The 142,507-nt window shown below is 48.3% G+C and overlaps 3 protein-coding genes across 6 annotated transcripts; 1 reads left to right on the top strand and 2 right to left on the bottom strand.

The window, feature by feature from the left end:
- The first annotated feature begins 2,965 nt into the window (after nt 1-2,965).
- CLU (clusterin) lies at nt 2,966-19,418 on the top strand. Its single transcript, XM_021699022.1, has 9 exons — nt 2,966-3,141; nt 6,676-6,807; nt 8,405-8,553; nt 11,355-11,525; nt 12,995-13,400; nt 14,479-14,583; nt 17,601-17,830; nt 18,754-18,929; nt 19,169-19,418. The coding sequence occupies exons 2-9, from the start codon at nt 6,714-6,716 to the stop codon at nt 19,176-19,178; spliced, it is 1,341 nt and encodes a 446-aa protein (XP_021554697.1). The 5' UTR covers nt 2,966-3,141; nt 6,676-6,713; the 3' UTR covers nt 19,179-19,418.
- A 7,870-nt stretch (nt 19,419-27,288) lies between these two features.
- LOC110588464 (L-gulonolactone oxidase) lies at nt 27,289-58,794 on the bottom strand. The gene is made up of 12 exons (XM_044912807.1): nt 58,781-58,794; nt 57,198-57,474; nt 54,853-54,978; nt 52,826-52,920; nt 49,269-49,359; nt 46,476-46,661; nt 36,745-36,852; nt 35,759-35,835; nt 31,075-31,224; nt 30,086-30,250; nt 28,748-28,838; nt 27,289-27,982 (listed from the first exon to the last, which is right to left on the bottom strand). Exons 1-12 carry the CDS (start codon nt 58,792-58,794, stop codon nt 27,854-27,856), a joined length of 1,509 nt encoding a protein of 502 aa, XP_044768742.1. The 3' UTR covers nt 27,289-27,853.
- A 3,984-nt stretch (nt 58,795-62,778) lies between these two features.
- EPHX2 (epoxide hydrolase 2) lies at nt 62,779-133,283 on the bottom strand. Of its 4 annotated transcripts, none has more exons than XM_021698826.1 (19): nt 133,111-133,283; nt 118,969-119,053; nt 112,368-112,527; nt 110,940-111,130; nt 109,128-109,250; nt 105,846-105,920; nt 102,447-102,542; nt 101,604-101,682; nt 98,461-98,495; nt 93,413-93,439; nt 91,149-91,234; nt 87,361-87,472; nt 74,943-75,017; nt 72,908-72,941; nt 70,899-71,001; nt 69,921-69,990; nt 65,849-65,929; nt 64,155-64,213; nt 62,779-63,978 (listed from the first exon to the last, which is right to left on the bottom strand). In XM_021698826.1, the coding sequence occupies exons 1-19, from the start codon at nt 133,206-133,208 to the stop codon at nt 63,900-63,902; spliced, it is 1,668 nt and encodes a 555-aa protein (XP_021554501.1). In that variant the 5' UTR covers nt 133,209-133,283; the 3' UTR covers nt 62,779-63,899. The 4 variants fall into 4 exon arrangements, with proteins under 4 accessions (XP_021554501.1, XP_021554502.1, XP_021554504.1 ...); XM_021698827.1 differs by having other exon boundaries at nt 110,940-111,022; XM_021698829.1 differs by lacking the exon at nt 118,969-119,053 and having other exon boundaries at nt 133,111-133,180.
- Nucleotides 133,284-142,507: the final 9,224 nt, after the last annotated feature.

The following is a 142,507-nucleotide window of genomic DNA, read 5'->3' as shown; positions in this document are numbered from 1 at the left end:
AAATGCAACTGATGGAGTGAAACTTTCTGTATGTTGGGGAGGCCCTGAAAAAGCATTCAGGACACCTCTGCATCAGCTGTGGGCTGAGTTTACTGTATATAATTGTATTATGCGTGATTTTTTTCATAGGTCTGTAATCGACGGAATATCCCCGTTCAACAGTTCGAGCCTGGAGAGGCATTATTAATAGCAGGCCACGGGGTCCTTACTGCTCTTGTCCATTTCTAGCTTGTCCCAGCTATGTCGGCGCTGGTTAACCTGTCATGCTGGTGGCACCGAGCTGGACAGTGTGGCCGTGAGGGGGATGCATGACAAAGATACCACGCAGCAGGGGAGAGATGGTGGGGCAAAGCACACAGAGATCAATCAGATAAATCGGTAAACGTAAAGCTCTTTACTTTCCCCCTCCCCCCTCCCCAGGGTCCCCTGTTCCAGGAAAAAAAAAAAAAAAATCAAGTTACAAACCCCAAACTGATTGCACAAGTCCAAGATGGGTGCAAAATGATTAAACAGCCGCATCTGCCAAAAAGATGATGAATTCTATATGAATCAGCCGAGTGACTCAGCAGCTGAACAAAAGCTCATCTAGAGCATTTGAGCAAGGGAAAAGGTGGTCAGCTCTCCCTGGCACTGGCAGGTTCTCAGCTGGGCTCAGAGCCTCAAGAGAGGCAAGGTCCAGAAGGCTGAAGGGCTGGGGAGGAATCCACAAACAAGGACAGGGCAGGCAGCCATAAGCCCGGAGATCACTGGGAGAAGCACTTAGCTCTGCCTTCAAATATGTGAAGGACTAGCAAAGGGGAGATGGGTTGGGTTTTCCTGTATGGTTCCAAAGGACAAAACTGGGCTTGGGGCCCTTGCAGGAGCCTGCCTCTGAGAACCTAACACTATCATTAGCTTTTCTAGACAGCTGTTTGCATACAGGTAGTAAGCTCCCAGTCACTGGGGGGGCATTCAAACAGAGGCAGGATGATCACCTGGGGGGAACGTTGCTGGTGGTTGTGGGGAGTCAGCGCTGAAGTATGGTGTGAGAGCTTTCAAAATTCCCACTTTCCCCCTTAAAGTTTAATCTTCTGAGCCTTGTTTGCTTAGTAGCTAGAGTAATCAAGTAATCATTCCTAGGGGACCACAGTCCTGGCTGTGAATCGTGTTATTTTCTTCCAAATCCCTTCTTCCTCTCCTCCCTTCCCCGACTTCAGCTGACTAAGGCAGATCTCCTTGCCTGTCCTCCAACGTCTGATTTTTACAAATATAATTATCACAGAATTGTGCCTCCTGTGCCAGATGTGGGGGGGGGGGGCGGCACAGAACAGAAAAGTTACAAGGAATGTGCTCAAAAACAGCTCCTGTGACCTCAGCCATTGATATGCTAAGGAGGAGGCAGTTTCCATAGAAAATGTAGCTTTTACTGATAATTAGACTTTTTTCTTTTTTTTTTTGAGAAAAATAAAAGGAAGCCTCAGGAGAGAAATATTGTTCCACATTTTCACTGGAGTTTTTTTCCTTCTGGGCTGATTTTCTCAACACTTGGCATTGTCTCAGGTGAGGTTGAATGGGACCTTAGGGATGACACCTACCTTCCAGATTCTTCGTTGTCCACAGGGAAGAGGCTGAGGCCCAGAGGGCAAAGTGGTTGTCCAAGGTCACCCAGCACCTTAGGGCAGAGCTGAGACTGTAGTCAGAAATCCATGCAACCAGCTCAAGTGCCCCAACTTCTTCATAGGCCTAGAAGCTGCATCCGTGCTCCCTCCGGAAAAAGGGTGGGGTCCCAGTTGTCCCCAGACCTTGGGCAACCAGGGACTGGAACTCAAGCTGTATTTCTTGAAGTTGTGAGCGGAAAAACTCAGCCCCTGACCATACAGGTCTCCTCTCCCCTAAAGGCTTCCGTCTCACATGGTTTTCAAAGTCGGCCATCCAAACCAGGTTACCTACACCCCCTCTGCCTATCCATCTCCCCCCATTGGTGTGAGAACCACCTGCAGGCAGCTTGACTTTTCACCTGGAGTGCAAATGTCCTGGGGGTCCAGAGTGGGTGGCTCTGTTTCCTTCCCAAGAAGTAGCTATACCTGAGGGACGTCTGGGTTGGTAGCCTCCCTGCCTGGGGGTGACGAGAAGTCTCCCATCTCTCTGTCACACCAAAGCGCCCTGCCAAAGGGAGTCTAGAAATAAGCTCCTCCTGTCAGCAGAGGGAACTGAGACAGACCGAGCTGAGTGAGCCCCCTTGCAAAGAGGACCTGCACATAATTTGCAAGGCCGGGTGCAAGATGAAAATTCAGGACCCCTTGTTCAACAACTATGAGGAATTTGAAGACTGCATCGAGAGCCCTCAAGCCAAGTGTGGGGCTGCCGAATCCCACACCATGAAGCCCGCCCAGCTCTGGGCCCCAAGTGGATGGGGACAATAACTGCTTAAGGTTTAGGAATCAAGGAGCCAGGGGGACGTTCTGGTTCCCCAAATGTATGCTCTGTTCACCCCTAAAAATACACTTCTGTTTCTTCCTGGCCAGCAGGTGCACCAAAGGCCCACGGGATCTCTGTGATGGGGGGAGAAGTCGATATTTCTTTCTCCCTCTGTGTTCTTCTCTCCCACAACACCCTCTCCATCCCACCCTCATTATTTCTGATGCTTTTCTACTTAAGTGGAACAAGGCTCACGTTCAATGTGAAAGAACTGTGCGATTTTATTTTGGACTGGGAACCGGCCGGGAGCGCAGTGGACCCCTGGAACCCTGTGGAGGGGTCGCCAAGCTGCGCAAGTTAGCTCGAGCTCTCCCCTCCTGGGGGGACTGTCACCCAGCTCTGAGCCGCCGGCGAGTGGGGAGCGGTGCACGGCAGCACCCTGGCGCCGCCCATCTCCGTGCAGATGCCCTGCCTCCCCCGCACCAACCCCACCCTACGCGCGCCCCCCGCCCGGTGCTGCCCGAGAGCGCCCCCCCCTACCCCGCCTCCGCATCCCCTCCGGCGCCAGCTTCCAGAAAGCTCCCGGTGAATTCCACAGCATTCTTTGAGCGTGAGTCATGCAGGTTTGCAGCCAGCCCCAAAGGGGGTGTAGACGAGACAGAGCGCTATAAATACGCGCGCCTCACGGTGCTCACCACGCGGTGTCGCCAGGAGCTGCGCACGGTCGCCGGGCGCCGCTGACCGGTGAGATGTCCCCACCTCTCCTACCCGGCGCAGAGCCCCACCGGGACCCAGGGCGGGCAGGGGTGGCAACCAGGAGAGGACAGGAAGATCGCTGGTACTCCCTGAGCTGTCTGAGCTGCGCTTTGGATGGAGTCGGGGAACCAGGGAAGGGAGGTGGCCCGAGCCCCATCACCAGGCCGCCGAGCTGGAAGCAGAATTGCTGGGCGGTGGCGCTCAGGCAGGGACTCCGGAGCTCCCGTACTCGCTAGCTCCAGCCACAATTCTGTGGGGTAACTAGGACAGGTGTAATGACCCTCCTTTTGCAAAGATGGGGAACCCAGACTTGGAGAACTAATGCCGGGGGCCCGGACCTTCCTGTGGCATCCTCCTTGTCCAGGTACTGAGCTCCAGTGGTGGTTGTCAGCTTGCCTGCTTGGGTCATCTTGTCTGCTCCCGAAATCCGTAGTTCTCTCCATAGGGTGTTTATAAGTATGTTTTGATTTAAGTACATGTTGCAACCACTTAAATCCCACTCTTTCTGCTTCCTAATGCACCAGGATACATCAGAGAAAAGTCACAATCGCCATCAGATCGCAGACATCTGCTCCAACGGTCTCATTTTATAGATGATAATCTGAGGCCTGGAGAGGTTTAGGATCCTCTCCCAAGATAAACAGCATGTGGGTGTCAGAATCAGGACTAGAACTGAAACCTTGATCTTCCAGAATTTCTGGACCTAATAAAAAAAAGAAGAAGAAGAAGAAGAAGCTGCTTATTATGCTTATTTTTAAAGAGAGATTGGGGATTTAAGAATAAGGACAGATAAAATGATAGGGTGCCGGCTGGAGTCTTCATTATAATAACAGTGGGAAATTACATACAATGTAAATGCCCAACCTTGTGGGATGGCAAAATAGAGGACACCAAAACCCTTTGACTTTGTACCCCCCCCCACTCTCTGACTAATGACTAATGACCAGGACTGCAGGACACCTCTGCAGCCTCAGAGGTGTGCTTTTAAAGACTATTTAAAGATAGTGGGTGTAAGGGATCTGATTGCACACAAATGCATAGAAAATAGAAGGAGATCTACCACAGTGTTGCGTCTGGATGGTATGAATTACAGGTGCCTCGTTTTTCTTTTCGGTTTGGTTTCTACATTTGGGGAGGCAGTAGGATAGGAGCTTGGGCCTTGGGCTTTAAAAAACCGTGGAGCGGCCCAGCTGCGTGACTGCTTGGCTTAGGTCTCTGCGTGCTTCCCGTGGCTGCATCTGCGCGGGTGAAGCGTCCTTGGGGGAAAGAGGCTGCCTGGCGGAGGTGGGGAGTGGAGGACCTTGGCAGGGCTTGTCCCAGTCAGAGCAGTTGGCAGCCGGGTGCCCAGGCCCGAGCTGAGAGGAGAGGAGAATCAGCGCATACGGAGGGCAGTTCCAGTGCTGTCCTTGGAAGAGCAGTGTCAATGTCACGTTCTGAGTTGGAGTCCGCATTGTCATGAGACCCCCCCCGCCCCGGGTGATTCCTAGGTGCTCTAAAGGAGCAAAGCCCCACAGGGAGGGACCACAGGTTCCTCGGTCCCTCTGAAACATGCCACCTCCTTCCACTTCCCCGAAAGATACTGCCAATGCCCACAGCTGGTCCTAGGTCAGATTTCGAATAGTCAGAATTTACTATGACTATCTAAGACCCCTGTGTTGGCAGAAGGCATTCAGGTCTCGGAGGTGCACGCTGGGGCCATTTTACAGATGAAGACACTGAGGCTCAGATTTAAGTGACATGGTGTCAGGGAAGGAAACTGGACTGAAGGTGAGGAGGGCTGGGTTGTCCTCCTGGGGTTGCCAGCCTGCTGCGGGCCTGGGGAGCCCCATGCTGTCTCTGGGTTTGACCTCCCCTTGGAGGCAGAGGGATTGGGCCAGGAGACTGCTCCCCATGGCCCAGGCTCCTGGTGGGAGACTGTACTGGCTGCTGGGTTTCCAGACTCCTCAGTCAGTGCTCTTGCCTTCAGCTCTCTTTTCTTCAGGGCCCAATGCCCTGTCTCCTGGTCCAGACCTATTTCAGAGGCTCTTGTATGAATTTCTGAGAAGTATCCCGGGGCCTCTCCCCGAGAGCTGGGTGTTCTTGCTGGCTTTCTCTCTCTGGCGTGGCCAAAGCTCTGTTTCTGTCTGAGGCATTTCAGGCCTTAGTGAGCAGCTAGGGCAGAGCCCATGAGCCCTGGGCCTTCTATCAGGCCTGAAATAGCCACCCACCCTGTCTTTGGGGAAGGCAATGACCCACTCTCTTCTCCCACGCTGCTCCTTTGCTCTGCGTGGCTGGTTTGGGAAGCACAGCTTGGCCGCTTGACTAATGACTTTCCGGGCGAGGCTTCCTTTATTTATGTGCTACCAAATACGTCCCTATGGGCCTGCCGAGCTGAGGGCAGTTTTTAGATGTTCACAGTTTCGGGAAGGGGGGGACCCCACCTCCCTGTTCTGTTAGGGGAAATGAGAGAATTCAGATAAACAGTGGTGCGGGGGGCGGGGGGGGGGGAGAGGGAGGAGGCCAGAAGACGGGCTGCTGGGGAGAAGGGTTCTGTTTTATGCAACAGCTCCAGCTTCTGGGAAAGGGTCCATTGTGTAAGACTGGGCTGTCCTGGGCTCCCAGCAGTCAGCTGAGTGGTGGCAGGGGCACTTTGGCAGGGCACGCTACTGTGGGCTCAAAGGGGAGAGCCACGGGAAAGGGACCTGGCGGCAGAGGGGCCCATCCATCCAGAGGAAACTTCTCCTGGGGAGGCGTGGGGTCCACCCTTTAACCCTTTGACTTTGCCCCCCCCACTCTCTGAAGACAATTGCCCCCTGTTCTACTGCATTTATACCCCAAATCTGTGCAGGGATATAGATCTCAGGTCTCATGCGAGGGATGGCAAATGACCTTTATTTTCCTCTGCCAACCCCTGAAGGGCTGGCTCTCACTGCCTCAGAGTCTTGAAAGGCCGTTTTAGGGGGTGTTGAGGCTTGGTGGAAAAAAAGGGGATTTTTCTTTTGTGATGGATTGGGAACGCCTGCTGTGGGCCCGATTAGTGATGCACACAGCACAAGGGGGGGAGTCTACGCAGTCCCCACATCAGGGCTGGGGAAGGAGAGGGGCCAGTGAGTCAGCCCAGAGAGGTTTTCTGAGGGTTTATTTGACATGAGCAGGTATCAGATAGACCTCCTTCCTGGATGCAGAAAGCACATGCTCAGGCTTAGTCAGCGATTCTGGGGCGGCCGGGGGTGGGGGGTGCTGGGGGGAGGGCTGGACCTGAGCCCAGAGCTCTGACTCCAGAGTTCTCGTTTCTTCTGTGTTAGGCATCTTCTCCTACGGTTCCTCCCTGTAGCCACTTTCTTTTGAAGGGGTCCAGGGGCAAGACTGAGCTTTTCTCCCAGTTTCCCTGGGGGATAAAAACACAGTAATGGCAGCTGAGGGGCCAGCTGAGGGCAGGGCCTCCGTGGGGCTCTGGAGAAGCTGCTGTAGGCTGCAGGCCGGGCTGGAAACCAGCAGCCTGGCTAGCTGTTACCATGACAGTCTCCTGTTCTCTACAAACAGAGGCCTGCTGGGATTCCAGAATTGGAGAGGGAGGCGCCATGAAGACTCTCCTGCTGCTGGTGGGGCTGCTGCTGACCTGGGAGAATGGACGGGTTCTGGGAGACCAGATGGTCTCAGACACAGAGCTCCAGGGTAAGTGGAGCAGGTGTTCCCTGTCCTAGCACACTTCCTCTCTGCCAGGGCCTGAAGCGGTAGAGACTGTTTGGTCCTGTGCATCCCATCTGCTTTGCTCAGGCTGGCCCCTCTCAGAGCCTCCTCCCCCGCCCAGCTACCTGGTCTATGTTATTGGCCGTCAGGTGGGCTTCTGGGCATTTTTCAGGTGTATCCCCAGCACTTTCTGGCCGCTGCATCCCTTTTCACCAGTCTGCTTGTCCCGGGGCCCACGCCTCCTCCGGGAAGCCTGCCTCATTCGAGACTTTGTGAGTTTCCATTTTTGAGTCTCCATAGCACCTACTATATGTACCCTACACCTTTCCACCTAGAAACCCAATGCTCTATATCCAGGTAAGGGGAAATGTCCTGCAGAGCCTAGCTTCGAGGTCCCCTCCTCTGCCAGGCCTTTCCTGGAGCCTCCCCACCCCCCGCCCTCCTCCCCATGCTTGTCCTACAAGCTGACTGGTTCTCTGGGGTCATAGTTAAAAACTCAAACTTGGAGATCAGACTTGGGTATGTGTCTGGCTCTGTGACTCCCTAGCTGTATTAACCCGGGGCAAGGATCTGATCTCACTCTGCTGCTTTTTCCTCGTCGTCGGTGCAGGGGGGGGATGACCTCAGTGCAGAGAGCATTGCATAAAAGGGCATGTGATGTGGCCGGCTCAGTGCTTGACCCAGGAGAACCACCAGAAAAGCCTTAGCTGTTACTTCTTCAGTACCTCAGTGACACTGTCTCATTGCATTTGCCACACAGCATTGTGTCTCGATCATGGTCTCCTGTGGAACGGTGCCATTAATTCATCTTTGTGTCCCCTATCACGTGGAACCATGGAATAAGGAAGTTCAGATGTTTGGTAAAACGGACTCCCAGAAACACTTGTGTCCAAAATAAGATTTTACATTTTGATGTTTGAACAGTTATGCTTCCAGAATATTTTTTTAAAAATTTTTCTTTTAAGTCCCATATAGTGTATTATTAGCTTCAGGGGTAGAGATCAGTGGTTCATCAGTTGCATATAAGACCCAGTGCTCAGTCCATCACGTGCCCTCCTGAATGCCCGTCACCCAGTTACCCCATCCCCCCACCCTTCTCCCCTCCAGCAAACCTCAGTTTCTTTGCTATGATTAAGAGTCTCTCATGCTTTGTCTCCCTCTCTGATTTCATCTTGTTTTATTTTTCCTTCCCTTCCCCTATGCTCCTCTATTCTGTTTCTCAGGATATTTTTTTCCGTGGAAGTGTTCTCATGCAGCTGGGCAGGCTCGTTCTCCAGAGCCGCAGGGGCATCATGCTGCTCGCTGTCCCTCCCCTGGGGTGTGCCTGGGCCAGTGCTTTGTGCTCCCTGAGCAACTAGCGTAATCGCTACTTGGGCCCTGGGTCCACAATAAGCCCCATGACGGGCCCCCGGGTCAGGGCAAAGCTGGGGCCGGAAGGCTGCCTGCCGGGGTGGGTGCTCCCAGCCTTGACAGCCCCTAGACCGAACTGGCCTTCCAGACCATCCCAGCTGGTTCTAGGGTGATATCCCCAGCACCATCTCTGCCTCTCTCTTCACTCTCCCTCCCTGCCCTTCTCTTGCAGAAATGTCCACCGAGGGGAGTAAGTACATTAATAAGGAAATTAAAAATGCTCTCAAGGGGGTGAAACAGATAAAGACCCTAATAGAACAAACAAACGAGGAGCGCAAATCACTGCTCAGCAACTTGGAAGAAGCCAAGAAGAAGAAAGAGGTAAGGAGGAGCCAGCTGACTGCACCCGCCCCCCCACCACCTGAGTTCCCCTGCTGGAGGGGAGTGGTCATCACCCTTCTGGTGCCCTGCTGGGTTGTCATGGTGACGCTCAGCCCTTTCAGGCTAGTGTCTGCTGATGCTGGGGCTGTAGTTAAGAAAAGAGGGAAGGTTTCTTTGCTTTTGAAAGCTTCAAGGGGTTAGATCTTGGATCTGGTTTCTTACCAGCCTGGCCCAGGGCCTGATGATGACCGATTATTCACTTCAATAGATTTTTCTAAACCCTGACTATGCAAGCTCCAAGGTAGACTCTGGTTTGGGTCTGTCCTGGGTCAGGAGGGGGATGGTACCCTACCTTCAGGAAGCTTATCGAGTAGGGCAATAACTTTGGGGTTAAGGCAGGTACACACTGCTGTACCCCATGGCTTTCTAGAGTTCTGAGTACTTCATAAAGAGACACTTAAGTCGGATAGTGAAAATAGTGGGTCTAGCCTGTGCTTAATGATTCAACAAAACTAAAACACCATAATGGAATAAACGACTTATTTTTAAAAAGTCAGTAGTCTCCTTAAGGGTATCCTAAAAACCTACTCCCATTGCCTCCCTACCCCTAATGAAGGAGATGCTAAGACAGGTCACCTGCCACCTCCATGACCCATAATGCATAGTAAAGTGTTTTAAAGGCTCTGAGAAGTTCTGTAGTAAAGAAGTTCGTAGAACTTCATTTAACCCTGTGTTTTCCAAACCAAATTGATCAGGAAATCCTTTTTTCTCCCCATGATAGCTTTTTTTTTTATAAAGATTTTATTTATTTATTTGAGATGGAGTGAGAGGGAGTGCACATGACTGGGGGTAGGGAGGGGGGCAGAGGGAGAGGGAGAAGCAGGCTCCCCGCTGAGCAGGGAGCCTGACATGGAGCTTGATCCCAGGACCCTGAGATCATGACCCGAGCCAAAGGCAGACGCTTAACCTACTGAGCCACCCAGGCACTCCTCTCCCCATCATAGCTTTTAGCACAATTCCCTAGAAGCCAATTAGGGAAATGCTGGCCGATTCAGCAGTTTCTTTTGACACTTAATGCCCTTCCTTGGTATCAGTGTTTTTCTTCACCATTCTTTTTTTTTTTTTTTTTAATTTTTTATGTTATGTTAATCACCATACATTACATTATTAGTTTTTGATGTAGTGTTCCATGATTCATTGTTTTCGTATAACACCCAGTGCTCCATTCATTACGTGCCCTCTTTAATACCCATCCCCAGGCTAACCCATGCCCCCACCCCCCTCCCCTCTAGAACCCTCAGTTTGTTTCTCAGAGTCCATAGTCTCTCATGGTTCACCTCCCCCTCCAATTTCCCCCCCTTCATTTTTCCCTTCTTACTATCTTCTTCTTTTTTTTAACATATAATGTATTATTTGTTTCAGAGGTACAGGTCTGTGATTCAACAGTCTTACACAATTCACAGCACTCACCATAGCACATACCCTCCCCGATGTCCATCACCCAGCCACCCCATCCCTCCCCCCCCACCACTCCAGCAACCCTCAGTTTGTTTCCTGAGATTAAGAATTCCTCATATCAGTGAGATCGTATGATACTTGTCTTTCTCTGACTGACTTATTTCGCTCAGCATAATACTATGAGAATCCTCAAGTAGCTCATAGAGAAGTGTCAGGCAAGTCCTATTTTTGAGTTTTTGTGGTTATCATCAGAGTTTGGTATCCTACAATCCAGGTTCTGTGATAAAGCCCATCAAGTTCAGGAAAAGACTCCATGCCGTCTTAGTTCCCGAATCTGTGAACGGGAAAGAAAGGAAGTGGGCCGTGTAGTTGATGATGGTGCATTGGCTCAGTAGGAGGCCTGGTGGCCTTCCCAGCAGGAACAGGGGACCCGGAACAGGAAAGGGATCTCACAGAACTCAAACTCTTTCCTGGTCAGCTCTTTGCTTTGGGTGTGGATGGTCTACTTAACTCTTCTTCGAAGCATTAATACACTCATTGGTCGAGATTTTAATATAGAAAAGTGGAAGAGGAAAAGTTTTCTGAAACCCTTTTAACCTCTGGACAATTCGCTGTTAACATTTGATCTGTTTCTCACTCTTTCCCCCCCCCCATACTCTTCTGATAGTCACTATATTCAAAATCACAACTTGTTAACATGAAAAATGCTTGTTATACTATTTAAAACTTAACTATGAACACCCTCGCAAAGCCATGCATCTCCGGCCTCTGTGTAGACCAACGATTTGCTTGACCTTCTATTTTTAAGCATCCGGGTTGATTCCAGTATTTTCCCCCCCCCGCCATAAACAAATACCATAGCAAATATCTTCATGCATATGGATTTCCCCTTTATGGCAGGAATTCTTTGGGATGGATTCTTATAGAATTATTGGGCCAAATGACATGGATGTGCTAGAGGGTTTTGGTAGTTGTTGTGACTTTGATTTTGAAGGCTTGCTTCCTCCCGTGGCTGCAATTGACTAATAAGATTCAGAGCGCCTCTGGGGTCAAGACTAAGGGCAGTGTCAGAGAAAGGGGATATCCATGTGCGTTCTAGTGGCCGGGGAGGACTGTAAAGAAGAGCCAGGTCTCGAAGTTGAGAAGATGTTTAAAGCTGGGTGGGGAGGGAATTCCAGGCCAATTGGGGGAATGCAGGAGCTAGAGGAGGATATAGGGACTCTGTGTGGCTGGACCCGGGAAAAGGCCTGAGGGGGTGGAGAGCCCGGCGCCATCGTGCCTGCTTGCAGAGCGTGAAGCCTGTGGCTTCCGCGTGGCTAACCTGACCTCGTGTCCTCCCGTAGGATGCCCTAAATGATACCAAGGATTCGGAAACGAAGCTGAAGGCGTCACAGGGGGTGTGCAATGACACCATGATGGCCCTCTGGGAGGAGTGTAAGCCCTGCCTGAAACAGACCTGCATGAAGTTCTACGCCCGCGTCTGCAGAAGCAGCTCGGGGCTGGTTGGCCACCAGGTGAAAGGGGACAGGCTGCTGAGCACAGCGGGGCTCTGGGTGGCAGATGCGGGAACTGAGTGTGAAATATGCCCCTTCTCTGGTCCTGCCCCCAGTTCCAACAGGTGGGGCAGTTCTCCCACACCAGCTGGGTGCCTACAAATCAGTTCAGTTCTGACACTGTCCCCGCGGAGACGGCATGAGATCCCATGGGCTAAGGGCTCAGGCCCACAGACTGTCCTCCCCACCCCCGCAACTTCAGGTGCCAATCATGAGTCTGGCTTGTCACTTGTGCTTCTGTCCGACTGGCTATAGATTGGAGGTTCCCACAACCCCCTCCTTGCGTTCAATTAATTTGCTAGAGCAGCTCACTACTCAGACACACATTTGACTGATTAGGTTATTGGTTTTATTATCAAAGGATCTAACTCTGAAAAACCAGAGAGAGGCAATGCATAGCTCAAGGTATGGACAAGAGGTGGGGAACGTTCCATGCCTTCTGAGAGGGCACCGCTCTCCTGCATCTTCACACGTTCAGCAACCCAGAAACTCCTCAAGCCCATCCTTTTGGGATTTTATGGAGTCTTCCTCCCATGGGCATGATTGATAAAATCATTGGCCATTGCTGATGGGTTCAACCTCCAGCACATCTCCCCTCTCCAGAACTCAGGAGATGGGATTAAAAATTCCATTGTTCTAATCTTGGTTGGTTCCCTTGGCAACCCACCCCCATCCTCAGGTGCTTTCCAAAAGCCACCTCATTAGCATAACTTTATTTTTTTTTTAATTATTAGCATATAACTTTATTGCTCTCCTCACAGGAAATTCTAAGGGCTTTAGGAACCAGACGAAGACCACACATACACTTGTTTTTATAAATCACAGTATCACGACTTCATTTCACATGCCAGATGCAGTTGATCAGTCCCGGCTGCATTGGGGCCTGGAGTCCACGATCAGTTGGTAACGTTTGCTATCAGTGAGCAAGTGTGAAGTCATTAAAAGCACCTATGCCGTGTGTTAGAAGATTCTTATCCAGAAATTATTTGGATGACATAACAAACGACTTCGTAGTATGAATCATCCCTGGGTCCTCTTAGGCAGAAGGAATTAAGAATTTTAGCACATTCATATCAATCCCATCCTCCCCTGTGGGCTTCGCCTGGTTGCAACTCATGAACCGAAGGCCCATCCTTTGGTCCTTGGCTGAGTCGGGGTGTGGGGATCCTTGGTGGCCAGAGAGGAGACTGGTCTCAGGTGACAGGGGTTTATGCATCTCTTGGCCTCAGATGTCTTCCCAAACTCTCCCCCCTTTGGGCAGGTAGAATGGAAGGGTGTTGGCCTGACAGCTGGGGGGCCAGGGAGCCAGGCCCAGCAGGGGCTTTGGTCATGTGCTATGTGACTGAGGTGACCGAGGGGCAGCGAGGGGGCGCAAGGGGAGGCTGGGACTTGAGCGAGCTTCTCCTAACTTCCCCGTTCTGCCATCACAGCTTGAGGAGTTTCTGAACCAGAGTTCTCCCTTCTACTTCTGGATTAATGGCGACCGCATCGACTCCCTGCTGGAGAATGACCGGCAGCAGACTCACGCCCTGGACGTCATGCAGGACAGCTTCAACCGGGTGTCCAGCATTATGGATGAGCTTTTCCAGGACAGATTCTTCGCCCGTGAGCCCCAGGACCCTTACCGCTACTCACCCTTCAGCTCATTCCAGAGGAGGCCTTTCTTCTTCAATCCCAAGTCCCGCTTCGCCCGGAACATAATGCCTTTCCCTGGTTACCAACCCTTGAATTTCCACAACATATTTCAGCCCTTCTTTGACATGATACATCAGGCTCAGCAGGCCATGGATGTCAACCTGCATAGAATCCCTCACTTCCCAATGGAATTCACAGAAGGTTAGAGCCGTCTCATTCTTCCTAAGAAGGGTTGGTAACAAGCAAGTTACTGAGAAGCCGTTAGATTCTAAGGACTATGCCAGGGGCTTGGCGTGTGGCATCCCAGTTTCCCCCAGCAACCCCATGAAGGTGGTATTATCCCCATTTAAGGAGGAGAAAAGTATGACAGGTAGGGGAATGTGTCCAAGTATTCACAGCCAACAAAGGGGGACCTGGTCAAATGTAGCCCTGCTGGACTTGGAATCTGTGTTCTCTCAAGTTTACCATGCCCCTTCCAGCCACTGGTGGGCGTGACTTTGATTACTCCTTTCTAGAGAACCAGACCCCTTTGTCTTGGGAACCCAGGTGCCTTTATGTGGATGCCGTGCCTACAGTGGTGACCGATTATATAATCAGTCCATGCTACAGTTTAGAAAGCTGTTCCTGGTTATCACCGGGGGGCATGCGTGAATATTTTTTGAATGAATGAGGTCTACTATGGACATGAAAAGTCAATACTTGTAGAAGTGATTTCCTTCGTTAAACTAACAGACATGGTCAGCCAACACCATCTCCTAAAGCTACCGTTGGATTGGCACAAAGTTTGGCTTGAAACGGTTTGGAGATACAGGAGGACATTGAATTGAACAGCATCTACTGCATATCCATAATGGGGGGGGGAGCCTTGTGTTCTAAGGCCATTCTAAGGATCCCATTCCTGCCTTCAAGGGGTTTGCTGACCCTAGGGGGAGAGAGATGAGCCAGATAGAATGCAGAGCAGAAAGGGTCAGATGCCAAAGAGAACGGCATATAGCTATGGCAGTGTGGAGGCAGGAAGGGCTCATCGGATGGAGATGGTGGGAGGTGAGGTCACACCTAAGTGAGGGAGCCCCGGGAACCCCCTCCTGTCCCTCTGCAGGGAGCCCTGATCAGAGAGGCCTAGGTCTGTAGGCAGACAACCCATTCCCAACCTGCTCTGCCCACAGAAGCATCTCAAAGAGGCAAACAGTAGTGTGGAAGGGGTCGGAGGGGAGGCCCATTCCTATATTGCTCTGTGTGGTCCCTCAGCATGACGCCCTCTTCCCTCGTATGTCTCCAGAAGAGAACCAGGATGGCGCCGTGTGCAAGGAGATCCGTCACAACTCCACTGGGTGCCTGAAGATGAAGGACCAGTGCGAAAAGTGCCAGGAGATCTTGTCTGTGGGTGAGTCGGGGAGCCTTGGATCCCTGGTACCTCACCGGGGCTCCCTTTATGGGGTCAGGCACATGGGACTTGAAATTCCAGCTCTGCTGACTTCTAGCTGTGGCACTGGGGGGAGAGGGGGTCCTTGGCCCTGCTCCATGTGGGCCCTCATCTGTAGACAAGGGCTAAGAGGTAGGGTTGTCCCTGAAATTGGGAGACATCTTTTTTTGATTTCCCCAGCTACTCTCTTCCCAAGGGCCGTGCCGAGTAGACCTCCCTATTTTTTTCTGCAGATGATGGATTTTTAGATAATATGTATTTGGTTTAACAAACTCTTACCATGTTGGTACTGTTGTAAACACTTTGCAAACATTTACTCATTTCCTCAGAATAACCCTGAGTTGGGTACAGTGACTGTCCCTATCTTACCAAGGTGAAAAAGCTCATAGTCACAAGAAGGTTGAGTAACTTCCCAAGATGATAGGACACCCATATGTTGGAGAGCTAAGTGTATGGGATGTGTTCTTAACCAGTGTTTGGTGTTCTGTCCCCAGAACACATGGATCACAGGTAGTGGTACCTTAACTTCCCAGCAAAATACCCTTTGGTTGGTTGGTCCCCAAAGCAAGGGAAATATAGTTGACCCTTGAACAGCGAGGGGGTGAGGGGAGGCGATAACATAAACCATCTATTAACATGCATTTCATATGTAACGTGTATCATATACTATATTCTTAAAGTAAGCTAGAGAAAAAACGTTATTCAGAAAATTATAAGAGAAAACTATGTTTACAGTACCATACTGTAAAGAACCGCATATAAGCACACGTAGTTCAAACCATGTTATTTGAGGGTCAACCGTACTTCCTTTTAGGGCACCGCTCAGCTTTATCAGATCTCTTCATTGGCTCATTTCTTCCTACTTTGAGTAACAGCTATGAAAGCATCTGGAATGGTTCCTGGCACACAGCAGTCTCTGCTTGGAAAGAGTTAATTGTTTCCCTTGGACGTGGCAGATCGATCTTGTGGCTTTGCTCTTACTTAATACGTTTGGGTTTGCCAGGGCAAGCCTTTGGAGTCTAGTTAAATATTCCTAGTCTCACCCCTATAAGTTTTGAAGCCACTGCGAAATAAATACAAGTGTGGGGGGAGGGGCTGATGTATGAAGTGCAGGTGAGTCCTCAACCCAGCCTCCCGGGCTTTGTCCATCAACTACCATAGTTAGAGAAGCATCAAGTGTGCGGTTCCCCACCACCAGAGAGTCACGCGTCGGGCCAGAAGAAGAGAGGCACAGATGCCCCGGCTCAAATCGGCGCCCCGAGCACTGATCTTAACGGTCACTGATCCCAGCTTACCCACACTGCCTTCTCTTCACCGAGAGAGAGTTACCGCCTCTTATTTCAGTCGCGGGCCTCCAAATGAACACGCACTGCCCGAACGTTCTAGACCAGGGTTTCTCAGCTTTGGCGCTGTTGGCATTTTGGACTGGATCGCTTTTTTTTTTTTAAGATTTTATTTACTTATTTGAGAGCGAGAGGGAGAGAGAGAGTGCGTGCACGAGTAGGGGAGGGGCAGAGGGAGAGGGAGAAACAGGCTGCCCCCTGAGCAGGCCCCCCCATCCACCCCGGACATGGGGTTTGATCCCAGGACCCCGGGATCATGACCTGAGCCGAAGGCAGATGCTTAACCACCTGAGCCACCCAGGCGCCCCCCGACCGAGTCACTTTTATCGTGAGGGGCTGTCCTGTGCACTGTGGGATGTTTAGCAGCACCCCTGGCCTCTACCCACGAGGCACCCGTAGCCTCCCCACCACAGCAGTCGTGACAACCAAAACTATTTTCAGACCTTGTCAAATATCCCCCTGGGGCAGCAGAGCCCCCGGTTGAGATCCACTGCTCTAGATGGAGTCTCCGTTCTCAATGACTTTTCTCACTTTTTAATTTTTCCCTGGTGAAAGAGTTAAGATTATTCATTGTATTATCTTTTCAGCCTGGCTTTTATTTCTTGCCTCACCTAACATTTTTGAGATTTTAATACAAATACACTATAATCATTTATGGTAATCCTTTATAGTAAATGCAGTGTGCAAAGATCTGTTTTCCCCTGACTTGCTAGGGTTTGATGTACCATCCTTGAGATATTTTTTGAAAAAAATCAGGAAAAGAAAATCAGTAGTTTTTAAAGAGATAGTGGGTAGTTGCCAGCTCTTATTGATCAGACAACCTGCAGTGGGCATTCCAGGACCCAAAGCAGTCCCCTGTGTCTTCTCTGCCCCCCTGGTGAGCTGGGTGACCAGCCATGATGGGCAGATGGACCAAGGATCCTGGCCAGCTCTCTATGTCATGGACTGTTGGCACTAGATTTCTAGCTCTGCAGATATGCTCAAAAGACAGGCTTGGAGAATTTTCCAGAGCCACAGACTCAGAGGAGGAAGAACCTAGGTTTAAGAGTTAAAGCTCTGGATTCAATCCTGGCCCCATAAATCATTCTATGTCTTTAAGCAAGTGATTTACTTTTGTGGACCTCAATTTCATCCCTGATAATACTTAAGGTAGAAGAGATGCGATTATTGGAGAGAGTGGATATCCACAGCACCTGAGTAGTATGTGGTACCTAGTTTCTCTCCGGAAATGATCCCTCGGGGGACTAGCACAGCGAGAGTAGCTCCAGGTCTGAGCACATAGACTGAGATCAGTGTTTCTCAAAGTGTGGTCAACGTCCTTTCACCAGTCTCCAAGGAGGTAAGGGCCTTGCACACAAAGGTGAATCAGTGATGTCACTAAGAGGACACTGGTTAGTCCAGGTGCCAGTGTTTTCTAGAGCAAGACTTTGTCGATGAAGGAAGCTGCGTGTTGATTTACATTCTGGGGCGAGCTCTGTATTTTGTTACAGACTGACGACACACGGCATGTGGCTGGGCATTTAGAGTATCTCCGCTTTGGGTCCTGGCTCCATGAACTGATTTCCATTCATGTTTTTATCCTTTTTTAGCCTTCCCTTCACATTTCTGCCTTGTTTTTCCCCCATCTCCGGGCAGACTGTTCTTCCAACAACCCCGCTCAGGTCCAGCTGCGACAGGAACTTAATAATTCCCTCCAGATTGCTGAGAAGTTCACCAGGCTGTACGAGGAGCTGCTGCAGTCCTATCAGGAGAAGATGTTCAACACGTCCTCCCTGCTGAAGCAGCTGAATGAGCAGTTTAGTTGGGTGTCCCAGCTGGCTAATCTGACTCAAAGTGAAGACCCATTCTATCTCCAGGTCACAACGGTGAGTCACGTCTTGGCCACACACTGAAGCTCGGTGGGGCGGGTATGGTCTGGCGGCGATGTGACCCTCCCCTGAAAGCAAAATGGGAGGAAGATATTAAAGGGGGCACTTAAGCTTTGGATCGAGCATTTGCCATATGGCAGGAAACATAAAAACTTTGAAGTACATTGATGCATGGAAGCCTCATCTCCCGGTGAGGTGTAGAATGCCATGACCCCATTTTTTTTTTTTTTAGAAAAGGGCAAAGGGAGAGGGAGAAAAAGAATCTTAAGCAAGCTCCATGCCCTAGCGTGGAGCCCAAGGTGGGGCTCGATCTCACGACCCCGAGATCATGACCTGAGCTGAAATCAAGAGTCAGATGCCAACAGGCACCCAGGTGCCCCCATTGTGACCCCATTCATGGTTGACGAAAGTGAGAGATTCGACAGCTTGCCCTAGGTTTAAGAACTGACAGGTGGCTTACCTAGGCATTAGAAACTGTCTGCCTGGCTGAAAAGCCTGTGCTTTTCCCACGAGGGTGCCTCGCTGCCCTGTGCCACGTAGCTTGGCTCATGAATTGGTGTGTTACCCTCTACCAGTAATAGAAAGCCTCTCTCTAGTGCTGGGAAGCTTTTTTTTGTTTTTCTTGCCCCGATTCCTTTTCTGCCACTGGCCCAGCCAGGGGCTGCCCAAAGAAAACATGGTGGCTTAAAAACCAGTTTTCCTCTGGGAGTGCTCCCCATGGGCTGGTCATTTGCAGATAGGATTGACTCCTACAAACAAGTGTCTCTGAATTAGGGCCCTCCTGCTCATGGAATGTTACGGATGTCAAACTGAGTAAAAAGCAAAGCGGTCACCTGACCACATCTGAGCCTGGCTTTTGTTGCAAAAGGAGTCCATTTTGACCAATATTTCAGTCCTTCTCTTACCCTTTCTCCTCCTAGGTGGGGTCCCAGACTTCTGACTCCAGCGTTCCCACTGGGGTCACTAAGGTGGTTGTGAAGCTCTTCGATTCCGACCCCATCACTGTGATGATCCCAGAAGACGTCTCCAGGAACAATCCTAAATTTATGGAGACTGTGGCAGAGAAAGCCCTTCAGGAATACCGCCATAAGAACCGGTGAGTACGCAGGCCTCAGCTGTGCTCCCTCCCTGCCCAGCAGGGCCCTGGGACCCAGAAAAAAGGCCGCGCAGATCCAGCCTGGGAACGATTGCTCCTATAGCCAGAGCCCAGGCACGAAGCCAGAAAAATCTCTGGAAATTCTAATTTTCCTTTGGAGGATGTTCTTTCTTTGTTGAGAAGCATTTATCCGTGAGTGTCCAGCCCTCACCTTCCATTCTCCTCCATTTTGTTTTCAGGGAGGAATGAGATGTGACCACTGCCTCTCCAAATAGGGGGCTGCCTGAGTTCCGTTGCCCCCAAGATGAGTGATAGGCCCCTAGAGAGAGCTCCGCATGTCACCGAGTGGACCGGGCCTTGCCTCGAGGCCCTTCTGTCCCCTCACCCAGCCTTTCCTCCCTCTGGACTCCACACCGTAACACCGCGTTCGCTGATCATGGGAAGAACTCCTGTGTGCCACTAACTCAATAAAACCGCCAGTAATCTGAACGCTCTGGGTGTCCTGCTTTTATACTGGGTTTTTCCATCTCCCGTGTGCCTTCATTTTGGTATGGAAAAAAAAAAAGTAGAAAAGAAAAGCACTAGCTAAGATGGTATAAGGACTATCACGTAATTGAGAATAAAAGGAGTGCGACAAAGTTAAGCCAAGGATTTCTTGCTTTTAGGAGCAGAAATGTGTTCTTAATGGCCAAGTAAAATACATTTCTGAAAAGTGAATCTTGTCCATTCCATTATAAAACGGTTGCTGTATTCTGATTAGGGTGGGCGAGATCTCCTGAAGGAACACATTGAAAATAAGATTGAAGAAGCGATAATAGGGGCGCCTGGGTGGCTCAGATGGTTAAGCGTCTGCCTTCAGCTCGGGTCATGATCTCGGGGTCCTGGGATTGAGCCCCGCATCGGGCTCCCTGCTGAGCGGGGAGCCTGCTTCTCCCTCTGCCTCTGCCCCTCCCCCTGTTTGTGCTCTCTCTCTCTCTCTCTCTCTGTCAAATAAAAAAAAGAAGAGGAAGAGATAATAAGGCATTCTGGGTATTTTAATATCCAGCTGGTATTTTCTTAATGGAATCTATTGTCCCCCAAAGACAAAATGAGGCAATTTCCTTTTTACTTGGAAGGGTTTGGAATTCCTGTGACACCTTCCTGACTGTGGCATTGTTTGTCTGCTGTCAGTCCATAAAACCTTCCTATCTTGCCCTCGACCACAGTTTCTTGTCTACTTGGATTTTTCCTGGTGGCATATTTACCACTTAGTGCGATATAGCCGGGCTGCAGCACCCCGTGCTGCCAGAAGATGGCCCTGCCTCATCATGGTTCTTCCCCCAACATTAAGTTAGGAAGCCTTACCATCTCTGAGTGTTTTCTTTTTTTTTTTTTAAGATTTTATTTATTTGACAGCAAGAGACACAGCGAGAGAGGGAACACAAGCAGGCGGAGTGGGAGAGGGAGAAGCAGGCTTCCCGCTGAGCGGGGAGCCCGATGTGGGGCTCGATCCCAGGAGCCTGGGATCATGACCTGAGCTGAAGGCAGACGCTTAACGACTGAGCCACCTAGGCGCCCCTTCTGAGTGTTTTCTAACTATAGAATTCTTTTCATCAAATATACCTCACATGAAGAAAACACATCTGGCTGCATTCCAGGTTTCTAGCAAAGTCCACATATTAATTAAACGCTTAGAATGTTCTTAGGTCACTGTGTCATCTTTAAGTTCTAAGTACCTCTGCCGCACAAGTAACACTCCAAGGCTGAGCTCATCAGAGAAGCTGCTATTTTCATATTGCTCTCAAGGAAATTCAGAATCAAGTTAGTATGAGTCACTTAATGACATATATTAAGTAGGGGCATGGGTTCAGAAGGCGTTTGCTAAAATGACCATCTTTGTAAGTCATACATCACATTAATGTCACATCCTATTTCAAAATTTACTTTTTATTTTCTGATTATGTCACTAGCTTCTGGCAGCCACTATATCCAAATGTTGCTTCTTTTTATGCAATCTACTTCACACTGTCCTAGGCTAGCACCTTAAAAGACAGACTAAAGCTGACTCCAAAGTTTGCTGGGAACCCATGTGTCTATCCTCTTTTCCCTTTTGCTCAGTGGCCTTGTTGAGGGTGCTTGGATGTCTCTCCATCCCTGACAGGAGTCCTAGCCTGAGGCACTCCAGACCAAGGCAGGGCACGAGATCACCAAGGTGCAGGGCTCAGATGTGCATGGGGAATTCTGGCAGGGAGATGATGGCTAATGAGCCCTTGGTTTCTGGCCTCTAGGAAGCTCGTGGCAAAGGGGGAGCAGGGCTTGATGTTCTCAGAAGAGAGGGCTTGGCACCTGACTAGCAAGGGGGGAGTGCCACCAACCCTGCGGTTAGACCCTATGGTGACCCTCGGTGTCCTTCTGCCAGAAAATTGTAATAAAAAATAATCTCTGCTCACTGCATGGTGAAATGACACCAGAATTATGCAGTGTATGGCTTGTGCAACTGTACTAGTACCCCTGGGCCAGCCAAAGCACTTCTACCACTTGAGCCAATTGTTTCATGTCATCTCATTAGGTCCCACAGTTACTCTCCAGGCAGGGGTTATTTCCCCCACATTACAAAGGCTTCCAGGAGTAGCCTTCATTAGAAAAGCAGAAGGCCTAGATGAGAGAACATTGACCGTTGTTCCTCATGGCCCCCAGAGGCTACTGAAGGGGACCTCAGGGTGCCCACCCTTCACCGTGAAGTGGCGGGGAATAGGGGAGGGGAGGGAGCCAGGAAGCTGCCCATGTGTGCAGAGCAGAGCTCACCACTAAGTGGTGAGGTTGGGGGTGAATGAAAGGCCATTTGGCTCAGGCTTCACTTTCCCAGAGGGCCTCCAGATGGGCTTCGACATCATCCCCACTGGGGTTACACTTTGGTCATGAAGTTCTAGTGACAGGATCAAAGGAAAATGCTCATCATTTAACAGTACCATTGTCTCATCCAGAGCGGGCTGGAGGCTTCGATGCTGGCAGGGGCTTAAGGAGGACACAGGGGCTGCTCTCCAAGGGTGCCCAAGTGAAGTTCAAAGCCAGCCCAGGGAGACCATCATCTGGCAGTAGCAGTCTCAGTGATCAGAGCAAGATACCACCCTGCCTCAGATAACCTCAGGCAGCTTGAGCATAGAGAGTGGCGGGGCGGAGGGTCCAGAGCCAGACCGTGCCCCTTCCCACTCTGCTCTGGACTCTCAGAACCCGGGGTGCAGGGGTGTGTGGGAGGGGAGTGTGTAAGAGGGTAGAGTGTGCCCCTCACCTCCTTCGCCCCACCTCTGATGGGGGAGGGGAAGAGTTTTGATTACGATGTTAGTTGACATTCTAAAGTAAATAAAACCGGCTGTTTTCCGAACTGTGATGTTTCCAGGAAGTAGAACAGTGTGATTGAGATGTGATTTAGTGATGGGAACAGTCCTTAGAATGAATACGATTATTTCATGTTTGTGCCCCTAAACGAGTTGAAACTCCACAATGGACAGATTCCAGGAGCTCTTAGCCACGATCAAGCACGAGGCTCAGACTGGAGCCCAGACCTGGAGTGTGCCGGGGAGAGGGCATTAGCAGTGAAGGTGCAGAGAGAATGAGGACCATTTATTCACAATCGTGCGGCTGGAAAGTGGCAGAGTTGGGACCGAACTCGGGTCTAATTCCGGGGCTCGCGGGGACCTCACCACCACCTTTTAGCGGCTCGGACCTCCCACCTTAATCTCCTATCCAGACCCAGCATTGCCTGTCATTTGCTAGATGTAAGAGAGCAGCTCGGCAAACCCAGGAAATATTAAGTAGTTCTAAAGCCAGCGTGGGAAGGACTTGGGTCGGCAGATCTGATTGATAGAACCGATGGTAACCGATGATTGGCAAATCAGTTAGTGCACAATCTGTAAAAGCCGGGCCTCAGGGAACGAATGGACAAGGTGAATAATGGACTCGCCATATGCCTCTGGGATATTCTCAACCCCTTGGTCATAATCCTCCTCGTTTATGACATGGCTCAGAGCAGGGTGGGCAACAGCAGCTGGGCCGGTTCCCTGATGGTCAACAGGTGCCTTCAGCCCATCTGGGTCACTCCAGGGTCAGGGAGGCACTTACTCAGGCTAGGAAGGGGACGGAGAGGATAACCGCATTACCGGCCTGCCCTCATTTGTTGCCTCCAGCAACCCAGGAAGCAAAGACGCTGACCTTGAACTAGTACCAGACATGCACCCACAACCTCCTCTTGATCTCAGTCCCTCTCTGGTACCCAATTCAGTAAAAACCAATACCTGACTCAGTCTGACCTCAAAGAAGGCACGTGTCGCAGGGGTGGGGTGACGGGTGGACCACCTACTTCATTCAGCCTTATATCCACAAGAAGACTGTGGACCTCTTTGCGTATGACTTCACGTATATAAAATCAGAGATGAGCTAACAGCGTCAAAGGATGGTATTCATTCGCCAAACTCAAGCCTGCATCCAATCGCCAGCCCACCTGCATGGAGTGCACAAGCTGTTGGCCTTTAAAATAACAGCCTGCAATGATCTTGAACCCAGGACAGTGTTAGCCAGCTCTGCGTGTGTAAAGACATTCATTTGTGGATGTCAAAAGTGAAAAAAAAAAACCCACATTTTGATAATTTTCTGGAAATGTCTAGATGTCACTTGATCTTCTGAAAGGACCTGCCACATGGGGGAGAAAACCAGGGTCAAAACCAAGATAAGGCAGTCTTTACAGCTTTGCTCAGACCCTGCCTTATTGCATTGCTTCCCTTTTAGTCCGGGGGGGGGGTCCCTCAAGGACCCTTGGGATTAGGGTGCTTGCAGCTATTTTTCCAGCTTCCACTCTCCCTTCCTTGGATAGCTCTTGCCTTTGTCCTCATTTTAGTAACTGGAGACCTACAAGTGAGATCTTCCTTGTAGGGTGCCCAGATACCTCTTCTAAATTTGAAACCTAGGGTTGCATAGAGAACCCTTCCCTCTCAGCAACCCCCCAGTGGCTCCCTTCCCTCAGGGTCTGCTCCCTTCCCTGTGGTGTTCCTGGCCCCTTTAAAGTTGGGGACTAGCCCGCCACCCCTGTGTAGGCCAGGCACAGGCTGCTTTGTTTCCACCTGGGTACCTTGGCTGGTTCCGGACAGCTGCCACCAGGGGGCGCCATGAGTCCCTGTTCTGGGGCTGACTGTGCATGCCGACCCTGCGAGAAGGACCAGTTCTGTTGCAGCTCTATCGGCCAGGCGGCCAGGCGGGTGGGCTTCGCTGTCCCCTCCCTCAAGTCAGCCCTACCTATGCACCCCCTTGTCTATCTTCTTGCCCCTGTCCATGCAGGTGGCCAGGTTGACTCAGCCAATTTGGCGTTATCCCCGTGCAGAGACTCCTGCAAGTGAAGTGAGGGGGCATCTGTCTTGGGCCTTTAAATGTCTCACATCTTTGCATTTGGGGAGACTTTCTGGGCGGAGGTGCATCCTTCTGAGACCCCCAGAGCTCACGCGGACCCCTCCCATTCTCAGCTGTGCCCCTGTGGGGCGAGGGGCCAGGTGGCCACCCCGAGGGGAGAAGCCACCCACAGTTCAATTACTCCACTTGGTAAGATTTGCACCTTTTCTTTTGGCTGGTGAGCTCGCACCCCAAATTTAACCTTGAGAGCCCTCATGGCCCAACGGTGGCCCTGATGTTGTGCCATAATGTAGCTTCCCAGGGGCCCAAGGGAGACGCCATTCCTCAACCTTCCACCTGTCTCTTGAGATGGTGTGGGCAATCACCGTCCACTGTTAGAAGCCCAGCGTCAGAGCACAGGTTTGGGGCCTCAGCACCCGTGATTTTCCAAATCTCTTGAGATGAGAGTGTTTGCCACAGAAGGCAGAGCTGGCTTCTGCGACCTGAGGCTTCCACTGGGAGAGAAGAGAGGCCAGCCAGTGGGAATCTGAGACATAAGTAGCAAGGAGGAAATCAGGAAGGAGAGAAAAAGTGGATCTCTATCAGCGATGCCCTCAGGAGCCCAATTTATGGCTTGCGGGACACAACATTCAATATCGAAAGTATTCTGCAATGATAATTTTTTGGGAAGGATGACCTTCAGGCATCAGAAGATCCCAAATCAAAGGAAGAGTAAATTATATTCATCAAAAGCCTGAGCCAGAAAAGACATCTGAGTTCTCGGATAATTAGAAAGTCAATTTCCGCAACATTCGTTTGCCCTAGCATTCCAGGACTTGAAGTTTTACTGCATCTCAAGGTTTCAGACTTAAGACATTGCGCTGTGTGTCCCTCAGTATGTGTACTTTTCCCGCTGCAGAACAAACGTGCCACTCTTTCCTAGAGCGGAAATGTCATTTAAAGATTTGGACAGTAAAATATTACTCAAAACTTTAAAACACAGTTACATGATGAAATAGAATGCAACATCTGTAGATTTTAGAAATGAAATTCAAAAAAATAAAATTCAAAAAAAAATAGAAATGAAATTCAAACTCTCAAAAATGTAGGGCTGCAAGACAGACCTCAGTTGAAAGGGTTGAAGTGAAGACACTGCTTTTCCTAACTTGCTGTGTGATGTTGGACAAATTCCTTCACCTCTCTGAGCCTAGGTTTCCTCCTCTGTAGAACCTGAGAGTGATTGGATTTCCAAAGCCTCAGAGTTTTGCCTGCTATGCTTTTCCTTTTATTAACTTTACTCATTCCTTATGTATCAGTCAGCGTCCTCTGGAGAAACAGAACCAGTAGTGCACAGTTCATACCCATTCAAGAAGTCGGCTATTGGGCGCCTGGGTGGCTCAGTCGTTAAGCGTCTGCCTTCGGCTCAGGTCATGATGCCAGGGTCCTGGGATCAAGCCCCGCATCGGGCTCCCTGCTCAGCAGGAAGCCTGCTTCTCCCTCTCCCACTCCCCCTGCCTGTGTTCCCTCTCTCGCTGTGTCTCTCTCTGTCAAATAAATAAATAAAATCTTTAAAAAAAAAAAAAAGCAGGAAAAATAAATTTAAAAAAAAAAAAAAAAAAAAAGAAGTTAGCTATTATTTTCCCAGGCCTGAAATCCGTGGGGCAGCCCCACAGTCTGGAAACTCAGAAACTCTTGAGGCAGAATTCATTCTTCTTCCAGAAACCTCAATTTTTGCTTTTAAGTCTTTCAATTGATTGCACAAGGCCCACCCACGTTTTTTAGGGTAATTTCCTCTACGTCAAGTCACTTGATTGTAGGTATTAACCACATGTACAAAACATCTTCAGATCAATACCTAGATTAAATAACTCGGTATTGGAGTCTAGTTGACAACATAAAACGAGCTGTCACGCCTGTCATACACACTTGGGGGGGCCAGGGAGGGCACGACCTGTGTGGTGCTCAGAAGGACCCTAAGCTTAATTCAACCATCACCACCGTCCATCTCCAGAACTTTCTCATTGTCCACGACTGAAACTGTCCCCAGTAATTCCCCACTCCCTCACCACCAGCCCCCTGCAACCCCCATTCCCACTTTCCAGCTCTATGAATCTATGCTAAGTGGGATCACACAGTGTCTTTTTGTGCCTGGTTTATTTCATTTAGCATGATGCCCATGAGGTTCATCCATCTTGTAGCCTGTCAACATTTCCTTCCGTTTCAAGTTTGACCACTACTCTGCTGTGTGTATACTACCCATTCTACTTATCCATTCATCTGTGCACAGTTGGCTCGCTTCTTCCTTTTGACAATTGTGAATAATGCTGAACATGCTGTACAAATCTGTCTTCAAGTCCCTACTTTCAGTTTTTCTGGGCATATACCCAGGAGTGGAACTGCTGGATCATGTGGTAACTCTGGTTTAATTTTCTGAGCACCTGCCATACTGTTTTCCAGAATGGCTGTGCCAGGTTATGTTCCCACCAGTGAAGCCCAACAGTTCTTCCCACGTCCTTCACACTTGTTTTTTTTAAATAATGATCCTAATGGGTATAAAGTGATATCTCATTGTTTTTGTTTACACTTCCTTAATGATTAGTGATGTGGAGCATCTTTTCTTGTGCTCATGGGCCATTTGGAAATCTTCGGTGACGTGTTTATTCAAGTCCTTTGCCCACTTAAACCATTTTTTGTTGTTGAATTTTGAGATTAGAGTATCAATTTCTTGAGGCCAGGCACTGTTTTACTGTCCTGTCCATTCCCCAAAGCACTTGACACCCTAGTAGATATTCAGTGAATATTCACAAAAGAATGGCCACAGAGGGTGATAGGTCAGAGGCCAGATGGAACTAAATTTGTAAAAGGATATGAAGAACATTTTCCAGGCAGGCCCAAGACCATTACCTCTGGAGGGAAGCCAGGAAACGAGTGAGGCTCCTGTTCCCAAAGAATAACGTGGAGATGAAGAGGTGGGGGGCAGAGAGTGAATAATTCTTGGTCTTTATTTAAAGAAGGCGAGGAGTAGGCCCACTCCCCACACATCCCCTGAAATAGACGTTTGAAGGTCAGGTGATGGAAGTCAGGTGGACAGACAGAAACTGGAAGAGGGCAGCCCCAGAGCACTTGAGAAACCCTCAAAGGTGTAGGAGGAAGTACACACGACAACTGTGCCCAAACACATGTTATTAGGGGCCCGGGAGTCACAGACCCCTAGCTGGAAGGCGGAACCCGTGAATGACTGAATCCCCAACCTCTTAAGCGTAACATTTTGGGGTTTCTCTATTTTCTGGGAAAACAGAATGTGGTGACTGTAGGTTCAGGAAAAGGGACTGCCGCATATAAATGAAGTCCATGGAAACTTGGGTGCTCTTTGCGTGGGGTTGTTGTGAAGATATAGAAATTAGGAAAACAAGGAGCCCTGCGCAGATCCAGGCTCATGGCTGGGGGTTGGTCGGCCGCAGAGGGCCCGCAGAGAGAGGTCTGCTCCCCTCCAGGCCCGTGGGACGTTGAGCCTTCAGCCTCACTGGAGGTGGGCCTGAGGGATGAGATGGGGTGGGCCCATTTCTGCTTCAGTAGAACACCTTCTCCAGATACGCATTTAGGAACATCCCGGTGGGGTCCAGCTTCTCTCGGATGGCACAGAACTTCGAAAAGGCTGGGTACATTTTCTCAAAGTCCTTCCGGGTGCAGTTGTGGGCCTGTGGAAGCAACCAGACACAATTGGCCTTATTCCCTGGGGCTGGCATCTCAGTGGGGCTGCAACCGGGCAACCCTGAGTCTGTACACCTGCATACACGACACTCCTATCCCCGGACACACGCGTGCATGCACTCACGCACACACGCAGGCAGGCATGCAAAATGCACCCCTATCTACCCGTGCACGCGTGTGCACACACATACCCAGGCACAGGCATGCACGCGTGTGCGCACACACATAATGTAGAGACCCAAACAGGAGAGAGGAAGTTCTGGGAAGGTAAAGAAGGAAGGTGTTACAGTGTTTACATGAAACTCTGCATTCCCTTTGGCACCCCCCAGTGTGACAGTGGAGAGGGCTCTGGTCCCAATTCTACTGCTAATTAGTAAGTCAGTCTCATCATCTCTGAGAGACTCTCAGTTCCCTATCTGTTAAAGGGGTTCACGGACTCCTGCCTTATCCTGCTCATGGGGTTTCTATGGGAATCAAATGCAATTTAGGATGAGAAATGTCTCTGAACACTCCAAGGGAGTTGTCACCAAGTACACCAAGTACTGAGCTGTTGGAACATGGATGCAGGGGGCAGCTGGGTCTGGGTAATGCGGTGGAACCCTTCCTTCCTGTGACTCGCTCAGCCCCTGGATCCCAACTTCTGAGCCTTGGGCAGGCCGAGGACCAGGGAAGAGAGGCACCCTCTGGGAACCCCCAGCTCACAGTGGCTGCCCGGCCGAGGGCCCTGTGAGCCTCTCGCTGGCAAATCCTACCTTGGCCCAGTGGGGCCTGCCCCCGACCTTCTTCATGATGGTCTCGTAGGTCAGCCAGTAGTCCAGCCGGGGCACGTCCTTGCCATAGGGCCTGGTGGGGAGCAGAAGGAGGTGAGGCCCTGTCCCTGCCCTGAGCATCCCAGCACAGTAATGTGGCACCTTCTCCCTGCCAGGCCCAGCATGTGGTTTAGAGATCAAGCCGGTGGCTCGGCCCACAGGACATGGACAGTAGTGCAACCTGAGGGTTTTTGCTCATTGCTCATCACCAGAGGGATTTCATAAAGGGTTGCTTTCTCTCACATATTTTATAGCTGGCATTGAAAATTACCATGAGTTTAAATATAATACACACGAACACATCTTTATGGTGTAACATATAAAATATGCCATCTTCTTTTTTAATGCCATGGAAATCTTCTTTCCTTCCTTCCTTCCTTTGAGAGTAAGAGAGAAAATGGGGGAAGGGCAGAGGGAGAGGGAGAGGAGAGAAAATCTCATCACCTAGTCAGTCAGTCCTCACTGCCCATCAACCAAGTCAGACTTACTGACAGAAAAAGTCTAAGTCAAAACTTCTCAAAATTCAAATAAACACGATGCATACCCATGGCAACTTTCTCACTTCTGATTTGCATTCACAGGTACGGAGAAGACAGACAGAGGGACAGACAGGTAAGGTTGAGCCAGAAGTCTGTCCCTGAGTGAAAGAAGCTGCTTCCCACTCAATGCATCTTTCCAAAACTCTCTCTTCTGGCTTTTCATGACACCTTTCTGGAACAGTGCATTCTTTCATCTTCCCTTAGGCATCCTCTAGGTTTGAGGTTTTTACAAGCTGGAGAGATACATCATAGTAAGATTCAAGCTGGGCAAAAGCTATTTTTTCTTTTGTGAGGTCAGAAGAGGGCTATTATCAATGACAGGTGGGAAGAGGAGGCAGAAGGAAGACACATTTTACAGGACATTTTTTAAGAGATGAACTTCTTGAACTGTGCACGTGTCCATAAGCCTTCTCCTGGAGACTGCTATGTATAACTAACTAGGAAAAAGATAATGCCGCTGTGAGCGTTCGGTATCTGCACAGCACCTGGAGGTGGTGGTCCGGATGGGCAAATGCATCCAGGTAGACAGCTCGAATGCAGCATGGTCCTCTTTTCTGCTAAACCTAAACCTGGCCTTAGAATCCTTCTCAACACAGCGTTCCAGGCTCTCAGAACCATCAACCAGTGTAAGCACACGAGATCGCACGCCTGAAAGATGGGTGAGCAGAGGGGTCCTTCCAAAGCGGAGGGGCTGCTTCCCGCACCCCAGCCCCAGCCCCACCGCTCCCAGTGAGCCGGTCACCTGTACATGATGATGTTCATGTAGCAGCTGTCCCTCTGGAAGCAGGGGCTTAGCAGGATGTCATCCCCGCGGGTGAAGCGGACCTCCACGGGGTAGTGGGCCACCATCTTGGGGTGGGCCTCCAGCATGGCCTTCAGTTCCAGCAAGGCCTCCTTGGTCTTCTCTCTGCACTTGGCCAGGGGGACAGAACCCAGACCTCAGGGAGGGGTCTCCGGGAGCCCTCACACAGGGCTCTGCCAGGCCCCCAGCCCGCGCCGGGGACGGGGGCTCCCTGCGTGGAAGGAGGCCCACGCCGGTGGCTGCTAAGGAGAGCCTGAGAATGTGTCTCCTGGGGAGCTGCTATGGCTCCTGGTTCGGCCCCGGACCCCCACCCAGTCACGGGCTCCCCTTGGGTGTCTGGCCACAGCTGTCCCACACCCCAGGCCTCTTCCTTTTCTGACAAAGTCCGATTCTAATACTTCCACTTGTTCTAATATCCCCCCTGGGACAGTAATGCCTCAGGCCTTCAACGCAGTGACAGGGGCATCCCCTAAGCCCTGGGCACCATCACCCCCTTTTCCTGGGGAGAGATGGAGGGAGGGGACCAGTCTGAGACAAAGCTGTCATGAGTTCTGGGGCTATAGACCTAGCTTAGGTCCTCACCGGGCATCCCTCCAACGGCAGAGTACCTGCCCCTAGCATGCCAGGCGGGCTCTGTCCAGAAGCTGGGCAGGAAGGCCCACACTCCAAGCCCATATGCTGGGACCCACCCCCGGGGCTGGAGAGGGATTGACAGGAGAACAGAGGGCACTCTGCGACTGGTGTCCCCTCACAGGAAGAACGGCTAGGTACAAGGGTGCCAGAAGGGGACTCAGCCTCCAGTGTGCCCCCTACTGATAATGGGTAGGACTGGGAACCTGGCTGACAGTGTATGTGCCGGGGCTGTGGCAAGGACCCAAGGGGGTCTCTTCGACCCCGACCCCCTGCAGCCTGGCCCGCACAGTCCCCACCTGGGGATGGCCCAGTCCTGGACGTGCTGCTTGAAACGGCACTCGTAGCTGAAGATCTTGTAGCTGAGGTTGCTGCTCTCCTTTTTCCTGGTGAACAGGAGCCAGAAGAAGCAGCGATTGATCCAGCCCACGAGGCCCGGCAGGAAGGAGCTGGAGGGGCAGCACAGAGGGGCAATTAATAATCATATTATCGGGGCGCCTGGGCAGCTCAGTCGGTTAAGCGTCTGCCTTCTGCTCGGGTCGTGATCCCGGGGTCCTGGGATCGAGTCCTGCATCGGGCTCCCTGCTCAGTAGGGAGCCTGCTTCTCCCTGTCCCTGCTTGTGCGCTCTGAAAAATAAAATCTTTTTAAAAAAAGATAATCCTATTATCCAGCATTTAGTGAGTCCCAGCGGTGTGCTTACAAACCATAGGCTGAGTTCCTTACAAACCTCCTCTACGGACTCTGTCGCTTCCCCTTCTCCGGAGCTCAGAAACCTTCTTGGGGACGCAGATGTGGCCCCACGTCACCCTCCCGACCCTGGTAGAAGCCCCTTCTGGATAGCCCACAGGCATGCCCTACTCTGTCACTGACGACTACCTTGTTTTCAGTGTTTGGGTTTTTTTTTCATTCTTAATTGTGGCAAAAAACACGTTAACATTAAATTCACCATCTTAGCCATTTTTAAGTATGATGCTGAGCAGTGTTAATTATATTCACGTTGTTGTGGAGTGAATCTCCGGAATCTTGCAAAAGCTGAAATTCTGTCCCCAGTAAACAACTCCCCATGCCCTTGTCCCCCTGCCCCTGGCAACCCCCATTCTGCTTTCTGTGTCCATGAATTTGACTGCTCTCGGGGCCTCACACAAGTGCAATCGTACAGTATTTGCCTTTTGCTACTGGCTTCTTTCCCTCAGCATCTTGTCCTCCAGGTTCATCCATGTATGTAGCCTGTGTCAAAACTTCCTTTTTTAAGGCCGAGTAACATGCCATTGTAAGTAGAGACCACATGTCGGACCCGTGGGCTGCCTCCACCTTTTGGCTAATGTGAATACTGCTGCTGTGAACATGGGTGTGCAAATCTCTCTTTAAGTCTCTGCTTTCAATTCTTTTAGATACATACCCAAAGGGGACGCAGGCCCTGAGGCTGGTTGTGGGGGCCTGTCCAGGCACCCCGTTCATGAACCCAGTTCCTGCCCGCTCGGGCTCCTGCGAGCTGAACTGGCTCGAATCACATCAGTGGTAGTTCATGCCCTCCTGGAATCACTCAAGACTCCTGGTCACAAGGCTTGGTCTGGCTTCTCCCTGCCTGTGGGTGGCTTCTGCTTAGAGGTACCCTCTCCAGACACCTGTCACTGTCCCTTGTCGCTTCCCTGCCATCTCATTGCCTGTCAAAAATCCATCCCAGCTGCTCAGAGCACCTTGAGGGGGGTACAGATAACCGCAGACTCAGGGCCTTTGCATCCTGCCCCTTGGGTGGGGCACCAGAAGCTATTGTGAGAAGGGAGGGAAGTAAGGTCTAGGGAACACCTTTCATGCAGACTCGATATTGACTCCTCCAAACAACCCAACTGTTGCTGGAGGCTCTACTTTATACATGGGTAAGCCACAGCTCAGAGAGGCTGAGTGATTTACCCAGAGTCACACAGCAGGAATATGAAGGGGTGAGGATCAGAGTCCAGGTCCACTTGAATCCATAGCTCATGCTCCTCCCATGGTCCCAAGCTGCCAAGTTTCCTGGGACTCAGAAAGGGTACCTGGGTACATGCTGCAGGGGCGGGGTGGGAGAAGGATGTCGTCTGTTTCAAGGCAGATGCTCTCTGGTGTCTCAGAGGCCACCTGGCCGTGGTGGGGCTTCCAATGGCCCCTGGGCACAGGGTATTCTAACCAGAGGAGCTGAGCTTGGCCTCGGCCCTGGCTCACCCTCCAGGGACCTGTTCCCAACGGACACCCTGCCTTTTTGTCCTGGTCAGCTCTGGCCACCACCATCACTCCTACAGTGGACCATCACTGAACTCCTCAAAGACAGGCACCAAGCTTTTCAACTGGCACTTCTTTCTTTCTTTCTTTTTTAAGATTTTATTTATCCATTTGACAGAGAGCACAAGCAGGGGGAGCGGCAGGCAGAGGGAGAGGGAGAAGCAGGCTCCCCGCTGAGCGGGGAGCCCGACGTGGGGCTCGATCCCAGGACCCTGGAATCATGACCTGAGCCAAAGGCAGTCGCCCAACCGACTGAGCCCCCCAGGCACCCTTTTATTTGGTGTTTCTTACACAGATATCCCAGAGCCTCCCGTAAGTGCCAGGCACTGTTTGGGGCACTGGGGACCGAGTGTGATGGGATAGACAGGGTCCCCGCCCTTGCAGGGACACAGTGAGTCTTGTTGAAAGCAGCCATTAAACCACCAAGTACAATCTGTTATTCACTTCTCATTCCCACCCCTTTGGGCACACAGCTTAGTGAGCGCCGCAGAGCTGCCAGGGTGAGACGGGTGGACAGGTTTCCAGAAGCAGCTAAGCCAGAGCCACATGGGCTGAGCTCGGAGGCTGCGAAGCTCTCACAGAGCATCCACTCAGGCCCGGAAGGGGCAGCAGTGATTTAGAGCCCAACTTATTTGGGTGCTCACTGGGCTCGGGCTCCCTGGACACACACATAGAAAGCTGCTGAGAGGCCATGATGGAAGGTGGAGAGAAAGCCTCACCCAGCATTTTCCACATGCTCCCATCCATATTCTGCTGGAGCAGTGGCCCCCAGGCGGGCTTCGTCACGGCTCCCTGTCCCTTCCCTGCTCAGATGCAATGAGTCCTGGCTTGCATTTCACTCTCTAACACCTTCCAAGCAGTTAGTCACCCTAGCGTGGGTCCCAGGCGGTGTCACCTGTAGCTCCCCCACCCCAGGGGAGGCCAAGTCTTGCCCAGATGCCCGGATGCAGACCTACGGTGCCGAAGGTCTCAGCTGCGTCCAGCATCTAGGACTGACGAGAACTCCAGCTGGTTCCGCACGTCCTGTCCTCAGTCCCACCCTTGATGGGCTTTTATGCCCTTTTGTTAGGGAAGGATTTCTTAATAAGACACAGAAGTCCCCAAGGTGAAAGAAGAGATGGCTAAATTTCACTATATTAACATTAAATACATCTACACATCAAAAAAAGAAAAAGCCATAAAAGTGAAAGACAACACAAACAGGGAGATGTTGCAACACAAAAACTGAGTGCCCAAAATACATCAATAAAACCTTACAGGACAGTAAAAAAAAAAAAAAAAGTAGCCACCAAATTTTTTAAAAGGGCAAAATACATAAATAGGTGCTTCACAGGCGAGAAATCCGAAGGATCAATAAAATGAAAAACTGTGCACCCGTATGAGTAAGCGTGGAAATAAGAATTCAAAATCACAGTAAGATACTATTTAATACATGTCACATGAAAATGTAAAAGCCTGACAATTCCAATTTTGACTGGCTTGCGGAGCACAGAGAATCTGATAGTGCCCAGCGAGGTAACTTGGTATATAACCACTTGGGAGAACAATTGGATTTGGGAGAACAATTGGATCTGATTAAGGCTGAAGATACACTGGATGGCCCAGGAATTCCACTGGTGAGTATTCCATGCATGACAAATTCCACTCAGGACAAAAAAAAGAAAAAGGGGCACCAGGAGCAATAGTTGAGACTGTTCACAGTAATATCGTTTGTAACGGAAAAAGAAAAAATCCTGGAAACAACCCAAATAGAATCTGAGTATGGATAAACACATCATGAACAGTGTAATATGAGTAATTAATAGCTATCCATATCAACATGGGTAATTGTCACTATTGAAGCTGAATTACCAAATCAAATTATTTCAGGATTCATAAAACTAAAAAGCAAGGGAATGATAAGCATGAAGTTCAGGGCAGTGATTACTTCTTGGTAATCCCTTGGAGGCTGTGATTTGGGACTTCACAAAGAGCTCTCCAATTTTATTTGTGTTGTTTCATTTCTTAAGCTGGTGGTAACCACATGGGTGCTTATTACATGGTTTTTTATACTTTATGTTTTCTGTATTATTTTGCATGTATAAACTGTTTCAAAAAATTATATGACGCCATTCCATGTCTTGGCTGGATGCAAAGTTACCATTCAAGGCCCCATGAAACCTTCCCCATCGCTCACAGTTCCATGTCTACCGGCAGACACGGGGCCTGAGCATAAGCACAGATTTTAGGCGGGGAAGGAGGTAGAAAATAGGACAATATGAGAACATTTACATCATCTGGGGGCCAGATAGTGGAGCCTGAGCATTGGTATTTTTTAAAAAGCTTCTCAGGTGATTTGAATGTACAGGCAGGGTTGAAAATCACTGATCTAGACCCAGGACACAGAACCAACTTACATGCATAAAGGCCAGGGTGTCATTCTTCTTCTTTTTTTTTTTAAGATTTTATTTATTTGTCAAGAGAGCACAAAGCAGGGGGAGCGGCAGGCAGAGAGGCAGAAGCAGACTCCCCGCTGAACAGGCAGCCCGTTGTGAGACTTGATCCCAGGACCCTGGGATCATAACCTGAGCTGAAGGCAGCCACTTAACCGACTGAGCCACCCGAGCTGAAGGCAGCTGCTTAACCAACTGAGCCACCCAGGTGTCCCCAGGGTGTCATTCTTCTGATGGACCACATCCTCAATAGCATATAGCAGATACTGGAAAAAGGTACCCTTGCATTCCTACCTGACCCAGAGCAGGAACTCCAGTAAATAGAATCCGATGGCATAGTCCCAAAACCAGCTGGCAGAAGAGGAGGGGGGGCTGGGAAGAAGAATCTGTGATCAGTTCAGGGCCAGAGCTCAGCTGCCTTCATATATATATAAATACATATACATACACATTTAAATTTGTTAGTTACCATAGAATGCATTATTGGTTTCTGGAGTAGGAATCAGTGGCTGCCTTCTGACCTATGCATCACAGTGTCCCCTTGAGAGAGATGTGTCCCAGGAGTGGCTGCATGTGTGTGTTTGGGGGGGGGTGACCCACCTGTCAGGACAATTGGGAGCCTCACTTCTTGGTGACACAGCCAAATCTCGTGCCCCTTTCATTTCATGTGTATTTATGTATGTATTTATTCTGCACAAGACAAAGACGTACATCTGTCCCTCCTCTTCTGGGCCCATGAGGCAGGTGTCCAGCGAACCCCTTGCCAGCCCCTAACACACAATGAGTGTCATTGCTTTTGCTTGACTTGTCCCATGAACATTCATCCTAAGTGATGGCTTTGTGTTCTGCCAAGAAGCAGCCCATTTGCTAAGGGGAGAGACAAAACTATTGATTCCTTCACTTGTCCAGTTGGGGGTGGGGAAGATGGGGGTGTTGGAGGGAAGGTGGAGGTGTATTAGGTGGTTAGAGGTATAGCCCAGCCGCCTTGAACTCATCTTATCCTATCCCGTCCTGCCAATACTTCTGCTTCCCTCTCCCACATCTAGGCTGTCCCTTGACCTCACTCCTACACATCCCTACCTGTGGTCACATTGCACCCTTATGGGCCAACTTTCCTTCCTCCTTCCACCCTCCCACCTTTTCTGTTTCTGTCCTCATGCTCAGTGATGTTCACTCTTGCTTTCCCTCTCACACCTCACTGATCATCAGGACAATGACAAATGTCAGCCACCCTGGGGACTGCAGGCTCTGTGTAAGGATGGGAATGATGCTGTTGCTACCTTGTTGGTGTGGTCCTGGTAGATGACGCTGACGTTCTCGCTGTGCGGGAACCACAGGAAGCGAAAATATTCAGATTTCTTCAGGTGGCTGTCCAGGTTGTTAAGAACCTGACCTCGGCAGGAGAAAGGGAAGACTGTGTTAGTTACAGGATGATGGTGGGAAAGTACTGGGAGTCAGGGCCTGGGGGTGTGTCAGTTTCTCCCCGTCAAGAGAAAATACTTAAAATTGTCCTAACATTGTCAACTGACATGGAATGTGGCTTGTAATATGCCGGACATTAAAATGGTCCTTTTGCATGTTGACTTCCCCAAGCAGCTCAGAGGATAGAAATGATTTCTTATTTGTCTTGGCTGGGACAATTCCTAGCCATATGAGTTTGGGCGAGGCACCTAACATCCCCGTGCCTCGGGTTCCTCATCTATAAAATGGGACTAATACCAATACCCATGTCGGGGCTGGTATGAAGATGAAACTCACTAATGGTGTCACAAACATGGTAAGCACTGCACATGGTAAGCAACTGCTGCTGTTGCTGCCCCCGTATTGTCATCATTGTCATCATCATCATCCTTGTCACCATCATCCTTTATCCCCATAATGCCTAACACATCACAGGTCCTTAATAAAACGAACAGAAGAATCCCGCTCTACTATGACTCATCATTGCACTCCTGGAGATGACACCACAGAGCAAACCATGTCTCCCTAAAACCCATCAAGCAGACACAGGACAGTTTCTGAGACAAGGGTAGATAGACTAGGGCTTTGACAGGGAGCTGGGAGGTGGAGGAAAAGCACCACTGGTCTTGGAGTAAGTTCTGGATTTGAGCCCTGCCCTGCAGCTTACTAGCTGCATGACCTTGAAGGAGCCATGTACCCTGCACTTTGGTTTTCCCATCAATAACAGGTGAGCATTTGTGCAATGAAATGACAATCTACATCAAAGCTCCTAAGTACAGTGACTACTACCATGTGGCATGTGCCCAAGGAACAGTTTGGTTCTGGATTTGATCAATGCTGGGACACACACATCGATATACCAAGTCCTATTCCCCCCAAATTCCCTAGCTGTAACTTACAGAAGCCCTTTGAGGCCTGTGGGTTGCATCTCCCCATCTGTAGAATGAAGACAGTAATACCTTTCCTTCCTTCCTTCTGGGGCTGTTGTGAGGAGCAGGGGAAATCATGGACTTAAAAGCACTTTATAAGCTGGAAACCATGTGAGTGAGGGAGGACAGAGTGTCAGGAAAAACAGGAAAAAAAAAAAACAAAACTTCTTGACCAAACACACTGTGGGGAATTTGGTACCTAGCATAGACAAATGGCTGGATCCAATCATGCGTCAATACAGTGTCTAAAGAGTTTGGTGAGCTTGAGAGAGGCTGGCCACATCTGATCAGCAAGGAAGGTGAAATCAAGATGAAGCACTGAGATGAACCCATCTAGAACTTAAGTTTGGCGTGTCTGAGAGCAGTGGAACTTTGGAATTCTGGGTCTTTGTCATGACTGTCAGGGAGGCCCCCGACTTGCTAACCAGTGCATGGTACAGCCAGGGATACAAAGATGGGTGGATGATTGTTGCATTCAAGCGGCGTGGCTGTCATCCTAACCCTCCCCCACCCCACTCCGACTCCAACCTGTTGGTCCCCTGTCGTATTTCTTCCAGTGTCTCCCCAGCTTCCTCTTGTGACCCACTGCTGCTGCTGTGATGTAGTACACGCCCTTCTTAGCTGTCAACCATACTCTTGCCCTGGCCTCATAATATCCCCCCTTTCTCATCTCTCCAGACAACATCTCCAGAGAACATCCAAAGCACAGCTCAGAAATCCCCAGCAGCTCTCGATTTCCTACAGAATAAAATCCACACAACTGTGTTCAGCATCTGTGGCCTCCGTCCACGAACACCGTCCAATACAACGGCCACTGGCCACAAGTGGCCACTGAGCACCTGAAAAGTGACTTACCTGAATTGCGATGTATATAACTGAAATGTTCCTCATAAAGCCATCTCCTCCCATTCTAAGTGGCTTCTACCTATATTGCATCCATCCCAGAACTGTACTGTAGTTATTGAAGCTTCCGTCTGTCTCTGAAATTGGGCAACATTCTCTTGTACGTCAGGGACTATCTCATCCAGCTTTGGCTCCCCCTGCTAGAGCAGAGATGAGCAAAATTTTTTATAAAGAACCAGATAGGAAATATCTTAGGCTTTGGGGGCCATATGGTCTCTGTTGCAACTATTGAACTCTGCCGTGGCAGCATGAAAGCAGCCACAGACAATACATTAACAATGAGCGTGGCTGTGTGCCAATAAACCTTTATTTACAGAAACAGGCAGTGAGACAGATTTTGCCTGTGAGCTGTAGTTTCTCAATCCCTTGCCTTAAGCTGCCAGCACAATGCCTTGCACAGAAAATGTTGGAGTACCCTATCCCTCCATATTTGAAGAAGAAGGCCTTTTCTGCTATGCTGAAGGCCCAGGAAAAGTTTAGGATGAAATCCCAGGGCCCCCGTCGTTATCACTTCCATCCTGACAGGGTGTTGGACCCATGGTCCAAAGGCTCTCAGGTAGGAAGCCTCTGGGCAGAGCTGATTTTCCCCCTGGGAGAGCCAGGAACACAGCCTGCTGGCTTGGCCTGGAGGATGTGTTTGGGACACTGGAAAGGAGAAAACCCCCCAACTCCTCATGGTTTGCATCCCGGACCCTCCCACTCTATTGCCCAGAATCCCAGCAGTAAATGTAATGGCGTTTTCAGCTTCCTACCTAGAATGGAGTGATGAAGAGTCAAACCCCCATTACATTTTGTGCCTCTCCCTGCATGAGAGAAACAAGACTTATCTCCCCCGCCCCCCACTCACACACACAATTATAAGCTTTTAGAGGCATGAACCATTCATAATCAAGCTCTGGACTCTCCATCGTCCCTAACTGAGCATGAAGTGGCTGCTGAATGGTGGTGGAATGGTGACCCCCACCCCTACACACACACTATAAATTAAACTCTCTCCTTCAGGACCCACAAAGCATCCTAACTGGAGGAGGATGGTCCCTAGGATCATGGACTTCCTTGATCTGACTTGTGTTTCCTGGGAGCACTATCACAACCATCTGGGTCCCAAAGGAATCCCTCCCTTGGCACATTACTGACATGAAGGGTTCTAGAGGTTCTGTTCCTCCCCCCGGCCCCCCCAGCCCCGATTTAGATGTTGTGGCACTGCTGAGTTGGCTTTTGGGACCTGGCTATCAGGCTGTGAGCAGAGGGCTCCAAGTTGACTGGGGTGGGGGGTGGGTCTCAGCCTCAGCGGACAGCCACACCAGGGAGTGGCTGTCATCCGGATGCTGCTGACCAGGTCGGTGACACGCTGGGACCAATCCTGCTTCCTGGGGTGCTGCAGGAGGGGGGATGTGGCAGCCAGCTGTCCTTATCACATTTCATTATGCTTTGGGGGGCATAAAGGGCAAAAAGGTTGACAACAATTTCGAAAATCTTCACGCCTTCTAACTGGTTGAGATCCCACACCGACCAAATGACAGGAGTCTAAAATGCTGAGACTTTGTCAGAAAAGCCGTGAAGGCTGCCCCTTTCTTGGCACCACGAAACTGGACGAGCCAACTTTCCCTGCCCCACCTGCCTGCATCTAGATACACTGATTGCAACTCTCCCTGAGGCCCAGGAATGACCGTTTCCCCTCATACAGCTTTGAGCAGCATTCAGAAATCATGTTGTAATGTATTTAAGGGACTCAGTAATGTTGTATCTGAGATGGACCACCACACAGCATGGTGGGAGGAGATGGGGTAAATCCCAGGAAGGATGGATTTTTAATAAATTGCTGATCAACTGACCTTGAGTTACCTTGTATTGAGCACTGCCATGTATTTTGTGGATGCTGGGGAATAAGAGGCCTCAGATAAAATCCCTGCCCTCCAGAAACGAATCACTGAGCAGCAGAAGGGGGGGAGGGACATTTCAAGAAGTGGTGACAATGTCCATGAGCAAAGCAGTGTGACCAGCACCCCTAGCCTAGAAAGTACAGCATTGACTGGGATTCTGGGCTCTACCCACACAGCACGTGTCTCTGGGTAATATTCTCTGTGAGTAAAGTCAGAGAGAGGAGGCACTGGGGGTTCCTCTCTCTGACACTCTAAAGAAAAGCAGAGGGGGTTCGCCTGCTGTGTTTCCTTGAGTCCTGACATCCCATGGGGGCAGTGGAGCTCTTATCCCCACCACAAAGGTACGGAATCCAAGCTCAGGGAAGTGAGGGAACTTCTCCAGACCCAAACAGGGTCAGTGGAGACACCAGGCTTCAAACCTGGTGGTGTGACTTGGAGAGGTATTCCCAACCTCTACACCACACCCCTCATGCTGGGTGTATTTGGGCTCTTCCGGAGATCAAGGCTGGAAGACCCATGGTAGGTTTAGATTTATAGACACGTGCTGGATGGAAGGCAGGGAAGGAAGAGAAAAGGGAAGGAAAGACATGTAAGGGAAGGAAAAATGGTGGAGCAGCTAGCTCTTCAAACCCAACTTTATGCACAAGAAGCAATTGTCATTCTCCTTTGTCCTGGCTTCCTGTCATCCTACTCCTCAAATGCTCCTCCTGTAGCTCAGGACCAGCCAACCTGGTGGCCTTGGCCATCAGGGACATGCCCGTGCCCAGAGAGGACATGATGCTGGGGAGCTGCCCAGACATAGAGGTAAACACTCAGGGCAGCAGTCTGCCCCCCCAATGGAGGTGGGACAGTTTCCGGGAACCTAAATGGACAGAAATTACGGGTATGGGTTTGTTTCCTTTGAGGGGAGCAAGGCCATGTTGTGTGGCTCTCTATATCCACTTAGCTCTTCTTCCTAAACATTCAAAGCCTCTCGAAGGTGCCCTTTAAAGGCTGCTTTGAGTGGAGAGAGCAAAAGCAAATTGAATATGGGGCCATTTATTGCACACACCCCTTGGAATAAATCCCAGGGCTGCAAATGCCACTGACCTTCTGTGGCAGTCCTTTGTTTCTGGCCTGAGAGTGTGGGGAAGGCTGTGGGCGGAATTTGATGGAAGCCGATGATGGGGCTTCTCAGAGAGCAGAGCCAGGCTGGCTCTGTAGCCCTGTAGTTCACAGAAAGGGGGAGATCCACAGAGAGCTTGCTGCTCCATGAGCCCTCTCGGGGTGAGCTGGGGTCTATGCGGGAGCTGTGGGGGTGTTCCTCACAGGGCTCGTGCCTTTCCCTGGGGGTAGGGCCCAAGCACTTGTTCCAAAGGAGAGAAACAATAATGCCAGAGGTGACCCTTGCCTCCGGGGTGTGGCGAGCAGATGGGGGGAGAGCTTCGCATCCAAGCACTGCTCTGACTTACAGAATGTCGGGGCTGAGAAAGACATTAGGGGCCATCTGCTTTGACCCTGCTTTTAAAAGGTAAAGAAATTGGGCACCCCAAATGTGAGGTATTTGCTCAGTCAGGGTGGCAGGGGACCCTATTCAAACAGGGTAGCAGCACAGCCAGATGGGGGCCCTGCCTCCCTCCCTGGAGACCTTTCATTACATCCTGTTGAGTGTTTACTGCCGTGTAACTGTGTGTGTGTGTTTACGTGTGTCTGTGTGCGCCTACTTTGTGTTTTAGGGGAGGAGACTGCAACTGCTATTTCTCATGTGTCATCATGGCTTTTCAAAATCAAAGAAGTTGGAAGCTATGAGAAGAATGTAGCCCATTGCCTAGAGTCACTTAGAATTTTCAAGGATGTAGTGTCTAAGTTAGAAGTCTCCATGTTGAGGTAAGTTGAAGGCAAAAAAATCCTTGAGCTCTCACCAGACACAGAGGCCAGCCAGCGTGTGTGTGTGTGTGTGTGTGCGTGCATGCATGCACGTGCACATGTGAGTATGTTGGGGTAGGGGAGGACGGTCTGAGATAGGCTCCACTAGAACCAGGACTTGGCTGTAATCAATCTTAGTCAATCTCAGCTGGGTCAGAGGAGCAGCAGAAAGAACAGACCAGGTATTAGGAGACCAACCATCTACTCAGCTACAATATCCTAGTAGGAACCTGAGGGCCAGTCCTACTGGCAAAAAGCAGCATTTTTTTTATCTCTGGGTCAAAACCTTCAGCTTAACAATTAACAAGTGCTAACCTAAGTGAGAGGTAGGAAATTAGATTCAACAGCAGAGGACATTACAGCCCCTTTCTGCTTGAAAGCGGTCTGTGCTGCCCATCTCCCTTCCTCGTTGGTGATGCTCATCCATCCCTTAACCTGCCCCATGCTCCCCACTGAAACCATCCTCACCAAGGTCAGCTACAGCCTCCCGATGACCAGACCAGTAAACACTCCAATTCCCCATGGCCTTGGACCCTGTTGACCGCTCCATCCCAGACACCGGGCATCCCTTGCCTCTGTGGTCATCTTCTCCTCATTGGCTTCATTCCTCTATAACCCGTCCTCCTCGGTCTCCTCCTTGACACCCTTCCATCTTCTTTTCCGCTCCCTTATCACCCAAACTCACTGTATCTGGGTGATCTTGCCTACCCCATGACCACCTAGGGGGCTGAAGACCCCTACTTTGGCCTCTAGTGTGTCCATCCCACATTCATATATTGAAATCCTAACCTCCACTACCTCATAATAAGACTATATTTGGAGACAAGGACTTTAAAGAGGTAATCAAGGTTAAATGAGGTCATTGGGTGAGCCCTAATCCAATAGGACTAGTGTACTTGTAAGAAGAGATTAGGACACAGATATGCATGGACAGGAGACCATGTGAGGACACGCAAGAATATGGCCATCTATAAGCCAAGGGGAGAGTCCCCACAAGGAACCAATGCTGTAGACACCTTGATCAGCCTGTGCTATTTGTTACCGCAGCCCTAGCAGACTAATACAAAACCCCAATCTCTACCTCCAGCCTCTGCCTCCCGAGTTCCAAACATGCAAAGCCAGCTGCCTTCCCATACCTCCACTTGAGGCACCTCAAACCCGAGTTCCCAAACTAAACTCATCATCTTGCTCCCCATACCTGTTGTGCTTCCTGGATGCTCCACCTCAGTGGTAACACCATTTCTGCCTCCTGCCTCCGACTCCCTCAAACCCACACTCAGCTGCCAAGTCCTCCTGGTTCCTCATCTTAAGTATCTCTTGAATTTGTGCCCTAAAAAAAGTGGGCTTGGCTCTGTATTTCAGCCCCTTGAGTACCTCTCCAGTCTATACGCACTCTACCTCATTCTCTTCCAAATCTCCCTCCCAGAGCGTACTTTGGCCAAAGCGCTCTCTGCCAGGCTCCCTTGGGACTTGACAGTTGTTATGAACCATTTCTTTAGCTCCTGTCCAGGCCATCTGCACTGGCTACTGTCTTCAGTTTCAAGTCCTAGAGCAGGCTGCCTAGTCTGTTGGCCCTGGAGCCCCAGGTCCAACACACCTGTGCCTTTGTTAGCCATGTCAGCATATATGGTTAATCTCAGAGTGGGGACCAGGACGATCTATCTTTGTAACCTCCCCCTGCACACCTTTCTGTAATTCCCTGTTAAAAATGCTTTGGCTGAGAAGACTGGAATGCTTGGTTCAGAAGCAACAGGGATGAGGGAAGTTGGAGCATCCGTGATCTCCTCTGCAGCCAGTCCAGGGGCAAGACAACCTGGAGGGTACAGAGGATGGATGGTGGCAGATGCCAAGGGTGGGGGGAGAAGCAGACTGCCACTGGGTCCATTGAGGAGAAGAAAGGGGTACCCAGGCTTCCCAGCTGAAGCCTGAGAAGAATGCGTGGGTTGTATCTCAGTGGGGGTCCGTGCCACATCTTGCTGCATGACCAGGATGGAGGGGTCACCCCTCTAAGTAGTACAGAAGGGAAAGCCTGAGAATACTAGAGGCAAGAGGGCTGAAGGGAAAATCGATCTTTGCAGTGGGTGCTCAGAATGTTATTCCATGGCCTTAGGAGTTAGCCCTACTGTCATATGAGTCTCAAATGCTGACCCCACAGGAGGCCTCAATCAGTATGTCTGGCACTGAACAGAATGTAGGATGCTTTCTGAACCCTACTTGGAGTGAACAAGGGGTCTAGACCTGCCCTCTAGTGGTGGTCCGGAAGATTGTAGCTGGTTGAGGTAGGCCTAGGTGGCCCCTAAGATCTCAGAGTCTGGTTCCAGGCAGAGTCATGTGGACCTCCAGCCAGACCCTTGTGGGACTTCCTAGCCACACCTTGTCCCTGCCAAACAATTCCATGAAATGTCCTTGTCCCAAACGAGTCCTACTTTCTTGGGCCAAGGCATCAGGCAGTTCGCTTGCTAATTACTGCCCCATCAGGGTCACTATTGGTACTCCAGGGATCGACGCTGCCTCCCCTAGAGCCGTGGAATCACTTTTTTACCACCGACTGGGAGTTCTGGGGATAAATTCCCACCAAACACCATGCCTCTTAGTAGGGGACCTTCTGGATTTAAGGCCTTTGCCTTGTGGCTTCATGCATTAGAAATTCTGAGGTCAGGATTTTAGACCTGGTTCTAAGTAACAATATTTTCCTTTTATCACTGACCAGGTGCCACTGGGGGCACATTTTAATACTGACCTAGGTAATTTATGTGTGTTACCTGATTTCATCCTCAGACTCAGTACTTTAAGGTAGGTATTATTAAACTCTTATTTTGGATGAGGAACTAGGGCTTAACAAGGTTCAATGATAGGCTCAAGGTCACAGGTGAAAAGTGGCAGAGCCAGCATTCAAGGCCAAGTGAACTGGATCGCCAACCCCAACTTACCCACACTGGGTCAGTAGTGCTTACATCATTGCCTATTGCAACTGTGCAGAGGGTCTACTCATCTTGAATGATAAGGTGACCATGGAGGAACTCAAAGACCAAGGAACTTGGAACCATAAATTTGAGTCCCATAGCTTAGTGATTACCAGGCATTTCAGGACTGCTGCCTGCTACCCATCCAGCCATGCATCCATCCGTGCATCTGTGCATCCATGCATCCAATTATCCATCCCTGCATCCATCCATCTATCCAGTCAGCCAGTCAGCCAGCCAACCAACCAACATGCTTTTCATTCATTCCCAAAACATTACGGGGCGCCTGGGTGGCTCAGTTGGTTAAGCGGCTGCCTTCGGCTCAGGTCACGATCCTGGGGTCCTGGGATCGAGCCCCACGTCCGGCTCCCCGCTCAGCGGAGAGCCTGCTTCTCCCTCTCCCGCCTGCCACTCTGCCTACTTGTGCTCTCTATCTCTCTGTCAAATGAATAAATAAAATCTTTGAAAAAAAAAAAAACATTGCTGTGAGTCAGAAGTCATCCTTTCTGCTCTCCATCATCTAGATCCACATCCCCTGCATGTGACCTTAGGCAGCCAGCCAGACGGAAAGTTAGCCCACCCACTTGGTTGTGAAGAAGCTATTGTAAAGAGAGTCCTGGGTACCTTCTATCGCTCAGTGCAGTTGAGAGTTAATGCCTTCTCAGAAGCAGTCAGCTCATGCCAGCACCGTATCTCCCCCGGCAAGTCTCTACCCAACCTCCCTTCTCGCCCAGACATCTGCCAACCCCTTGCAGTTCCTCTGAGCTTCACTGACCTGCTCAGAAAGGGACCTGGCCACAGTATCCTTGGGCCAAGGAAGACCTAGAGAGGTCAGCCCACTCCCCTATTCAGGGGGCCTGCAGAGCCCCTCCCCTTTCCCCTGGGGCTGTCAGTGGAGCATGGCCTATTTGTCAGCATCCTCCATTTATCTTGTGAGGTTGAGCGGTGGCGAACAAGACGCCCATACCTCTTCCAGGGTTGAGGGGAAGGAGATCTCCTGCAAGTGGAACTGGGGCACACACTGCAGGGTGACGGTGAGGATCACTCCCAGGCAGCCCAGGTGCACCCTCGCCGCCTGGAACACCTCTGCGTTGCTGGACTCGGAGCACTCAAGAATGGTCCCGTCGGCCGTCAGCAGGGTCAGCGCCACCACCTAGCCATGGGAGAAGAGCACTCAGAACCCGGGGGGGCATTTCCCGTAGACACTCTGCTCTCTCTATCCTGGAAGTGAGGCCACGTGGTGCCTATCCCCGGAAGATCAATGCCATCTGGCCACAGGGCTACGGGGCAAGGAAGGGTCTGGCATCAGCCCCCCGTCTCTTAGCCTTGGCCCCCATTTCCAGAGGAATCCTCTTTTAGGACCCTAAGTACTTCTCCACATTCTGCTACCTGCTAATTCGGATGCAAATTGCTTTTGACATGTGTAGTTGGCTGCTGGGGGCTCGGGTGAGAGAACAGAGAAAGCTGAACGAATTCCAATTTACAGCGACCAAGACCAGAGGGGAGAAATTGGCAGAAATGGGGCACCATGGCCATCTGTAGGAGTGAGGGCATCAGAATGGTTTTTATAGAAACCAGATTCTGTCCACGATCCAGAGCTGTGAGAATTGGTCAGTGAAACCCCTCAGCAGGGTCCAGCAACAAATAAAGGTAGGCACTGCTTTACTCGCTGTGTGACCTTGGGCATGTTACCCAACCTCTTGTTTCCTCATCTGTAAAATGAGGACAATAACTGTCTCAGAGACAGTGTAGGTAGTATCCAGCTGAGTCTCTGGTGTACAGTGGACACTGAAATGTCGATCCCCTCCCCTCGCTCCCAGCCACTGGTATAATACGTAAAACAAAACAGCGGGGCTCTCCAACTCCTTTCCAGGTGCTGGTCCTGCTCAGCGGAGCTTCCTAAGGGGCCAGTAAATCTCATGCGCATTTTGATTTGTGGCCCTTCAGAATTATCCCATACTCTGCTGAACGTTTTTGTAGCAACTGCCATCAGCCCTGGATAGTAGACCAGGACTGTAGCCTAATCTTGGGGGGCGGCTGTTGTCCGTCACCCCCAGTTACCACTGGGATCTCTTGGGCAGCGAACCCAGCTTTGAAGCGGTCATGGCATGTCCACAGATGGCTCCAAGTACCTGGGAATCAGGTCCCACAAAGCCCAGCATGCTTTGCTGCAGCAGCTCTTGCCTGTGGGCGGGGTCGAGCACGAAGAACACAGGTGACCTTGGTCAGTTTCCCCTTTCCTGGCTCACGCTCTTCCCTCAGGACACCCCTCACCTGCCTGGGGGTTCTGTGAGGCTTTCATGGTAGAAAGAGGGAGGGGAGAAGGACAAGAGCAACCAGAGTCCGTGCACAATGCTGATGAGAAAGCAAAGTGAAGTTTTAAGGCCAAGTGTGAATTAGGTTTCCCTCGTGGTGTTCAGGAAAACAAATACCCCCGAACCACCCCCCAAAAATGAATCTCTTAGAAATTGCTTTTGGGCTGTTTTCCTTTGATCTCAGAGCTGCTCTGAGACCGGAGCACTTGGGACCCAGTCCCCAGAGGTCACCTTCAGACAATGCTTGCTGGGGCGTCTGTCTACCTCGAGAGAGAGCCATACACCTGGGTAGTTGACTGGGGGTCACTTAAGTGATCCCCAGCAATCCTGAAATTTCTTCTACAGCACAGAGTGTGAGCTCCGGAAAGGGCCCTATCTTATTACATGCAAAACCCATCACGAATGTTTATTGAGCATTAACTGTGTACGCTCTTCTAAGCACCCCAGATGCATTGCTGTTGTGACCATCCCCATTTTCCGGGTGAGCAAACTGAGGTAGCCAGGTAGACTTGCCCCAGGTCACACAGGCCATACTGGTAGAGCTGGGATGCAAAACCCAGGCTCCAGTGCTTAGCCGTAATGCTCCAGGGGCCGGAGGCCCATGGCCCACAGTGCAGATGAGCCCCTGCAGGTGGAAACAGAAGGCGAGCTGTGGAGTGCCGCCCGGGGAACAGGGGATCTCTCCCGGCCCCGACGGTGAGCGGCCAGCCTCCCTGTGCGCACGGCCGGGCCTGTTAGGAAGCCCCTCCAAAGGGAGGCTCCCGACACAGGAATCACGCACTGCCCTTGGCTCTGCCACGGAAGTAACATACGCCAGCTCCTTCGCTCCTCCTGGGTTGAAGATTGTTCTCTCCGAGTTACAGATGAAAACACGGAATTCCAGAGGAGTTAAAAACTTGCCTACAGGTGCATGCCTTCTACACGTTGGAGGCAGGATTTGAACCCAGATCCGAGTCCAGAATCTGTGTTCATAACCAGTTCCCCAGACCGGACTCTCATAAAGTTTAAGAAATGCTTTTCAATGGCGATCAGGGGCAGATCCGGGCCCACACAGGCTGGACTCCACTCCAGGTAGCCCCCGCTCCAGTCCTGGCCCCTCCCCGACTTGCTACCCTGGGAAGACCTCTTGCCCTGTCTGGCTCCTGGCTCAGACCTTTCTCCCTGCTTGCCCTTTTCCACAGGGTGGCCAGGACGCTCCTGAGAGGCCGGGGGGTCTCATCACTTGTGTCCTTTGTGGACGAGGAGGCTTAGAGGAGACAAAGTGGCTGGACGGTACCTGCCAAGTGTCTGTCAGAGGCAGGAACAAGGGTTGGCTTTGAGACCTACGTGGAGCTGAGCCAACACTGCCCATGGAGCCCCTGATTTCCCGGGAGCTGCCGGGAGGAGGTGTCCGTCCCATCCCCCACCCGCTGGCAGTCGTGGAGCAGCCAAGCAGGGGGACTCACCTGGGTGGCCAGGATGCCATGTTTGATCCCTGTGTTGTGCGTTCCGGACCCGATGACACCCCCTGCGGTCACGTCTGACACAGCTCCCAGGCTGGGCTCAACAGGAGGGAGCGAAAGGGACACAAGGGACCAGTTAGGCTTCCCTGGGACCATACCCACCCCCTCCACTGGGCTGCAGGACAAGGCCCCTCAGAGCAGAGTAATAGATTCATCCCTTGCCTAGGTTCTGACCCTGAAGGTACCGTGACTTAGCTTGTCTGACTTGGTGGCCCTTCCCCTCTCTGAGCCTCAGCCTTATTTCAGTGGCCTGGTGGGGGCATGGTTCAGCTCTGAGGGGGGGGGGGCCTGTGTGTGCACAGGAGGACCAGAGTCCTGAAGGGGAGCAGGGGCCCCTCTAGAGGTGTGCTCTGGGGGCAGGAATTAAAAAGATGTGCCCAGAACTCAGAGTCAAGGGAAAAGAGTGATCAAAAATCTTACTTCTTGGGATGCCTGGGTGGCTCAGTCAGTTAAGCATTTGCCTTCGGCTCAGGTCATGATCCCAGGGTCCTGGGATCGAGTCCCGCAGGGAGCCTGCTTCTCCCTCTCTCTCTGCCTGCCACTCTCCCTGCTTGTGCTCTCTCCCTCTCTCTGACAAATAAATAAAATCTTAAAAAAAAAAAATCTTACTTCTTAGGTGAGTCCTCTGAGACATCCCAGCCCTAGCTTAAAGGAGAAGGAAACTGGTATTTTACTAAAGGCTCCCCCGGGTGCCTAGGGGTTGGGAGCATCATGTGCTACACAGTATCTTCATCACTTGAGAAATGGGCTCAGCAGCTGACGCCGTGTGCCCACCCCCTCACACACCCTGGCTCCCAGCACAGACTGAGGGCCCCTGAGTAGAAGTCCAGCCTCAGACCTTCCTGTGGAGGCGGTGAGACCTGGGGGCCGAACTGGCAGAACAGGAAGAACGGAGAAACCCAAGCCTCTCCAGCCTCCCCTTACTCACCCCCCCCCCGTACCCCCTTTTGGTTTTTTTTTTCCCCCATGGGTTGGGTTACTTCTTTTTTTTTTTTTTTTTAAAGATTTTTTTATTTATTTATCTGAGACAGAGAGAATGAGAGAGACAGAGAGCACAGGAGAGGGGGGAGGGTCACAGGGAGAAGCAGACTCCCTGCCGAGCAGGGAGCCCGATGCGGGACTCGATCCAGGAACTCCAGGATCATGACCTGAGCCGAAGGCAGTCGCTTAACCAACTGAGCCACCCAGGCGCCCCATTTTTTTTTTTAAATAAAGATTTTATTTACTTATTTGAGAGAGAGACAGAGCAGGAGCAGGGGGGAGGGGCAGAGGGAGAAGCAGGCTCCCCACTGAGTGCAGAGCCCAACGTGGGGCTCCATCCCGGGACCCTGAGATCATGACCTGAGCCAAAATCAGATGCTTAACCGACTGAGACACTCAGGCACCTGGAAAATACCAGAATGTTAAAAGAGGATCATGGAATCCTGCCCTAGGGAAATCCTCCAACTCGAGGAAAGTCATAGCACAAAGACATTCGTCGCATTACGTAGAATTATGACAACCTGAGAAGGACCTCAGTGCCCACAAAGGGGTGGTTAATGGAACTGCAATGTGTCTCCTCTTTTCCACGCAGCCTCCTAGACTAAAAAGCAATATGGAAACAGGTTTGTGACCACCCACGTTCAAAGAAATAAACTGGATTACGGCGAGGCCCTGAGGGAGAAAGGTCAAGGAAGGATGGATTACATGGCCTCCGAGAGGCTGGAAATAACACGGCCAGGGGAAAGGTCATCTCCAAAACCTGAGGAGCGAGGCACTCCACGGGTGCCTCGCCAGAAGGTCAACGAGCACGGACATTTACTGAGCAGTTCTGTGGGCCATCTTTAACTCCTCCAGGCCTCTGAGTGCCCTGTTTTAAGACCCATTTTCCAGGCCTCTGAGTGCCCTGTTTTAAGACCCATTTTCCAGGCCTGAGGCCCAGACGGGTCAAGCAACTTGACTAACAGCGAACAGTAAGATTTGCGCCCAGGCCGTCTGCTTCTGGAGCTGGGGTCCACACCACACTGCTGTCCTGCCTCCTCTGGTCCACCACATGGTGGAGTGTTCCAGAACTTTCCAGCTGTGTGACTTTGGTAAGCCACTTAGCTTCAGACCCCGGTTTCTTCCCCTGTAACTAGGCTTCTATTCCTCACCTGCCAAGCACCCAGCATGGGGCCTGCCTCAGCTCTGTTCTTCTCTTCAGCCCCCCAGCCACAGATACTCCTGAGTCCCCAGAGCATCCTTGGAGCTGGCCACCCAGGCTCCTCTGCGGTACACAGGACAGGACATCCTAACTCCCTCTGAGTAGCAGAAGGGCCCCATGCAGGGAGCCACGTGAGGAGGACCGGGTCCCCAGGGGGGAGAGACACACCATGAACAGGGCACAGAGATGCCAGAGTCCAGAAGCTAATGCCCATCGTTAATAGAACATGTCTCTTCCTGTTGTCACTGGTCACAGATTCTGTCCCACTATCTGCTCATCGGCCCCCGTGTGCCCCACACACTCCCCCCATCCTGGACTTTTGCTCGTGCTGGTCCCTCTGCCTGAATCCCTTCTTTCCTCTTTTTTTCTGGTTTAGGACTCAATCCAGAGGCCCCCTTCTGCGGGCTCCCTGATTCCTATCCCCTCACATGGTCTCCTGCCTGCCAAGGCTGAACCCAGGGCCTCCTAAGGGCCCCACAGTGCCCTGAACACTTCTCTGACATTGAATGTATTGTCTTACATTATGCTGATCATTTTGGATGTTGGTCTGCCCCTTGCCAGGAGTTCCTTGGGTTTTATTCATCTTTGCCTCTTAAGGGCCTGAACAAGACCTACACATGGTAGATACCTCATAAATGTTTGAGTTGCCATGATCTTTGGATGGTTCCCAGAGTAAATAGGTGCAGCAATACCTCTGGGCCTGTGATAAGAGAGCTAAGGCAAATGGACCACCCACACTTAAAAACAGCAGGCTTCCATGGGTACAGTTTCCAGCTGCAAAGAGATTGCTACCCAACTATCCAAAACACCTGTCACCTTTTTCCAATGGTTGAAATTCTAAAGTTAGACATTCAATCCTTTGGCTATATTCGATGCTTATTTCAATGGAAATCCTGATATTTAAACCCGAGCAATCACTGACACGTTTGGCTAGAGACGAGTACAGCCATAGGTAAGTATATCCCAAAGTCCTGTGGCTCAGTCAGCATGCCCTTCTCTTCCTCTGTGCTTATTTTGCATACCCTTCTGTCTGGGTCCATGCAGTTGGTTACTGCAAGTTTTAAGAAAAATTTAATCCATAGTTTTTCCGCCCCTTTACAAGAACTTTACTTAATGCTCGGTCCATCTCTGGCCTGTTTCTTTTTATTCTCGCATGACAGTCCCTGAACTCATGGGGGATGGGAGACAGGTACCCCATGGGGAAAGAACAGGGGTCCAGAGAAAGGGGGTGTGCCCTGCAAAGTGTTTCTCTCTCTCCTGCCAGATCCTTGAGTGTCCAGCCGAGACCAGGGCAAGGAACGGGAGAGGTGGTTCTTACTTGGACAAGGCCAGGCCGTGCTTGCCCAGCTGTGGGTGCAGGTCAGCCAGGAGGATGCCAGCCTCCACAGTCACCTGCTTCTTCTCTGTGTCCACCTGCAAGAGACCAGCATAGGCTGGGGTCAGCTAGGCTCTCACCCAGCCCCTACCTGGCAGCCAGTCCCACGAATATGAACCTGTCTGTCCCAGCCTGTGGTCAGCTCAAGCCGAGTGTGGGCAGAGCCCTGGATTTGCTGGAATTTGGGGCATACAGTCATTCCCCCCTTATCTACAGGGCATACGTTCCAAGACCCCTAGTGGATGCCTGAAACCACAGGTAACACTGACCTTTACATATACCTGTTTTTCCCTATGTACACATACCTATGATAAAGTTTAATTTATAAATTATGCAGAGTAACAACTATAGCTAAAAATAAAATAGAACAGTTATACACTGTGATAAAAGTTACATCACTGTGGTTTCTCTTAAGGTATCTTACCATACTGTGCTCAGCCTTTTTTGTCCTGCAAGCATGTGAATGATAAAATGCCCACATGATGAGCTGAAGTGAGGTGAAGGATGTAGGAGTTGTGGCTTAGGCTACTGTTGACCTTCTGATGATAGTCTTCTTGTCCTATGATCCCTCTGATCATCTGCTTTCAGATGGTGGTTTACAGCAGGTCTTTGAAACCACAGAGAGCAAAACCAGAGGTAAGGGGGGACTAGTGTGTTCTGTGGAACCCCTTCTTCTCACGAGGGAAGGAAATGAGGAGGAAGGAAGAGAAGGGCTCGCTCAAAGTCACTGGCAGAGAGGGACTAGCATTCAGGTCTCCCAACTGCCGCAACTGTGCTCTCCCCCAATCCCACGGCCCCCCAGACTAGGCAGGTGGGATTCCTAGAGAGCTGTGCAAAGTCACCAACTAAGGAGGGTCTAATCCTGCAGGGGCTTGCGTTTGCTAGACGGAGTCCAAATCCTCCACTTGCTCTCCCGGGGAGGTCTAGGCCAGAGACGGGGGCCTGGAAGGGGACGGACAAGATTCCCGCCATGTGCAAGAAGGGCCCTAGAAGATTCCCCACAGCCCAGGGAGGTAGGAGCAGATTCTCCTTTCACAGGGAGGAATATCAAGTTTGGGCACGTTAAAGTCACTCGCCCAAGGTCACACAAGCACTGGGGGTGGAATTGAGAGGAGAATCCACATCTGTGTGACTCCAAATCACATCCTCATCAGCTCACTGCACTGACCCTGAGCACAGAGCTGGGCAAAATCAATTGTGGGAGCCAATCCTCACTAATTAGCCATCAGAGTTCATTACTGCCATGACCGACATCTTGACCAGAACATTTTCTACAGCATGGAGACCGTCAGCCTGAGCAAAGAAGGAAATAACAGAGAGGAACCCAGAACCTCTGCTAGCAGGGCTGGCGGGGAGAGGCGTTTATCCGGCAAAAACTATAGCTCAGGGGAGCTGGCCCTGTGAGGGGAGAATAGGAGTGCTCCCAACGTGCAGGGCACCTGTCTGACCTCTACGCCCTGGCAGGTGCCTTCACCAAGTGCCAGCTGAATTGCACGGACACTATCTCAGCACCGTGCTGGTGTCCGACTCCTGAGTTTGTGCCCAGCTCTGCTACTGATTGGCTGTGCAACCCTAGGCAAGTCACTCACCCTCTCTGATCTTGTTTCCCCATATGTAAACAAGTTAAGTGTTTGTCCTTCTGGATTTGTCATTGCAAATGCATCTTTGGGGGTCTGGCTTGTCATGTTTCTAGAGAAGCAGAGAGGGGGCCCTGACAGGAGGGGGTGAACATCCTGTGGCCACAAGGAAGCGCCCACACCTGACAAGAAGCTTGAGGAGGCCCACAGAGGGCTCTGGGGAGGGGTGAGATCACGGGGCCATCAGGAATTGGGGTGTCACTTTGGATTCAGGGACAGGGAATAGGATGAGGCCTGAGGGCAAAGGCTAAGGCATTTCCTGGGGCCTGGGGTGGAGGCTGAGGCTGCCAGGTTGGGGGCCAGCAGAGGTGGGGAGCTGAGGGCCCTGAGTACCTGGAGAACCCGGTTCATCTTGCCCATGTGGATCATGAAGCCATCGGTGCAGGCGATGTCGGAGGGCGAGTGGCCACCGCCCACCACCTTCACCCGCTTGTTCTGCTGCCTGGCCAGGGCCAGCACCTGCCAAGACCATACCAGAGTCAGCCCCAGCTCAGGCCTTTCTCCCTGAGGCAGCCGGAGACCTTGCAGGGCCCGCAGGGGGGGCGGGCCGCCCAGGCTTTGCACCCCCAGGCCTCCAAGGCCCCTGCCCGGCTGGAGGCTGCTGTGCAGTCCACTCCGGGAAAGGGAACCAGAGTGCAGGGCCAGGAAGTGAGCGGGATGGAGAACCAAGGGATCATCCTAAGGTGGGGCTCCCGTGCGCTCTCCCCGCTGCTGCTGGGCACACCTGACCGCATTCTTCTCCAGCACAAAACCTTCCAAGGGCACCCGAGTGCCTTCAGAATAAGGTCCCGGCTGCTCCTCTTGGCCTACTTGGGCTCAGCTGCCTCCTGGGCTGCAATGAAGGCCCCTGGGGGTGACAGGGGCTTAATTTGACTTGGTACCTGTGTCTACCCAGCCCCACTAGTCGCTAGTGATCACTGAGTGAACGAATAAATATACGCCTGGTATCACTTAAATGAATGCATTCCCTTTCACCCTCACGTCCCTGCTCAAAAAACCTCACATGTGGTCCACGGAACTCTGGTTTGACAACAGGTACCACAACGGGTTCCATGAGCAAGTGAGATTGGGAAGTGCTCTGTCTTCACTAGCTCCTTTCTCCACCCACAATGCCTGTGGCATGTTTAAAGCTACAGGCTCTACAACGAAGAAATCTGTTTAACATCACCTTCCGTGAGCCCCCTTGACCACACAACCGGGTTTTAGGGCCCTACTAGCCCTCCAGGGAGATGTCGGCCCTCAGTGGCCTCAGCCTGTTAGGAATTCACAACTGTGTAAGCCAGCACAGCTGAGGGATGGCCTTGGCCTACGGCCATCTCAGCGTACCTCTAACTTTTCCCTCAGATCAGAAGGAAGCCAGAAGGAAGCCCTCTGATCCCACCTTCCCAGCCTTCCTCTTCGGCCCTCCGCCCACTCATCCCCTCCAGGCATGTCTGTGCCCACCCCTGACCCGTCCACTGAGTCACCAGGCATGCTCCTCACTTTCCCTTGTTCGCAGTGCCCTTCCCCAGCCCCCTGTGGAGCTTTTATTCATTCTCCTGGGCCCAGCTCAACCACTTTTCCAGTGTGTAGCTTTTCCTGCGTAAGAAGGTGGGGGCTTTGAATCAGACAATCCCCCTGTGTGAATCCTGGCTCTGATACTTACTAATATGGGAAAATAACAAAGCCTCTATTAGCCTCAGTTTACCCATCTGTGAAAGAGAATAATGGCAAGTGATTATAAATACGCAGTGAAGGAAACATACACAGGGACAGAGAACACTGGGGCCATACTGCATGCAGATAAGGTGGTGTGGGAATCCACTGAGGAGCTGAAGTTTACCCTGAGACCTAAAGGACGAAAAGGAGTTAGTTGTGTGAAAAGTGAAGCGACAGGCATTCCTGGCGGTGTTCAGAATAGCAAGTACAAAGGCCCCGAGGTAGGAAAAGGTTTGGTCTGTCTTATGAACAAAAGGTGAACCAAGGTCAGGTGATATATGGCCTTGGGAGTCGAGTTACAGTGTTACTCCACGTACAATAGGGAGCCTCTGAAGGGCTTGAAGCAGGGGAGTAGCCCCATCCAGCTTACATTTTAAGAAAGAAAACTACTTCTACTGATGTGGAAATTACATTCCAAGGAAGTAAGAACTGAAGCAGGGAGACCAGGGACAAGGCCACCGCAGGTCATGGTGGTTAAGGAAGGGATGGCGGATTGGGCATGGAGAGCGGCAATGGTACCTTAGAGAAGGGGATGGATTCTGGAAGCTTCTGGGGCAAGACTTGCTGATGCCAGATAAGGGTAATGCCCCACTTCTTGGCCTCCAATTTGAGCAAGCAGGTGCACCACGCAGAGACAGGCACAAAAGAGGTTTAAGTCAAAAACAAAAGAACATTGTAAGTGTAGTTTGGGGCATGGGGGGTCTGTGATGACCTTGAGACACACAAGGAGAACGCCCGGAGGAGAGGTCTGAGCTGGAAGTGCAATGCCGGCCGTCACTGGTGAACCAGACAGTTGTAATGGGGCGCTGAAGCAGGGGAGGCCAGGGCCCGGACTGCAGCCGGCTTCGTGGCGCTCACGCCTGGCCAGCGGTTCTGGGGTGGAGGGGGTGTGGAGGTGGGGGGTCCTAGCCCGGCACGTCCCCAGTCCCTGCCTCCTCTCCGGGGCAGGGCCTGGTCTCCAGCCGTAGATGCACACTCACCTCTCTGACCTCCTCCACGGATGTGGGCTGATAGTATATTTCTGGACAACAGCCATAGGTCCTAGCCCAGTTCTGGAACTTGACTCCTTTGTATCCATGGACCTGTGAGGGCAAGAAAGCTGGGAGGCCACAGATATGTGGCCGCGGGCTGCCCGGACGCCCTCCCACGCTCCCGCCATCATAGGACGGGAAGGCTGGGGCCAGGGCGCCCAGCCAGGCTCCTCTGCCCTGGTCACCTCTCAGGGCCAGTGGGAAGATGCAACACGCGTCGGAAGCTCTGAAGCTGAGCAGCTACGTGCGGGGCTTCCTGTGATCTCCCTTGACCCCTCGCGGCCACGGGGGCGGATCACACGGGAAACATTGTCCATTCTCAGTAGAAGGGACGGGGTCAGGGGTGGAGCCGGGAAAGTAGGCCGCAGGGCTCCTGTCCCCCGTCTGTCTGGGGCACCTCTCGGAGGGACCCAGCAGGTGGACTCCGGCTGAGTAGGGCGACTGGGGAAGGGCCGGCCTGAGCTGGCCTGGTGGCTCCAGAAGGACTTGGAGCTGGCCTTCAGCTCTCCCACCAGGCTCCTCCTGCCAGGAAGGGCCGAGTCTGGGAGACTCGGCAGCAGCCTTCCTGGCCTCTAGACCAAAGCAGGGAGCCCTGGGGATAAGCCTCCCATTTGCTGGATGAGGCCTGTGTACGGAGCACTGTATTGAAATCCTCTATACATTGTTATCTTACAGACCTTATAATAAAGTCACAAAATAGGTAATATTACTCCCATTTTCAGGAGCAGAAACGGAAGCTGAGAGAGGTGAAGTAACTTCCCCAAGCACACACAGCAATCAAGTCAAGACACTGGAGTCCAACCCAGGCTTTCCTCTCCCATGCTTTCCCCAACACCCCAGTGCCACCCCTTGAGCCTCAAGTCCAATTCAAGAGGGTCCCCGAGGCCTCCCCGAGGCCCCAGACGTGACCTAACTTTGTCCTCCCATGCCTGGTTCATGGGCCCAGCCTGCTGGGCTGACCAGCTGTGCGGTTACCCTACCATGGCTCCAGTGGTGGGTCGGTGGCCTCGGCTGACTGTGGCCTCCTCGGGAGCCGAGCACTGGGCGGCAGGGTGCAGAGGGGAGGTGGAGCGAGGGTCTGGAGCAGGCAGCACGGCGACCTGTGAGCCCAGGGCTGGCTCCGTATCCTCCGCACACCAAGGGGCTTTGGGCCCCCGGCAAAGGTGGATAAACAGTGTTGCGACAAGCTCCACCCAGACAAATAGCAGCTCAGGCCTGCCCCCTGCCTCAGGGGCCCTTCTCAGTCTGCGAGGTGGAAGAGCAGAGTTTAAGAGGTGGCTGCTTTGTTGTTGGAAGCTGTTGGACCTCTGACCCCAACTCTAGGCATTCTGGAACCGAAGGACCCCGCCGCTTCAAACCTGGGTCCTTAATTCCATAGGTCAGGGGAGGCTGTGATGTGGGAGGCCCGTGGGGGTCTTAACGTAGGAGCTCCCTTGGTGCCTGCTTGGAGGAGGGTCCATGTGGCATGCCCGTACAGACGGACTCCGCGTCTGGGTTAGTTAGCTCATTTGTCAGGCTTGGGCCATGGATACAGCAAGCCGCCCATCGCTATAGGGAGACAGAACAGGAGGCTGGTGGCTTAGCCCAGGGTGGGGGAGGGGAGACAAGAGACACAGCCCAGGCAGTCTTCTAGCAGAGGCCTTCCCTTCCCCAGGCTTCAGGGCAGACAGACCTGGGTTCCTCATCCACGCTTTGCCTGTTAACCTCTGCGAATCTCGTTTTCCTCCTCAACAAATCTGGGGCGCTTTTGCCTAATTCTCTGGGTCCATATAAAGTTTAGAGCAGATGGATGAGGAGCATCGGGACACCATGGGAGCTTGAAATGGCAGCAAGCTCTTGCATCTGCCCCAGCAGGGAGCTTGCTGGTGGCAGGACTCTGGGGACACTACCCTCTTCTTGCCAACCCTTAGCTAGTGTCTGGCACAGAGCCAGCGCCCAAAGCACATTTGTGCAATGAACAAACAAATCAGCCACTGAGGATCTCAGCTTATCAGATCCCCCCAAGCCAAGGGCTGGTGTGTAGCGGGAAGCATGAGCAACAGCTCTGGAGTTGGGGTGGAGGAAAGACTGGGCTGAAGGAGTGGAACTGGGGTCAGAGATGCGGGAGAAAAGTCCTGGAAAGGGGGAGTGTCGGAGTCACATCTGTATCCCCCAAACCAGGATTCCCACCAAGCTGGCGAGTGCACGTGGGCGTGAACGACTGTACCCCCGCCCCCAGATACAAATGTCTGTGTATGAGGTGGGGGTGGCAGCCATGTGCTCACCGCAGGGAAAGCCCACCCAGCCCAGGACGTACTGCTTTCTATGGTGGCTCAGCACTCGGTCATAGAAAGGGGAGTCCTGGGGCCACAGAACAGAGCTGACTTTCGGGGAAGGGCTGTTAGAGGCTGAACTGTGTTCCTCCCAAATTCCTATGGTGAAGCCTTAACCCCCAGCACCTTAGAACGGGACTGTATATGGAGATAAGGCCTCTAAAGAGGTCCTTAAGTTAAAATGAGGTCTTTAGGATGGGCCCTGATCTAATAGGACTGGTGTCCTTATAAGGAGAGTAGGACATAGGCACACAGAGGGAAGACCACGTGAGGACTCCGGGAAAAGGCGGCCATCTGCAAGCCAAGGAGAGAGGCCTCAGGAGACCCCAACCCTGCTGACAGCTTGATCTCTAAGTTCCGGCCTCCAGGACTGTGAGAACATAAATCTCTGCTGCTGAAGTCACTCGTCTGTGGTACTTTGTTAGGGCAGCCCAAGCAAATTAACGCCCGGTGGCTACTAGCTCCTGAGGCTGGGGGTCTCCACTGAGACCTTCAGGAGACAGAAGAGCAGCCTGGCTCTTGGGCTGTCCCTGATGGAAGAGGTAGGGCCTGTGCCCTCTAGTGCGGTGGCTCCTTTGTCTGGAGAGAAAAGAGATGGGGAGGGAGCTCCCCATCCCCATAGAACCTCAGATTCCCTGCTTGGGAAAGGCAGGGCTTGGTGAGGGACACAGTGGTTGGAGGCCTTGGGACTGAGGGGTGGAGAAAGCTCCTGGTTGGCTTGGCTACTGTCCCAAAGCCCTGGAAGGAGGCCCTGGAACCGTGGCCCACAGATGAGGTGACTATCAAGCCTGGGGGGGTGGGGGCAGAGAGGTCCATGGCAGGGAGGAGAGGAGAGCACTGAAGGTCAGCCTGGTGTCACCCCAAATAAGTAACAACTCATTTCCCTCCATTAAGCCTTGTCCCCACAACTTAAGGCCATGTATGTCCTGTCCCCACCACAGATGCCCCATTCAACCACAGTCAGACTCACGGTTTCTCCTTTTGGTGAATGCATTCTGCGCTGAGACATTCGGGAAGCCAGGTGCTGTGGGGAGCGGGTGGGCCTGGACTGTGCCCCCGAACTGCCCGAGGGGCTCCCATCCCTCCCCTGTGGAGATTTCCCTGAGCCTGGAGTCACGCACTGTTTTCTTTCTTCACCTCCTGCTACTGCCCTTGGATGGAACGCTTCTCCCCCCAGCCCGCAAGCCAGTCACATCAATCTTACAAATTGCCTTTATTGCGAAACATAAAATGACATGAAAGGAATATAAAAATCAGCAAAAACAGTGTGTGTGTCCGTTAATTCAATCTGCGCTGCCACCATCCCGGGGTTGAGGGTGATGGTTTATTGCTTATTTCCTCTTGCCTGAGGGGCTCAGCTAGTTCAATAATTGCTGAGTCTTAATTTTTTCAAACCTTTGTTGGCAAGGGAAATTAATGTGACTGCTTCAATGGTCACTGAAGCTTGTTTTGTGACCTTTTCTCCTCTCATACTTGTTCATCGATCTGAATGAGCTCCTTAATATACAATTTGTACGTGGTAACTGAACACTTCTTTGAAATAGTGTGAACATTTGGAAGAGTGTTTATTAGATTTCTGACCTGCAGATATTACTTCCTTGTCTTACTCATTCTCTTTAAAATGTGATGTGGGGCATAAAATTCACTCAATACATAAGACCAAGAGGAATGACACTGTTTAAAATGTCCCCTGCTTTTGAGTCCTTTTTCCACTCGAATCCAGGATAATTGATCGAGAAAAAGACCAAATATCCATCTCCTCAATCTATTCAAATGGCAAAAAAGACTAGTATTTGGGGGCTTTCTCTGGAATTTTCTGAGTTGCATAAACCAAGAATTGTTTCTGTCTTTGAAATTCTGACATAAGCCAAATGGTCACACCTACTCTCCAAAGCTGATACATTCAGCCCCATTCTGGGGGGGTTTGGCACAAACATCATGGAAAACAGTGAGGAACTGCAGAAGAAACACAAGTTAGGTCTTAACCAAGGCCTTTTAGATGTGGGAGTTATTTTATAATTGATTAAAAATGGGTTTATGACCCATGGAATGGGCTAAAATATTTGTAAATCGTATATCTTACAAGGGATTAATATCCATAATATATAAAGAACTCCTACAACTCAACATGAAAACATACACGAATTAAAATGGGCAAAGGACTTGAATAGACATTTCTCCAAAGGAGATATACAAATGGCCAACAAGCACATGAAAAAATGCTCAACAACACCAAGTATTAGGGAAATGCAAATCAAAACTCTAGTGAGATATCATTTCACCTCCATGAGGATGGCTATTATCCCAAACTCAGAAAATAACAAGTGTTGGTGATGATGTGAAAAAAATGAAACCCTTTGCATTGCTGATGGGAATGAAAAATGATGCAGCCACTCTGGAAAAACAGTATGGTGGGTTCTCAAAAAATTGAACATAGAATTACCACATGATCCAGCAATTCCACCTCTGGGTATATACTCAGAAGACCTGAAAGCAGGGACTCAAAGAGGTATTTGTACACCATGTTCATAGCACCGTTATTAATAGCAGCCAAAAGGTAGAAGCAACTCAAGTGTCAACCAACAGATGAATGGATCAACAAAATATGGCATATCCAGACAATGGAATATTATTCAGCCTTAAAATGGAAGGAATATCTAATACAGGCTACAACATAAATGAGCCTTAAGGATCTTATAGTGGGACGCCTGGGTGGCTCAGTCGGTTAAGTCTCTGCCTTCGGCTCAGGTCATGATCCCAGGGTCCTGGGATGGAGACCCACTTCGGGCTCCTTGCTCAGTGGGGAGCCTACTTCTCCCTCCCCCTGCTGCTCCCCCTGCTTGTGCTCTCTCTGACAAATAAACATACAAAAATCTTAAAACAAAAAACAAACAAAAAAAGGATCTTATAGTGAAATAAGCCAGTCTCAAAAAGACAAATACTGTATGATTCCATTTGTGTGAATTAGCTAGAATAGTCATATTCATAGAGACAGAAAGCAGAATGGGGGTTGCCATGGGTTAGGGAGAGGGAGAACGTGGAGTTAGTGTTTAATGGGTATGGTCTATGTTTGGACAATGGAAATGTTCTGGAGGCAAACGGTGTGATGGTTGCACAACAAAGTGAGTGTACTTCATGCCACTGAACTTGTACACTTGAAAATAGTTAAAATGGTAAATTTTATGTATATTTTACCACAGTGAAAAAAAGAGTGCTTATAGGAGTACAAACATCATTGATATTCTTTCAAAAGTAAGTACCAGCCTCAAAACCCTTGTATGTAAATATGACAAAACATATTTAGGTAAACTGACAAAGTGATCCCACTCATAAATGCTAAAACTGTAAGGATCTACAGTAACCATAAATACTTCAGCTGTGTTATTACAAAAATTGCCTTTCTATTCTACGCAGCAGAAACCCACTGATGTACCGTATCCAATTAATGCTAAGATTCGTAGAGGACTAGCATCTGGAGGTCTTCTCCTTCTGAATTTAGCTCCATTAACAGATATGCCGGGAGTCATTTTAATAAGAGTCTATTTTCTACACTTTATTTATTTATTTATTTATTTATTCATTCATTCATTCATGTTAAAGTAGGCTCCACGTCCAACATGGGGCTTGAACTCACAACCCTGAGATCAAGGGTCGCACGCTCTACCGACTGAGCCAGCCGGGCGCCCCAAGAGTCTTGTTCCATCGAGGCTTTGTATGGTGGACACAGTCATGCGATTGGCCATCTACCTCACCCGGTAGGACATCAAAATCAAGAATTTGAAATGAACCCATTTATCTATCCATCCACCCACGCTTCCATTCTCTGATTCACCCAGCAAACATCTAATGAGCATCTACAAAATGCCAGGCATCTGTTGGGTTAGGATCAAGGATGGATCACCTAGACAGGCAGCCGCCAATCTCACGGGCCTTACCGTCTCGCAGGGCAGACAGTTAACAACTGCGTGCGATAGCCAACACTCGGGAGAAACTTCTACAGCTGCTAAGAAAATATTTTATCATGTGTGGCTAGATGGATTCCTCTGAGCAGTGAGGCATGGGTATTTCCCACCCAAGTGCTGCGCGGCTCTGGGCAGGAGACGATGAGGGCTTGAAGCCTTGGGGAGGGGCCACACCTGGAGGAGAAGTGGCTTCTGGACGTGGCTGGGGAAGGAACGGCTAGAGGGAAGGTTTGGGTCTGCCCTGAGCCACCTGGCAGCTATTGCCTGCCAGACAGGACCATTCAGATTTATATTAACTAAAATTAAATGATGGGTTCCAAGAGGAGCACCCAACAGAAGGGCTTGAAGGCCTGCTGGGGGCTGGCACGAGCCACACCCTAAAGCTTCGAGACCACCGGTGGGTCCCTGGCATCAGTCTCCAGCCACTCAGTGAGGATCTGATTCAACTCGGTGGGCCTGGAAAGGGAAGAAAGGGCAATTCACACCTGTCTGGACCCACTCACCCCACGTGAAAGCAGAGGTGAAGAAGGGAATGGCCAAGCCGGGAAAGGCCTTATTGGAGGTGAACAGGAAGTCCTGATCTCTAACCAGGGGATCCCCCCCAACCCCGCTACCCTGCCACATCTCCTTACTTCTCCATCTGTGTCCAGTGTCCACAATCCTTAATGTGTCCCCTTTTCAGGTAGGGGATCTGCAAGAAAACCCCACCCAGAAAAGTCAATGGCAGAATGCAAATGAGTCTGGCTTTTGGTTAGTGCTCCCCCAGGCCACCCCCGAAGACCCTCCGTTATTTAGGAAAGGAATGGGCATTTATTGAGTTCCTACTATATGCCAGGTACTCTACGTGCATTGCCTTCTCTAACCGTGACCGTAATCCTATGGGGTAAGATGAAGGCTCAGAAAAGTTAGGTAACCTGCCGGAGGCCACACAGCAGGTGGTGGAGCTAAGATTCAAATTCAGGGCTGCCTTGTACTGATCACCACAAATTGCTTCTCTTTAGAATTATTAGGACATGGCTTGTTCACCGTCTGGAAAATGCCTGGTTGTTGTGTGGCTCCTGCCATGCAGACGTGACTGAGCGCCCCCCTCTCACGCTGCCTCCCTTCTCCCTGGTGGTCTGCACGCAGGGCTGTTCAGCCTCCCGTTTTGGACCCTGAATCCCCACAGCGGGTCAGAGCAATGAGCCCCAAGGATGGAGAGGGAGCAGCACTGCACTCGGCACATGCGGGCTCCCTCCCAACACAAGCCTTGAACTGCGCAATATGATGTAGAAAATGCTGGGGAAAAAATGTGGCTTTCCTCCCAGAGGCAAGTGCAGCCCCTTCCAAGCACAAACCTCAGCAAGGTTAGCAGTCAGTTGCCAGGGCTGGAAAGGGCCAGCTGAAGAACTGGAAATTCTACAGAAACCTTCAGAGGGTAGGGCCAGAGAGAATGAGCCCCCCCGCAACCCCCCAACGGGCTCATGGCTTTCTGCAGCCCTCTGTCAGCGGGCTCTAGAGCCCACACTGCATCCCACTTAACACACTGTCTGCTGTGTTTGATGATGCTCACAAAGCCACAGCCATGGAACTGCTCCCAGCAGCTGGGCAGGATAAATGAGCCAGCCCATGGTCACCCCACCTGCAAGCCTCCCCACTTCCTACCAACCTCCACATTTGTAGCAGAGTGAGCTTCCAACCCACAAGGTTGTCACCTGTCAATCCCCTTCAGTGGCTTATGCTCATGGATGGATGTACAAAGCTCAGCGTGGCCCAGTGGGCTCAGGAGAATCTTCCAGCCTTCTGGAATTCCTGCCATTCTCCCAGCATGTCCCGAATGTTCCCTGCCTCTCACCCTGTCTCCATTCTCTCTGCCAGGCAAGCCTTAGTTGTTCACCAAGGCCAGATGTTCACCAAGGTCAGCACCTCTGCAAAGACCTCATTCCTAACCGTGCCCTCTCCTTCACTCTCTCCTGGGTTCGGGATTAAATGCTGACATTGGGCTCCCCAAGGATGGGCTCCGTATCTTATTCATCCTTCCCGTCCCAGAATCTAGCCCTGGGCCAACACACTTACATGCACGGTAAAAGCCCATGAAATGAATGAATGAATGAACGAATGAACGAATGCATGAGTGAGTGAGTGACAGGCCACGCCGGTGCAGGGGAAGGCAGCACTGGTCATGACAACAGCTCCCAAGAGGTGACAGTGATGCTATGGAGAACCTTGTCCAGCAAGTGGTTCAAGCAGATCTCCTGCTCTGTGGCCTCAGCTGCCATCTTTCCTCGGCCGCCCATGCCCTCTGCCGGGATGCGCCGATGACCCCAGGGCAGGACCGTTCCCTTACCCAGTCCTCCATGTGCTTGGACATCTCAGGAACGAGCACGGGGTCCTTCTCCGCAGTTACCATCAGGGCCGGAACCAGGATCTGGGGAGGAGGGAGGAAACGTTCCCTTCTTGTGCCCCTCTCCTGGGGCAAGGACACAGTACTTCATGTTCATGCTTCGTGCCTTCCTCCACTACTAACGCTGCCCCCATCCCCCTGCAAAGACCCACTATGGTGCTGCCGGTGTGGCCCTGGCTTTGTTTCCCCGGGCTTTGAAGGGAGGAGGCATCGCTATTACTGGAGATCTGAAAAGGATGGTGCGAGAGGATAGAAAATATATATATTTGTGTCTGCCCCGGTTCCTGGCACAGAGCTCCTGAAACCCTTGTAATTTCCTAAGTGATGAGGACATTGTGAGCATCTTGTGCTAATATTTGGGCTTTTGACCCCATCCCTGCCTGACACGGGGCTCCCAAAACCCTTGTAAATTCCGAAGAGATAGAGCACCGGGAGTAACGTTTGTTCTATTGAGGCATCTCTGGGTGGGCTCCTGGATGGGGGCTGGTCACCAGAAGGACCAAGCCATGATTAGAAGCTTGGAATTTTCAGCCCCACCCCCCATTCTCTAGAGAGGGCAGAGGGGCTGGAAATGGAGTTAATAATTGATTGTGCCTACACGAGTAAGCCTCCATAAAGCCCCCCCAAATACCAATAGGATGCGGTTTGGGAAGCTTCCACGTTGGCAAACACATCCACACTGGGAGGGTGATGCACCCCCAACTCCTGCAGGCATAGAAGCCCCTCTGCTTGGGACCCTCCCTGACCTCACCCTATGTACCCCTTCCTCTGGCTGTTCATCTGTATCCTTTGTCATCTCCTTTAATAAACTGGCAAATGTGCTCCCTGAGTTCTGTGAGCTGCCCTAGCAAATTAGTTGAATCTGAGGAGGGAGTCATGGGAACTTCAGATGTAGCACCGATCAGTGAGAAGCTCAGGTGACAAGCTGGACTTGTGATTGGCATCTGAAGTGGGGGCAGTCTTGGGGGACCCTTGCCTGCGGGATCCGGCGCTACCTCTGGGGAGACAGTGTCAGAATGGATTTGAATTATAGGACACCCAACTGGTGTGGCAGAGAATTGCTTGGTGGGGGGAACCCCCATATATCTGGTGACCAGAAGTGTCAGCGGGGTGAAGTGTTTTGTGTAAAAGTAAAGGAGACACACAGAAGGACAAGACTGGGTTTTTCTAATACAGATGGAGTCAACAGTGGCGTGACCAATGCGGGTTTTGTGTGCATGTGTGTGTACGTAAGAACATGCGTGCTGGCCCACTCTGTGTGACTGATACTCACAGAACTGTGAAAAGAAACCCGTAGGCCCCAAATGATGTCACCTGGGCCAGGCCAAATTACTAGACTGGAGCTTAATACCTAACCTAATTGCAGTTCCAACCTCCTCCAGAAATGTCTTAACTGGTAAGGCAGGAATTTTTTTTTTTAAGATTTTATTTATTTATTTGAGAGAGAAAGAGTGATTGAGAGAGAGAGAGAGAGAGCGAGCGAGCACGAACAGGGGGAGGGGCAGAGGGAGAAGCAGATTCCCCACTGAGCAGCTAGTCTGACATGGGGCTCGATCCCAGGACCCTTGGGATCATGACCTGAGCCGAAGGCAGATGCTTAATCGACTGAACCACCCAGGCACCTTGAGGCAGGAATTTTTTTGATTAGCACTGATGAGGTTATCTGTCACATGGGCCCTCTCTGTCCCCCCCCCCACACCCCATAGGAAGGTGAGGGAACGTGCTTAAGACCCCTACCCTTCCCCCTAAGGGAAGGTGACCTTGCCTGAAACAATCCTCTCTTTTCTTCGCTTAGAACTTTCTAGCCACCCCCTCCTACCTATAAAAACTTTCCCTTTGGTACAGCTCCTCAGCGCCCCTCTCCGTGCTAGACGGGATGCTGCCCGATCCAGGAATCATTTAATAAAGCCAATTAGATCTTCAAATTTACTCAGTTGAATTTTGGTTGTTAACAGAACGGAAGAGATGACACCAGGAAGGAGGAAAGATGCCCTTGGACGGAGATCAATATTCCTTTTCTTTGAATTCAATGAATGCTTAAAAAGGTCAGCCAGGATTCCAGAATGAACGGGTCAGCCCCAACCATTATCAATGTTAGCGGTGGCAGAAATGACTTTACTTTCGCCGGCTGACATATGGGACACTGTGGGCTAGAGAAAGCCTCCTCTAGCCTCTTGGTTCTCCCTCTGCCATTATAATTTTCAAACAGCATCGGTTTGTCCCTGCCTAAGGGACTCGCCCAACTGTTTCTTCCCTATGTGCAAAACCATGGGCTTCTCACTGCATCCCCTCTACCAGACGAGGAAGAGCCAGGGGATGCTCAAACGTGATTTTGTTGCAGAAACTCATCCTGAGGCTGCTGTAGACTCTAGAATATTCCAAGTCACAATGTAAACTGGTCTGGGGGCATGAGAGGAGGTGGGGAGGAGGAAGATCTGGGAGGCAGCTGCAGAAGAATGGGGTTTCCAACGTTGGCACCCCTGGTGTCACCTTCCCAAAGACTCTGTCATTATGTCCCTCCATTCTGGGAGAGATTTTTGCCTATCAAACCGTGGTTTTGTCATTTTGGTCAGTCACAGATGAGAGACACAAAGATAATGAGCCTGAATGGAACTACTAGTATGTGCTAGGCGCTGGTTTAAGCATTTTGCGGGCATCAACCCAGTTTATCCTTACACCCATCTAAGAGGTAAGCACTATTCTTGTCATTCCCATAGTCCAGAAGCAGCAATGGAGAAGAGAGTGGTTAGGTGCCTTACCCAAGGTCACACAGGGATTAGATCCCAGGCCGAGTTGCTGCCCAGCCTGATCTTAACTACTGTGTTCCATGTTCTATTGCCTCATGACATCACCCCACGAGGTCAGGACCTCATCTGTTTTAACCGCCATGGGATCCCTAAGGTCCAGCCCAGTGCTTGGCACATAGAGCGTGCTCATGTTTTAGTGAATCGACGAGATAACCAGGGTGATTGAGTGAGCTGAGGAATGCAAAAATGAAATTTCCCATAGTTTTTTTTTTAACATTATGAATGTAACCTGGAGACCTGTTACACGTTTCCCCCACTCCCCAGAAGTAGAGCATTCCTGTGAAAACTCCCATAAGCCAAAATTGTGTAAGGCGAAGAAGCAATCACCATTAATTTATATGAAAAAATTTTTGAACTTTCCCAGACCCTCTTTTCGGCTTTTCTGATACCTTAGGAAACATCTTGCTAACGGATGCACAACAGAGAGCAATGTCAAGCCCAGATGCTCAGAGACAGGGTTCAAAGCTACGGCAGCTTGATGTGGAGATGCTGAGGGGAGTTCCTGGGAAGGGGCTTGGCAGGACCCCTCTGGCTTGTGAACCGCCTCTATAATGACTCACTGCAAAAGAAATGCTGAATGCTATTTCTGCTTTTTGCCTTTTTTTCTAAAAGCAAAAATCCTCTTTGGCTTTCTTTCGGTTCGCGAAAACCCGCTACTAAGGTAGGTCTTCCGTAAAAGCAAACTTTCAAAAAGCGGGGCCTACCTCTATTCCTTTTGCAGACCCAGAGACCTCTATTCCTTCTGCTTGGCAAATGAGGACACTGAGACTCAGGTTGACTTGGGTGAGGTGACACAGGCAGGGCTAAAGCCTGTCTCTCTGAGGGCACCTCACGCTGCTCTGTGAAATGGGGGCTCCATGATCCTCCTCTGCTTTGGGAGTCATCCTGGACTTTCTGTGGCCCTGACCTGGGGCACGGTCAGGAGACCTGGGGCCTTCCACGGCAGCGCTGCGGTCACCTGGCCAGACCCCTGTCCTGCCCCAATGCCACCCTCAACCATTCCAAGGAAAGCATCAGCGAAAGTCCTCGAGGACCCCCTTGAGTGGAGGGAAAGGACAGAAAGGAGAAAGACGGCAAGTCAGACTGGCCCGCCCATCCCCCCTACCCCAGCTCTGACCCAAGGGCAGATTCACTGCGCCAATGAGAAGCCCCGAGAGGGGCTCACAGGGGAGCGCAACCACACCGAACCACACTGAACCAGCACTCACCTTCCATCCCACAGCTTTGCAGCCCCACTGCCAGTTCAGCTTCATGTTTCGATACCAGTTTAGGGGACCTCTGGGGGTGGGGAAGATCAGGGAACAAAAACAAGAAAGCTTAGTAGAGGACTCTGCTGCAGACCTCCCAGGGAGCCAGCTCCGCGCAGAGCCAGTCTTCCCAGTGGGAGCAAAGGTTGCTGCAGGAGGGGAAGAGAACAGAGCCCAGGGTTCCCATCTGGTTGCCCAACACGCCTGCTAGGCTTTAAGGAGCGAGGCCTAGTGCAGGCATTCAGGGCTCGGCCGAGACAGCCTCTGAAGGGAGCTTCCCAAAACACACAGAAGCTGGCCCTACAGGGCTCGCCACGTTCTCTGAGGGCTGTCGTGTTAGATAATGGGGAGCTTTGCTTCGTTCCCTCACCATCTAGAAACCACTCCCCGGCCCCGGAACCTACTGAAGAGGGACTTTGTGAGGTGGATATGGTGCGGACGCACCCTCTTTCCAATGGGATATAGGGAGGGGGCTCAAAGAGGCCTCTCTGGACAGGTAAGGACAGCCAGGCCCGGACCTGAACACTCTCCCAATCCTCAATACAAACCAACCAACCAACCAACACCAAGAACAAGAGAGGTCGATAACCCTCCTCTGAAGATACATGCAACTTCTGAGTTTAGGTAGGCTTTGTGTTTTTCTGAAGAAAGAACCCAGAGCTGTCCTCTGGTCCTCTCAGGGGTTATGACTGAAAAAATGTTTTTAGCCATCTGTTCTGAGGGGGCCTATCAGCATAAGGGGAAGCACGCTGAGTTATCCTACACTAGAGCAGGCCGAGTATCTTCAGGAGTGAGCCTCCTGACACCGGAGGTGTTCAAGCAGAAGCTGGCCACACATTCACAGGAGGGACAGCCAGGCCTCACCCTGTACCCTGAGAGCGGAAGAGCCCCTCTTGGCCGATGGGCTCTCTACTGTGTTTGGGGCACTGTTGTCTTTACCTGAAACCGGACTTCTGGAACTGCTGCACATAGACCCAGATGTCCTCCTCGGTGACGATGCTGCTGAGGCTGGGTTCTTCTGGGGCCCTCACTAAGAGTCCTCCTGCAAAGAGCCACTTGTTCGCTCCCAGCCCGGGGCCAGGCACCCGAGTCCTAACTCCGGCCTGTTCCCAACTGAGGCTGGGCACCGAACTGCCTCTCCTATCACATCTGAACTCACAGGGAAGGGTCTCGTGTTCCTTCATTCATTCTCTTTTTCTCTCCACAACGAGCCCATCTCCTCTCGAGCTGCACATCTGTGCCCTCGCTGTCGTTCTGGAACCCAGTGATATCACACACACAGACCTCCCCTTCCAGGATGAACTTTGGGACAAACCATATCCCTTTCCTCAAAAACTCACGACGTAATTCCAGGATGACACTATTTACTGTTTACCAGGTCCCACCAGCCCTCCAGCTACCCTCTCCCCCGCCACTAAACCTTTTCTAAATGGCCTAACTAATAACGTCCCTCTTTAGATACCTCCACTGATTCTCAGAATTTTCAGAAGTGTGTGCTCTGATTTTTCTCTTAGGCTGGAGGAAAATCCAGGACAGGGAGCATGCATTCTGTTGCCTTCTGATGCTCATGATCCTCTGCACACTGTGGCATCCTATCTTGTCCTCAGAGGTGTACCCTGTGTCCTGACAGTCCTCAGTCCCCTTGGCGGCCACCTTGCGATGACAATGGGCAGCCTGGGGACCGCAGCTATGTCACAGGGGACAGCCACAAGGGCTAGTAACACTGGCGCTTGAACAGGGCTGACTCACCATTTTCAGGCTCTTGAAGCCTCAGAAGCATAGGAACTGGGTGATGCAGACTTTTGTGAGATGTATCAACAGGGTATGTGATCAGGGCGCCTCCCTGACCCAGCGTGGGGCTCCTGGCTCACTCAGCACCTCTGTAAGACCCCCACCTGCTCTCCTCCCGTGACCACTGCTGTCTGCCACCCTAAGGCAGCAGCTGCGCTTTGTGCATCTAGCTATCCGCCCCTGCCTCCCATCAAGCGTGGGCTCCACATGCTCGGGGAATGAAGGAATGAACAAGTGACTGCATGACAGGGAGGGAGAGAGGGAGGGAGAGAGGGAGGGAAGGAGGGAGAAGGCGTTCTTGACCAGTGAGAGGAGTATGGCCTTTAGCGTAGGAGGAGTTTAAGACCAGCCTCGCCCCTTTGAACAAATACCTTAACTCTTCAGAGATCCATTTTCCTCACCTGTAGAATAGTGGTAACAATGGGATTTTTAAAAGCTGTCATGAGGACGATAAAGAATAGATCTCCAGGGGGCCAGGCCCGTGTTTGATGCACACAGTAGGTGCTCAAACAAGAGGTAGCGATCGTCTTTATTAATACGAGTGCATGCTGGCAAGGCCACCGTGTGGGGGCAAAAGCAAGGTTCTGTGGGAGCAGTGCTGGATCTGGGCACCATGGGGATGAGCTCCTAACTGCTCTCGGCTTCGACTCCGCACTTACATCCAACCCAGGAGGGAGAACAAGGATGGTCTTCATGTGGGGGAACTGGAAATGACGGGAAGGCAAGATAGGGATAGAGGAAAGGCCAGTGGATCATGACCAGAGGAGTTCTGGCTTGGGGTCTAGCTGACTTGGGCTCTGTGTGCACCAGGTGATCCTGCAAAGGTCAGTCCCTATCTCAGGTCTTGGTCCTTATCAGCAGAGGGTGGGATTGCCCTGATGAGCTCTAAGATTCCTCTAAGCTCTTATGGCTTAAGATCGTGGACCCAAAGTTCCCTGGGGCGGCAGGAACCAAGGCCGTGTGGTCAGCCCAGGGCTGAGGTGAGCGCTATTCACCAGTGGGGGCCTATGTTAAGTCACAGTTCAGAGCTGGAGCGGGGGGTGGGGGGTGGGGGGAGAATGCTTCTGCTCAGAGCAGTCAGATGGACACTTGTTTAACCTTCAGCTGATTCTTGCCATGAACCTCCTGCCCCCCCCCCTCCTAAAAATCTCTCTTACCCATTTCACGGACTCGGCTCACGCTGAGAAAAGCCTGTAAGGAAAAGGAAGGTTAGAAAGTTCATCATGGATGAAGTGAAGGAAAAACGTTGAAACAGATCATGTGTAAACCCTGTCACAACCAAAGGCCTGTGAGTGCCATCAGGTCACACAAACATGCTCAACTCCCAAGAGAGCTAGAGACATCTTCGGGGGTCAGAGCCGAGGTGGTTAACAACCAAAGCTCTGTACCAAGGCTGCTCCTGGGTGCTTGCAGGCCTTGGTCATGTAAGCACTTGGGCTGACACAACCCATGGGAACAAGAGATGAGACCTGAGACCAATGGCAGGTGGGAAGTTAAACAGGAGATACTCTCCACCCCTCTACTGCACACCCAGGAAATCTGCAGTCCTCGGCGAAAGGGTGGGCTGGAAAAAAATCCACCCCTCACGTGGAGCAATGTCAAAGGACTTGTTCCATTTCAGTTTGGTATGAAGAGGAAACCACAAAAGCTCCCCTAGGAATTCATAGCTATAAGCCTGCCTTCATAGGTGGTCAGGTTCAAACCTACTCTATCTACAGGACCTGGAAACCCCCAAGGTGTGAGGTAAACAACAACAAGAAAAGTGGGCCTGGGCTGGTAATGCCCCCGGGACGCCTGGCAGAGGCAGCAAATGCTAAAGCACAGGAGGATTTTTTCTCAAGCCCAGCGGAAGCAGATTGGTGCAGTTTCAGGGCTGCTGAAGATGAGCTCACAAAGCAAAATTTCAGAATACTCCGCCACACCCCCACACCCTTCACGCACACACACAGGCCCCTTTGCAAGAGACAGCAAACACAGCAAACAGTAAAATCAGAGTCTTCAACAATATCAAGTAATAGGACTTTCAGAGAAAGAGAGAGAGAGAATGAAAAAAATAAGTATGCTTAACATGATTAAAGACATAAAAGAAGGAACTAGAACACAAGAATACAACAAGACTCTCTCACAAAAGATTAGAACGATTTGAAAAAGAGTCAAATACAACTTTCATACATAAACAAAAACCCTGTTTGTGGAAATTAAAAAGAAAACTTCGAAGATGTATTGAACTGCCGATTAGACATCACTACAGAAAGGAGGAGGGCAGACCTTGGGCTGATTTTTAAGAAGCAATGACAGAAGCTTCTACCTAGAATTCCATCCTTGGATGAACTAGTCTACAGGACTGAAGATCAAAATAAAAATATTCTCAGGCCAAAAATTATAAGTTTATTATTAACAGACTCTTAGGGAGAGAACTACCTAAGAAGGTACTTCAGGGAGGAAGAAATTGCACGAAATGGAAAGCGAAATGCCAGGGGTGACCAGCAAAGGCGCTGGCAAACACGGGAGTGACGACCCACACACAAGACAGCGGGCTGGGGTGGGGGTGGGGTGCCTGGGTGGCTCAGTCGGTTAAGCGTCTGCCTTTGGCTCAGGTCATGATCCCAGGGTCCTGGGATCTAGTCCCACATCGGGCTCCCTGCTCAGTGGGGAGTCTGCTTCTCCCTCTCTCTCCCTCTCTGTGCTCTCCCTCCCTCTCAAATAAATAAATAAAATCTTAAAAAAAAAAAAAAAAGACACCTGGCTGGGGTTATGGAGTTAAAAGTGTTCTAGGCTCCTTTTCAAGACAAGGGTTAGTGGTATCAATTGATTTAGGACTTGGATGAACAATTCTGCGTGTGAAAATGGTAGCAGCAGTCACAGCACAACTTCTCAACTGTTGCTATTAAAATCCTTTATAATCCTTCTCTGATCTTCATCCCAAAGCCCTACTGGTGTGGGACAGGGAGGATGTAACCTTTCCCCATGGCAAGGGGAGCGGTCGAGTGAGGACCTTGATGACCCTGACTACAGAAGTCAAAGAAAAGAAGGCCACGTTGTTCATTTCCAGACCCTGCCACACCCCAGGACCCTTCCCTACCAGGGAAGCCTTCCAGAGGCCTTCGAACCTCTGCAGCTCCCCATTCCTCCCCTCCCGTCCCCGCCCCCCGGCCCCCCCCCCCCCGCCTTCCCACCCCCTGCAACACTCACCATGTCATCACTTGCTCTGAAGAAGCTTTTGAAAGTCCGACTCAGGTTCTGTTCCAGTTCGGCCTCAGCCACTCCCTAAAACAAATCAAGAAAGCAAAAGGAAGGACTCTGCAGAAATCTTGGGAACCAGAGCCCTCCCCGATCTGACCAAAAGCCGGAAGCTCCCAACCTCTGTCCCATCCAGCCCACATTTCATTAGAAGTGCATTAGTTTGGATTTTCCGTTGAAACACATGTTTTAAAAGCTTCAAATAAAACACAAGATGCTAACAGCGATCCCCCCCGGGAAGTGGGTTTATGGTTGTTGCTTTCTTCTGTTTTTCAAAATTCCTACAGTGAGTATGTCTTACTTGTAATAAGCCCTTTAAGGGACTGGGGGAGGGCTGGACAGGAGTAGTTGCTGGTGAGGGAACGGTTCCAAGGATTCCGAGAAGCCAAGTGGAAAAGCCAAAAGTTGTTCCATTCACGCATCTCCTTTTGCTATGGTAACTTCAAACCCAACCTCTTTGAGTTGGGCCTAAATTATTATAGACCAATGCCCATGGATTGTCTCCCAAAGGTCAGGGCAGCAAGGCTGCCTTGGGAAGAGCTGGGACCCATATCCTTTGTGGTGACAGATTACCAGGTCTCCCCGCTCATGGGAGCGTTGTTACACATGATGCCTAACCTAACACATGGTTCTTTGGTCATTTCCAGGTCTCTGACTGGAACTTGCTTCATCTGTTCCATAGATACTGGGCCCCTTCTCTTGCTGGAAACTCAGGGTCTGGATTCCTCAGCTCCCCACCTCCCCTTCTTCTTCTTCTTTTTTTTTTTTTAAAGATTTTATTTATTTTTATTTGAGAGAGAGAGAATGAGAGAGAGGGAGTACATGAGAGGGGGGGAGGGTCAGAGGGAGAAGCAGACTCCCTGCCGAGCAGGGAGCCCGATGCGGGACTCGATCCAGGGACTCCGGGATCATGACTCGAGCCGAAGGCAGTAGCCCAACCAACTGAGCCACCCAGGCGCCCATCCCCACCTCCCCTTCTTCTTACCCAAATCCTCCATCTAGGAGCACGTACAGACACTAAAACGGGGTGGCAAGGGGCTTCGAGATCCATCAGTGGAGCTAATCTACTGGCTAGTCTCCCGGGATGTGATTTTTTAGGGCATAAAAGAACATTTTAACCCAGTCTTTCTTTTCTGGAAATTGAATGTCCTTGGACCTGAAAGCTGTTATAAAACCTGTGCAAAGAAAGATAGCTGTCCCCGAGGCAGAGACCCCCCCACCCCCACCCCAGGGCAACTGCTCGGAAAGAATCAAGATCCTTCCCCAACACAGTCCCGAGGAGACCAGTGCTATGGCAGGACCTGAGAAAGAGTATGGCGGTGTCTTAGTCCGTTCCGGCTGCCGGAACGGAATCCTATACACCTGGGAGCTTGTAAACAGACATTCATTTCTCAGGCTGGAGGCTAGGAAGGCTGAGATCAAGGAGCCTGCAGACTCCCTGTCTTCTGACCATGCCGTCACATGCCAGAAGGCGCGAGGGAGCTCTCCTCTGGAGAGGACGCTCCTCCCATTCACGAGGGCACTACCCTCATGACCTAATCGCCCCCCAAAGGTCCCATCTCCTGACACCCTCACAGTGAGGATCAGGACTTCAATATGTGACTTGGGGAGGACACATTCAGTCTATAACCCAGTGCCAATCTACTTCTTTCTCCTGCTTTCCAGGGGCTCACCTGAACGTGCCCAGACACCAGCTGAAATGGACCACAGAATGTTTTCTGAGTGGGCACCCTTACTTTCCCAGCTCCCTGATTTAGCAGACTGGAACTTCCATCAAGAATAGCTAGCTCCCAGGGCACCTGGAGGGCGCAGTCGGTTAAGCTTCAGACTCTTGGGTTTGGCTCAGGTCATGACCTCAGGGTCCTGAGATTGAGCCCCCATCGCACTCAGCGGGGGGTGGAGGGTCTGCTTGAGATTCTCTCCCTCTCCCCCCATACTCTCTAAAATTAGTAAATCTTAAAAAAAAAAAAAAAAAAAAGGACACCTAGTTCCCTTAGTGTGGCCTTCAAAGAACCTTCAACACCTGTCCCCAAAACTGCCTTGTCCACAGAGTCCTGCCTTCAGCCATCCCAATAAAATAACTGTATTCTTGTTGGATCCCATGGTGCTTTAGCGTGGCCCCCTCAGGCCACCCTGAGGGCAGGGAAGCATCCACTTGGGAGCATCTGTGACTGGTCGTAGGACAAGCAGGGGCTGAACCTGTATGTTGGTTCCTCTCCTCCCCTTCATGTTCTCAGAGAGGACGGTGCTCTAGGCCAAGTCTCTAAAGCGTTCTAGTGACCCGCGGCCCTCTCCGCCCTGCACACATTAAGAGGCCCCGCGATACAGCACTTCGTTTGTTCTGCACATCGACATGGTGAGGGCTCTGGATCTACGAGAAGGCAGCAGGCACGAAAGGAAACATTTATCTTCCGCAGCACTGGGTCTGCAGTTTGAGATTTTCTGATGCGAGCAATGCCGAAGTGTTCATTACAACCCCCCTCCCATTTGTCAGATTCAATTATGATGGAGATGCGGTCGTGACCTTCTGCTCTGCGATCAAACGCCACAGCAAGAAAAAAGCCATGGAAGGAAGTATATTTTAAGTGATCGATAAAAGCCTCGGTCAGCCCTGCCTGTCATATGGGTCATCGCTTTTATTTACTGGGAGCCGTCCTCATCCCAGAAACCGCTGCTGTTCACGAGCCCAGGGTCAGGAGGAGTCTCCACAGGCGCAGAGGTCTGGACAGGGCTTTGACCCGCAAATCGTCCTTAGAAGAGCAGATGGATGCCAAATGGGTCAGTAAAAAATCAAAGGGATCAAAGGGATCAAAAAGGTAAATAAGTCCGTCCACCCACATGAAAGTAGATCAGATCAACAGGGAGAACGAGGACAAAGGTAAGGGCCAGAAAGGGGAGAAGATGATAACATTTGTACTCTGGTCATGTGCCCTGCTGGTATCATCTGGCTCTGTAAGTTTTAAAGGTGATACCATATTTTTAAGTCCCACAGACCAATGACAAGCTTCCTGCCTGCCCCGAGGGAGGGGCTCCACCCTCTGTGCTCCTGAGTGGAGCCCTTAGGGCATGGACTTTGGAGTCCAGCAAACAAGACTGCAAGTCCCTGTCCTGATACTTAACTGGGCAACTTAATATTTCGAAGCCTCAATTTCCTCAGCTATAAAATGGGAGTTTTGTAAGGATTCTACAAGATAATGATAATGCCTATTTCTGAAACGCCAATAAATGGTAATTATTATCACTAATAGTATCCCCATCTTTAAAGTTACTGGACTGCACCAGAAATGTCTATTTTGGGATCTGGTCCCCTCACCAGCCTGTGAGTCTCTTACGGACACACACTGTATCTTATTCATATTTTTGTTCCCATGGTCATAGCATGGTAATAGGAGGTCCCAGGTGGGTAGGAAAGAGAAAGGGAAGTGAGGAAAAAAGGAGACCAGAATAGGAGAGAAAGACTTTGGTGGGCGTGCCTTCTAAATGATTGTGGCTTTTATTTTTCTGCTCTCCACCACGAGCTCATATTCGCCCCAGCTTGCGGCGGGGCTGAGCAGTAACCTACAGAACAGAGACAAATGGTAGAATCCGCTGTCTTATGACCCAAAGCTATCAGGGGGCAGGCAAACTGAAGACAGCTCTGGGTTCAAAAAGAAGCTCCTAGAACAAAGCCTCTGGAATTCCATGAATCCTGGAGCTTTGTGTCAAGAGTACTCAGAGGTTGTTTAAGGGAGACTTCTTACAGTGTGAATGACTAGAAGTGTAAGGAAACCCACACCTGGGAGAATTCATCAGAATTTCTTGGCCTTTCCAACTAACCACCTCGGCCTCCTCCCTTTCTCTATTTTAAACTTGAAACCACAGAAGCTCATAGCTATGAGGAAACTTCTAATTCTCTTCTCCTTGCTTTCTGTGCCTTCCAGATTAGTATCCTTCGCTTTGTCCTTACTCCTGAGACCTATTTCCCACTGCTGGATAAACATGTCTGTGTGGATATCTTGTCACACTCCTCAATCTGATCCTTAAAATTGACCTGAAGAACCAATGAAGGAAATGTAGTTTTTGGTGAGATACATTTTTATTCATACCCCAGTGTTACCACATGCCACTGTAGCGGGTTGAGGAGTGGTCCCCAAAAAGGCATGTCCAAGGATCTAATACCCAGTACCCGTGAATGTGACCTTGTACGGCAATGGAGTCTGTGTGGATGAGACCATCAGGATCTCGGATGAGTGACAGATTACAAATCAAGGAGTGCCGAGGGTTTCTGGTGCCACCAGAAGCTAGGAGACAGGCATGGAATGGATTCCCCCCTTCAGGCCCCCCAGAAGAAACCAAACCTGCTAACAACCTGATTTCGGAATTTAGCTTCCAGAACTGTAAGAGCATAAATTTCTGTTGTTTCAAGCCCCCAAGGGTGTGGTACTTTGTTACAGAAGCCCTAGAAAAATAATACACCACTTCAGGAAATCTCGTGATTGGGAGGGTGGGTGAAGAGGGAAAGGGACTAGGGCCTATGTAAAGGGACTCGGGTTCAGGGGGCCCGGGCACCTGCCCCCGCTCCAGCAGGATGACAGGTGTGCTGAGCACAGGGCGCGGGATCTTGCCCCCAGCCCAGCTTCCTCCCCAGGCACGTGTTTCACTCACTGTTCGAGGAACCCCAGATACGTCGCATACAATGAAGGAGACCAAGTTCTGTCCCCACTCTTCACCCAGAGTGCTGACAGGGGAGGAGCTCTCAATCACCTCATCTGCCAGGGAGGTTCCTACAGCTGGGAGGGCATAGCAGCATCTTCTAGAACGCAGACCTCCTCCCAGAGACATCCTCCTCCTGCGTCTATACCCAGTGGGACTTCTCCTCTCTCATCTCCCCTTTTGCTCCTTCCAAGATGTACAACAGGTCTCTGCCTCAGAAGATGCACTTAATTGGGTCTATGGTTTCATTGCCGAGACAGTGGAGACAGCAAGGGGCAAGTCCATCAAAGCAGGAGCTCGGGCAGCCTGGCTAAATAAATGATGGTCCACCTGTATTCTGGAGCATCAAGCAGCCGTTGCGACGGATGAAGTAAATCTACATGTATTGGCAGGAAAATCTGTCCGCGCTCTAGTAAATGAAAAAGCAGCATGATTCCAGTTCTATAAAAATCACATGTACGCTCATATGCACATACGCATGCCCCCCGCCCCGCCACACTTAAAAGCATCTTTTAAAAAACCGTCTGGGAAATACTCACTAAACTATTCATAGTAGCTACTTCTAGATGAGGGAAAGCGGAGCCAACTTTTTATTTTATACAACTCAGTACTTTTTTTTTTTAAGTACTAAGCATAAATCATCTACAAAATACGGGCAGTAACAAGTCACCAGCTGTCCCCATAGCCTGGTGCCTGATGGGGGACAGGATGGGGGGGGCATTACTGTGGGTGTTCCGGGGATGAAGGGAGACTCTGAACACCGTGAAGGAGAAGGAGGAAAATCATTTGTGGATGTCGGGGTGCCCTTCTTGACTGCTACCTATAATTTCCTTTCTCCACATTTGCTCTCTATTATCTAGTTTCTCAGCTGGTTAAATACTAAAAAGTGGGCTTTCGCTTGCTCTGGTATATACAGCCTACAGCAGCTGTACGGTTCTAGACACCCACACCACACACACAGGTGCATGCCCCACACCCTTCTTCCAAAAAATAAAAATACACGTATACTATTAAGGAGGAGTAAAGAGGGTCCAGTGTTGGCAGCAGGAAGAGGGCATGCACTAACCATGTTCTGATTTCTGGGGCAGAGGGACTATGAAATATCCCCAGGCTAAGCAAGGACGTGAAGAATCTTAAGAATTAAAACATGGAACTTGTCACGTTCAAATTACCCAGCCGATTCTAAAATGTCTTTGCTGCCCGGAGCTGCCTCCTCCTCTTTCTTACTATACAAATGCAAAGCCTGTCATCTCTTCACTGAGAACAAAAAAAAACCACACACGCACCTTTTAATTTTAGTTTCCACCAGACTTGGCAAATTTGCAGGACAAGACAGTAAACACATTGGCTCAGGGTTCAAAGAGCTAGAGGAACTGAATCTAAACTTGGGGTTTACCTAAGCCACACCCTGTCCGGCTCAGCAAATGTGAACGAGAGGTGGGAGGGACGGCCACCGGGGCCCAGCCTGGAGCCTTTTTCAGGCTGAATGCATCCACGGTGACCTTGAGCGCTCATGGTGACTCCTCCTGGCTGGGGCATGGTGGGGGCAAGTTTGGAAGGAAAGAGGCAGGAGGGAGGGGGTTCCAGCACCCACCCCTGAATGAAACAGGTGCTCTCCACGTTATGCTTTATTTACTGGCCTGAATTCGGCTGCAGTTTGAAGCAGTTACCTATTTGAAAACCATCCAACTAGACCACCCTCTTGTAGCGGAGGAAACTGCGGGCCCAAGGTAGGAAGGGACTTCCCTGTTGCTGAGTGAGGAGCAGACATGCTGGCAGGACCCCTGTGCATGGTTTCTCCTTGAGACCCAGCTCTGTGCCCATCCAGACCAGCCTCAGCAGCTGAATTCGCCCCAGACCCACACCCCCCCACCACGCCTTCACTCATTTGAATATTTAACATTTCCCTACCAAGAGGCTTTGTTCCTTTTTTTTTTTTTTTTAGAACAAAACCGTTCTCCAAACTCTTCCTGCGATTTAAAACCCAGCAGCTACAACATAACAATAGGGGTACTGATTTTTCCACAGTGAGTATAATAACCTTTGAAACCAAAAAACGTTGCCCTGCTGGGGGGGGGGGGGCAGTTAATAAGCATCTTTCCCCTGAGGTCACTTTTGTCCATGGGGCTTTGAGCTTATCTTGGTTTGCTCCTTCCTACCCTGTTTGGATGAGCACACACAACAAAGTCCAAGCTCCCTCCCAGCGGGGCTTAGGGGGAGGCACGTAGGCTTCGAAGTCAAAGCTAGGTCAAACCCAGTCAACCTGGGCTTGGGCCAGTGAGTGAACCCCCTCGAGTCCCTGTCTGCTCAGCTGAAAGACAGAACACCAGAGTGCGCTTGTGAATAGAACCACTTGGCATACCGTGCTCAAAAAAAAGTAGTAGCTACGGGGCGCCCGGGTGGCTCAGTCCATTAAGCGTCTGCCTTCGGCTCAGGTCATGATCCCAGGGTCCTAGGATCAAGCCCTGCGATCAGCCTCTCTGCTCAGTGAGAAGCCTGCTTCTCTCTCTCCCTGCCGTTCCCTCTGCTTGTGTTCCTTCTCCCTTTGTCAAATAAATAGATAAATAATCTTAAAAAAAAAAAATAAAGTAGTAGCTACAACCCAGTGTCCACGGAAGGATGGACAGATAAACCAAATATGGTCTACACGTACAATGGAATATCATTCAGTCCTAAAAAGGATGGAAATTCAGACACATGCTACAACATGGAATAGCCCTGAGGATGTTGTATAAAGTGAAATAATCCAGACCCAAAAAGACAAATCCTGTATGACTCCACTTCTATGAGGTTCCTAGAGTAGTCGGATTCAGAGACGGAAAGTGGCATGCTGGGTGCAAGGGGCTGGAGGAAAGAGGCAATGGGGAGTTTGTGTTTATTGGGCAGTTTTGGATCTGCATGATGAAAAAGTTCTGGGGATGGATGGTGGTGATGGTTGTATGGTAAAGCGAATGTAATTAATGCCACTGAACTGTACTCTTAAAAATGGTTCAGATGGTAAATTTTATGTTATGTGTGTTGCTAAATAACAAAAATTCAACCAAGTATGTTTTGAAGATCTATTTGGCTTTATGAATCAGACAGCATCCCGTCTGGCCAGCAGAGGGCGCTCAAAGGGCTACAGAAAAGGAAAGGTTTTTAAGGGTAGAGAAAGAGTGGAAATGAGGAAATGGATCAGCAGAGAATCCATTGTTTTAGGCAAGGTCACCCTTCTGAGGGGAACGGAGGGGTCCTCTCAGTGATTTCCTTGTGCTGACCAGGAAATTCCCACGTTGACTGCTTAGAGGTTATGTTTGTGGGGCTGAAACTGCACTCAGGTTGGGTACTGAGTGTTGGTTTACTGACTTGGGGCCTTCAGCTGAGTGATGCCATTTTGGGCCCGTGGCGTTTTTTTATTTTATTTTACTTTATTTTATTTTTTATTTATTTACTTACCTATTGAGAGAGAAAGAAGGAGAGAGAGAATATGCCTGGGGGAGAGGGAGAGAGAGAATCTCAAGCAGGCTCCACGCTCAGCGCAGAGCCCGACATGGGACTTGATCTCACGACCCTGAGATCATGACCTGAGCCGAAACCAAGAGTTGGACGCTTAACTGACTAAGCTACCCAGGTGCCCCCTCATTAAATTTTTGAAGGAAAATATTATCTAAAAAAATGTGTTATTTACATTAACATGGGCACATTATTATTTTTTAAGTGAAATAATAAATATTTTAAATATTCAGTATCTAGTATGATAAATACCAGTAGACATAACCCACATTAACTAAAGCTCTTTGAGGTCCTGACCCTCAGCTCCAACTGCTCCTAGCTTGTACTGAATTCTCACAGTTGTAATAGAAATGAGGAAGGAACTCCTGCCCTGGGAAAATGCATGCATACAGTACATTGTGCAGGCAATTTCAAGATGTTCCAGACCTTCTGAAACCCATCTTCAGGATCACTGAGTATTTTGTTTGGAACTCTCTTATGTCCCATGATATTTATGGGAGATAAATAACTTGTCTGAGTGAAGCAAGTTTCATATGCGTTTTCAGCCCTTTGTCCCCTCAGGCTAGAATGCCCTTCCCTCTCCTAGTCACCCACACAGATCCTATTATTCATCTTCCGAGGGCCAGTTCGAACGTCTCTCCTCTGGTAAGAGTGACCTGTGTTTTCTTACGAGCTCCCAGAGTAAGCTGTGTCTTCAGGCCGGTCCTGTATGGCTGCCTTATTCTCCAGGTATGTGTCACCTGCTTGCTTCTCCAAGAACTGTTTCAGTAAGTTGTTGTCGTTTTTTTTTTTTAAGATTTTACTTATTTATGTGACAGAGAGAGACACAGCGAGAGAGGGAACACAAGCAGGGGGAGTGCGAGAGGGAGAAGCAGGCTCCCCGCCGAGCAGGACCCTGGGATCATGACCTGAGCCGAAGGCAGACGCTAACGACTGAGCCACCCAGGCGCCCCCTCCAAGAACTGTTTCAATCCGTACATGTTGTTACTCAGCCCTGACACTGGCACACAAGAGAAGATGCAGAAGCATTTGCTAGATGAATTCATGGATATTAATTATTCCTAAGAAACACCAGTCAAAACATTCTGACATTTAAACGTATTTGTAATGCTCAACCCCTCCCCCCCATCAGGGGCACCTCTGTTCTTATGAATGGGGAATCCAAAGGGATGAGAAAGAAAAAGGAAGAAAGGTGGAAGAGAAAGGAGTGGGCATGAAAGCGCATGCCCTCCCTTGCGCTCTGCGTCCCCCATATGGTGCAGCCTGGCAGCTGGGGCCTGAGTGTGGAGGGCCTGTTGCCCATACCTGGGGCATGGGGGCTGGGTGAGGGTGGAGGGAAGAGGGTGAGAAGTAACTATGAAGCATGGGGCACTGGTGATGGAAAGGTCTGTGGTGGTGCGGCGGAGGGGGGGGTTCCTCTGGAAGGGCGTACTCTGGGCACAGAGGGCGGCGGGAGGGGGTTGGGCTCTTGGAGGGTGGGGGCCAAGCAGAGCCAGAGATTGAGAAAGGGTCAGATAAGAGGTGAGAGGAATCCAGACACCAGCTTCCCAGTTTTGGGTAGGGCCCTATTCCCTCCCCAATTCCCAAAGGCCAAGGCAGCTGCCACCAAGACACCTGCCACCAAGACTCTGTTTCTCTCCCCACCACCAGAGCCTTCTCCAGTGTGAGATGCACAGGGCCGGAGCAAACACCTGGGAAAGGGTGGCAGGCAGTACGTCACACCTGACAATGGGATTCTGACTTCCAATCCAGCTGGAAGAATTTTCATGGGGCCATCTTTGACCGGGCAATGAGCCTACAAGGATTCTTCTCTACTACTTTTGACATCAACTACAGGCCCAGGGCTTAGTGTCCAGACCACAGGGACACTTACCTCCTTCTTCTCTCACTTGTCCAAGCCTTCCAAAGAGGCCACTTCTCATTGTCCCTACCCTTTCCCCTCACTGTCCCCATCCTGTCCCTGTCCTCCCATTTCTCTCACCAGGGGCACTGTTTGTTTCCCCCTTACCCACCTGTTACAGGCTGAACTGTGTGTCCTCCTAATTCCTAGGAAGTCCTAACCCCTAGGGCCTCAGAATGTAACGATATTTGGAGATGAGGTCTTTAAAGAGGTAATTAAAATGAGGTCTTTAGAGTAGACCCTCAACCACTATGACCGGTGTCCTTATAAGAAGAGGAAATTTGAACACAGAAACACACAGGCACAGAGGAAATGCCATGGGGGGACACACCAAGAAGGGGGCCATCTACAAACCAAGGAGAAAGGCTTTAGAAGAAACCAACAATGTAGTCACTCTGATCTCGGACTTCTGGCCTCCAGAACTATGAGATAATAAATTCTGTTGTTTATGCCCCCCAGGCTCTGGTACTGTGTTACGGCAGCCCCAGCTGACGAATACACCATCTAATCCATCCTTCAAGCTCAAGACTACTTCAAACTAATTAAAGACATGTTGATTAATTCAAGCCGAAGGGAGCTCACCACTTCCCACACTCTGGGCACAGTAGGGCCTGGCCTCAGTGGAGGACCTGATACATGGAGCATCATTTCATGATGTTGCTGGGGCCTTCTGGTGTCTTACTGAATGAGTCTTGCCTGAATCAAAAAGTTCCTCTTCCAGGGGCGCCTGGGTGACTCAGTCAGTTAAGCGTCCGACTCTTGGTTTTGGCTCAGGTCACGATCTCAGGGTTGTGAGATCAAGCTCTGCGTCGGGCTTTGTGCTCAGCATGGAGTCTGCTTGTCCCTCTCCCTCTGCCCCTCCCCTGGTGATCTCACTCTCTCTCAAATAAATAAATAAATAAATAAATAAAATCTTTAAAAAAGGAAGTGTCTCTTCCAAGGCACCAGCTTATCAATTAAAATAGTTCTGTGTGTGTGTGTGGGTGCTGTTTTTTTTTTTCAAAGATTTATTTTATTTATTTATTTATTTATTTATTTATTTATTTTTGAGAGCCAGAGAGAGTGAGCACAAGCGGGGGGAAGGGCAGAAAGAGAAGCAGACTCCCCGCCGAGCAGGGAGCCCGATGCGGGGCTCGACCCCAGGACCCTGGGATCCTGACCTGAGCCGAAGGCAGACGCTTAACGACTGAGCCACCCAGGGGCCCAGAGATTTATTTACTTTAGATAGTGGTGGGGGGAGGAGCAGAGGAAGAGGCAGAATCTCAAGCAGACTCCCCGCTGAGCATGGAGCTCAATCTCACAACCCTAAGATCATGACCTGAGCCAAAATTAAGAGTCAGACGACCAACTGAGCCACCAGGCGCCCCTAAAATCGTTCTTAGAGAAGAGTTGCTTGCCAAATTGTAACTGGGGTGGTTGTGACCCTCACTGGGGATGGTACCTCCTGTGAGCAGCAAGGGCAAGGTCTGGGTGAGAGAAGGGGGGGGGATGTTCTTGTGTTCTTTATTAATTCAATCCATCCTTCTCTCTTGGGAGTGCTAAGGAATCATCTCTCATCCTCTCTGGAATTACCCAGATGTAGCTGGACATTGGGGTCCAGAGTCCACAAGTGGACGAGTGGCAGGTGCCCCCTACAGATGAGGCCAGATGATGCTGACTCACAGTGCTGCTCTCAGTGAATCCCCCTGAAGGTGGCAGTGACACCCCATCACCGGTGTCAACCCAGCATCCAAGGGCCATCTTTGAAGGGCACCTTGGGCTTTGTGGCACATGAGGTGATACCCAGAAACCTCCTACATATCTCAAAGCACACTTGGGGCCTGGTGTAGGTCTTTTAGGCTCTGGTGCTCCTGTAATCACAAACCACACTCCTCAGCAAGTGAGGGGCCAGGTCCCTAGCAAGAGCCCAGGAACTGTCCCCAACCAGAAGTGGGCTTCACCAGCCTCTCAGCCACAGAACTGAGAGAGGGCAGCTCCAAACCGGCACTCAGCCCCACCCCACTCCATAATTTTGGAGAAACAGGAGAATCCACTGCACCATCACTCCCACTCCCTTCCCCTCACCACCCCAAATACACACCCACAGAAATGTGTCATCACCTGGGAAGGACCAGCTGAGCTACAGAGCCAGTTTCACCTGAGCCCATGTATAAAATCATTTCTGATTAATGCCATGGAAAATTAAAGGGCAGAGAGAAAATCAAGCCAATGGGGAGGAGGGGAGACAAAGGAGAAAGAAGAACAAAAACCTTGATGGGATCATTGCTCTCAGGGTCCGCAACTTACTGGTTCTTGGAAGTAGAGCTGGTAATCAAAAACAGGATTGGCTTTGATCCTCTCCATTGGGGACACATTGGGATTTGCTGGTATGAAGGGAGTATTCAAGCTGGCCACTGCCCTGTGGAAAAAAAGACACCAAGACACAGACCCTGTAAGAAGACAGTCTGTAAGAACCAGAAAGGACCTTACACATCAAAACGGAAGCTCAGAGCAGGAAAGGGATGTGCACAAGATCTCACATTAGCCATGTGTATGAGAATGGGGTCAGCACTCTGATTTCTTGACTCCCAGCCCAGTGGTTTTTTCCCACTAAACTGCAGTATTTCTCACCTTCTTGCCTGAGACAAAGACACACTGACACACACATACACATTATGTGCAGTATATCAACCTTAATTATAGTTTCTAAAAATGCATTCATTTTTTTCCTTCCTTCCTTGCTTCCTTGCTTCCTTCCTTCCTTCTTTCCTTCCCTCACTTAACTCTGTGTTGAGTTAATTCCGTGCTATATTCTAGGGGAAAGAGGATATAAAATCATACTCAAAGAGCTTATTATAATTTAAAAAGGCTAGACAAATACACCCATGACAAGACAGACTGTGATATGATAAGAATAGCACAAGCACCATGGGAGTTCAAGGAGACAAAGAGTTTCTAGATTTGGGCATCATGGAAGGTCTCATGGAAAAGAGAGCATCTGAACTTGGCTTTTAGGGGTGGAAGAGCGTAGGGAAGGGGAGACTATATGTAAGGGCAACATCATGGGGTCGTATGAGCAAATTCTAGAAGGGGGCAGAGCTTGTGGCTGAGTTTGATGTAACAAAGAATCTATGTGGCCAGAGGCCAAGCGTTTAATGGGGCCTCTTGTGAAATAAAGCCAGCGAGGCAAGTGGGAGCCTGGACATGAAGGGCCCCGAGTCTGGATTCGATGAGGCAGACAACCAAGGAAACCATGAGGGCTTCTGAGAAGAAGGCAGGAACAGAATGAAGTTGCAGTCAGGAAGTGATGTATCAAGCAGTGATACATGACATGGGGGCAGAGAGGGACACCAGAAGCAGGGAGAGGGCCAGCACGCTACTGCATTAGTCACCCAAGAGCAGCAGGATGGCAGCGAGAGGAAAAAAAGAGAGGGGTGGATCTGAGCGACCACATGAAGGCAGGGCTGACAGAAGGCAGCCAGGACCACGGTGAGCCTGGCTCATCAGTAAGGGATCCCGTGCCCACTCTGATCCTAGGGTAACTCCTTCCCAAAAGAGAAATATGGAGAAGAGAATATCTGGGGGAGAGATAAACTAGGGGGAATGGAATAACTAGGACAAATGAAATTATCAGGGAAAGCAGCGCCGAGGTTTAACCAGTGCCAACCAACAGAAGCATAACGTGAGCCACACGTATCATTTAAAATTTTCTACCAGCCAATTAAAACGAGTAAAAAGAAACACGTGAGATTAATCTAAAATAGTACTTAATATCAATTATATGTTAATTAATATTAACTTACAATCTAACGTTGATTTAAATAATTTAATATTTGACACAATATATCTAAAATATTAATAACTTCAACAAGTGATAAATTAAAAATTATTAATAAGATATTTTACTTTTTTTTTTTTTGGTATTAAGTCTTTGAAATCTGGAAGGTATTTCCCACTTACAGTCATCTCAGTTTGAACCAGCCACATTTTAAATATTCAGTAGCCACCATTAGACGGTGCAGCTTAGGCTACAAAATAAGTTATACCAAAGTCGAAAGGTTTCTAATGTTACCAGAGTGAACCTATTTTAAGCATTACTTAAATCACAAGTCAAGAAGTTCTTTTTCTAAATATTCTGAGCCGACTAAAGTTTTCTTTTCAATCGCCTTGACACACAGTTTATTCCATATATAAGAAAATTATCATCACCACATGAGATGTTAGCATATCAATGCTGCTGCCAACCACATTAAGATTGGAAAACGCTAAACCACAGCCTCCTTTTGGGAACAGAATCTCTAGATGATTATCAAAGAAAGGATATAAAAAGGTATTCTTGGCCAAACACGTGAGTAGACCATTACATTAAATAGGTCCCTGCAGTTTATCTCAATAGAATGCCAAAACCAAGGATTTAAAGAAATATTCCACATTAAAGGTGGGCTTTTTTCCCTTCTGTCCTTCATTTTCTGGCCAGAAAGGTGAAGATCAACGTCAACAATATTCTTAAAATCAGCTTTGCCCAGGCCCAGATATGCTGTGTCCCACCACGGACAGCCCTGGAAGGGGGTCTTGGCTTCCTCCTGACCCCCAGGAAGCGAGTAATAGGGCCATTTTCATGAGCACAGAAAGAGCAACTACTACCGAACTAATGACAGATGGGATGGAAGCAGAGCAATGAGAGTAGGGACAGGAATGCACAGCATGTTTGCCTGTCTCAGACCTAATGTTACTCTGGGTACAACTTCACTGGGCTCATGTTAAATATTCTCAAATTCTCACGGGAGAGAGAGAGAGAGAGACTAAGTTTCATAAAACAATAAGAAGGCATTTCACTTCCTTCAAGGTAGAGATCATAAGTCTGTTGCTCTATTTCCTTTTGTCCCCTTCAAGAAGCATCTACTACAGTCTGTGCAGTAACTTTCTGGTGACCCGATTCCTAAGAGCTGAGCTCTTATTTCAACTCTGAATGAGAGGACAGAGAGAGAAGCTAAAGAGATCAGATGCACAAGAGTGCAACAAGTTTTACAGTATTTCAGGCAGTGGGATGTGTGGGTGGCTCAGTCGTTAAGCGTCTGCCTTCTGCACAGGTCAGGGTCCCAGGGTCCTGGGATCGAGCCCCAGGTCGGGCTCCCTGCTCAGCGGGAAGCCTGCTTCTCCCTCTCCCACTCCCCCTGCTTGTGTTCCCTCTCTCGCTCTGTCTCTCTCTGTCAAATAAATAAATAAGATCTTAAAAAAATATTTCAGGAAGTGTTTGAGTCTTTTTGGTCTCTGGTATCATCCTGCCATTTGAGCTGATGTTGGGATGAACAAAGTTCTCCAGTGTTTCCGTTCTTATAAATGCCACCAAAGAAAAAGTGAGCGGATTAGTTAGGGAGATACAGGTGGCTGTGAAGGATGGTGTTTATTTAATTCGCTAAGATCCCAGGCTGAAACGGGAGGCCGCGCAGGCTTTCACTACAGTTGCCAGCTCAACGGGGGCGTGGCCACAACGACCACCTGCCTCTCTGGGTTCAAAACCTGTCCTCCGAAAGCTGCTGCCGGAGCCCTGATGCCATTCTAAGAATGATTATGAATGACGTGATGGTCGTCACCAAGTGCCATTCTAACTTGACACACACACAGCATTCTGCAGGTTGTACAGTCAAAAGGAGCTACCATTACCGCTCTGTGGTTGAGGAAACCAAGGCCTAATGGGGTGAAGTGATGTTTCACACAGCCAGTTCACAGGGCAAAATTGAAAGCCATGTTTCCTAACTCCCAGTCCAGGACTGAAGTTTCTTCTGACACTCTGTTCTATGACCCTGCCACCCTCGCTGCCTCACCCACTCCCCCCGAAGTCTACCACCATTCTCCTGCATTCCCACTGGGCTACCCAGGCCCTGAGTTAGCTGTCCTGGGACAGGCCTTGCTTCCTAAGACATGAGCTCATTAAGTCCTCCTTATTAATGGGTCAATGGGCACTAGCAAGCTAGATGTTCGGTGCCTTACCAGACAACCTCTCTGTTTTCAAGAAATTTACTGGAGTTCAAGACCTGAGGAAGGATTCTAATGGGAATTCAAATCCAAATTCTTGGTGCCTGAGGCCTAATTACCTCACTCTCTCGGGGTAGAAGAGAGCCATGTTCCACACCAGCATGCCTCCCCAGTCGTGGCCAATGAACACCGCTTGAGGGATGCCCTAGAGAAGGACAAAGACGGGAGCTGAATGTGAGTGGGCCACCGGTTTGGGGTGCTGAGAGCCCTGAAGCTTGTGCTCTCTGTAGACCCAAACTCTCAGTGCCGGCAGGGACTCCCCCTCCACCGACCCCACAGCGTCTACTCCAATGTCCACCCTCTTCAAGCCTCCCTTCCCACACGTAACGGCCCCACAGGACCTCTACAGCTGACTGAGCTTTTATATTTTCTCAGAAGCCTAAGGCCACAGGCTCCAGATTCCCTCTCCCTCTCTACTTCCCCTCAAATCGAAATTTGTTTCACCTCTTCTTCTACTTTTTGTCTTAAAGTTAGTATGACTCACCTCCCTGTGCTCCATGTTCATCCTTCATTGAGTGATTATGATTCTACTCCCCACTCTTTTGGGATCTTTCCTCCCTTAACTAACCACTGAAACCTCAAAGGCATCTTTAATCCCTCCCTCTCTACCTGCAGCTTCCTTTCTTCTGCTGCTACCAACAGTGAATGACAACAGCTCCCTTTTGTGGAGGACCTACTAGGTCAAAGGCACTGTGCTAAGTGCCTACACCTCTTGTCTGGAACTCCTCCATAACCTTCTCATGCACAATAGGGAGACAGGCTCACAGTGGTTAGGCGACCTGCCCGAGGCCACATAGATGGTCATCCAGACCCATGCCTCCCCGACTTAAAGTCGGACTCTCTCCCCCACCCCCTGCTGGCCACATTCCTCACCACCACCGTGGAAAGTGGCTCCCTGACTCAGCTCCCTGCCACGCTCTGTCTTCATTGTGTCCAGCTTCTCACAGTGATCTACCCCAGTGGCCTCCCTGGCGACCTTCTAAGTCCCTGCATCCTGACTTCTTCCCTGCGACCACTGAGTCCACTGAAGCTTCCCTCTTAAAGGCTATTTAATCACTTCTAATAGTTTTTTTTTTTTCCTCTTGGCTCTCACTCTTCTGACTCTTCTGCGGCATCAGACATTTCCTTTGAAATGTTCTTCCCTGGGCTTCTGTGACACTATGCTTTCTAGACTGTTTTCTCACTTCATGGAGTCTACTCCTTCCTCTTCTGTCACACGGGAGCACTTCACGGCTCAGCCCTCAGTCCTGTCTGGGGAACTCCTCTGCTCCCATGGCTTCAGCCACCACCTCCAGGTGGAAGACGACCACCTCACCTGCGATGGGCCCAGCTTCCTTCCCCTGCATCCCAGGAATGACGGGGCCAGGGAGGGACACCTAGCCCGCCAGCAACCCCACGAGGGCTCTCTTTCAACAGAGTCAGAGACTGTCTCAGCCAGCCGGAAATCTTCCAGATAGGAGGTCACTCTAGAGTCAGAACTGGGGTGGCCACACTGGGCCATGTCCTCTTAGATGTCCCTATCATTCTCAAAAGGTCCAAAGCCAATTCTGTGGGACTGAGAATTTGGAGAGGGCAGGGACCGTGACATCTTTGTCTCATTTCCTACAGGGTGGGCCCCCAGGCCCTGCTGCTGAACTGGAAGCCCTCAGTCATCTCAAATTCTCCTCCCGACTCTCATATCCAATGAACAGGCACTAAATCGCTGTTTTCAGGTTCTCTCTCAGCTGTCCCTCCACTGTCACTGTCCTGGCTTAACCCTTCTCCCCCTCAGTCCAGGCTGCGTGACCTAACTCAGGGTGGGAGAAGTGTATTACCTAATTGCAATCTCAATCTTCCGTAAGTAAAAAGCAAAAGTATAGTCTCTGATCACCATCGCTGATCTGCTTTTTGTTTGGCATTGCCATTCCAAACAAGGTTACCTGAAGGCACTTGATTCGAGGTATTTCTAAAGGGATGTCAATCTTAAAAAGTTGTAAAATATTAGCCTACAGGATAGTTTCCAAACTTCCTGACGCAAGCAAAGCTCTTTACCCTGACTTAAAGCCAACAGAGGGATCCTGCTCCCTGGAAAATGCTTTCCGTGAAACAAACAAACAAAAAAACAAAACAAACGTGGCTCTGCACTGTTCTCCACACACTTTGCCACCTCTGTGCTTGTAATTCCTCCTGACCACCGACCCTGCCTCCCACGGCCCCATAGTGGACCATTCCTGCCCTCGCCACTCTCCTCGGGGGCTCTAAAAGTGGAAACCTTCAAAGGCTGCATCTTTAACTGCCCACCCAAACGGAAGTCTCCAGGGATCAGTTCAAAATAATTACTTACCAACTTATCCAGGAAGGTTACCATCTCCTAAGAAAGAAAACACACCAAAAAATCAGAAATTGTACGCACCCACCTCAGCTGCTTCCCGATGGGAATTCCTGTGTCTGCTTTGTTAGGGGCTGCATTGTATTCACATGCTCAAGCCCTAACCTCTCCCCTCCAGGACCTTGGAATGTGGCTGTATTTGGAGGTAGGGTCCTTAAAGGTGATCAAGTTAAAATGAGGTCATTAGAGTGGGCCAGGATCCAAGCTGACTGGCATCCTTACGAGAACAAAAGATTTGGACATAGACCCACACAGAGGGAAGCCCATGTGAAGACACAGGGAACAGGGAGAAACGGCCATCCACAAGCCTCAGATGAAACTCTGCTGTCACCTTGATCTCGGACTCCAGCCTCTAGAACTGTGAGAGAAGAAATGTCTGTTGTTGAAGCCCCCCAGTCTGTGGTCCTCTGTTATGGTGGCCCGAGCACACTAATACAATGTTCAGTCATTTCCCGAGCTCGTGAGCTCTCTCCCTTCCCTTTCCAGCATCCTCTCAGAAACCAGGTAGACCCCAGACACACACAGCAAATTTTCCAGGGTCTGTCACTGCACATCCCTAACTGGGCCAGATCCGTTGTAAGACAGAAATCGTGGCTTCTTCCTGGGACAAAGAGAGGGGAAGAAAACTGCTGTGGAGAGGTCTGGCTGCTTTCTTGCCCCAGGACAGCAGGCACCTGCCCTTTGTCCCGCAGCACAGACGCGGACGCCTGGCCACACTCGTCAGCAAGCACGGGGTCTAGAATAGGTGTCTAAGATGTGTGGAGGTGTTGGAGATGAGGGTCCTCCAGAATCGGGGCTGGGGCTATCATACTGGGCGAGGTACAAAATGAGCAAGTAGGGGAATCCTGCTGGGAGTGGGGTGGCGAGGAGGGCAGAGCAGAGGTGTGGAGAAAAGGAACCAGAGACCTGACAGGCCATTCAGCCCCTCCAGAAAGCCACATCAGCTTCCTGTTTCTCAGCCTCACGCCTCCTAAACGATCGCGTCTCATTTGTCAACACTACCCCCTATTCACCTGAGCCCGTATGAGAAGCTTCTGCTTGCTATGATAAAAAAGTCTATGGAGATGCTCATCTGTGGAGCCCTAGCTTGGCCCTAGGTGTAGTGTGATGCCCCTCACATTCATCACTTCCTTTCCCCTCACACGGACCTGCGGGGAGGAAGGGGTAGCTCCACTCTACAGATGAGTAAACTGAGGCTCACACGGGTCAAATGATGTGGCCAAGGCCATGCAGCTAGTAGTGGCAGAACTGGGACTGATTCCAGGCCTATCTGATTTCAGAAATTCAGCATCGGAACATTCAAAGCCATCCTCTTTCACCATGTAGACTGACAGCGTTATTTTAAATCGTTTCCAGTCCCTTGACTCCTCCCCTTGGTCTACCAATTGAGAAGTAATCCCAATTTGCTTTCGACTGCCCAGATCGATGCCTTCACTGGGGGCTGCAGAGATTGCACCATGAGAGGCCGAAGACTTAAAAAATATACGTGATTGTATTTCCAACATCTACTCTTGTAGGTGTTTCCAAAATGAAAGGCGATTTTCTTCTCCTTCTCTAGGCTGGGCCTATTTCTTGTTCTACATTAAGCAAGGAGATGGAAATTTCAGGACAGTAGGAGCCAGGGAGAAGACATAGGCCTTCCCACAGCCCTCGTATTCACTGCCCTAAGAGCATTAAAAAGTGTTCGGATGTTCTCCCCTCTGGTCTCAGTTCTGCTGGGGAAACCCACCAAATATGGGCACCCTTTTCTGTGGGGACCAGGGGGGACACAGAGTTCTGCCCACAGCCAGTGCCAGCTTCAAAGAGAAAGAATTGTAAAGGTGTTCTGATTCCTTTTGCTAGCCCGGCTCTCCACTGCTCCCCAGAACATGAGAAGGCAAGAGCAGATGACAAGTTCCACTGGTTAAAATACACGCCACCTATTATTTTTCCAAGATGTAGATACACAGTATTGATGTAATTACCTAGTTTATTATTTTAGCAGTTTTTATTTTCACCTTTCCCCCCAAAGATAGGGAGAAAATTACTGGATGGTGTCAGGAAGACCTTTCCCCCCAAAAATAGGGCGACAATTACTGAATGGTGTCAGGAAGTCTTGTTCTGGACTGAATGTCTTTGTCCCTCAAAATTCACAGGTCAAAGCCCTAATCCCCAGCGTGACTGCATTTGAAGACAGGGTCTTTGCAGAAGTCATTAAGGCTCAATGAGGTCATGAGGGTGGGGTCCCGATCAGATAGGATTGGTGTCCCTTCCTTAGAAGAGACACCAGAGAGCTGCTTTTCACTTTCCAATTAACCACAGAGACTGAAGATTAGCTCAGTGTGATTTCCACATCCTACTGTTAAAAAGAAAGCCACAGGCCCAAAATGGCATCACTCAGGTGAAGGCCCCAATCAGTAAACCAACACTCAGTACCCAACCTGAGTGCAGTTTTCAGCCCCCCACAAACGTAACCTCTAAGCAGTCAATGTGGGAATTTCCTGGTCAGCACGAGAAAATCACTGAGGGGCCCCCTCTATCCCCCTCAGAAGGGCGACTTTGCCTAAAACAATGGATTCTCTGCTGATCATTCCCTTTCTACTCCCTCTCTACCTTTAAAAACCTTCCCTTTTCTGTAGCTCTTTGGAGCGCCCGTCTATTGCTAGATGGGATGTTGCCCGATTTATGAACTGATTGATAAAACCATTTAGATCTTTACAATTTACTTGCTCGAATTTTTGCTGTTTAATGCTATAAACTGAGACTCACACTCAGGGCTGGAGGGGTCTAGGAGAACACTAAGTCCATCCACCTGCTGCATTTGATACTTGATGGCATGACCTGAAAAGGTTAAATGACTTACCCAAGGTCACACACAATGACGGAGACAACTGGGTGTAGATAAGCCTCCCTATGTTAATGAACTTGAGAAGATACCATTATTGCTACATTGCATTCCAACACCCCTAATTTGGAATCCTAAGACTACAGACATACAGAGAATAGGTTCATGGTTCCTTAAAGGTACCTATTCTAAAACAAATAACAGTTGTATGATGAACTGGCACACAATGTTAAGGAATTGTGGTTGAGAAAAAAGAGGTTTCAATATATTTGGGGGGATGTAGTCGAGAAAAGGGTTTTTGTGGGCACTGAGGGTAAGCAGTATTATGGATCTTCATTCAGTTTCCTATAATCCTCTATTTCAAGATTATACAGGTTATTTTTTTTAAAGATTATGCAGGGTATTTTAAATAAAATTTTTCATTAAAAGTATTGTGCTAATTTTTCAAATGACAGCTCTACTGAGATATGATTCACATACCATAAAACTCACCCTTTAAAAATGTATAATTCAGCGGATTTTTAGTGTGGTCAGAGCTGTGAGGTCATCACTGCTACGTGGTTAGAGAACATTTCATCACAACAAAAAGAAACCCTATACCCATTAACAGTGACTCCTGTTCCCCATTACCCCTAGCCCTTGGCAACCACTAATTTCATTTCTGTCTCTATGGACTGACCCTTCTGGAAACTTCATATCAATGCAATTATACAATGTGTGGCCTTTTGGGACTGGCTTATCTCAGCATAAGGTTTGCAAGCTTCATTCATGTTGAAGCATGCACCATGATTTCACGCCTGCTTATGGCGAATAATATTCCATTGTATGGATATGCCACACATTTTTAATCCATTTATCACTTGATGAACATTGGGGTAGTTTCCACTTTTTGGCTTTTGTAAATAATGCTGCTGTGTACGTTCACAGACGTACTAATGACTTTAAAGGGTGGAGTTGGAGGACTGGAGCATCACATTTTATCTTGCTTGTCTTAGTAAAAGGACCTTCCTCACAAGGGCAGTTACGTCAAGTGACCTAATTTATCTGCCTTGAGAACCGATTTCGACAGAAACAAGCAGGGGTCCAGTGAAGGGACAATAGAGGGATGGGGAGAGGCCCCACACAGGGTTGCTGGTGAGATCTTGGTAGGATTTCGGGGGGGGGGGTACATGAGCAAGATCAGAAGTGGCAGAGTGGAAGAAGTAAAGACTGGGAAACTGAGGAAGGAAGGACAACCCTAACTGGAAAGTCGGGTTTTATCAAGGCTCCTCTCATGAGGCGCCAAAGCCTGCGTGCGGGCCTGGTTGGAGGACAGTCTGAGCAGAGCTGTGACTCCTACATGGAGCCTTTTTGTAAATTTAGCATAATTAGCAGCATCGCCAGCTTTTTTTTAGATTTTTTCAAAATTTATTTATTTGACAGAGAGAGAGAGAGCACAAGCAGGGGAAGCGGGAGAGGGAGAAGCAGGCTCCACACTGAGCAGGGAGCCTGATGCGGGGCTCGATCCCAGGACCCTGGGATCATGACCTGAGCTGAAGGCAGATGCCTAACCAACTGAGCCACCCAGCTGTCCCTAGTGTCGCCAGTTTTATGGCCAACCAGGACGCTGTTTCTTTCCCTCGGCCCCTCCAGCCTTGGTTTCTGCCCTAGGGCTGATGGAGACTTGGCGCCCAGTCTCCTCACCTCAGCCTTGGCAAGGTCTGAGATTAGGGCCCCTCCCCGATGGTGCTCATGCTTCACTTAGAATAGGAGCGCCATTACATCCGCCAAGCCACACTGACTCCCTCAGTCTGGCCAACAACATCTCTACCAAAATAAGGTGATTTTTTTAAATTCTCAGGATGGAAAGGCGAGATGGTGGAGTGGTCACAAGGAGGGACGTGGGAGCTATTTCAGGGTTCAGACCTGGCTCTACCCGCTGTTGACCTCCGGCAATTACTTTACTTCCTCATGACTCAGTTTCCTCTTCCATCAAATGGCTTAGAACAGTAACCGATAGACAGTAAGTGTTGGCTATCATTTTTAAAATACCATCTTAAACTTCAGTAAGACTTTTATACCCAAATGCTGTGAAATGCTTTCCTAGGATTTTAAATGAATACCCACACTTCTGTCTTGTATCAGTAAAAACACCAGGATGGAAAAAATGTTACAAATGTTACCCAAAGATCTTTCTTACCTGGCATAACACTTCCATGGAATATTCTTCTATTTCTGCAATTAAAAAGAAATACAGTTAATTCACATGACTGAAAATTACCAACAAACTAAAAGGGCCCCTTTGCCCAAAAATAGATACCTTATTAAATCTTTAGACTGATGTAGTCTACTTGTTTATTTTTTTTTGTTGCCTGGGCTTTTGGTATCATGTCCATGAAATCATCGCCAAAATCAGTATGTTTTCTTCTAAAAGTTTTAGTTTCAGGTCTTATATTTAAGTCTTTAATCCATTTTGAGTTGATTTTTGGATATGGTGCAAGGTAAGGGTCCAATTGTATCCTTTTGCATGTGGATATCCAATTTCCCTAGCATCATTTAGTGAAGAGACTGTCCTTTCCCCAGTGTATGTCCTAGGCACCTATGTCAAAAATCGGCTGACCATACATGTGTGGATTTATTTCTGGGCTCTCTATTCTGTTCTATTGGCTATATGTCTGTCTTTATACCAATACCACATTATTTTGATTACTGTCGCGTTGTAACATATTTTGAAATCAGGAAGTGTGAGTCCTTCCAGCTTTGCTCTTTCTAAAGATTGATTCGACTATCTGGGGTCTTTTGTGGGTCCATATGAATTGTAGACTTTTTTCTGTTTCTGTAAAAAAACGCCATTGGGATTTTGATAGGGATTGCACTGAATCTGTAGATCACTTTGGGTAGTATGAACATTTTAACAATAACAGCAATTCCAAGAGGAAAAAAGAAAAGAGAAAACAGAAGAAAAAAATTATCAAAGAAATAATTCAAGAAACTTCCAAGAACTTAAAGATAAATGTACCCAGAAAAGTGGATGAAAAGAGACCCATATCATGGCACAATATCATAAAATTTTATAACAATGGAAGATAAAGATCCTAAAGGTATTAAGGGTAAGGATAAAAAAAAAAAACAGGCACATAGAAAGCCTCGTGGATCCGAACAGCATGGGATTTTTTAATAGCAACAAGGGAAGATAGAAAATAGTGGGACAACAGCTTCACAGTTTTAAGGGAAAACAATGTTACTTAAAATCTATTGCCAAATGTATGAAATTTATACACAAATGATCTGCAATGTGTATGTATGCATTCCAAATCATCATGCTTGGCTTTAGAACTCATGTTATATATAATCTTCAGCAATGGTTAACATGTAAATTATTGTTTTCTCTTTTTTTGAAGATTTTATTTATTTCAGAGAGGGGGAGAGAGAGAGAACGCGAGCATGGGGTGGGGGGAGGGGCAGAAGGAGAGGGAGAATGAGAATCTCAAGCAGACTCTGTGCTGAGCATGGAACCTCACACGGGGCTTGATCTCACGACCCTGAGATCATGACCTTAGCTGAAACCAAGAGTCAGTCGCTCAACCGACTGAGCCACCCAGGCACCCTGTAAATTACTGTTTTCTTAAAAAGTAGTTATAATCAGAGTATGCATAACCACAAGTCCCAGTTCATCCAGAACAGTTCTATTTATGTGTGTTACTACTAATAGTGTTTCTCTTACTTTCAATGGTGTTCTAGTATGAATGATAAATTAATCACTAAGTTATCCCTGGGGGATTCAGGGAAGATCATAGTCCAGATGAATGAAAATAGACATTTTAATAATTAAATTGGAAAAAGAGAATCCTTCAATGTCTTTCCTAGATGTCTGGACTAGAAGCTTTCTTTTTGTCTAAAAGGTAGACCATGCAAGAGGTAGTAAGCAGCCGCTGAGTGGGTACCGTGACATTTCGGGAACAATCATGGCTGCACTCCCCGGTCCCGACAGGCTGAATGGCCTCATTGGTGGTCACCTGAGTGCCAGTTCATGTCAGCTGGCTTCAAACTCGACAGGCTTGACGTGAACATGGGGGAAGCAGCTCGGAGCAGGGTGGTGAGCGGCTGGTTTGGCTCACTGAGCTACCGCTGTCAGCAGCATGGCTGACACTAGGAGGGACAGGGATTCTGTCACATGTCTGACTGCATCACGTTCCTATCTCTCCCTGGGGAGCTGAACAGTGTGGGACCGAGAACCCCTCTGAAACCCATAAAAGCAGTAGACTCCCTCACCCCAGGAAGGTGCTCATAAACCCACGCATGGACTTGTGTTCATAGGCCCCCAATGCCCATCCTTGGATAGATGCCAAGTGGGATCCATAGACACTGGGTTAAGAATCTGGCCTACCAATTACCATACGATCCAGCAACTCCACTTTTGGGTATATACCCCAAAGAATTGAAAGGAGGAACTCAAGCAGATATTTGCACACCCATGTTCATAGCAGCATTATTCACATTAACCAGAAGGTGGAGGAAACCCAAATGTCCATCAATGGATGGATGAATAAACAAAACGTGGTCTCTACATACAATGAAATATTATTCAGCTTTAAAAAGGAAGGAGGGGCACCTGGGTGGCTCAGTTGGTTAAGCAACTGCCTTCGGCTCAGGTCATGATCCTGGAGTCCCGGGATCGAGTCCCGCATCGGGCTCCCTGCTCGGCAGGGAGCCTGCTTCTCCCTCTGACCCTCCCCCATCTCATGTGCTCTCTCTCTCTCTCTCTGTCATTCTCTCTCTCAAATAAATAAATAAATAAAATCTTTAAAAAAAATAAAAATAAAAAATAAAAAAATAATAAAAAGGAAGGAAACTGTGATATATGCTACAACATGGAGGAATCTTAAAGACGTTATGCTAAGTGAAATCAGCCAGTCACTGAAGGATAAATATTGTATGATGCATTTAGAGATACCTGGAGTAGTCAAATTCATAGATAGAGAGCAGAAGGGTAGTTGCCAGGGGCTAGGGAAGGGAGAACGGGGGATAAGTGCTTAATGGTACAGAGTTCTGCAAGATAGAAAAAGTTCTGTAGCTGGATGGTACTTCCTATACCCTACATCCAGCACGAGACTTCCTCAGGCCACTGGGTTTCTTGTATTCATTCAGAGTATGGGGAGCAGAGACATCTGAGCCCAAAGAGTATAGACAAGGGTCACTGCAGGAGAGGGGAAGGGCAAAGTCAGATCCCCCCTCAAGGGCTATCCGCTCTGACCTGGGACCAGGGGCTGACAGTGCAGTTGGAGAGCTCAGGCAGTCAGAAGGCATGACCAACATAGGACAGCTGTGAGACAGCTAACCTACCAGGAGGAGCAGATGATTCTCCATAGCCTTTCATGTCCAGAGCTAGTACCCGGAAACCCACCTGAGCCAGAGCAGGGATCTGGAAAACAAACAGTTTGGGAACACTCAAGTGTGGTCTCAACAGTCTTTTGCAGACACTCCTTCTTTGCTTCCTTCTATCCACGTTCTTGTAAATGGTTCAACTCAAAGTGCCATGTGGCACTATCTGGGATCCTTGCCATGAGGCTGGAATGAGCCCATCTGGATAGGGCTGCCACGGACAGTGGTAGGGTCTGTGTACTGCATCTAATACTACATCTAAGAGAGCACTTTTCTTAGCAAAGACTTTGCAGATTTCCATATTCATTACAAAGACTTCCCAGCAGGTGGCATAAAGTGTCCTGAAGAATCTGCCTTCTTCTAATCTGCAAAGATGGTATGTGGGCTAGCACAGCCCTGAGGTCTGCACCCATCGCTGGCTCCAACACTTCTGAGGTATCATGGTCATCATTGGAGACAATGCTCCACTATAAGGTTTCAGCTTCTTTTTAAGATTTATTTATTTATTTATTTGAGAGAGAGAGAGAGAGAGACAGAGGGCATGAGAGAGAGTGAGCATGAGCGGGGCGAAGGGCAGAGGGAGAGGGAGAAGCAGCCTCACCACTGAGCAAGGAGCCCAATGCGGGGCTTGATCCCAGGACCCCGGGATCATGACCTGAGCCGAAGGCAGACACTTAACAGACTGAGCCACCCAGGAGACCCAAGGTTTCAGCTTCTTAATGGCATTCTACACTGGGCCACACCATCTAGACCTCCCTCTCCCTTCACCTTGACTAGGGCAGACCTTCCCCCAGTTTCCTTTACCTGGTACCGCCAAGAGAACCAGCTCCCAGGAAATCCATGGCAGAGACACACAGCAGGTCCGGAGCCCAGCTCCACAAAATGCAGACGCACCCCAGGCTGTGAGAGGTGAACAGAAAGAGAGGTGAACAGAAAATGACCACAGCGCCAGGCTGGATAGAACCAGCTCGTCTTCTGCAGATCGCGCTGGGCCATCTCTGGGTACTGCCGGACCTCACAATTTCTCAGCCCAAGACCCCGATGCCAGGAGGAGATGTTCAAGAAGACACAACTGGCCAAACTGCAATAAAACTGGCAGCTTCTATAGGAACATAGGAGGCCTGAAAAGAAGGTTATAATGTTGGAAAAAAAAACAAAAACAAAAGCAAAACAACTTTGCCTTCCTCCCTAAGAGGCCCTAATAGTGTCAGAGTTTCCAGTACTGTTTGACTGGTCTGTCTTCCATATTTTAAACTGGGGCTGATTTTGTGCACAGCATAATATTCATGTTAACACGCAGAATACCAGGATTACTTTGTTAAAAACTGTTTTTCTCTTGAATGCAAAATCTTTTCCAAGCTTTGCTACACTTGGAGTGCTTTCTGGGCTGTGTGTCAGAGCCTGCTAGAGCTCCATGTCTGTGTTCTCTCCCTGGCACATGACAACATTTTCCAGACCTCCCCCCACTTCCTTGCAATGGGTGCGGCCATGGGACCAAGTTCTGGCCAATGGCCTATGAGAATGAAGAAATGTGTGCTACATCCTGGGCTTATATAAACCTCCCACGCGTGGTCCTCCCTCTTTTCCTATCTGCCCCTGAAGAGTTTGGGCCTCGGGTGAGGTAGAGCCAGCAGAAAGGAGATGGGCTACTTGATGACTGCATGGAGAGAGCCCACTTCTACCCCATACTGGACTGTCTGGCAAGCAAGGAATAAACTTGATGTTGAGCCACCGGAAGCTTGGGATGGTTTGTTTTAGTACTTAACCTATTCCAATTATTACCATGTGGTCTAAGCACATGAACTAAAGCAATATCCAATCAGAGTGCTCTATTTCCCCCAAAAAGTATCTCCAACTTTCTAATGGACATAAATGGGAAAAATAAGCTTTACGTATGGAAATTCACTTGGTACAATTCTATGTAGCTGCATCTCAGATTACTCCAAGCTCATGTTCTAACCGGAAGTTTCATTTATGATTCCCAGCGAGTTACTCTGCTCAAGAAAACATTAGGCTGACATTTCACAAACTCTTTCATGGTCTACAATCTTATCAGAATATGTTCCATAGTCTTCTCATTAGTACTTGGCAAAGGAAGGGATTTAACTTGAAATTCTATTCCTTATATTGAAAAGGGTTGCAGTACTGATGTCCAGGGAAATGATCCTAACATGCCCCAGCTCTAAATGGATCCTAAACTAAGAGTCTCCCTTTTGCTGCTCAGCATATGCACATACTTTCCCATCCTTTAAATGATATGTTAATAAAATTGCCATAAAGCCAGAAAACAAGAAAGACCTAACCCAGCTTGTGTGGCATTAGTATTCAGTGGAGATCGATGGAATAGTGCCCCACAGAGTGGGGCTTGGCTGGGACTCCCCAGAGGTCGCTGCCCCAGGCCTTTAATTTGGGGTGAAGACAGAGGGGGTGATAAAGCAGTTCTGATCACCCTCCTTCGAGGTCAAATGAGAAAGGTATTGAAACTGACTGGACCTGCGAGCCTCAAGAGGATTATGGAATAACCCTGTCTATGGGGTTGAAGACACAAGGTCACAGCCCAGATCCCAGGCCGAGAGCCCCTTGCTCATTGATACTGGAGACGAGGTCTGAAGGGACCTCATGAAGCGTTCACCCCTTCAGGAGTGCCCAGGGTTACAGGAGGGGCTGGGCTGACCCTGACAGTAGCTTTAGCCCTTTCTTACTACCCAGCTCACACTTATCGTTTCATGCCCACTTCACCATCGCTGCTAAACATTGCCCAATGCAGAGCCCATCTCCAGCGTGCTGGGGCACCGCCATCAGACAAAGACCCCATCCTGGGTTGTAACTGCAGGGGCTGGGGATGTGTATCTCACTAGACTGCAAAATTCCTGAGGTCTTAGAAGATACTCCATTCATCTCGGTATTTCTCTCTGTGCCCCGAAAACAACAAATACTCAATAAATCCTTGAGGGGCTGTCCTCTAAGCAGCAGGACTTCCCCTGGATCTGGAGACCTGCCCCATTCATGCCACCAGCTCTCTCCTTCATCAGCTACAGTTTATGGAGCACAGAGCTGCCGGGTACAATGCCCCATGGTCTACATACAGTATTTCAATGACAGTTGACCCTTGCACAATGTGGGGATAGGGGCACTGACCCCCACCCGCGTAGTCAAAAATAGCATGTAACTTCATTCCCCCAAAACTTAACTCCTACTAGCTTCCTATTGACTTGGAAGCCTTACCGATAGCAGTCGATGAACACCTATTTTGCATTATGTGTATTATATACTATAATCTTATAAAGTGAGCTAGAGAAAAGAAAACGTTCTTAAGAAAATCCTAAGGAAGACAAAATACATCTACAGCACTGTACTGTACAAAATCCTCAGATAAGTGGACCCATGCTGTTCAAACCCATGTTGTTCAAGGGTCAAGTGTAATCCATACAAGAACACTGAAGGGAGGTATTAGCATCACCTCATTATAAAGCTGTGTACACTGAGATTCAGAGTGATAAAAAAATGTGCCTAAATTTGCAAACTTAGTGCCGAAGCCAGGATTCACACTGGTTCTATCTGGCCCAAAGCAACTGTCCCATCTTGTTTTTTTATGAGCTGTTCTAGGTCTCTTCCCATTTAAATGGAACCAATGACAAATGAAGAAGGATTCCAAGGTGAATCCACAAAGACATTCTACCACCCTGCTCTGTATCCTGGCTGGCTCGGGAGTCGGGGCCGCTCTGCATGTGGCCTTGGCCTTGCCGTAGCCCTGACCACAGCTGTTTTAATGACTAATTCTGTCTCTTTATCCTCGCTACGGGTTCCTTGAGGATGGGTCTGTCTTGTTCCTCACTGCATCCCTCGTATCTGGCCCATGGCTGACACCACGGCAGTGCTTGATAAATACCTGCTGGATGAAAACAGGTTCTCCCCCAGATCACAGGCCAGACACAGATGCACGTCAGCACGCCCGGGCTACTCAAGGCCCCGTGTGACCCGTTTTTCCATGGGAGTCTGACCGCATCCGTACACTGCTTTTGTATATCCTAAGGCATGATCCATGTCTTGTGATTTTGGAGGAATGATTATATGGAGAAATGTTATTTCCCTATGAACAGCGGATGTTCAGCTACCCTTGATATTTAACAAATGTCTCTGCAGGCCATTGTAGGTGGGCTGGTCAGGGCGGACGCGGCTGACTGGGAGGGAGTGCTCACATACCTTTATTGGCACGTACCCATGGCTCGCATCGCTCGGATTGCACGGGATTGACAGAGGGGCTGTGGCTCCGAGAAGCTGGAAGGAAAAGGGGACATGGAGAGAGGGAGCAGCCTCCTTCTGTGAGAGGTTCTCAGACAGAGTTTCCCAAAGTCCAGAGTGCTGGCTCCAGGCATCTGTGTCACGGGCTCCTGCGTCCTCCAGGGGACTGCCCAGCCCTGTCCCTCTCCTGCAAGCACAGAGTTGTACTCATCTCCCCCTCTGTTTTAGTTCAGTGCAGCCCATGACCGGGTCCTTCGGACAGAAGAGCGTGGCCTGTCAGCCTGGCTCCTTAAAATCCCCACGCCGTTCTCTACATTCTCTACCGCCCCCCCGCCCCTGCCTTCCGGCTGAGAGCCTGGTGTGACCCGGGAGAACACAGCGGGGAAAGACGGTGGGTCCTCTGTCAAACCCAGGTCCTTGAACAGCTGCATGAAGCAAAGCCCCTGGCCACCACCGCCTGAACTTTACATCAGCAGGAAAGAAACACCACCTGCTCTAAAATGCTGAGCTTTCGTACTTCAAGGACTATAATCCTTCTCTATGGCAGTTCCTCAGGTGGTCACCCAGGCTCACATTGGACACCACCGGGAGCGCAAAGTTCACACAGCAGCCATCCCATCACTGTGTGGCTCTGCTGAAGGGTCTCTCCTTCACGCTGGCCAAAATCAGACTCTCTGGGCCTTTGGATTCGTCTGCTCCAGCTGCCATTACCATGCGCCACAGACTGGGTGACTGACACCACAGACATTTATGTCTCTCAGTTCTGGAAGCCGGGAGTCCAACACCTTGGTTGGTTCAGGCTTGGCTCCTCCTGAGTCCTCTCTCTTTGGCTTTGCACCTCCGCCCTGGGCCCTCACATGGTCTTTCTTAAGGGGCTTCTTTACCTTATTCATGTCAGGTTTCTTGAGACAGAAATGACAAAGGACAGGATGCTGACACATGTAAGCGAACTTATTCACAGGAAGGGACATATTAGCGACTCCTACTACTAGATCGCTCATCTTTAGTCCCAAATATGCGACCTAAGGAAGAAGTGGCTCCGACCTCTAAAGTGGGGGAAGTAAACCATGAAATTTATCTTCCTTTTTTAAACATGGAAGAGTCTGCCTGGATGTCCTCAGCGGGGGAATCAGAAGGCAAGCCCCCTATCTCCATCGTACCTGGGGAGGATTCAAGGTGTGGTGGGAGGGATGGGCAGCTGGGTGCCCTCTGATGGCAATGAGCCTTGTCCGGCCTGAGGGAGCCAAGACACTAACCAAGGACCAGGGTCCCTTGGGGCCCTTCTGCTGAGGTATCCCTGGCCTCCTAGGGGATGTCCTTCTCTTTCCAGGGGTGAGGGGATGGGGGTTTCCGGCTCTCACCGTTCTCCTGCTGTTTTTACAATTTACAAAGCCTATTCAGGACTGAGTCCCATAGCCTTCCTGAGAGAGAAGAGGCAAGTCTCCTCCATTTAAAAAGGAATAGTTCTCATTCTTCCTTGTATCCTCCCCCTACTCTGGAGAAGACAGGTGAGGCATGGCTTACTTTCCCGATTATGGGACAGTTTTCTGTGACTCGTATGTGACGAGGGGACAACTAGTAAGTGGGACAAGCAGGTGGATGCTGGGATTCCAAGTCTGGTGTTTTCTGCTCTGTTGCATGAGACTTCCAGGCTTGCTGAAGGACAGATCAAGCTTGGGCAAGACAGTTTATGGCTGTGAAGTCATCAGATAGATTTTATTTATTCGTTAAAGATGGAAAGTCAGGGGCACCTGGGTGACTCAGCCAGTTAAGCGTTTGCCTTCAGCTCAGGTCATGATCTCAGGGTCCTGTGATCAAGCCCTGCATTGGGCTCCCTGCTCAGAGGGGAGCCTGCTTCTCCCTCTCCTTCTGTCCCTCCCCCCACTCATGCTCACTCTGTCTCAAATAAATAAAATCTTAAAAAAAAAAAAAAGATGAGATGGGTTAGCCCAGTGATGGGTATTAACGAGGGCACGTACCGCATGGAGCACTGGGTGTTATACGAAAGCAATGAATCATGGAACACTACATCAAAAACTAATGATGTATTGTATGGTGACTAACATAATAAAATAAAATAAAATAAAAAAGATGAAAAGTCATTTGTCCCTATCGTGGGGGGCTAAATTGTGTCCCCTCCAAATTCATCGGTTGAAGTCTTAACCTCCAGGGCCTCAGAATGTGACTATGTTTGTAGATAAGGTCTTTAAAGAGGTCATTACAGTTAGAGGAGGTCACTGGAGTCAGAATCCAATCTGGCCAGTGTCCTTGCAAAAGAAGAGGACATTTGGACACACCCGGGGGAAGACCATGTGAAGACACGGGGAGAATGTGGCCATCTACAAGCCAAGGAGAGAGGTCTTGGAAGGAACTGCCCTTGCCAACACCTTAATCTTGGGACTTCTGGCCTCCTCGTGAGACTGTTGTCTCGACCATCCAGTCTGTGTATTTTATGGCAGCTCAGGGAAACGGACACAGTGCCCTTTGAGAAAAAGTTGGGATGGCTGCGCCGTCCAGCTAGCTCAGCCAGGTGTATGCGCCCCCCCCCCGCCCCCCCCCCACCCCCCGCCCATCGTACATGGGCGTGTACATCGTACCTCCCCAGGTACGATGCATTGCATTCCTGCAAAAGCCTTGTGTAACTGGCCCTGGGACTCTGGGGCTCAGTGGGATGGAGATCTTAGGTAAACTCAAAATAACAAAAGGGGCCTCGGCTCTGGCACCACAGGCTAATCCCCAGGCAGCCCCCTTGGGGCATCATTAAGGGCGTCCCATCCTCTCTGAGGGATGGTTTAAACCACTCCACCGAGTCCCAGCAATATAACCAGGCAGACCAGGTGAGGACTGTGCTCCCTACCCCCACTGGGGCAGACCTAATAGCTAAATTCTCGATATTTACTCTAAAAAGTCAAGTCTAAAAATAAAAATATTTTTTTAACTTAAAACATTAAAATAAATAGATAAATAAATACAGTGAAGTCTGGTGGCTTTGAAAGCTTCGCTCCTGCCTTGGGTCTTGGTTCCTCCGACTCTGACTGGTATGGATTCTTGCTCTCAGAGCATCGCTTCTCTGCTCATGACGGCAGAGAAAGAAACAAGAAGTTCTTCAGGGACAGCATGCTGAAGGCCCATCGGGGAGCAGCGAACTCCCTGAACCGGTCCCCCTCTCGCCTGCTGTGTCTCCTGCAGCCCTAACACAGAGAAGGGGCAGGAAACCCGACCCAGTGCAACCCAGAGAGTTACCTGCACCCCAGTTACTTTCTCCAGTTCTGCCAGGGCTGTGTCTGTGTCACGGACGAGGATGGTGACCATCCCCAAGTCACGGGCCGGCTTCAGATTAGCCCCAACGTCATCCAAGAACACAACCTGAATCCAAATAGCAGGGACACTAGCATCACTTTAATCCAAAGCAAAACTCACCAGTGAGGGACAGCACTGGAAAGACACACATTAAAATGTGAATAGTGGTTACTTTATGACGACAAGGTGAAGAATTATGTTTTCCTCCACATATCTGTTTACTCTTAAAATTAAAAATATTGAATCACATCAGCGTACCCATAAACACACAGAGAGATGTACAGATTCCCACACACACTTGTGGGTTTCAGCCTGAATTCTGAAACTGTAAGAAAATTAAGGAAGGATATAAAGTTATCAGGGTGATATTAAAATTCATCTAGGAAATGGGGCGCCTGGGTGGCTCAGTCGTTAAGCGTCTGCCTTCGGCTCAGGTCATGATCCCAGGGTCCTGGGATCGAGCCCCGCATCGGGCTCCCTGCTCGGCGGGCAGCCTGCTCCTCCCTCTCCCACTCCCCCTGCTTGTGTTCCCTCTCTCGCTGTGTCTCTCTCTGTCAAATAAATAAAATCTTTTAAAAAAAAAAAAAATTCATCTAGGAAATCAACATGTATGAACAGATAAAAAAAATCTGGAAAAGAACTGTAATGATACTAAAACAAATTATGAAGCTACAAAAGGTAAAATTAAAAAAAAAGTGGGGAGCTAGAAGAGATATAGACATATCAAATGAAATAGAAGAGAGTCGAGGAATGAACCCAAATATAAATGACAATTTGTGTTGTCCACCTCGTGAGGAAAAATAGTACTTAAAAGATTATATAATTATTTTAACTGTTTGGGGGAAAACAGTGGATGCTTCCTTCACATCTTCCCCCAAAAGAAATTCTGAATGGATCAAATATTTAAATTTTAAAATAAAAAAAAATCCTTAAAGTTGTAGAATAAAGCATAAGTGCATTATCATCTTGGATTAGGGCAGGCCCAGACTTCTAAGCAGCTCATCTGACAACCCAAAAGCCAGAAATGAGAAGACATTTATTTATAGGTATACTAAAATTCAAAGCACTGTTACAAGGCTTAATCCAGGGGTTGAGAAGAGCAGGAGCAAAGTTTAAGAGGAGAGAGGAAGGGTTCTGGGATTGAGCCTGGTAAGGATTCCCCGTGAGGAAGTTTAGGGTTTCATCTGATCAGTTTGTGGATGAGGTGGGGCCAACAAGAAAGGGTCAGAAACATCAGGGAAAGGTATTTAATCTTGGTCTAATTGCCTTTTTGAAAATTAGAGGTGGGGAATACAAGGGAAACAGAATTTTAGAATAGATACTTAGAGACAGTATGAAGACAGAATTTAGGGGTTCCTAGAGGAGATAGCTCTAATATTGGAGCCCACTTCCACTCACCCTTTGGTAGGGTGACCATGACCCTTACCAGCCTTGTGGTCTTGGGAAAATCTCCCAGGGTCTACGTTTCTTTATAGGCAAACTAAGGCAGCTGGTCTAGCAGTTTTGACAATACCTGTTTTGACCTATAAAAGCCACAGAGAGGGGCCACATGCCCATCTCTTGTAGAATGTTCTAGACTGAAGGGACAGGTAAAGTCCTTCAGAAGTCCTGGCCTGGGAGAGTGGGAACCTGCCACTGGACCTAGAATCAAACCACCAGGCCCCAGATGTCCTCCATCTGCTCACTCCTTCTCAATTTTTCTTATTTGCAATATCTCTAGAACATTCTTTTTCACTAAAGGAAGTGTCTACATACCTCACTGGGGCTGGCCTTCATGGTGTCCAGCACGAACCTGTAGATCTGCGGATCAGGCTTGGCCATTCTGATCCTGCACGACTCTATCAGGAAGTCAAAGTGCGGCCTCAGCTGACACAGCAGCTGGGCCAGGCTGCCCCTCTGAGCGCTGTCATCCAGCCAGTTGTTGGTGAGGATGCAGGTTGTATATCCTGAATGAGAAGTCACCAGTGACTAGACCAGATACAGAACTTTGCTCCAAGAAGCTCAGGATAACCCCACAGGGAACCCCAAAGAAGGGGCCACGCAGGGTTCTTCTTTGCATCAACTTCTTGATGCCCAGCTTCTAAACTGACAGATGGGACAAGAATCATCTTTACCCATAAGCACCTCCTGACACAGAGACAGGAGAGTAAGCAGACCGGGTACATGAAGGGCTTTCAGAAGCACTGATAGAAACACTACATCCCTTAATTCCTTGCAATTGTAGAGCAAGAGGTTGTGATCTTCATCAGCTCATGTGATCCTTACCACTTCTGGATTAGGCAGGACAGATCTTACCAGATGAGCAAACAGAAGCTCAGACAAATGTGGAGCTTCCCAGAGCCACACAGTGAAGGCAGAACTGGGCCAGGCCCAGAATCCTGCCTTTGGACTGCCCCTCCAGTGCTCCTTCCAAGTCTATGTTACTGAAAACTCTGCTCGACTATCTTTCAAAATTCTTGCCTTGGCTGTCGGAGACTGCATTCCCATTTCAAAACTAGAGGAATGTCAGCAGAAATGGCATTATCCCTGGCTTTCTCCCCCTAACCAAGAAGGGCAAGAAGCAGGGGGTGCTGGAAACAAGGCACTGATGAGTCAGTGGTGAGACCCTTTCCATGGAACATGAGTGAGAAACATGGACATGGGATGGCTTAGCCATGACCAGGTAAGTCTGCTGATAAGTGGGTAGAATGATTTCGAATATACCTGTGAAGAAGAGCTGGGCTCCAAAACTACATAAATCCCTACTGGATGAACATGAGCTCATGTCCCAGACCATTTGACATCATCTGAATTCATGTCAGCCAGCTCATAGCTCAGTCACTTTGACATTCAGAGGCTGAGACAATCACAGTTGCTTAAAAGGCCTTGATTTTCAATCACTGTGACAAGAGGTTGGGTCATTACTAGTGTCACTGGAGGGAGAGAACTTTGCTCACAACGCAGTCTCTGGCACACACTGCTTTATTAAATAAAATTCTTTCATTTTTTTTTTCCCAGCTATTCTGATAGTGCTATTTTTTGCCATTTGATAAAACTTACTTCAGGGCTATGTTTTTAAGAATGGCTTTCCATCAAGGTCCAGAAGATCTGTGCTCTCGGAACACATATAGATGTATTCTGACCTAACACACCCAAGGGCTCTAGTGTGGTTGGTTCAGAGAACGGCCAGTATTGGATCCTTACCCTTCTTTCTGAGGGCAAGAGCTGCCTGAAGCATGGGGTGGTTGATCTTTCTTGCTGCAGCCGCCTTGCCAAAGATCTGGCTTACAGAGAAATTCTCAGGGAGGCGGATTCCAGAGTCCTCAGAACATTTCCTGCAGTCTTCTTCCATGAGTGGCACCCACTGTAAGAGTGAATTGATGAGGGACGATCAATTGGTACCATCCTTTGGAAAAGCTTTTGGCAGCATTTACTAAATCTGATCATATGCATTCTGAGCCAGCAATTCCGCTCCTAGACCCACACCCAATGGAAATGTCTACATATGTTCACCAAAAAGACATGTTTGTGTATGCACTTGCAGGAGCATTATTTCCAAGAGCCCTGAAACTACAAGCTACACAAATGCCCCTGTTTATGGGCTGAATGGGGTTCCCCCAAAATTCATGTTGAAGTCTTAAGCCCTCACACCTCAGAAAGTGATTGTCCTTGAAGGTAGGGTCTTTAAAGAGGTGATTAAGGTAAAATGAGGTCATGAGTGGGCCCTAATCTAATCTGACTGGTGTCCTTGTAAGAACAGGAGATTAGGACACACATACACACACACACAGGAAAGACTGCGAAGACACAAAAGATGGCCACTACAAGATAAGAAGAGAGACCTCAGAAAAAACCAACCCTGCCAATACCTTGATCTTGGGCTTCTAGGCTCCAGAGCTATGAGAAAATAAATTTCTATTGTTTAAACCACCCAGTCTGTGGTATTTTGTTATGGCGGCCCTGGGTAACTAATACACTTATTAGCAGCAAAATGGATTGTGATATGTTTATACACTATCATAGCAGCACTATTTGTAATAGTTCAAACTGAAAACTACCCAAACCCCAATAGCAGAATGATAGAGAGCTCATAAATAAACCCATGCATACATATATGGTCAATTAATTTACAACAAAGAAACCAAGAATATACAATGGGGAAAGGACAATCTCTTCAATAAATGGTGTTGGGAAATCTGGACAGCCACATGCAAGACAATGAAACTTGACCACTTCACCATACACAAAAATCAACTGAAAATGGATGAAAGACTTCAACACAAGACCTGACACCATAAAACCCCTAAAAGAAAATGTAGGTGGTAAGTTCCTTGACATAGGTTTTGCTGATGATTTTTTGAATCTGACAACAAAAGCAAAGCAACAAAAGCAAAAATAAACTATTAGGACTACATCAAAATAAAAAGCTTTTGCACAGCGACGGAAGCCATCAACAAAACAAAAAGGCAACCTACTGAATGGGAGAAGATATTTGCAAATGATATATCTGATAAGGGGCTGATATCCAAAATATATAAAGAACTCATACAACCTAACGGCAAAAAAAGCAAATAACTTGATTAAAAAATGTATGGAAGACCCGAAAAGACATTTTTTCCAAAGAAGACATACAGGTGGCCAACAGACACATGAAAAGATGTTCAACATGACTAATCATCAGGGAAATGTACATCAAAACCACTGTGAGATATCACCTCATACCTATTAGAATGGCTATTATCAAAAAGACAAGAAATAACAAATGTTGGTGAAGACGTAGGGAAAAGGGAACACTCGCACACTGTTGGTGGGAATGTAAATTGGTGCAGCCATTATGGAAAACAGTTTGGAGGTTCCTCAAAAAATTAAAACTAGAACTACCCTATGATCCAGCAATTCCACTTTGGGTATTTATCCAAAGAAAACAACAACACTAACTCAAAAAGATATCTGCACGCCCCCCCCCCCCCATGTTCACTGCAGCATTATTTATAATAGCCAAGATGTGGAAACAACCTAGATGCCCATCAATGGATGAATGAATGTATAAAGAAAATGTGGTATATAACTTTAATGGAATATTATTCAGCCATAAAAAAGAACAAAATCTTGCCATTTGTGACAATCTAGATGAACATCGAAGGCATTATGCTACGTGAAATAAGTCTGATAGAGAAAGACAAATACTGTCTGATCTCTCTTATATGTGGGAATTAAATCAGAAACAGAAACAAAAACAAAAAATACAAAAAAAGCCAAACTTATAGATACAGAGAATGTGGTTGCCAGAGGCAGGTGGTGGGGGACGGGGTGGGAGAAATGGGTGAAGGGGGCCAAAAGATAAAAAGAAAAAAAAAAAGATACAAATGCCAAAACTGATGCAAGATAAAATATAAAATGTGAGTAGACTAAAACCATTAATGAAATTGGAAAAATAATGGAAGTATTCACCTTTCCGTAAAAATAATAAAACTCTTGCAGCCTTAGATTGTTACACAAAGAAAAAAAAATAATATATATATATATAGTTAAGTGGGAGAGTTACATAAGTAGATTTGCATTATAGGGAGGTCATCCCAGGAACAGTGAGGAGGATTGGAGGAAGGGAGAATAATTAGAAGAGAATTTTCACAAGTTCTCACCATCACCATCCACCTACCAGCATTAGTGGCCAAGAACTCCATCTTCCCTTCTGTTACCATGGATAATGGTCCATTGCTCTTATCAAAGCTCAGCCCCTCCATCTAGATTCCATCCCTTTCTGTTTCAAGGACGTGGCTCCAGTGGGTCTCCCTTCCTCATTCCTTTATCAGCAATCTCCCTCGCTATGGGACCATTGCCATCAGCATGTAAGCATATTGTTATCATAAAGAAAACCTCTTTCTTGACCTTATCCCCTCCTTCTACTGCCCCATTTTTCTACCCCACTTTGTATCAAAACTTCACATAGTCTTCAAACCGTTTCTCTCATTCTTTCTTGAACATAGTCTGATCAGGCTTTGACCTCCACATTCCACATTCCACCCTCTCTCGCCAAGGTTATCAGTGACCTCCATGTTGTGTTGCTGTATCTAATGGGCACTTGCCAGCCTTCATTTTGCCTGACCCATCAGCTGCATCAACACAGATGGCCACTCTCTTCATCTGAAACTTGATAAATCCTTGGCTTTCAGGACTCCACACCCTCCTAATTTTTCTCTTATGGGTGGAGATTCATTCTCCATCTCTCAATCCTGGGTCCCCCTCATCAACCTGACCTTTAATACTAGAGTACCCGGGATTCTGGATTCTCCATTTATACTCCCTTTCTCAGTGATCACACTGAGTCCAGTGGCATTAAAAATGCCATCTATATGCTGTGTGTGTGTGTGTGTGTGTGTAAGATGTTCCTTCAACTCTGGGTTTGTATATGCAGCTACCTCTTGCATGCTCTATTTGGAGATCAATAGGCATTTCAAACTGAAATATCCCAAATCGGGCACCTGATTTCCCAGCCCCAGAGCAGCGAACAGCAACTGATAACTGTCAGTTGGTTCTGGTCAGAAACGTTTGTTATCCTTCATTCCTCTCTCATACTCATACTCAATCTATCAGGAAGGCCTGTGGAATCTATTGTCAAAATATTCCAGACTTGGATCACTTTTTACTGCTTCCACCAATATTACCTTAGTCCAAGCTACCACCATCTCTCACCCAGATCTTCCAATAGCTTCCTTAATTAGTCTATAATGATCCTTGCCCTTTTGGTCTATTTATGCAGCAGCAAGAATGAGGTTTTAAAAATATCAGTCAGGAGGTGGATTTGAGGCTTGCCTTCCCATCTCCTTGTCTGGCTGCCTCTCGAATAAACCTTTTCCTTGGGACGCCTGGGTGGCTCAGTGGGTTAAGCGTCTGCCTTTGGCTCGGGTCATGATCCCAGTGTCCTGGGATCGAGTCCTGCATGGGGCTCCTTGCTCAGCAGGAAGCCTGCTTCTCCCACTGCCTGCCACTCCCCCTGCTTGTGCTTGTTCATGCGTGCTCTCTCTCTCTCTCCCCCTGACAAATAAATAAATAAAATAAAATTTTAAAAATCCCTTTTCCTTGCTGCAAATATATATACATAATGTCACTTCACTGCTCCAAATCTCCCAATGCCTTTCCATCTCAGGGTGAAAAAAAAATGGATAAACAGATCAGAGTATCTTCATACAATGGAATATCATGCAGCGATGAGAATAAAACTATTTATGACTGCATACAATGACATCTATGATTCTCACAAATACAATGTTGAGGAAAAGATGCCAGATACAAAAGATTTATCGGTGTGGTTCCATTTGCATAAAGTACAAAATAGGTAAAAGTGATCTCTAAGGTTGGAAGTCAGGATGGTTAGTTACTCTTGGAGGGGTAGCATTAGAAGGTGTGTAAGTGGGGTGCCCATGGTGCTGATTATGTTTTATTTCTTAATCTGGGTGCCAGTGACATGGGTGCATTCAGTTTGTGTGAAAATTCATTAAACTGTATACTTTGTGTACTTTTCTGTTTGTATTGTACACACAAATGAGAAAAAATTTCCCACCCAGGTGCCCATATACACAAATGAAAAATTAAAAGACGACATTCATTTTCAAGACATGATTTCTGAAGACAAATTGAACCTAAGTAGCCTTTGTCATAATATATAGTTGGCCCTTGAATAACGTGGGGGTTGAGAACCCTAACCCCCCACATTGTTGAAAATCCACATATAATTTTTGACTCCCCAAAAGCTTAACTACTAATAGCCTACTGTTGACCAGAAGCCTTACCAATCACATAGAGTTGATTAATATATATTTTATATGTTATATGTATTATATACTGTGTTCTCATAATAAAGTAAGGCAGAGAAAAGAAAATGTTATTAAGAAAATCAAATGGAAGAGGAAAACGTGGTTACAGCACTGTATGTGTATTTATTGAAAAAAAAAAAAAATCCATGGATAGGTAGACCCGTGAGTTCAAATTCATGTTGTTCAAGGATCAACTGCAATTTGCTATTTCAGACCTCATCTGCTAACCATTCAAGTTACCTAGAAGCTACATACGGATGAAAGAAGTCAAAACGGGTGCAGGGTTTTCATAGCAATTACTAGAATTTCACTCTATAATTCCTATGTTCATTGAAAACACATTGTACTTCCTTCTTTCCTTCTCTTCCAACAATATTACTGCAGATTTCTTATTGACTTCACATTTATTCTCAGCAGTATCATTAGTTTTTCAGTCACCAGCCACTGTGTGTGTGCAAGCACGCGTGCATACACGTGCGCTCTGTGCCTTCACAGAAAAGGCGGACTCCTGCTTTCTCCTACAGTGGGCCCTAAGTTCTCTGACAGACCGATAGGTGGCTCTAATTCATAAAAAGTGTTAAAATATAGACCATGTTCTCTGTGTGCTTATAGATTCTCAATAGCCTTTCTTCTTCCAGACACTGAGAATTCAAATGGTTTCAGATCCTGATTACTTTGTTAAAAACCAGTGGAGGTTGTAGTCACAATGGTAACTGTTATTTATTTAGCACTTGCTGTGTGCCAGGCACCATGCGAGACACTTTCCTAGCTTCCTAACTATCCATGAAGTAGACTGTAGATCACCCTCATTTTACAGATGGCAAGACTGGGCCTTTGGGAGGTTAAGCAACTTGCTGGGGGGACACGGTCTGTAAGTGGGAGCTGTGATTCAAATCCTGCTCTCTGACTCCAAAGCCCACCCATTATCCAGTTATTACTTAACAACCCCTCCCCACAATTGGCCCTGTCTGAAAACAGCTACTCTCAAGATGACAACTATCAACAACAACAGAACAAATAAACAACAAAACAAAGACTGACGAGGATTGGTGAAGATGTGGACGAACTGGAAATCTTGTGCACTGCTCAGAGGAATGCAAACTGGGGTAGCCACTCTGGACAACAGGATGGAGGGTCCTTAAAAAAAATTAAAAACAGATCTACTGTATGATCCAGCAATCCCACTTCTGGGTCTATACCCAGAAGAACTGAAAGCAAGGTGTCACGCAGATATTCGCACACCCATATTCACAGTGGTATTATTCACAATAACCAAAAGATGGAAGCAACCCCAGTGTCCATTAACAGAAGAATGGACAAACAAAATGTGGTCTATCCATACAATGGAAAACTATCCATCCTTAAAAAGGAAAGAAAGCCTTTCACATGCCACAGCATGGATGAACTTTTAAGACATCATCCAAGGGAAATAAGCCAGGCACAAAAGGACAAATATTGCATGATCCTACTTCTCTAATGTGGCTAGAGTAGCCGCATACATGGAGACAGGAAGGTTGCCAGAGGCTGGGGGAAAAGAAGAATGGGAGTTTTTGTTTAAGGGGTATAGGATTTTAGTTTTGCAAGATGAAGAGTTCTGGAAATGGATGGTGGTGATGGCTTCACAATGTGAATATACTTTACATTACACAATTACATACTTAAAAGTGATCAAGGTGATAAATTTTGTATTATGTGTATTTTATCACCATTTAAGAAGAAAAAAAAAAAAGCTACTCTGCCTGGTATAGATTTTCAAGGGGTTGGCAATTTTCCAGTCATGGGGTGGATCCTGCAAAGAGACAATAAGCCAGTCTTAACTATCTCTCTGTGGGTCTCTAAGCCCCCATCCCAGTCCTACGACGGAAGTGCTAGACGGGGTACATCGATGAAGCAAACATGGGTCTGCCGTCAGAGAGCTTCTAGTCAGTGCGGGAGATGGGCATGTGGGCACAGAATGCCTTCTTGAGGGGGTCTATGAAGTGTCCCTTTACCTGGGAAAACGTGATCTCTCCCCTCATGAGGCGGGCACTGGAGCCATCTGGGCCTCCTCTCCTGAAAGCTTCTTTCAGAAAGCCTCTGGAAGACACAAAGGAACAACAGCATGGATGTTTGGAAGACTTCATCATAGCAGCATGTAGGGGACAGACACTATTTCTATCCATAGACAAACTGCTGTTAGAAAGGCATTCTGCCAGGGAGGGGGAAAGGCAATGTTCAAGTTGGGATCTTAGCCTGAAAAAGCAACCTAACCAGGATGTGAGACCATAAACTAAATGATGAATATGCTGGCAGGTGAAGCAGCCCATGGGGGACCACCTAACAGAAACTCTTCAACTGTTAGTACTTCTGGCTTTGCCACTTAAGGGACAAACTCAAGACTGGATATGCATTCACTCCCATCTTCAGCTCATTTGCACAAGGCACTGCTCCAAAGGACTGCTTTATTAATACATATTCTTCAAAGGGAATGAAATATTTTTTTCTTGTTTCGATTCTGAACATACAGTTTCTATTTCATTTTAACCTTATTTAATTTTTAAAAAGTTTCCCATGTTATGAGCTAAATTGTACCCCCCCACCTCCAATTCATATGTCAAAGTCCTAATCCCCAATACTTCAGAATGTGACTGTATTTGGAGACAGGGCCTTTAAAGAGGTGATTACATTAAAATGAGATCATTAAGGTGGGCCCTATGTAATGAGTGGTGTCCTGAGGAGGAAATCAGGACACAGACCTGAACAGAGGGAAGACCACGTGAGGACACAGGTAGAAGGCGGCCATCTACAAGCCTAGGAGAGAGGCCTCAGGAGAAACCAACCCTGCCGCCATCTTGATCTTGGACTTCTAGCCTCTGGAACTACTGTTGAACCCACCCAGTCTGTGGTACTTGGTTATGGCAGCACTAGCCATCTAACACACCTCAGCTCATATTCATTCCCTGTACACAGACCCAAGGAGTAGCAGACACAGAGGGAGAGAGACAAGCTCATTACCCTCTCACCTCCTTACATTACAAAATACAAGTTTCTATTCCATTTTCTTGATAATATTCCCACCCCCTGTGGTGGATCTGCTACCTTCACATGGCCAGCTGGGTGTCATCGGACAGATAAAGGATGGTATGTATGTGACACACACACACACACACACACACCTCCACCCCCTTGCACCGCCAGCGGATGTTGATAATCCATTACCACATCCGATTCCACTGAGTCCAGACACTCATGTGCAATCCTTAATATAGTGCCCCAGGCAAATATTTACAATGCACTGGAATTGGTGAGCCAGTTAAAATTATTTACCATTCCCAAGTAAGATGACAAATATCTCTGATCTGGGAGTTTCATTTCTGAAAACAGTCAACTCCCTTCTATCCGATTAACCCTCTTGCAGGTAACAATTATCGACTTTGCACGAAATGTGGAAAGATATATTCCTACTATAGTAGCCTTGTTCAACTTTCCAGTAATAGCAATGGCTTTGCTACACCTTTGCCACCAGTTATTATTTATTTATTTGAAAGATTTTATCTTTAAGTAATCTCTACACCCAATGTAGGGCTCAAACTTACAACCCTGAGATCAAGAGTCACATGTTCCATTGAACTGAGCCAGCCAGGCATTGCCCTGCCAGTTGTCTTTTTTTTTTAAACAGAGTTATTAAATTGTAATTACATACCATCAAATCCATGTTTTAAGAGTATGATTCAATGATGTGTAGTAAATTTACAGTTGTGCAGACATCAGCACATGCCAGTTTTAGAACATTCATCACCTCAAAAGATCCCTCATACCCTTCTGCAGCTGACTTCCAGTTTGAAGAGTCAATACACAATTCAACTCAACTATCTTGTATTGAGCACCTAGGCATGCAAGACATTGTGCTGGGTACTGTGATATAAAAATGGAAAAGTGTGACTGCATTCTTAGGGAGCTCACAGGGGACAAGGGAATCAACATATAAGCAAGTAACTATAACACACTGGATGAGTAGGATGGAAAGCAAAGGGAAAATTATTTTTTCTGCCTGGAGAATGGGGGCTGATAGAAGAACAGGAGCTGAGGCAAGAATGTAACTATAGAGAAAAGAGATACCAATGTATCTATAAGACAAATCAGGCAGTAATAATAATAAAGGAATCAATTTGAAATATGAACATTGTTGGATTGGAAAACATGAATTCCAAATTTTAAGGATGGCTAACAAAAGCAGTGAACAGTGAAATGGCCATCAGACAAAATGAAATTAGTGAATAAAAAGACATGATACAGTTTTCAAGAACAAAGAGTAAAACGATGAAGCAATTGAAGTTAATGAGAAAATGATAAGACCTAGGGAGGCCAAATTCCTTTAATAAGCAAACAATAAGAATTCCAGAAGGATTGGGGCGCCTGGATGGCTCAGTCGGTTGAGTGTCAGACTCTTCATTTCCGCTCAGGTCATGATCTCATGGGCCGTGGAATCGAGCCCTGCATGATGCTCCTCGCTCAGCAGAGAGTCTGCTTGAAATATTCTCTCTCTCCCTCTGCCCCTCCTCCGGCGCCTGCGTGTGCGCACACGCACGCTCTCTCCTCTCAAATAAATAAATCTTAAAAAAAAAAAAAAAAAAGAATTCCACTAGGAATGATCAGAGAAGCAGGAGAACACTCCTCTGTACTGAAGAAAGATTTGAGTCCTTAGATCAAAAGTATACCAATTACCAAGGCAAAACTAATAAAAAACAAACAAACAAACAAAACCCCCACAATAGGCATATGTGGGGGAACTATGTCAATTCCTAGAATAAGAAAGGGTAACAACCTTTTGTGTAAAAACAGATTATACACAAAAGAAAAACAATTTAGAGTGACATTAGTCTTTTATCTGCAACTTTAGATGTCAGAAGATTGTGGAAAAATATTCACTAGACATTGAGATAAAAAGAAACAATGGCCCCAAAATTCTATCCCCAGACAATTTATTATACATTTTTGAAGGTAACAGAAAATCCCAGCCTGTAAAACTAATGTTTACCATCACATGCATTTCCTGAAAAAAAAAAAAAAAAGAAAGAAAGAAATTCAAGGAAGATTTCCAGTCAACTTAAAGACAGATCAAAATAGAAAGCTGAGAACAGGACAAATGTGGTTTAAAAGAAATTAGAAATGAAATTTCTTAAAATACCACTTGCCACAGCATTAGAAAAAAACAGAAATAAACCTAATGAAAGAGGTTGAAGACCTCTATCTGGAAAACTACAAAACTAAGAGAAATTAAAGACCTCAATAGATGGAGAGATCTATATCACGTTCATGGATTAGGAGACTTAATATGGTTTGGGCAAAAATTCTCACCAAACTGATACAAAGATTTAATTCACTCCAATAGTAATCCCAGCAGATTTTGTGTATAAGTGTGAAAATTGACACACCGATTACAAAATTTATCTGGAAACTAAAGGACACAGAATAGCCAAACAAATCTTTAAGAATAAATATGAAGGATTTATATTACATGATTTTAAAATTTACTATAAATTAAGACAATGTAGTATTATTGCACAGACCTACACATCAACTTAGCGTAACAGGGAGTCCAGAAATAGACCTCTCTATATATGGTCATTTGATTTTTTCAACAAAGGCACCACTAAAATTTAATGTGAGAAAGGTTTTTTCAATAAATGACTTTAGAGCAACTGGATATCCATAGGGGGTGGGGAGACTTCACACCATATACAAAATTTGTTCTGAAGTGGATCATCCACCTAAATGTGAAAGTTAAAACAATCTAGCTTCTAGAAGAAAGTGGGGATATCTTCATGACCTTTAAGTAAGCAAAAATTATTAAAAGGACACCAAAAGCAGGGGCACCTGGGTGGCTCAGTCAGTTAAGCATCTGAGACTTTTTTTTTTTTTAAAGATCTTATTTATTTATTTGAGATAGAGAGTGTGAGAGAGAGAGCATGAGAGCAGGGTGAGGGGCAGAGGGAGAAGCAGACTCCCCACTGAGCAGGGAGCCTGATGCAGGGCTTGATCCCAGGACCCCAGGATCATGACCTGAGCTGAAGGCAGATGCTTAACCGACTGAGCCACCCAGGTGCCCCAAGCATCCAACTCTTGATCTCAGCTCAGGTCCTGATCTTGGGGTCGTGGGTTCAAGCCCAACTGGAAAAAAAAAAAAAAGGACAAAAAAGCACTAACATAAAACAACAAAAAAAAGATAACTTATTGTCATTAAAATCAAGACTTTCTGTTCTGTTCATCGAAGATATCACTGAGAAAGTGAATGAGTAAGCCATATACATGGATATGCTTGCAATACATATGACAAAGGACTTGTATCAAGAATATCCCACTCTCCCTGCTTGTGTTCCCTCTCTCTCTGTCTCTCTCTGTCAAATAAATAAATAAAATCTTTTTAAAACAAACAAACAAACAAAAAGAATATACAAAGAACTCCTAATAACGATAAGAGAAAGACGACCCAATTGAAAAATGGGCAAACGACTTGAACAAGAGTTTCACTCAAGAGAATTATCAAATGGCCTATAGGCATATAAAAAGAAGCCCAGTATCATTATTCACCAGGGAAATACAACTTAAAACCACAATGAGATGCCACTATATACCCACCAGAATCACTACATTTAAACACCCTAAGAATATCAAAGACTAAAGACCATGTGGAGAAAGTGGACCTCTCTTCTACTCCTGGTAGGAGTATAATTTGATACCAGTTTAGAAAATGGCAATCTCTATTAAGCACTTTTATATTGACAAGAGGCACAGACCTTTGTGTAATAAAGTTATAAGGCACACACCTTTATGCAACAATTAAGATAGCATCAAAAAATGCAAAACGAAGGGAGTGGGGATTATATCAGGACAGCACACTGAGCATGTATCTATTTCTCTCTGCCTAAAATCCCACTGAGATTATACAAAAGCTATCCTTAAAAGATTTAAAAAGACAAACAACTTCAATAGTTCAGAAAACCAAGAAAATATAAATTATTGGACTAAAAGATATGAGAAAATCTTGGAAGACAGATGTAGCCTGGAACATACTAATTTAAAAAAGAGAGAAAGGAGGAAAACAAGAGCCCAAACATGTGAAAAGAAGTCCACTGTTGCTCTTCCCCCACTAAGCCCAAGAGCAGGTTCAAAGTCACTTCAGTAAACTCCACAAGTAGAAAGTGGACTTGGGGGCTTCTGACAGCTGATCTGCTCTCTCCCCTTCCTTCTACCATTTCATTTATTCATTAGCAAATATTCATTGTGCACCTTCTACAACAGGCATTGTTGTAGGCAACGTGAAGGAAGGATTGAACAAAGCTCTCTTTCAGGAGCTCACATTCTAGTGGGGCGAGAGGGGGGAGAAAGAATAAGCTGGTAAATTATATAGTATTTTAGTGCGAACTACTGAGAAAAATTAATCTGTAAAGGAGACAGTGTTCCAGTTATTATTGCTACATAAAACATCAACCCAAAATCCATGGCTTAAAACAACCACAGTCATTTTATTATCTCTCAAGGTTTCTGTGGGTCAGGAGTTAGAGAAGGGCTCAGCTGGGCGGTTCTGACTCAGGATCTCTCCTGTGTCTGCAATCAGATGGCAGCTAGAACAGGATGGGGGAAGGGGAGAGCTGAAGCAGCTGGGGACTGACTGACCGGGCATGTCTCTCTCTCCCAAATAGTCTCAGGGCCTCTCCATGTGGTCTTTCCAGGTCAGTTAGCATTAAAAAGAAAACCACATCTCAAAATGGAGTCACTTATGTTAAGGCCCCACCATCAGTAAGACTTCATACTTAACTAACTGCAGTTTCAACCCCCCCTCGCCCCGCCCTCACCACGTAATCTTTAATGGGGCAAACTGGAATTTCCTGGCCAACACTAGGAAGTAAGCCCCTGATGGACCACTTCCATTCCCCTTAGGAGGGTGAGTTGTCTAAAAAAAATGCCTTCCTTGCTAGTAAATTCCCCTTTTCTGCCCCCTTTACCTTTAAAAACCTATTTTGGACAGCTCCTCTACTTAGTAGATGGAATGCTGCCTGACTTATGAATCATTTAATAAAGCCAATTAGATCTTCAAATTTAGTTGGTTGAATTTAGGGGTTTTTTTAAGCACTAGTTGGGGATTCCTCCCAGCATGGAAGCCTCAGGGCAGTCAGACTGCTTATCCAGTGGCTGAAGGCTTCAAGAGTGATATTTCAGTGAGCAAAGAGAAAGCTGCAACACATTTATAACCGAAACTCAAAATCACAGGGCAGGGTATCACTTCTGCCATACTCTGTTGGTCATAAAAGTCCACCCCACTTCTAGCAGAGGGAGTAAAGAGTGCACCTCAATGGGAAGTGTCAGAATCACAGGTAAAAAGTGCACATGGGTGGGAGATATTGCTGCGGCCGTCTTTAGAAAATATAGCGTTATGGGTAGAAAATCATCTCTCTTAATTAACAACTAAAATACAATTATTCCAATCACTTTATTTTTTTTATTTTTTATTTTTTATTTTATTTTATTTTTTCTTTAGATTTTATTTATTTATTTGACAGAGAGAGACACAGCGAGAGAGGGAACACAAGCAGGGGGAGTGGGAGAGGGAGAAGCAGAGCAGGGAGCCCGATGCGGGACTCGATCCCAGGACCCTGGGATCATGACCTGAGCTGAAGGCAGTCGCTTAACCAACTGAGCCACCCAGGCGCCCTCCAATCACTTTATTTTTAAAGATGGGGCCCAGAGAGCTTAACTGGCTAGTCCCAAGTCACACGGCTAGTGGTGGAGAGGCCATTTACATAATGGCTCCCATTCCAGATTTAAATATTCTACTGTATGGAGACTGTAGAAGACTTGGAGCCCTATGAGTATAGTTACATACAATTTAAATTTAAAATTCTGATTCCCATTTTTTTTAAAGATTTTATTTATGAGAGAGAGAGAGAGCGCATATGTGCGCATATGTGCACAAGGGGGCGGGGGGGGCAGGGCAGAGGGAGAAGCAGACTCCCCACTGAGCAGGGAGCCCGATGTGGGACTGGATCCTGGGACGCCAGGGTCATGACCTGAGCCAAAGGCAGATGCCTAACTGACTGAGCAACCCAGATGCCCCTACTGATTCCCATTTTTAATAACATTGGAAATTTAGCCATCATCCTCTTTGTTTTAGTAAAATACACATAACATAAAATTGACCATTTTAACCATTTATAAGTGTACAGTTCAGTGCCATTAAGTACATTCCCATTGTTGTGCCACCACCACGGCCATCCATCTCCAGAACCTCTTCATCTTCCCATCTTTGCAAAACTCTGTGCCATTAAACAATAATTCCCCATTTCCCTTCCAGGCAATCATTTTAAACCAGATTATATTTCATATATGTTGTCACCTCCTCAATCTTCCACAAAATATCAACTATATATGAAATTTAATCTTATACCATTAACTATGAGAATCTTTGTTAGTGGTTTTTATACGACAGAACCCTTGAAACCTCCCACTATGTCTAGAATTCATTCGCTGCCCCCTAAAGGGATTCTTCCTCATGCACTGAAAACACACATTCATAGCTAATAATGAATGAGTCAGAGCAGCTGGAAGCAGATGGGTCCCATGATAAAACCGGAGTGGAAGTGATCCACCTGCCTGGGGAAAGTTCTGGTGTGAGTGAGCACCAGGATAGCTAAGCTGACCTGGGCACGGCAGTGTGGGGTGTACTGCAGTTGAGTTCTGACGCTAACTACCCAGAGTTTGCACAGACCCCACAGGTTGAGGGCAAGTCCTCCACAGAATGAGCTCACTTCAGATACCAGCCGCAAGTCTCGGGGAGGGGGGTCTCCAGTCCACCCATACTTCTGACCTACTGGATATAAATTTGGAGGTTCCCACAACTCTCTAGGTCTGATAATTCACTAGAACAACTCAAAGAATTCAGAAAAGTGCTATACTTACTATGATCACAGTTTTATTTTTTTAAAGATTTCATTTTTAAGTAATCTCCACACCCAACGTGGGGTTTGAACTCACAACCCCAAGATCAAGAGTCGCACACTCTACCAACTGGGCCAGCCAGGTGCCCCTACAGGTTTATTTTAAAGACACATGAGACAAGTTCTGGGAGGGCATGCAGAACATCTGTGCCCTCTCCCTGTGAAATCAGAGCATGTCACCCTCCAGGCAAATCAGCGTTCACTAAATAGGAAGCTCCAATGAGCTAGAGTGTGCAGAGATTTTATCAGGGTTTCATTATGTGGGCACGGTTGATTAAATCATTGGCTATCTGATTCAACTCAATTCTCAGCTTCCTCCCTAGAGGTCTGGCTGGCCCAAAGTCCCAAACCTCTAATCACTCAGTTGGCTTTGCTGATGACCAGTCCCAATCATGAAGATTGGTAAGCGCCCCCATGAGTCATCTCACTGTCACAATGGCATTCCTTTCCCTCAGGAAATCCCAATGGTCTTTAGAAGCTCTGCGCTAGGGGCGCCTGGGTGGCTCAGTCATTAAGTGTCTGCCTTCTGCTCAGGTCATGATCCCAGTGTCTTGGGATCGAGCCCCGCTCTATGGGGAGCCCGCTTCTCCCTCTCCAGCTCCCCCCTTCTTGTGTACCCTCTCTCGCTGTCTCTCTCTGTCAAATAAATAAATAAAATCTTAAAAAAAAAAAAAAAAGAAGCTCTGTGCTAGGACAAACACCAGACAAATTCTTCATTACACAGAAAATAAAGATACCAATAATTATGCATGCTGACAGAAAAGGTTGTGTTAATAGAATAAATTACTATCTATGCACATTAAAAAATCATAGGTAATCATAAAGAAACTAGAAACAAAATGTACCCATAAGAAGACGAGAAATGTTTCCCCAAGAGAAAACTGGAGAAAAAGAAAACTTGATCAATACAACTATAGACAGGAAAAAGAAGAGGAATAAAAGGGGTGCCTGGGTGGCTCAGCCAGGTAAGCATCTGCCTTCGGCTCAGAAGTCCTGGGATCGAGCCCCACGTCGGGCTCCCTGCTCAGCAGGGAATCTGCTTCTCCCTCTGCCTCTCCTCTTTACTTGTGCCCCCCACCTCAAATAAATAAATAAAATCTTTAAAAAATAAAAAGAAGAGGAATAAAAGAAGAACACAAAACACAAAACATCATGGTAGGAATCAACAGTTCAGAGAAACTAAGAAGAAAATGACAAACAATCCAGTACAAAACCAGACACTACCATGTTGTGGAATACCATGGAGCGGTTAAAAAAGGAACATAAACAGACACAGGAAGATGTCCCATTGTTAAGTGAAGTAAAATCATTAAAATTAAGTAAATGAAGTAAAAAAAAAAAATTAAGACCTAGAACAGCATGTGTACTATGATCCTATTGTTTTTTTTAAACTTATCTATCTTCCAAACTACCTACCTACCAAACTGTGCATAAACGTGCCTGCAAATTCATATAAGCAAGTGACAGACTGACAATCCCTTATCTGAAGCCTCAGAACCAGATGAGTTTCAAAAGTCAGGCTTGTTCAGACTGTAAAGGTAAAGGGGGGCTATACCATACAGTAAGTAACACCTCCAGGAGGGTCCGGGGCAGCCCTCTTAATCAAACTCATCGTATTTCTGTCGCGAAATGCGTGACTACTCACAGTAGTGGGACAGATAAAGATGACAAATAGCCCCACACTTGTTCAGCTCACGTTTACTACCCAAATGAGGTCAAGTCAGATTTTGTGGTGAAATGAAGTCAGGTCAGGTTTTGCTATAAAGAATTATGGGGGCAGAACCTAAAATACCCCTTGGTTCTGGATCAACCATGATTATATGTGGGGTGGGGAGAGGAAGAAGGAAGGGTGAAGAGGGTCTGACATTCCTATTCCACATTATTTTGTTAGTTTGAATATTTTCAAAGTAAGAATGGATTTGCGTATTAGTTGAGGAATTAAAACCCATGTGTAAAAAAAAAAAAAAAAGATGGCTTCAGAGATGATACAAAATCCCAGAGGTGGTAAATAAGAGGCAAAAGGCCACTACAAATCTGGGGACTGCCCCAGGAGCTCCTGGAAGCATCCAGTAAATACTTCCTGAAATAGTACACAGGACATGGATAAGAAGTCCTGATTCTCAGATACCCTTCCTGCATTTGCTGACCGCGTGTCTGTCTTGCTATGAAAACATTTACTGAGCATTGCATAGGACAAGCACCTGAGGTTCTAGAACTCAGGGTTTTTTTTAGAACTGATGCTCTGCCTATCCCTGTTGTTCGGTCCAGTGGCCCCGGGCACACCTTCCACAGTGAGGCTGTGTGAGAAGGTATTAAATGAAGCACACAACTGTCTACATCCTGCTACCCTCACGGCCTCAGCACCAGGCTCACAGGCTTCCTCTGTCCTCCCCCCGCTGGGCCCCGCAGCCTAGGTTCTTCACCTTCATGTCACACTACGGAGCCGGCCCCCCGCTTCTCTCTCACGACGCTCCTCCTCTCTGGCCACACTGGGATAGTCACTGTTATAGTGCGCACTCCATACTCTCCACCCCCAAGCCTTTGCTCATGCTGCTCCCTTCACCTGGAACGTTCTCCCTTCACATCTCTTCCCACCAGTCTCTTAACCATCTTCTCAGGCTCTGCCTAAGAACTTTTCCTTTTATGGCACTGCCTTCGCCTTGAACTCTGGCTATCTGTGGATGCCTGAATTCACATACCAGATGCCAAGCCTGGTGAAAACGCCCCGTGCAAGGAAGGCCCTTCAGGCTCACCTGCTGAACCAACACCTTCACAGTTCGTTCACAGACTCCAAAAGCTAACAAGGTCAAGGTCTTGGAATCAGCTAGCTTTGCTATGACCCATTTTATGGCTGCTGGGAACAATCCTAACCCTGGTCATGGAGGGAGTGTGTGAGTCTGTGCAACACTAGATAAACAGAGTGTGCCCAGTGCATCTCGTGCATATGCACGAGACTTTTACAAAGAAATGTGTTGGAATACAGCTGCCCATCCACCTTACGTGTTACCTAATGTAACCCTCACAAAAATGTCTAGAGGAAGGTATTTTCCTATTTCAAAACAAAGACTAAGGTTTTAGATGAGTTGACTAAGACTGAAACAGATTAAGCAAGGCTACCCAGCAGTCAGTGTTAGGACTGAGATTTTTAATCTGGGTCTGACTCAGAGACCAGCGCTCTTTTAATTACCCCACATTTGCAAACTTGTATACTTGTGACTTTTATTCTTACAGTCATGTTCCCCCCCCACATTGATGAGGTCACAGGCACAATTACACCTCATAGCTCACGAGGGTAAGCTCTTTTTATGTCTTTTTTTTTAAAATCAAATTTATGAGTCAAAAGGAAGTAAAACAATGCTATTGTTAAAAGGGATTCTAGGAAAGCTCACTGGTCCTTCCTCAGCTTCTCCCTCCTGCAAATGATCTGAATTGGACAAACCTGGATCGAGGGCGGCCCTCCATTTTCAATACTTCTCTCCAATCCTAATTACCTGGGATGTGATTATTCTTATTGTGGACTTTGTAGGCACCTTATTTGTGTTTTAATGACAATAAATAATTATTGATACACTAACTATTGGTGTTGACATATTGATATCAATTTACTATTGATATACTTATTGATGTATTTACTCACCCCTACAGATTGACATCTTTCCCAGAACAGTAATAGCCAAGGGAGGTGGGAAGTCTCGATGAATCAGAGAGGAAATAACCCTAAACTGGGAGTCAAAAAAAACTGGTTCCATAGCTCCCAGTGACTAATTACTATGTATTCAAGTTAATCTCCTGCTAGGCTTCAGTTTCTGTATCTGTATAAGTTAAGGGTGGCTCTAGATTCTGAGACGCCTTTTGGCTTGGCATGCTTGCAGACACTAGTCTTTTATAATATATAGTATAATAGGTTAGACAGCCTGTTGGCCTTTGGTATCACAAGAATTCTAGAATGGGGCATGTTCTGCATTGGTTTGATGTGATTTGAAATCCACTTGTTCTTGACAAAGGCTAATAAAGTGAAGCTGTTGTTAGAAGTAGTTGTTTTGCTGGAAGAGTGAGGTAAACTGTACTGAAACAGCATGTCAACATCTGGTCATCTGCTCCTTTGCCCTTGATACTCAGTAGCTCAATTGCTGAGGGCCTCTGGGTATCTATCAATAAAAACATGAAGGAGCAATACCGAAAGTTTGAGAGGACCATCCAATGGGTGAGGGGACTCGGCCCATTAAACCAGCACTCTGAAGCCCTTGGGGCAATTAGCTTTTGCTTCAGTAAAAGCGACTCTACTCTTTCCAGAGCAGCCACCAGCTGGGGAATAAAGAGTACACTTCAGGGGCACCTGGGTGGCTTAGTCGTTAAGCGTCTGCCTTGGGCTCAGGTCATGATCCCAAGGTCCTGGGATCAAGCCCCAGTCAGGTTCCCTGCTCAGCGGGGAGTCTGCTTCTTCCTCTCCCACTGCCCCTCCCCCCCCAAGCTCGTGTGCTCTCTCTCTCACTCTCAAATAAATAAATAAAATCTTTAAAAAAATAAGTGAAAGTACATCTCAACTGAATTTGGGCTTTATTTCTTTCAGATCCCCCTTGACTGGAACAATAATGGGATTAATCTATCATTGTTTGGGAGTATGTTGTGTATTGGTTTATGAAGGGGCATTATCCTGTATGCTACAGGCTTGTGAAATACCCATAGTGAATCTGGGTTAAAGAAATTGCTGCCAAAAGAAACAGTCTCTGAGCATTAATTTGCCATGAAACAAAACAAGACAGAACTCTCAAAGCTTCCACCCTGCTCCTTATTCTTGCCAGTAGTTTAGACTTTAGTCTTCCTTGGGTGTTGCCAGGGTGATCTATCTTTCTTTCTTAAATTTTTTTTATTTGAAAGAGAGAGAGTAAGAGAGCACATGAGAGCGGGGAGGGTCAGAGGGAGAAGCAGACTCCCCGCTGAGCAGGGAGCCCGATGCGTAACTCGATCCAGGATCAAAACCTGAGCCAAAGCCAAAGAAACAAAGCCACCCAGGCGCCCGTTTCTTAATTTTTTAAAATTATTTATTTGTTAGAGAGAGAGAGGGAGAGATTGCGAGCGCACAAGTGGGGGGAGGGGCAGAGGCACAGGGAGAAGCAGACTCCCCAATGAACAGGGAGCTCCCTGCGGGGCTTGATCCCAGGACCTGAGCCAATGGAAGGCAGACGCTTAACCAAGTGAGCCACCCTGGCGCTCCCTTCTTAACTTTATAAACAAATATGCTTTCCTTCCTTCTGACTGTAGAAGAAACATATGTTCATAAGCAGATAAACTGGAAAATGCAAAAAAGTAGAAAAATGAAGACAATCATTCATAATCTCATCTGGGATTAACAATCCCAAACATATTCTGGGATATTTCTTCCACACATTTTTCTACATGTAGCTTTCTTCCCCCCTATAATTGAAACCATGCTGTATAAATTGTTTTACATTCTGGTGGGTTTGTTTTTTTCAATTGTCATTAACAGGTTTTTCCGGATCTGAAAGCTCATCCTGTTTCCTGGTTTACTGGTGACGCTTCCTAGTTCATTTCTCAGGGATTAGGCTTTGGGGCTGTTTCTCTAGTTTGCTATTATAGTTAAGTAAACCCGCAAGGCACAGAACTTTTTTTTCTCTTCTCAACTTCCGCGCAGCTTTAAAGATTTTATTGATTTATTTGACAGAGAGAGACACAGCGAGAGAGGGAACACAAGCAGGGGGAGTGGGAAAGGGAGAAGCAGGCTTCCCGCGGAGCAGGGAACCCGATGCAGGACTCGATCCCAGGACCCTGGGATCATGACCCGAGCCAAAGGCAGACGCTTAACGACTGAGCCACCCAGGCGCCGCTTTAAAAACCCACTCCATTACACAGAATTAGGGGGCAGCGGTTAGCGCGGAGAGCAATTCCTCTCACTTTACGAAAAGAATCCAATATAGAGGGCAATTTTGGAGTCTTTAGAGAGATTTAATTACTTAGCATTTAGAAAGACAATGGGTCTAGTCGCATACATGGGTATTTTTAGGGCCGGGTAATTGTTTTAACCTTCGCAGGGCTCTGGCCCTGCAGCAATGTGAAGTGCCCAGAGGCAGCTTCTCAGCGGGGGCGCCCGCCCCCTGCGGCGCCGACCTTCGCGCTCCGGCCCGGCGCCGGCTCCCTTACCTGGGCAGCGCCGACTCCGCCGTGCGGTCCAACGCGCCGGCCACCGAGGGCAGCGCCAGGACCCCGTCCAGGTCGAACACGGCCGCACGCAGCGCCATGGCGACCCACCCAGGCACAAAGCTCCCGGAGCTGCACGGAGGCCGGGAGCTGGATTGGAGCGGCTGGCCGCCGGGCCTCCCCTCGCACTGGTCCACCCGGGCCCCGCCCCGCCGCCGCCGCCCCGCCCCCTGGCCAGGTCCCGCAGGGGTGGCGACCCACGGGGTAAGCCCGGGTTCTATCTCCACCGCCTCCAGGCATCGAGTTCCCGGGCTTGAGTCCCCTGATGGCTGACCGCTTCACACGAATTTGCCAGACTTTCACTGGTCCGGGGGCAGGCCTCAGGGCAGGGGTCTGAGAAAGAGCCAGGGGCCACAGCCCCTTTAAAGTGTGTGTGTGTTTGTGTGTCCCTTTAAAGTGTAAGTGTGTGTGTGTGTCCCTTTAAGGTGTGCGTGTGTGCGTGCGTGTGTGTCCCTTTAAAGTGTAAGGTGTGTTGTGCGTGTGTGTGTGTCCCTTTAAAGTGTGTGTGTGTGTGTGTGTGTGTGTGTGTGTGTGTGTGTGTGTCCAAAAGCTTCATTCAGTGTTTGGATCCTTACATGTTCCTTTCCATTGGCATATCCACTAAACTAATAGCTTTGTTGCCCCTCCTTTTGGCGCGTATATTTACAGATGCCTCACTATCCTGACCACCCTCCCCTTGTCACACACTTATCTGTAAAGGCAAAATGTGTTTCAAGAATAAAATATGCTCCAGATACCGTATGCCACCTCGGAATACATCTACACCAATCTCTTGTTGGGATGAGGCTTAGAAGTAAATTTGGAGTACTTATTACCTGTTGGTACATTCTCCTTGTACTAATGCTGCTAAAAATGTTCCAGCTTTGTTTTAAATCACAGATTCCACACTATTGGCTCCTTTGTTTCTGGACTTCACTTAGGAGTGTCTGAGTTGTACTTGCCTGAGGATTGCTGGACTCCTCATGGCTGTAGTGTAGCTCTGTGAATTAAAACATGCTTTGGGCCTAGTGTCCCAGCTTGCCAGGAGCATGCCTCAAGACACAAACACCAGAGACCTCTCTGTTGAATGTGTCATCTGTGAATTTATCCAAGATATTCTGCCCCATTTAGCTAGAAGAATGGTGTGAAAGATCATCAGATACCTTACTGAAATCAAGAGGTATTCATCTACAACATTCTTTGTATCTACCAATTATCAATCTGGAGAAGAAGAAAAATGAGTCCACTTTGGGTGTTTTGCTCAGGTGAACTATGACCATGCTTACGTCTCTTGCCTCCTAACTTCATCCGGGATCTGCCTGAGGCTGTTATTAGTGCTTTCTGAAATCTACCCCTACAAAGTAGGAAGTAGGAAGTATGTAGTCAACAATGCCAAATTTAGCAGAGGGAACTGGAAAAAGCCATTCGATTTTGGATTTGGATGACACTGGGCGACCTCCTTCAGAACACTTTTATTAGTGGTTTTGGAGATAGGAGCTAGATTACCTGGGTTTGAGAGAGGTAAAGAAGTGACTACAACAATCTCTCATGAAGTTGGTGATCTCAAAAGCAAAACTGAGCCTTAAAAAAATAATAATTAAATAAACAAATTGCAACATGGCTTGTAGAGTATGAACCCTCTTAAATTAAATCTCCAGCTTAGACTTTCCTTTGGTCTCCAAACTTGCATATCCAACCTCCTACTCCACATCTCCTCTTGAATGTCCAACAGGTATCTCGAATTTATCATGACCAAAACAGAACTCTTGCTGCATTCCCACCTCTCAGGCTTGTTCTCCCCAGTACGTTCCTAGTCTTACTCAATGGCATCCCCATTCACTTAATTACTTAGCCCAAAGAACTTGGAGTTGCTTCTGGATTCCCCGCTCCCCTTTAAGCTGTGTGCTCTTGAACTAGTCCCAGTGGTGTCCCGTTGATTAGGGCAGAGGTAATAGCTTCAGGTTCAGTGGTGTTTTTTGGCCGTCTTTCTTAAAGGCTCACCCGGGAGCTGACTTCTCCACTACTTTCAAAGGTTTTGTAGGTTCCTAATATCCCGTATTAAAGCTCTCTCTATTTAATAACTAGAGTGATTTCTGCTGCCTCACTGGTGTACCATTTAGGAATACATATCTGTATATGTTTGTAAACACAACAAAGCAAAGAGGAAGGACACATTGACAGAATTGGATTTTATAAATCCCCCTTTTGAGAAGGAAGGTAAGAAACACAGAACACGAGACCCCATTTTAAGATGGGGATCATTGCGGGTTAAGAGGAAACTATGAAGCTCCTACAGGGACCTTTGTTTATTCAGGAGCGGTTACACTGATAAAGTGATCTAGTCTGGAATATTTTGTAATACCGTATGAGTTACAGAACTTCCTGGCTGAACTGCTTAGACAAGGTTTAGTGGTCTCAATCCTTTTACTGTGCTCTGCTCTTTCTCATGGGTCACACTTCCCCTAGGTTTTCTGCCAGCCAACATAGAGGAAGGTTAGAGCTCACTCAGCTGGGTTCTGGAAACAGGGTATCTTTTTAAAATGTAAATCGCAACCCTTTTGTCTGCTAATTTTAATATTTATCAAATGCATTTGAGGTGATAGCATGAAATCATAAAAACATGGACAATGTGGTAGTGCAGATGCAGAAATTACACCTCATGCTAATCACTAGATTCGCAATGAACTCACATAAACTTCTATCTGGTTTTGTTTTGGATTTCCTGCCACTGCACCCTTTCCCACCACCTGCTAGACCTTGGTTTTCCAACCCTATTTTAAAACTCTATTTAATTCCTGCTGGTTGAGAAAGGATCTCACACTGCTGCCTCTCCTACTGTAGGTGTTTGAATCAAGCGAAATTAAAGTTGTCTCTGGTAGTTTTCTAAACCCACATTCCACCTGACGCTTTGTCTTTCTTTAGTGCAGCAAATGAATTTCTTTAATTCATTCAGAAAATTATGTATTAAGCACTTTCTGGGCACTTGGGATTCATTGGAAAATACAACAGACAAAATTAGGGACAAAGAAGCTTCCATTGTAGTGGAATGATGAATTCAAGGAATTTCTAGTTGCTTCTGGGGCAATGAGAATGACGTTAGTAGTATTTATCGAGGCTACTTGTCATTTTTCTTAGTTGGTTTTTTGTTTTGACTGCCAAACATCTATAACCTCTTCCTATATTTGAGAAATTCTACTCTACAGTGGACATCTGTCATTCAGAGATGCACAGTATCCTTCAAACATCTATTTTGATAGTCCTCACATTTTGAGTTCTACCTTCGCAAGCTAGACTCCACAAACACCATTTTTCCTGGGCTTCCTTAATGCTGCTCATATGACTTGGGCTCTTCCCATCAACCTTCTGGCCTGAGATTTGGGTAACAAATGTACCAACAATGGCAAAGCAGACGCATCTAGTTTTTCTGGAGAGGGTAGTATGGAGCTTCTCCAGTCTAGTCCTGGATACTTGATATGGATGCAGTGGCCCAATGATGGTCTCGTAAAAATTGTGATGGCATGGTTTGCTGTCGCTACGTTGTTCCTGGCTGTGTAGTTTCCAAGCCTGCTTCTCTTGTCCTCCCTGAGATTCTGTGAGCCTGCCTTGAGCCAGGGTGAAGGTCTGTGAGTTAGGCTCAGCAAATCAGATGCACCCAGATAGCAGGAGCTGGTAAAGGGAAGAGGGACAGAGGAGAGGGTTTGGGTTGGCAGTTTGGGGACAGCAGCAGTATCCAGGGGTCCCAGCTGGCAGGAATGATACAGGCCTCAGCATTCAGCAACAGGAACAGTGGTGTGTTCCCAAGGCTGGTTCTGGTGTGTGAATTTGCTGTTGGCCTTCTCTACTGCTGGTTTTCCAAGTTTGGTTCTCCAAGCTTCCTAAGAGCCTCACCAATAGCCTATCATTAAATATATTCTCTCACCACTTACCAATTCCCAAAACCCTTCTCACTGTGCCTTCTGGAACCTTCTGGAACTCACCATGCCCTCTGGAACTTCAGGGTCATTATCAGCAAGATCCACTCTTTTCCTCAACCTCTTTTCTATTCTCTTGCTCTTCTTGCTCGATCTCAAATGTGGCTCTCCTCTGAGGCACCTACTTTCCCTCTTCTCCCTTCCTCCCCTTGTGTGCCACTGACAGGGGGAGAGGGGGAAGACCTTTTTAGTCCTTATCGCTGCTCCCAAATCCTCCCTAAGACCCATAACATTAACCTCACCTCAGCCGATTGTACCACTCTGGACCCAACTACTCTACTACTCTTCCCTAGTCAGGTCTCTCTCCTGATCTCCTGGGAGACCAAAGGACACATTCCTTTCTCCCCTCAGTCTCCAATGCTTTCCATCCATCCTCGCTCTCGGCCAGTCTCTTTGCTTCCCATTTCACTGAGAAAATTGGAGCAATCAGAAAACTTCCACAAACTCCCACCTCTCTATTGATTCATCTACCTGTACCTGTACCTTCTCTCCAGCTACCCTGAACAGCTGCCTCTGCTCCTGCCTAAGGTTGACTCTTCCACTGAGGCATTGAATTTGGTACCCTTGTAGGCAGAAGGACAACTTCTCACTCCATCATCCATGATGTCCTCTCCTGGGTCATCCCATTCACATGCCAACTGTTATGGACTGGATGTATGTGTCTCCTCCCCGCCAGATCTGTATGTTGAAGCCCCAACCCCCAATATGATGGTATTTGGAGGTAGGGCTTTTGGGAGGAAATTGGGGTTAGATGAGGTCATGTGGATGGGCCTCATGATGGGATTAGTGTCCTTATAAAAAAAGACACCAGAAAGCTTGCTCTCTTGTTCTGTGCAGACACAGAGAGGTCATGTAAGCACAAAGCAAGATGATGGCCACCTACATGCCAAGAGGCCTCAGAATGAAACCCCCCCTGCTGGCACCTTGATCTTGAACTTCCAGCCCACAGAACTGTAAGAGAGAAATTTCTGTACTTTAAGCCACCCAGTCTTTGGTATTTTGTTATGGCAACTCAAGTAGACTGAGACACCAACAGTCTGTAACTTCACTTATTAAAAAAAAAATGAATAAATCTATGGAGAGCCCACATTTCTCTCCCACTGCCATCTTATTTCCTTCTTTTCCAGCAAAAGTCTTTCAGAGTTGTTGAGGCTCATTGACTCTAAGCCTTCTTGGCCCATTCTCCCCCGAACTCATTTGAATCATGCTTTTGTCTTTATCCTTTCCTTGAAAATCCTCTTCCTAGCATCACAGAAAACCTCTGCATTGCCAAATCTGTAGGTCATTCTATACCTTAACCACGTCTGATTTGGCATTAGCATTTGGCCTGATTGCTCATTCTTCTTCCTGATGACACTCTCTGTACTTGGCCTCTAGTACCCTCTCTTGCAGGGGGTGGTCTCACTTCCTCGGCAAACTGCTCTTGCTTGGTTTCCTCTGCTAGCTCCTCCTCATTTTCCTCATCTCTAAATTAAAGTCAGTCCTTGGACCCTTTCTCTTCTTTATTTACAACCGCTCTCTTGCTTATCTCAACTGGCCTTCTCTAAATTATTTGTCCCGCAGTCTTCCTCACATGGGACCCTCTGGCCATAGTCAGCTGCATGTAGCCCTTGCAGGGGCTTGCCAGGGGAATCTGGACAGGTGGCTCCACGCAGGCTCCCTGGGGCTCTGGTTTGTGTGTCAAAATGGCTGCAGAGACGTGATTGCCAGGCTGAGGCTGAAAGGTGCCTCCACCTGCGCTAGAAATTGCAGGAAACCTCTCTCTCATCCTCCTGCAATGTCCCTCTGGAGCTCTTCACTGAGAAAGCTTACTATTGTGTACACTTTAAAGAAGAAATGCTTTAAAAAGCATATATTGAAGGTACAGTCAGAGAGGACAGGCAATAAATGGATAACTGACAAGATGGCTACAATCCAAGTTCAAAAGAATTTGATTTCAAAATCCTGTGATTTGCCTAATTATTGCATCTGTTTAATTCATAGCACTGATGGAAAAGAAGTGAGACTCTAAGAACTGGGAAGAGTCCCATGACAAAAACCAGGAAGCAGGGGAAGTTATTTTTCTTTCTCTAGCTGATGAACTTGTTCCTACCTTAGCTAAAATTCCTACAACAGCCTCACCTGAAGGATTTATCATGGGCCAGGTAAGCCAACTTTCTACGTGCCCCACCCTACCCATCCTCATTGCCTCTGGACTTTAACCAGGTTCAGGTCCCCACATGTCCCGGCAGACAGGTTCCAGGGACAAACCTGGGAGGAGACACAAACACACCCCAAAACTGCAGGATTCTGATCATTGATATTGACAATTTGGTGATCATGCATAAAAATGGATTATCAGGGGCAACTGGGGGCTCAGTCGGTTCAGCGTCTGCCTTCAGCTCAGGTCATGATCTCAGGGTCCCAGGATAGAGCCCCATGTCGGTCTCCCTGCTTAGTGGGGAGTCTGCTTCTCCCTCTCCCTCTCCCCCCCCCCACTTATACTCACTCTCTCTCAGATAAATAAATAAAATCTTAAAAAAAAAATTAACCATCACAGGGTGGTATTCACAGTTTGTTCAATGGCAGCCCACGCAAAGTTACTATGAGACACCAGAAATTAGTATAGTGGAAGGGAAGACTTGTCGAAACAGAAATGTTGGAATGGATTTTTTTTTATGTATGACCTTCTTCCTAATGTGAGAGAACTCATGAGACACTCCTCCAAGGCCTTGAGAAAAACACTGGTGTGGGAAGACTATTATCTTGATTATCGGAGCCGTGGGAAGTGGTTTGACCTTGAGTGACAAGACTTGAGTTAAGGAAACTTCTCAGTACGTGGCACATCATTGTCAGTCTTGAGAGGAAGAACCAAGATGAAGCCTCTATAACAAAGTAATAAATAAAATCCATAACATGTCTCTGAGAGAATCCTAAGGGTTAGAACCACCATCAAAGACCAGAATTATGCAGGGACTTTTGATTACCACCAAACTTTACCTAAGATGGATGCATCTTGCAGAGTGTCAATTCATCGTTGTAAACTTAATTAGGTGATTCTAATGGCAGATCCCATTCCCTATGTGATCCCTACTGCTGCCATTGCCAAATTCCCAGCTCCCCAGCAGCAGTAACAAATCCCAAGCTCTAGATAGGGTGCCTGAGCCCAGAGGCTCATATTAGCCACCTGGTGGCAAGCTGATTACAATGAACTCCTTCCATAATGGAGGGGGTAGCAATTTGTCTTTTATGGAATAGATGCTTCTTCTGGAGAATGGGTGAAGGGGAAAGCTGTAAATACCAACTCTAACCTAATGATCTTTTATAACAATGAGGGCTGTACCAGCCAATATTTTCTTCCTTACTTGGTTAATTTATTTCATTTTCTGCCCACCCCATTACTTTATACGCAGTATGCTTTTGATGAACTTTATGATTTACTCCATAGGAGACAGAATTTCAAGATGACATTGTGTCAGGATGAGAGCAAGTTTGGGCATTGCTCAGAGAGGCTAGATATAGAGTTGGAGGGAGTAACTGATGAGCCCTAGGGATACGGGCACTTTTATTTCTGTGAGGAATGGCTGCCTCATGTTAGTGCTCTAAATGTGTTTTCTTAGATTCTGTGTTTGTCTAGTTGGCAACGATTACTCATGAGGCCAAACTAATGGCCACACTTGTTCACATCATCCCTGTGATCCAGTTTCCATGGAGGCACAAAAATCATATTACAAACCCTCCAAACAGTCCTGAGTCAACATCTCCAACCACTTCCTTTATCTCTCGCACACCAAGCCAACATTACTCTGCACAAAAGCACCCGACAGCCAGGTACTGGACAACTAGAGACTGTCCCTATACCCACAGCCTGCCAAAATTGCTCAAACCATCCAATTCTAAGCTGCTTACCCTGGCCTGCCTTGCCTCTCTTGCAGAAACTCCAATAAATACTCTGGGCCATGGGGACGCCTGGGTGGCTCAGTTGGTTGGGTGTCTGCCTTCAGCTCAGGTCATGATCCCAGGGTCCTGGGATCGAGCCCCACATTGGGCTCCCTGCTCAGAGTCTCAGCTCTCCCTCTGCCTGCCACTCCCTGCTCAGAGTCTCAGCTCTCCCTCTGCCTGCTTGTGCTCGCTCTCTCTCTCTCTGACAAATAAATTAAAATCTTAAAAAAAAATGCTCTGGGCCATGCTTTCTCCTTTGCCTTTTCTGCCCCCTGGCTGAGCCCTGGTGCTTCCCTGTGTGGCCCTGCATGGCACACTGTGATTATTTCCAGGGATCTGTGAGTATAAACTTCTTCCTTCACGACAATCATTCTTGTGTCTGCATGTCTTGCCATACCGAATTAAAACAAATTCCGGGGACAACTTTTTGAACAGTTAGATGTAAGCATTCTTTTTTTGAAGTGTAATTATGGAAAGTTGGGTGTGCACTCATGTTAGGAGCCAAAAAGCTAGATTTGGGGGAGCTTTCCAGCATTTAAAACTCCTATCAAATATTTTGGGAATGTTCTCACCTTGAAGGTGGCAGAGCCCACTTTCCACAAGGAGCTCAAAACCCCAGATTCCTGCTTCCTCAACATTCCTTGCACCCTGTTCATAGGCACATGCTTAATCAGATGCATCTGTCCCCCCTGTTGTGTTGGGGGTTAGTGACACAAAGAAGCAGGGACAGGGGAGGATTAATTCTGGCAGCAGCAGGAGAGGCTCGTTTCCACAGATAGCAGTGACAGCAGTCCTAGCAACAGACGTTGCGAGGCTTTGCATCCAGTCCCACAGCAGCACAAGGCCCATCTTGCAGGTGAATGGCTTGTGAGCTGGGCTCTGGTCTGGCTGATGTTTCCCTTGTTCTCACCTGTGCCCTGAGCGGGTTCTCCAGCTTTCTAAGTGCTCCTATGAACTACCCACTGTCCTTTAATAAAATCCATTTCTGCTTAAATTCATCAATAGGTTTTTATTACTTGCAGCCAAGAACCCTAGTTGATATAAGCTATGATTCTTTCCTTCCTTACACACACACACACACACACACACACACACACATACCCCTCCATATGCAAGTACATGTGGTGAAATATTAACATTTGTTAATTATGGGCAGTGAGAATATAGGTGTTTAGTGAATTCTTTTGTATTTCATGTCTTTTAATTTTCTTAGAAGATAATACTAGCAATCATGTACATATGTGTAAATATATATATATACTTATACACATACATGTCCCATATATTCACACACACATATATATAGCATGCCTTATTTCACTATCCTAAGCCCTTTATTTATGCTAACTCATTCACTCTTAACATCCAGCCTGTGAAGTGGGAACCAATATTCACATCCTCATTTTATGTATAAGGAAACTGAGGCACAGAAAGCTCTAGAAACCTATCAAAAACTATACAGCTTTGTT

Source organism: Neomonachus schauinslandi, chromosome 2 (assembly GCF_002201575.2).
Source record: "Neomonachus schauinslandi chromosome 2, ASM220157v2, whole genome shotgun sequence".
Lineage (NCBI taxonomy): Eukaryota > Metazoa > Chordata > Mammalia > Carnivora > Phocidae > Neomonachus > Neomonachus schauinslandi.
Note: the sequence above shows the minus strand (reverse complement) of the source record. Positions and strands in the feature narration are given on the sequence as shown.

What these genes read in the sequence shown, in the direction of transcription:
- CLU (XM_021699022.1), top strand. Translation starts at nt 6,714, where the DNA reads ATGAAGACTCTCCTGCTGCTGGTGGGGCTGCTGCTGACCTGGGAGAAT. An exon ending in CTCAGACACAGAGCTCCAGG is followed by an intron (nt 6,808 to 8,404) that starts GTAAGTGGAGCA and finishes CTTCTCTTGCAG; the next exon opens with AAATGTCCACCGAGGGGAGT. An exon ending in CGGGGCTGGTTGGCCACCAG is followed by an intron (nt 11,526 to 12,994) that starts GTGAAAGGGGAC and finishes CTGCCATCACAG; the next exon opens with CTTGAGGAGTTTCTGAACCA.
- LOC110588464 (XM_044912807.1), bottom strand. An exon ending in AGATGAACCGGGTTCTCCAG is followed by an intron (nt 52,921 to 54,852) that starts GTACTCAGGGCC and finishes GGTCTCTTGCAG; the next exon opens with GTGGACACAGAGAAGAAGCA. An exon ending in ACCAGGACCACACCAACAAG is followed by an intron (nt 35,836 to 36,744) that starts GTAGCAACAGCA and finishes CTTCTTCCCAGC; the next exon opens with CCCCCCTCCTCTTCTGCCAG.
- EPHX2 (XM_044912849.1), bottom strand. Translation starts at nt 133,208, where the DNA reads ATGGCGCTGCGTGCGGCCGTGTTCGACCTGGACGGGGTCCTGGCGCTG. An exon ending in ATGGGTACGTGCCAATAAAG is followed by an intron (nt 102,543 to 105,845) that starts GTATGTGAGCAC and finishes CACCTCTCACAG; the next exon opens with CCTGGGGTGCGTCTGCATTT. An exon ending in TTCTACCCCGAGAGAGTGAG is followed by an intron (nt 87,473 to 91,148) that starts GTAATTAGGCCT and finishes TTTTTTCCACAG; the next exon opens with GGCAGTGGCCAGCTTGAATA.